Source organism: Prinia subflava, chromosome 14, assembly GCF_021018805.1.
Source record: "Prinia subflava isolate CZ2003 ecotype Zambia chromosome 14, Cam_Psub_1.2, whole genome shotgun sequence".
In the NCBI taxonomy this organism is placed as follows: Eukaryota; Metazoa; Chordata; class Aves; order Passeriformes; family Cisticolidae; genus Prinia; species Prinia subflava.
Genome location: NC_086260.1, coordinates 13501363 through 13620436, shown reverse-complemented (window position 1 = coordinate 13620436; position 119074 = coordinate 13501363). Strand labels below are relative to the sequence as shown.

The following is a 119074-nucleotide window of genomic DNA, read 5'->3' as shown; positions in this document are numbered from 1 at the left end:
TTGTGTTTGCAATACACACTGCATAGAGATTTTTGGTCACTGATTCCTCACCAGTAAAACTCAAGTTCTGGAATCACTCGAGTAAGTGGCAGGGAGCAGTGTGAAAGCATTTGAAGGGAGGGAGGAGCCCGGGCTGCAGACTGACTGCGGCAGATGCCTGAGGCCGGAGAGCTGATAACAGACAGGGAGCTGATAACAGACAGGGAGCTGATAACAGACAGGAGCCGCTGCACTCCGGGGACAATCCAGGCATCTCCTGACCCGGGGACAATCCAGGCACCTCCTGGCCCGAGCTCCACATTGTCCTGCGGAACCCCAGGGCACTGCTCAGAAACAGAAGCAGCAGATCTGCCCATTTATGGGCAAATCTGCACATTTAGTGAATCTCCCATTTTAGAGGGACACCAGAATTCCATCAACACTGCGCACATAAACATCTCTGCTGTTTTCACGGGATAGTGAAAGAGGTTTTGGAGGTTATCCTACAATATTTGGGGTGTGTGGGGTGTCAGAGCCATCCTGCAGCAGAGGTCTTTGCAGTGCCACGCACACCATCAAATGCTGCTGGGATTTTTAACACTGCAGCCAGCTTAACAGCCATGGCATTGGGCTCAGTGCTGAACTGCCCCTGTGACCAAAGGAAATGACACCTGCAAGGTGGACACAGTGCAAAAAATTATTTTATTCCAGGTTATTCCATAGGTTGTTTTAAAAATAACAGCACAAGGAGGTTTGCGTGTTCCTGCCATGTCACAGGTTATGCTTTAGAGGATATTTTACTGAGACTCCTTCTCAGCACGCCTCAGCTGTGCCACGTTGGTTATGTTGATGTGGCCCCATGGTGACTTTATGTGCACTTTTACCTTCCCCTTCTCACGGGACACCAACCTGCTGCTCCAGGCACTGCGTCCTGAAGGCCCCCCTTGCACCATGTAAGTTGTGGCTCTTTATTCTACAGGGCTTCCTGAATTTCAATCTCTTTAGAGAAATAGAGGGATGATTGTGTGGCTGCAGTTCTCAGTTAGCAAAGGAAGTTCTTTTTGCCCGATTCTAAATGTGGATATCTGCAACAATCATGAGCTAACTCATCACTCTCCTATTATTATATAGACTAAATAAGTAATTATTGGAAAACTCATCACTGAATTATAACAAATCAAAATGGACTAAGCATCTGGAATCAGTATGATTGCTTCTCCTCAACCAGACTCATTTTGCTCTAGAAGATTGTATATAGCTAATTTAGCAGAGACACACTCTCAAGAGAAAGAATGACAATCAGCAAGCAACCGGAACACTCCTCTACCCACAGCTCCAACCACTCCAAGAAAAACAATGCAGCAACATGGGTTGCAAAATGGGATTTGTTGTTTTATTTGGTCTTGAAATGATTTGGCTCTTCGTCCAACCCTTCTAAGAACTGTGTTAGGAAAGACAGATTGCTGAACCAATAGGTTACCTTGAGCAGGGAAGGCACTGGAGCGCCTCTGAGCACAGCTATTCCCAAATGGCTCTTGAGCCTTGGCATTTTTGGGGCAGACACTGGGCCTGACATAAAATTGCATTTTCCTTGTGTGCAAGAAATGCAAAGCCTTTCTACTTCCACCTTGTTTTCTGTCTGTTTTCTCTAGGAAGTACTGAGCCAGGAGTAGATGTCATGATCCTCACTTCTCTAACCGCAAGACTATCCTTTGCCTTAACATCAAAGAGAAACTTGCAAAATAAGAATTACAATGTTAATGAAGATACATAAACAAATGTATCAAATTAATTCTTGAGTCAAGTCCACACACTAAATGCTGTTGAAAAACTCTTACTATCTGCTGGGGGAGAATTTCCTCCATTTTAATGAAACATAGCTAAAAATATCCTGTATTATAAGAACACTGGAGCTGAATGTGAGGCTCTACACTCAGGGTGATTAATTGATGTGTCACCAGCAGTAACACTTCTTGAGTAAAGCATTTTCACTCACTGTTGCACCCTGGTTCCACTTCAGCCAAGGGAGAGTCCAGGGGATGATTTCAAGTTCTTTTTGATAAAGAGTTCTGATTTGCTCAGGGCAATTTATCAGCTGTATCAGTCACAAAAACCTTTTCATGACATTAAGTCAACAGGTGCCACCAAGATTAAGCTTGGAGTTTCCTGGGCTCATGGACAGTTCTAGAAGTACAACCAACAAAACACAAGAAGAAGTTCGGAAAGTTTTATTACAAGAGGTTTGTCAGTCTGAAATTCCTGAGTCCTATTACAAAGACTCAGAGAAAAGCCAGGTTTTATTCAGAAAAGCAAAGATTTGATGAAAAAAATGATGATATATGATTTTATTTCTGCAGCCTTTGTGAGTGACATTGATCTGTTGGTTTTTTTCATGCAGTGAAAAAAAAAAAAGATGATTTATAAGCTCTGAGCACTTTCTTAGCTCCACACGCTATTTTTCTTCCCTGTATCACCTGAAAACAGCAGTAATTGATTGAAACTAAAAGTGGGACTACTTGTGAACAGGATTGTAATGTATCCAAGGCAACCAAAGGCCATGAAAATTATGATGAACTAGGACTGTGACAGTAGAGATTTAAAAAGTAAGTAAGGGGAAGAAATACTATTACTGAGGAAAATGTTATTACGAGTTCAAAGCCCATTGGCCACACTGATGTTTTACTGAGAGACTCATCCCCTTTTCACAACTCGGGATGGGTTTAGTTCTGTAGAAAACACAGCGTGTTATAAACCACACCACACAGACACGCAAACACAAATAAACCCAAGTCCATCTTAAATGAGCTGCACTTAACAGGGAGGAAAAGACACACGTTGTTACTCATAGTCTAATTAAAGAAACTTAACAGTGCTATAATATTAGATTTACAGCTTGAGGAAAGGTCAATCCTAAGTGTCTCCACGATCTGCGTGTCATACATTTCATTCCTGAGCCCGGGGGCTCAGTGGGGGTTTCTTGTACCTGATGAGCAGGAAGGGAAAGATTTAAACAAAGGGATGACAACTAATTATGGGTAACGCTGGGGCGTTGTACTTGCTGCACTATCTACACAGGAGTGCTGTTTGGGGCAATAACTGGCCACTAATTCGTTTACAAAGTTCCTAGGCAAAAGGATTGATGTAAAACATCCTCAGAACGCTGAACTAAGCGGTAACATTACTTCTGAGCTTCGCCTACGCACAAAGGCTGAGAACAAATTCTGTTCAGCAACTCGAAAAACTTTTTTCCCCCTCCAGTGTCCGGGCTGGAAGGCCCGCGCGGTTGTTGCGCGGAGCCCTCAGCGCTGAGGGAGCCCCGCAGCCCTCACGGCCCCGCGTCCTCCATTTCCTGCGCCGCGGCGGCGCCCGCGCCCTGCCAAGATGGCGGCGGCGCCTGAGGGCCGGCTGAGGGCGGGCTGCGGCCCCATCCCGGCCCCCAGGGCCGTTCCAGCCCTGACCCGCACCGCGGGCTGTGCCGAGCGCGGCATCGGCGCCTGGCGGTGTCCGGGCAGGGCGGCGCGGGGAGCGGGACGGATGTTGAGGGAGTCTCAGGCTGCCGGGGGACGGGGCGGCAGCGAGTCCCGGGCAGGTCTCGCTGGGGCGTGCGGGGTTTCCCCGCGGAGACTTTGAGCTGCCCGGGTCGGCCTGGGAATCTGTGCGGGACAGAGGAGCGCGGCTCCTCGGTATAACATGGAGTGACTGGAGCGGACTAGGCCAGGCCGGGATGGACAGCGACAGGCAGGGACTGAGGCAGGCAAGGGCTCCAACGCTCCGCCAGCCGGCCGGGTGTGTGCGGTAGCGCGCCGCCGCTGCCAGGGCTGCGCTGTGCCCCGGCTGCGCTGTGCGCGGCGCGGGCAGAAGCGGGCGGTGAGTCACGGCGAAACAGCGCGAACGCAGCGCCGCCATGGCCACCCCGCCCGCCCCCGGCCAGCGCGCGGGAGGCGCGCCCCGCCCACCCTCCGGCCGCCGCGGTTGGGTGTCCCCGTCCGCCGCTCCCATTGGCCGCGCCGCAGCGCCGCTCTGCGCCCATTGGCCGAGGCGGGCTCCGGTGAGCCGTGCGCACAGCGGCGGGGCGGGGTGAGCCGTGGGGCCGTGTGCACACCGCGTGTGGCGCAGGCAGCGGGACCGGCGGGGCCGAGCGAGCGAGCGGAGCTGAGTAGTGCGGGGGCCGCGGCTGCGGGGAACCGGACCGCAGGTACCGCCAGGAGGCCGCGAGGGAACCGCAGGGGCGCAGCCGGGGGTCCTGCGTGGCCCCGAGGCGGCAGCGAGGGCACTGCACGGGACGGTGATGGCGCTGGCGCACTCCGGCCTAGCGCGCGGGAAAGTACGGCCGGGCGGGTGCCGGCGCCATTCCCGGGCCCTGTGGCGCGCTGGGGAGGCCGTGAAGGCCGCTAGAGCCGTGAGGGCCGCTAGAACCGTGAGGGCCGCGGGCCTGGAGAGGGCGGCGGGCGGCGGCGGGTGAGTCAGGTCTGGGTTCAGGGAGCGCCCAGAGAGCCTGCGCCGCTCGGGGGAGGGAGGCCGGGGCGCTGGGCGAGGGGGGAGCCGCTCCGCTCGGCCCGGGCGCGGCCCGGAGGGGCCTCGCTCTCGGTCTCCGGGCCGGGGGTGGTGGGCGGCGGGGCCGGGGCAGCGCTGCACGTGGCCGCCTGGGCGTGGGGAGCGGGAGCCCGGCCCGCCCGTGAGCCAGCGAGTTTGGGGTAAAGAACGTCCTGTGAGTTTGGGGACTGCGGAGAACGGACTGAAATTTAATCCTTTCTTCATTAAAATGTTTAGGATTTTTTTTTTAAATTTAATTTTGAGTCCCGTCGGCGGGGCCGCGGCCCGCACACCACGTGGTTCCCCACGTGTGAGGCGCTGCCGGACACGAGGGGGTCGAGGTGTCGCAACTGTTTGCCCTGACCACAGGCACGGATGGTGGCCTGCTCTAAATCCAACTGTGACCTATAAATGGATAGGAAAAACAGCCTGTGCCATCTGCAGATCCCGGGCTGTGGGGCGGCCTTTTATTTGAGTTCCTGTCGGGCGTAGTTCTCAAGTAACCGCTGTTAGTCATTTAGGAGCCAGCATTGTCACAACGGTTTATTAAAGCTAATAGTGAGTTCTGATTTCCTGTGTGCACTCAGTGTGATCCCATTGCCTAGTCCGTGTTTCCTTCTTCAGTGCAGACGTGCCTAGAGAAGCAATCCTGCATCCGCCCTCAAAGTGAAGAGGTTAAATAAGTTCATTAGGGATGTGCAACAGTCCTGAGAGTTACAGGTTTAACCTGCCATTTAAACTGACTTTGTTCATGTCTGGGCTGAATATTATGTTTAAAGCCTCACATGTTGCTCGTGGTGTTTAAGCTTAAAATCTTGTACACATAGACATAAAAATTAAAGGGGAAGATGGTAAAATGTGCATATGTTTTCAATAGGGTTTATACCTTTCCATATTAAGTAGTATGGATAGGCAGAAAGTGCTACTGAGTCACTCCTTGATGAACTTTTGTTCTCTTTCTTGTTTGTGTCAACAGAGATATCCAAGAGTTACTTCCCTAAGTGGAGTCATGATGTCCTTTTGTCCTGGTTTCTGTCCCCTCCTGAGTCTTAGTTAATGTTCAGCAATCCGGGGTCAGCCTGGCTGTGAAATGTATTGAGGGGCCCTAATGAAGCATAGGGATTGGCTTCTCATTTCGGCAGGTCTCCTCGAATTTTAAAACCAGTTTATTTCCGAACTGAGGTGTTGTTACGTGCTGGTCAGAATACTTAATTTTATATCTCGTGCTAATGAGAACAGAAGAGGGAGACAGGAGCATCACAAACTCTGCAGTAGCTTTTAGGTTACAGTGGGGAAATCACCTGCTAAATACTGAGTGCCTTTGGTGACACTCTTGTGTCCTGTTCAAGAATTCTTACGTGTGGCTTGGGAAATATAAACTCCTCACAGATGGTATTTCTTGTAAAATGACTAATGCCTTGCCTTCTCTTTTGAAACGACATGCTAGATGATGATTAGCAGGCTTTTCTGCCTGCTCAGTGCTTCAGAGGACGGCAGAGCTGTGCTTCCTGTCACGCTGGGTTTCATCATGCCCAGCTCTGCCTTGTCCAATTCAGGTGTGGTGCTGTGGGAAGGTGCTGCTGATTTCCCAACGCGTGCCTCTGATAGAGCTGTGCCTGTGCTGGCTCCAGCAGGGGCTTTTATCTGCTCTGTCCTTTGGCTGAAGGAGTGAAGTCCTGCTGGTGCCGGCTGCAAGTGCTGTTTGTAGGTCAAAAGAAGCACTGAAGTAGAGTGAAGAGAGTTGCTCCTGTTCTCTTGGATCCTAAGGAGCTGCTGGTATCCAGAAGAATCCTGAGTAATCTCAGAGGTGAAGTGCAGCTTCCTTTTTACTATGAGGAGCCCAAGTTAATTGTATTTTAGTTTGTTAGAACAACTTTTTCTTTGGAGGGTATCTATGCTAAAAGCCATATAAAATGAGCAGTGTTACAGAGGAGCTTTGTGGCAGTTTTTTACATCATTAGGTCTAGAAGGTCTACTAAAACAGAGTTGAATATTGCTGTATCTTGTGCATGAAGGTTGGTGATTAACAGCACCTCTCCTTTTCTAAAAGTCTTGAATATATTTTAATTGCAAAGCGATTTACCTGAAAGACACAGTCGTCCTCTTCAGAGTATGGGACATGAAATGTCTTGTGTTAGAGTTGTCTCCTGCAACTAGGAGAATCACCAGGCAACTCCTACTTCAAAGTTAGGTGCTCAGGTTTCACTCAGAAACTTCAGATGTGACCTAGGGAAGTGCTGGGGTGGCACAGGGATCTTTGTCATCAGTCCCTGCTGTTTAGGGACTGATGTTAGGCCATCACATAGAACAAGGTCTAAAATTCATTCTTAATGCTGTTGCAGCTTCCAGCTGCAGTTACAGAGTTCTTTGGGAGGAGTTCAGGTCAATGACTGCCTCCTCCCTTTTCTAGAAAGGTAAGGTTTGAGGTGAGAAAGCACAACTAGACTTGAGTTTCTGGACAAGTTTTGGGGGCTGATCCTGGAGGCAGTGTCTTGCTGTATTTTGCAGAATTTGACCTGTCTCAGAAATGCTAGATGAGGCCGGAGTTGATTTGTTTTCCATTACTACTTTTCCTGCCCTGGTGAGGTAAAAATCTGGTTCTGGTATGTAAGAAGGGAGGGGACGATGACACATGGACAGACAGGACAGGCTGCTTTGTGTAACACATCTGAGCTGCGGAAAACAGTGATAGCTGTGACTGAAAACTTTCCAAGAAGACTTAAGTAGCTTTCTTGCAGAGGGCTTACTTAAGGTGGCCTTGAGAGATAAAAGAGACTGCTGGGAGCTTGCCTGTGATGACAAAATGGAGGGGTATTGACTAACAGAGAAGTGTTTGAACTTGGGTGGTTTTTACTGAGCTCATTTTTTTGTGTTGGAAGTAACTGAAAACTGAAATGGTGTCCAGAGTGCTTGGAGGCTCTCCATTTAAGGACTTGTCTTCTGAACCAGCCTTTTCTGGATGTTGCTTCTTGAAGGTGGCTGTTGGCTCTCTCTGAAAACTGAATCCTTAGAATTCAGAGGAATTCTGTCCTGTGTTGGGCTTGTTGGGATGCAGGCAAGTAAAACCAGTGTCAGCTGCAGCCACCTCTGTCCCTGGTGAACCCATTTGCAATTCCAGATCCTTTACAGGAAGGATGCAGAAGTTTAACGTGGAAGTACTGGTGAAGAGAAACTTCAGGCAAACTGTTTGGATGTGTTTAAGGTATCTGAGGATGAAGCAGCTTTGTAACCACATTTGTATGGCAGCTGTAACCTTCCTCTGCTCTTGAGCTCAGGGGGAAAAGGGGCCTCTGAAGATAGAGGTTTTTAAATGAATCTCAGTCTTGAAGGATTCCTGCACACAGACTGGTGTTGGACTTCAGATTTCTGCTTCAGTTTGTGTAATGTCTACCGATTTTCTGTATAGCAGATGAAGAGAAACTTGAGGTTTTCCTTTTGAAGGGGTAATAAAAAAGGAAAAAAACTCTGAATCAGATGTAAAACTTCTCTTTTGACATTCCTTTGGGGCAATGAAGAGTGAGTTTTTTTCCCTCGTGCAGCTCCTGACCCGAACTGGCAGAAGGACAGACTAGCTGTAGGTTGCATTAATCTGGGTATAAAAGCTCCCCCACTGTGTGTCTGGAGCAGGTCTGCCTCACCTGTCAGACATTTGTCTTTCACCCTGACTGCTTCTGTCGCTGCTTCCTGTGGGGCACTGCCAGCAGGACTGGGTCCTGTCACCTCCTGCTGGAGTCCTGTGGGGCACTGCCAGCAGGACTGGGTCCTGTCACCTCCTGCTGGAGTGCTGTGGGGCACTGCCAGCAGGACTCAGTCCTGTCACCTCCTGCTGGAGTGCTGTGGGGCACTGCCAGCAGGACTCAGTCCTGTCACCTCCTGCTGGAGTGCTGTGGGGCACTGCCAGCAGGACTGGGTCCTGTCACCTCCTGCTGGAGTGCTGTGGGGCACTGCCAGCAGGACTCAGTCCTGTCACCTCCTGCTGGAGTGCTGTGGGGCACTGCCAGCAGGACTGGGTCCTGTCACCTCCTGCTGGAGTGCTGTGGGGCACTGCCAGCAGGACTCAGTCCTGTCACCTCCTGCTGGAGTCCTGTGGGGCACTGCCAGCAGGACTGGGTCCTGTCACCTCCTGCTGGAGTGCTGTGGGGCACTGCCAGCAGGACTGGGTCCTGTCACCTCCTGCTGGAGCCTCCGGCTCGTGGCTGGGAGTGAAGTCTCTTCAGATGTTCTGCAGTTCTCTTACAGCTGGTGCCTACTGCTTTCCTCTTTCAATTAGATTTTTATGTTGCCATTTGATAATGCTTTAATATGAGGACTGTTTAAATGAGATGAAATGAAGAATATATATATATATTTAAAATTCAGAGACCCCATCTTGGCTCTCTTGCAAATGCAAAGCAGCATGCAGTCTGGTGGCTGAGCCCAGCTCCTGCAGTTGGCTGTGGCTGTGTTTTTCCTGTTCTGCAGTGTCAACACGGTTGCTATGAAAACAGGCACAAACAATGGCACAGTGAGTGCCAGCTGCTGCCAGCAGAGCAGCCCCGGCTGTCCTCAGAACACGCTGGAAATCTTCAGTGCTGAAATGAGGCAGAGAACACTGAGTTATGTGTGAAATCAAGTGGGTCTCTTTAAGGGCTCCAACAACCAGTTGTTTTAACTTTGTTTAGGTGTGTCTAAGGTCTTCTTGCAGCTTTTCACTCCACAACTTCATTTTGTGGGCAAAAACCATCATCTGGTCCAGTTGGAAGTTAGATATGGGATTGAGAAATGACATGCTAGAGTGTGTAACTCTTGTATTTTAAATTCTCAGCCATTTACTGTGGTTGGAATAACATCTTTTGTGTAGAAGGCCATCAGAGAGAACTGTTCAAGGGAGGAGTGGATAAAAAAACCACAGTAAATTTGTGAAACGTTGAGGTACTTTGGAAATAGCTAAATAACAATTCATGTTTAGATGCACACTCTAAGAGCTAAATGTCAGGATGCTAATTCTGGTTCCTTCTGGAGGTCATGTGTTGTTCTGCTGCTCCTGGAGTGGCTTTCTTCAAGGCTCAACTTTTGGGATGTTCCTGTAGTCCGGGATGCTGGAAGTCTGGGAAGAGGGGAATCCATCTGTAACATGAATAAACTGCAGGGTTACAGGGGGAGTACTTTCAAGGGGAGGATCAGGTAAACTGCCAAACATGCCAGATAATGACTCCTTCTGCTGAGTAAAGAACAGTTAATTGGGCTGTCATCAAAACAAAGCTTGACACGCATATTTCTAGATCAGTGCACTTAAAGGTGTGTTGAAGCACACTTTCAAAAAGACTCAGTTTAAATGTGTAACTTCCTTGTTCTTTTCCTTCTGGCTCTGGAAGTGCTGTGTGAGTGTCCTGCAGCTCAGGGGAGGTGAGCACTGTGAGGAACCTGCCCCATCCACCATGGGCTGTGCAGGCTGGCTCTGCTCGTGCAGTGCTGACCTCCATTCCTGTGGGCAAAGCAGGGATCTTGCTGTCAGAACTGCCTGTCTGATGCTTCCAGAGCGTTCTGAGGATGCTTTTCCCAGTTGGCAAGTGGCTGCTGTCTTAACCAGCTCCAAACACTTTCTTTCATGTGTACCTGGGTTGGAATATGCATCCTGAGCTATAAGTTAATTACAAGTTGTAGTTTGGCTTTTCAGCATTAAACTGCTATTTTTAGGTCATAAAAGACCTAAAATCTTCAAATGTTAAGCTGAAGGGCTTTTGGATGCTTTAGATTTAATACTGCCTGTTCTTACACTTAGCTTCCAGTCAATAGAGGTAGTAACTGCCAGGCAGGTCCTTCAAGAGAAAATGTAACAGCTACCAGGAGGATACTACTTGTAGGGATTAAGTAACTGGCTTTTGAGTTTAACTCTCAGCAATAAGGAAGAAGGTGCTTTACTAAAAGGGATAATGACATTAAGGCTGCTACTACAATAGTTAAAGGGATTTCCTTCTCTTTTTCCCTTTCCGTGAACATTTTGTAAGTTCCTGAGGTAAAGGGTGGCTACAAAAGAAGTACAGGAAAAGTTACATAGCACACTGTGTTCAAAGCTGTCTTACTCAAAGCAAAGGGGAGGCAAACCTTTATCCTCCGCAGTGGTTTGAGTACTCATGATCAGATACTGTGCAAGAAAGTCCTGACTGAGCTGGAAGTCCTGTATGGTTTGCATTGCCTTCGCTGAGGGGCTGGGAAACCTCTAAATCTCCCATTTTAATGTAGCCTTTGGTTGGGGGAGCAGAAGTGCTCAGAAATGTCTTTGTTGTTCAGACAGGTGATCTGCAGCCATGAGCAGCAACGAGTGCTTCAAGTGTGGCCGCACTGGCCACTGGGCCCGGGAGTGCCCCACTGGGATAGGCCGTGGCCGTGGCATGAGGAGCCGTGGCAGAGGTGAGTGCTGCTGTGCTTCTCTGGGTGTTTGGGGCAGGGCTCCAGCTGCTGCTGTGTGTAGTGAGGAAAACAGGGAGACCTGAGTGAACAGGCTGAGACTCAATTCAGTAATAAGAACCAGGGAAGTTTACCTCTAGCTAAGAGTTTAGTCAGGGGTTCTGAGAGGGGAGATAGCTTGTCAGTTCATTTTGTGATTGATTCTTAAAAGTATTCTGAACTTCAAACTTATGCCTGTTTTTTTCTCTTCTACCCGTTTCAAGCAGGCTTCCAGTTCATGTCTTCGTCTCTGCCGGATATCTGTTACCGCTGTGGTGAGTCTGGCCACCTTGCCAAGGACTGTGACCTTCAGGAGGATGGTAAGTATCACTAAATATTCCACCTGCTCAGTGCCACGGGCACAGCTCTGTGGCTGAACACAAGGGTGTGGGATTCCCTGGGAGCAATCTGTGCATGTGCCCTGCCCGCAGCACGCTGCCCCTCACGCTACCAAGGTTTTATAGTCTTGTTTGGTGTGTTTTTCTTATTGTGGAAGCCTGCTATAACTGCGGTAGAGGTGGCCACATTGCGAAGGACTGCAAGGAGCCCAAGAGGGAGAGGGAGCAGTGCTGCTACAACTGTGGCAAGCCCGGCCACCTGGCCCGCGACTGCGACCACGCAGACGAGCAGAAGTGCTATTCTTGTGGAGAGTTCGGGCACATTCAAAAAGACTGCACCAAAGTGAAATGCTATAGGTAAGGAGGCAGCTGCACCTGATGTGCTGCATGTGTTCTGTGTCTGGTTTTGGTTAGGAAATACACTTTGTTGGAACAGTTACCCACTGTTGTTCAAAACTAAGGGTTAAACACTTAGTAGGTGGAGTACAGGTTCCATGGTGTGTCTCTAGATGGCCACCCAATGCCACCACACCCAGGTGTTCAGTCATTTGAGCTGTAGGCTTGTGCCTGTAGGCAGCAGGAGGTACAGGGCTGTGAAACAGAGCTGGGTACTATCACAATCTTGGACTCCTAAACCCCGGCAAGGGGAATAAACTGTTTTTCAGGGGATACCACAGGGTACCCCATGTCTTCTGCCAGAGCTGACACACCCAGCTGTACTCCCAGCTGACTGGCACAGCCAGCCCCTGCAGGAACACACTGAGGATGCTCTGGTTATGGGAACAGTGACTAGAAGTGGGTGTTAAATTGGTTTGAAATGCCATCTTCAGAGTGCTGTCTGGTTTTTGAATGCAGGCATATACCAGAAACAGCACTCTGAGAGCAGTATTCTTCACCCCCACCAACATTCCCTTCTGTGGAGGAAGCAGAGGGAACATGGTGTATTTGAGTTTGAACTAATTATTCTCAAAACAAGGCTAAACTGTAAGCATAAGCATTGGGAAGAGGCAAAACCCAGGACACAGCTGGGAAGAAGCCTGCAAACACACAAAGCTGATGTACTGTGGTTGTGGCACATGCAGTGATTAGTGTGAGTTGATCATTTGGGAACAGTTCATGGCTCTGCTGAAGACAAACTTGCTTCATGTCAGACCCTTCTGGAACAGAAGCCTTGAATGCAGAACTGCAGCTGAAGCAGACAATGTCCAGGGCAGAGTAGGATTGCTCCTGTGTGTTGTGGCTGTTCTGACTCCTGCTTTGCCTTTGCAGGTGTGGTGAAACTGGCCATGTAGCCATCAACTGCAGCAAGACCAGCGAAGTCAACTGCTACCGCTGCGGCGAGTCAGGGCACCTTGCACGGGAATGCACAATTGAAGCTACAGCCTAATTATTTTCCTTTGTCGCCCCTCCTTTTTCTGATTGATGGTTGTATTATTTTTCTCTGAATCCTCTTCACTGGCCAAAGGTTGGCAGATAGAGGCTACTCCCAGGCCAGTGAGCTTTACTTGCCGTGTAAAAGGAGGAAAGGGGTGGAAAAATCAACTTTCTGCATTTAACTACAAAAATGTTTATGTTTAGTTTGGTAGAGGTGTTATGTATAATGCTTTGTTAAAGAACCCCCTTTCCGTGCCACTGGTGAATAGGGATTGATGAGTGGGAAGAGTTGAGTCAGACCAGCAAAAAACCCTCTCTGGGTTACAGGGAAGTGATCCTATGCAGGAGGAAAGAAATTCTGGAAGTGTCTGAACTTCCTCATAACTTTTATTTTATTACAATGGCCTTGGATTGTCTGACCTCAGTAGCTGTTAACACCAAGTGATATCTGCATCAGGCCCTACCTAGAGCATATAGCTGAGTGGGAGTAAACAAACAAGATGCACATGCCTGTTAATGGCCGTGAGAGAGAGAGAGAAATCTGAAATCTAAAAGTAACAGTAATTCAGTCAGTGAATGTTAATGTTGGAGCTACAGAACGCAATGGGAAGCTTTTGAATAAATATCTCAAAGTCAATCTGAAACCCAGACATCAGTGCTCATAGCATAAACAATTTGGAGCTATTCAGGAGTTGCAAATAAATGCATTTTCACAGAAATCAAGATGTTATTTTTGTATACTATATCACTTAGACAACTGAGTTTCATTTGCTTGTAATCGGTTTTTAAAGTAAGATGGTAAGAGCAATTGAAGTCCTAGAACATAGAAAATGTAATTTTAAACTATCAATAAAGCTGGAGGAGGAAGGGGAGTTTGGCTAAAGTTCCTTTTGTTTATTTTTGGTTTTCCTGTACACAGTGCAAAACAACATATTAAAAGGGGTATGTGGAGGTTCAGCTTGGCCTGTTCTTTTGTGCTGTCTCATGTTTAGGTCCTGTCTGCACACGTTCATGGGAGTGGGGTCTGCGTGGGCCTGACTGCGTCTGTGCTGGTGTAGTTCAGGCATTTAATGGAAAAACCATGAAAGGAGGAGGGTGCTGGAGGTGCAGGGGGTTCCAAACTCTGAGTAGGTCAGTTCTGTCCAGCAGTGTTTGAGCTTTCACAGTGACTCTAAGAACTTAAAGCTCTGCACTTGCCCTGTCCGTGGTGGTTGTGCTGTGTTGGTTCAGCGGGGGTCACTGCCCAGCTGAGAAAAGCTGACAGTGGATCTTCACATCCACTCGCTGAATAAAGTCTCCCTGGGAGTCTTTGGGACTTAAATGACAACTACAAAGTGGTGTTTAACAATTTATATTTTAATACAAAGAAAACAAAATTTAAAAGCTGGGGAATACAAACCAGGCTCCAGAAGGAGACAATTCAAAAGGAAATGTCTCCTCTTTGGTCGTCTTTTGGTGAGAACATTGGTGCTGCTGTTCAGTCAGTTTTTCCCAAGTGAACAGGAGCTAGACAAGGAAGTGGTGATTTCATACACTGAACATGGGAAAAACCAATTCTTCACAAGTTTCATGTCGATCTTTTTCATTAATACCGAGGCATCTCCTCATTCATTATGGCAGACTCATGAAGTGATTAGAGGAGGACTGTTCATCGGGAATGAGTGACGGGACAAGGGGGAATGGGTACAAACTGAAAGGGCAAATCTAGACCAGGAATTAGACGGGGCTTCTTTGCTTCTGAGTGTGGGCAGGCCCTGGCCCAGGGTGCCCAGAGCAGCTGTGGATCCCTGGCAGTGCCCAAGGCCAGGCGGGGCGCGACTGGGGCAGCGGCAGTGTCCGTGCCGTGCGGGGGTGGCACCGCGAGGTCCCCGGGGGTGGCACCGCGGGGTCCCTGGGGGTGGCATTGGGGGTCCCCGGGGTGTCCCCGCTCCCGGGCCCGCCATGACTGCTGCCAGCCCCGGAGCGCATGCGCCGCGCGGGTCACCGCATCCTGCGCCAGCGGGGCGCGCAGGCGCACTGCGGAGCGGGCCGGGTTCAGTTCCGGGGCGGGGAGCGGCTGCAGGAGCGGGGCGGCTGAGGGGAACGGCGGGACCATGGTGAGTGAGGGGCTGGGGGAACGGTGGGACCATGGTGAGTGAGGGGCTGGGGCTGAGGGGAACGGCGGGACCATGGTGAGTGAGGGGCTGGGGCTGAGGGGAACGGCGGGACCATGGTGAGTGAGGGGCTGGGGCTGAGGGGAACGGCGGGACCATGGTGGGTGCGGGGCTGGGGCTGGGGCTGCTGGAGGCGGGGATCAGACCCGCCGGGGCTGACCGAGGCTGCTCCGTTTGTGTCTTGCAGGCTCGCAACGCGGAGAAGGCCATGTGAGTGCGCTGGGGGCCCTGCTCGAGCCCTGGCTCACTGAGGCTGAGGCTGCGGCCGGACCGGGTCTCACACATCCCTGGCCCTGATCTCACACATCCCTGGCCCTGATCTCACACATCCCTGGCCCTGATCTCACACATCCCTGGCCCTGGTCTTACACATCCCTTGCCCTGATCTCACACATCCCTGGCCCTGATCTCACACATCCCTGGCCCTGATCTCACACATCCCTGGCCCTGATCTCACACATCCCTTGCCCTGGTCTCACACGTCTGTGCTGGCTGTCATCAGCTGGCCCATAGCACTCACTGTTCAGCCTCTTTAAAGCACCGACAGTTTAATGGTGCTTCTGGGTGCTCAGCTGTACGTGTGCTGGCCCAGAGGCAGTGGACACACGCCTACCTGGTGCTGTGGAGCTCCTGTGGTTGTGCTGTGCAGGACAGACCCTGCAGCAGTGGGCTTGTCCCCCTGCAGGCTGGAGGATAAATACACTGAAATGTGTTGTAAAGGATCCTTGTGGGTTTAGGCAGTTCCCATTTGGGGAACAGAGATGCCAGGCCAGATAGGAGGACTCAGTCAGCATTGCTTTACTTGAGAAATGAACCACTCAGGATTTCTAGTGTTGAGAAATCATTAGCTGGAAAAGCTGGAGGTGGTCAGTGAATGTGTTCAGGCCTTTGCTTTTTACAGACTGTAATTAAGTCCATAATACACATCCAGAGCAAAACTTGTTCCTGTTGGAATGTGGATTTGCAAAAGTAAATCTGCTTTCTTCTCTTTAGGACGGCCTTGGCAAGATTTCGGCAAGCCCAGCTTGAGGAAGGAAAGGTCAAGGTGAGATGTAAAAGCCCTGGAGGTTTGGTACCTCCAGTCAGGGAGGAAGGCAGGCCTTGTCCTGTGCTTGACTCCAGTTACAAGGAAAATATTTCACACTCACACAGCCAGGAAAATTCTCTACTACAGTTTCTCCAAATCTTTTTTTTTTTTTTTACTTTTCTGTTTCATATTGCATATTTTGCAGAGGGAAGTGGTTTAATACTTTTTAATAAAAGGTGAAGCCTTTTAATGAAAGGTAAAAATGTGGGGAAAGGGACAAAATAACTGCACACAAAACACTAGAAGCAAGATGAAGCATTAGTTTGTGTAAGCAAGCCAGTGGAATGTGAAGAAGGTTGAGAAAAAGGTACTCTGTATAACTGAAAAAAATTACATTATTTAGTAGTAGCAGTTGAGAAAAGCTTAACCTTAAGGAGGTGGTGTGTGCTGAGCATGGTGAAGCTGTCCTGAAAGGAACAGTTGTTGTATTGGAGAGGATTATGGGGTGTTTTGAAAAAAACAGATGAGAGATTTTGGTTTGGATAAAGCGGATTTAAGTAGGTTTTTATTGTCTGTAATAGTTTAATTTGTCAGGGCTATAAATTGTTATTGTTCTCCACTTACTAAAAACATCCATGGGAGCAGGAGGCCCTGGAGCTTGGTGCATAATTTGGCATTAGTGGGGCAGTAAACCTGTGTGAAACCTGTGTCAGTGCTCAGTGAATTTGATGTGTGTGGTTTTGTGTCTAACAGGAGCGGAGGCCTTTCCTTGCCTCAGAGTGCAATGAGCTGCCCAAAGCTGAGAAGTGGAGGAGACAGGTAATGCCAGCCTGGGGATTTTCTGATTCTGTTGGAGGTAGAACTTCACACTTCTGTTCAGACAGCCTGCTTGCAAGGGGTTTTCCACACTTGTCAGTACCGTGACAGTGAAATCACAGAACATTTTCTAAGATTGTACAATCCTACCATGTCAGGCTGCCCCAGAGCCATGTCCAGCTGAGTCTTGAACATCTTCAGGGATTTAGATTCCAGGTTTTTGAGGCTGCTGTTCCAGTGTTTGATTATCTTCCTAATGATTTCTCTCCCCTTGAATTTAGTTAGAATTTCTCCAGTTTCAATTCGTGGTTTACTGCTGTTTGTCCTATTGGCATGCTCTTCTCAAACAATCTGGCTCTGTCTTCTCTGTTCCCTCCACTGATTGAGAAATGAATTTCTGTTTTCTTATTTCACTAGATCATTGGGGAGATTTCCAAGAAAGTGGCACAGATCCAAAATGGTAAGATTTGTCTAACTGTGTTTTATTTTTTTGAATATCCAGTCATAAGCAGTTACAGTAAAAATCCCATTTCATGTGAACTATGCTGTTTCCATTGCATAAATCCTGAAATTCCTCTGGTGTTTCTGTGAGCTGCCTGATTTATTGGTTTTTTCCTCTCTAACAGCTGGATTGGGTGAATTCAGAATTCGGGACCTGAACGATGAAATAAACAAACTTCTGAGGGAGAAAGGACACTGGGAGTACAGAATAAAGGAGCTGGGAGGTCCTGACTATGCTGTAAGTGTGCAGTGTGTTGTACTACATGGTTGTTCTGCCTACAAATGAAGTGACTGCTGAGAAAAATATATAACATTTAGTTACCCATGGATGGCTCGGCCACTGTTATTTTTATTCAGCCCCTAAAATGTTTGGCTGTGTTAGAAGAAAGTTTTAAACCATGAACTCTGTTTATTTTCCAGCGGATTGGCCCAAAAATGTTAGATCATGAAGGGAAAGAAGTTCCAGGAAACAGAGGCTACAAATACTTTGGGGCTGCAAAGGATTTGCCAGGAGTTAGAGAACTTTTTGAAAAGGAACGTAAGTAAAGAGCAGCTCTTCCCAGACATGAACCTGTGTAGTGGAATATCTGGAGTAAAATGCTGTTAGTTTGTGGGGAGTGCTGCTAACAGCATTTCTGAGTGTTGTAGGTCAGCTCAGTGAAACACTGAGCACAGGTAATTAACTAAATGCTAAAAGCACCTTTGGCTGTTTGCAATTAAGGAAATACAGAAAGGAGTAAACTGGTTTATACTGGGAATTCCAAATGGTAAGGATTGATGTCCTATAGAAACTTTCCAGCATAACAGGCAAACTTTCTTGAGAAGCTGTAAATAGTACTCAGAGTCCAGGACTAGAAAAAATGAATAAAAAGGGAAAGTTGGGTTCAACATCATTTTAGAAGCAGGAATGAGTTTTCATAATGAAAAACTGGATGTAAGGGGATGAAACTTTGTCATGGAAGGAGTGGGAATTGCTTGGGCCTGAAAGTGAGGCACAGACAAATTATGGGAAGGACTCATTGGGTCGTGTACTGGAAGTGGTTTGTGCAGGCCAGAGGTGACACCAGCAGCTCCTTCGTGCTGGGTGTGGGCTGGCACGAGGCAGCTGTGGGTGCTGTGGGGTTGGGCACAGGCTGGGGACACTCAGCAGGGGTTACAGGTGACCTGCTGGGTGACAGGGGTGTCCTTGCAGCTCTGCCACCCCCACGGAAGACTCGGGCTGAGCTGATGAAGGACATCGACGCCGAGTACTACGGCTACAGGGATGAGGATGATGGGATCCTGGAGCCCCTGGAGCAGGAGCACGAGAAGAAAGGTCTGTGAGATTCCAGACTGCACAGAGCACCAGGAGGGGGTGATGATGGACTCTGAAGTGAGGGCACCTTTCTTTTCCCCTCCGTGGGCCTTGTCTTGTGCTTAGCTGTCAGACTTTGTCTGTCACATGGGTATCCAAATAAGAAGTGTTGCTTTCTCAGGGGCAGAATTTTAACGTGTGATCTGTGAGAGCTTGGGGAATGCCTGCTGGCCTCTGTTGCTGTAGGCATTTCCTCCTGCCAAGATGCATTAATCTGGCACCTCTGTAGGATCATGGCACTGCCCATGTCACTGATTAAGCTTCTTAAAACTTGTTTTAGTGCTCTTACTGGCACTCTGCTGTAATAGAGATGCAGCAGCCTGGCAGCAAGGTACAGAATTGGGATCGTGCTACAGAAATAAGAGAAATACCCTCTGAGATGGAAAAAGAGACTTCTGAGGGTGGTCAGTATAAGGAACATGATCATGTTTAATTAACCACATGGTGATCAGCATCCCTGTAGCTGCTGGCAGGCTGCAGAGCTGTAAGAGCCACTTAGCCTGCTCATGTGACCCTGCTGCTCAGGTCAGAAATGAGGCTGGTGCTTATCTGTGACATTTAGAGTCTAAAATGCATCCAAATGAAGGCATTAGCAAGTACCACACCGTGATACAGTATATCAGCATACTCTGATGTATTTTATTCCATACTACATCAAGGTTCTACAAGGGGGGTTACTGATGTAGAGGATTTAGGCAAGAGGTTTAAGACCAGTGGAAAAGCTCTGCCAGTAAGACCAGGCTGCTCTGACTGGCTCTCAGCCACATTTGCCTTTTTCCTGTGCTCCCCAGTTATAGCAGAAGCAGTGGAAAAATGGAAGATGGAGAGAGAAGCACGACTTGCAAGGGGTGAGGAGGAGGAGGAAGAAAACATCTATGCTGTCCACGAGGAAGAGGTAGGGCATGGCTCAGGTGATGGGAATTTTCACGTGCCTTCTGTGCCCCCTTCTTGGACATGGTGTTACCCTGCCAGGACCTGTCTGCTGCTGTCCTGCCCCTCTCCCCACCTGACTCACTGCACAGTTTGTAAGAATCAATAGTAGGGGAGTGCTCTAGGCCCAGGTTTAGGGAGTGCTGGAGGCTGGCAGTGAGGACAGACCTTTCATGGAAGTGACAACTTGCTGTGATTTAAGTGGCACTGTTTTTGTCAGGAATGCGTTGGTAACACTGCTCGGTCTGGCTCCTGAGTACAACCTGCCTCAGTGACAGCACAGGCAGCTTTGGGGACAGGATAATGTCACACTGCCACTGTGAGAAAACTCAGGGGGTGCAGGGCCTTGTTCACACTTGAATCATGGTGCAGCAGGGCTTTGCTGGTGCTGCTGTCTCTGCGTGACCTGACTCTTGTTTCTTCTCCCTGCTCCCAGTGAGATCTGGAGAAGGGTACTGGAAACAAGTTCTCATTTCTCAGTCTGTATCTAGTGGGTTAAGCACAAGAATAAAAGGGAGGAATCCATCAGGAGCTGGTGGCTCCTCCAGTACCTGTTTTATTGGTATTATCCCATGGTTTATGAGCCCAGCTCTTGGGTGTAGGACCAGAGCAGCACAGAGCTGTACAGGGAAGTGGTCCCTGTATTTTTAAAGCACTTGCTGTCTTCTTGCTTAGCTGGCTCCTCTTCTGTTCACAGCTTTGCTGTGGCAGCCAGAGTTATGGAAGGGGAAGAAATACAGCTTTGCATTCATGCCCATGCCACAGCAAAGGCCATAAGAGAAATGGAAGCAGTCATGCTGAAAATGTCAAGGAGCAGGATCTCCACGTAATCTTTGTGTTCCTTGGGTGTTGGGTCCTCTTCACTCATTCCTGTGTTTGTCATGTTGACCATGCTTTGTTCCTTCTGAAAAAGGCATTTTTTATACCTCTATAGATCTCTATAGAAAATAAACCTGATGTGATTTTTTTCACTTTTTAGTCTGATGAGGAAGGTGGCAAGGAGAGAGAAGGTGAAGACGGCCAACAGAAATTTATTGCACATGTTCCAGTGCCAACTCAGCAGGAGGTAAGGCATAACAGCACTCAGCTGCAGAGATGCACGCTGGCTTTGGCAGGACATCTTAATTGGCATCAGGTCATCAGTAAAAGTGCCCTGAATTTGTGATTTCTGTGACTTGACTCTGCAGATGTTTAATCCTCTTGGAATGCCATAATCCTTTTCACCTGAGAATTTCCAAAACCTTTCTAAATATTCCATAAACTGGGAAGTGTTGTGGTACAGCTGAGCATCAGTTTTCAGCATCTCAGCTGAGCTGAATCCACCCTGTTTTTATCTGCAGATCGAGGAAGCTCTTGTACGAAGAAAGAAGATGGAGCTGCTCCAGAAGTACGCCAGTGAAACGCTGCTGGCACAGAGCGAGGAGGCAAAGACACTTCTAGGATTGTAACACTGCACCAGTGTCCTGGTTTGTGTGTAATCCCTCTGAAAGCAGCAGGTTCCTACAGTCTGGTAGCAATGGGTTTGAGCTCTGAAAGTTCCTCTGGGTGTGGAGCAAACTGCTGGAATGACAGTGTGGTGTGCAGGAGAACCATCATTCTGGTTTCTCCTCTAGGATGACTTGTACTCCAGGGCTGGAAAAGGTCAAATCTTGGCGAGCTTGTCTGTGCATCTAAGAGAGTTTCAGTTTGGGGAAGGATGTGTGCAGTGGGGCCTCTCACAGACAGAACCACAGCCAGTGAGCTCCTAAATCCTGGAAGAAAACCCGTGGTGCTCCTGCCATCCTGTCCGCTGTGTCCTGACTGTACGTGTGCACATCTTCTCATGCTGGGCTTTGGTGAGCTGGGAACAAACTTACACTGTTACACCTGCTTAGTTTACCAGAATAGCCTGGAACCTGTCTAGAGATGCCTTCAAGGCAGAGCTTGGAGATTTGATTCTTTCTAAAACACATGCAGTGTCTGAAACCTGTTACCCTTTTTATGGTTTGTAACTGCCTGGATGAATTGCTTAAATGCTGGATATTCCAGCAGCTACTGTAAAAAACTTTGCAATACCTTGTTCAAATATTTTTATTAAAACTTATTTACAACCAGATGTCTGTTTTATTCTAGCTCAAAGGGTTGTGATGATTCGCTCCTGGCTGTGTCTGCGGGAACACATTGCAGAGTGATCCTGTGCCTCAGTGGCCTATAGGAAACGCCTGTGTCCTGCCAGGCCGTGGAAGTGCTGGTGGCGTCAGGGCGGGGACGCTGCAGTGGCTGCAGTTGGAAGCTGATCCTGTTTGTGCTGGAGAGTGGAGCAGCGGGCAGGCTCTGGGCTCTGCCCAGCCCTGAGTGTGCAGCTGTGCTGTGTGTGTGGTGCCAGGCTTATGGCTCATAGCGCCTCCAGAACGCCTCAGCCCTGAGCACATCCAGGGTACAAAACAAGGGCTTTGTGTACCCTCACATGTCTGCTTCAGCGTTCTGCCCTGTGTGTGATCCCGGCTTCAGCACCAGGGGGATAAACTCCCTGATTGTTGTGTCTGCTGCATCGATGTGGGCCCACTTCTGTCTCTTAGAAGTGCATTTGTGTTTGATTTCATGCCAGCCTCGTCAGTGGTGCGGATCGAAGTCCTGGTGAGCGCAGTGCAGTCACTGGAGGATCGGTTTCTCCTCAGGCAGAGGGCTGGTGAGGAATATTTCTTGGCAGCACTAGGAAATAAGTGGATTTACCTAATCTGCATTAGCAGATGAGCAAGATAAACAGAGACAGCTTTGCAGAGTATCCATTAACTAATGACATTTTGTGCTGCTTGTCTCACTTTCAAGTCAAGCTGCAGGGGTGTAGAGCTGAGGGACTGTGGTGTTTGTGCATGACAGGCTTTTTCCCAAAAAACGAATCACAGAATGGGGTCAGGCTGGAAGGGATCACCGTGGGGCATCTGGTCCAACCTCCCTGCTCCAGCAGGGCCATGCCAGAGCACAGGGCACAGGATTTGTCCCGACAGTTCTGGGTTAGCTCCAGTGAGACAACCCCACAGCCTCTCTGGACAATCTGCTGCAGAGCTCTGTCACTGCACAGGGAAGAAGTTCTCCCCGGGCATCAGCTCCTGCCCGTTCCTCATCTCCAAATGGTCGGCACCACCAAGCAGAGCCTGCTCCATCTTCCTGGCTCCCCTCAGGCTGGGCGTGCCCAGCTCCATCAGCCTTTCCCCGTGAGACCGACGCTGCGGTCCCCTCACCCCTTGGCCAGGCAGAACCAGACAGAGCGTTTCTCCTGCTTTGTTACTAAATTAAAGATCGGTTATCTCCTCCCTCGGAATGTTCTACTGACTGCTCCTCTCCTCGCACTGCTGCCAGCCCGGGTGCGCCGGCGGGGCAGAGCCTCGGGGGGAGGCGGCGGCGGCGCGGAGCCCTGGCGGGGCGCGGTGGAGCTGGGCGGGAGCGGAGGAGCTCTCCGGGCGCGGAAGATTTCTCCGGGCGCTCCTCCGCCGGCCGGGGCTGACGTTGGCCCGTGACGCGAGTGACGCTGCCCGGGAGCCGCGGCCGGGCCGGGAGCCGCGGCCGGCCCCGCTCTGCCCCCGCCATGCGCCGGGCGCTGCCGCCGCTCCGCGCCCTGCCCGGGGCCGCCCGCCCGCCGCGGCTGCCGGCGCCCCGCGGGATGTGCGGCCGCCCGGCCGAGCGGAGCGGGCACAGCGCGGTGAGCGGGGCCGGGGCCCGGGGCGGGCGGGCCGGGGCGCAGCGAAAGCGAAACGGGCGCGGGGCGCGGCGGAGCGCGGCCGGGCCGCCCGCCCTGCCCGGCGCCGGGGATGCCCGGCGGCATCCGCGCTTCCCCGGGGCGCCGGGACGGGTTTCCCGGGCACTGCCGGCCGGAACTGCTGTCCTGGGGCTGCGTGTGCTCCTGGAGTCACGGAGCGAACGGGGGAAACTCGTTCCGACCGCTGCCGGCTCCGTCCGTGCACAGCGCTCCTGTCACCAACAGTTCCTTTAGAGTCACAAGGGAAACAGAGCTGTTAACTTCATTATCTCTATCATTATATCTATCATATATATATGCTCAGTTCTTTCCTTAGTGCTTTTTTCCCCCTGTAGTACTTTCCTTTTCTTTCTGCTGGTGTTACTCACTGTACATTTCCCATTTGTAATCTGTTATCTGTACATCTGTTATTTATGTGTCGCAAAATTAACGTAAAGAATCGCATCTGCTACAAAAGTATTCCAGTCCCACTGTGGTTTCAGCAATTGCCTGTATTCAGGTAGAGGAAGACTGCTCTGCGTTTCTTAGCAAGCATCTTTAGCAGCATCTCTGCAGCAGCTGGATTATTTGTGACACAGCTTTCCTGAAATGGGGTGCAGGCTATGTGGATTCAGCGGATTTGTTCTTTAAATTAAAAGGGTGATGGTTCTACAGAGGAGAGAGGAGAGGGCTTCAGGGGGAGTTCTTGCATGTAAAGACAAAATCCCAGCCTAATTTAAAGGAGTGGTAATACACTATATTTACAGTGCTGGCGTTGTTAACTCGCAGTGTAGGGGAGCGGGGTTTTGTTTGAGCTGCATCCCCATTCCCAGCGGTGCCTGTCCCCATGCTGTGCCCGGCTGCAGGACAAATGTGACAAATGAATAATTGATGTGGAACCAAGTGCTGCTGGAGTGGGCAGAGTGCCCTTCTCCTGCGTGGGGGACACGGTGGCTGTGGCTGTGTGCCCTGAGACAGCCCCGGCAGCAAAGGCTGTCCCACCTCCCGTGGCTGCAGCCCTGTCTGTGCCTGTCCCCCATCAGCCTCGGCCCTCAACCCCTCCCTTTTCACCCTGATCATTAACGCCAAGGCTCCTGGTTTCTGTTTTAGGCAGAGAAATGAGCTTTAGATGATGGATTTTGTTCCGTGCTTTTCCAGCCTGGTCCAGTCCCAGTTCCATTGCTCAACATCCTTTCCCTGTCTCTGCTCCTTGGCCTTATCACCCATCTCATCTTTCCTCACTTTCCCTGTCGGGGCTCACCAAGTCCAGCCCTTCACTGCCAAAGGCAGGCAAGGAGATGTGTGATGTGTTTTAGTAACTCGAGCACACCTTTGTGTAAGAGGTGTGTAGGAGCACAGCAGTACTTGGCTGTAATCAAACCCTTGTGGAACAGAACAGTTTTACCACATAAACACCTTGTAAGGGAGGAGCCAAGTACAAGACTTGTGTCCAAGACCTGCCTAGTGCTGAAAAATTTACTTTTGTATATTTTGTTAGAGTTCTGTGGGGGTCAAGCCATTAAAGTGTAACTCATTGGCACAGCAGCATGTATTTTGTACCTCTTGGCACCAGTTGAAGTTAATTTTTCCCTATCTTCTGAAACAGTCTGGAACTCTGTAAGGGAAAATAGCTCTCCTGAGTCTCTGCATAAGGCAGTGGTGGTGCTCCTTGTGTCACCATGTATTCAGCATGAAGATGTGTCTGTAAGGCTCATTGAGGTGTGCAGAGTTACGGATCCCCTGCTCTCACTGGGGTGTTCTGGGGGGCTGTAGCTGCTGTAATCTCCATTCAATATGTGTAAGGACATAACCAATGCACCCTTTGCTTTCCCCCCAGCTCAGCGTGCTGCCCTCCTTCGGATTCCTCTTTGACATTGACGGGGTGCTGGTGCGAGGGAGGACGCCCATCCCTGCTGCCAGGACAGCCTTCCAGAAGCTGGTCAATCCTCAGGGACAGTTCCTGGTGCCCGTGGTCTTTGTCACCAACGCAGGGAACTGCCTGCGCCAGGACAAAGCTGAGCAGCTGTCCCACCTGCTGGGGGTTCCAGTGAGTCACCTAAATCCCATTTATTTCATCATCGTGTTGAATGGGTCAGATGTGTTGTCTTCCATTAAATGCTGCTCAGTTAATCAGGTCTGCTTTTCCCTTAAAGCCCCCTGACTTGCTTTGCTGGAAGTAAAAAAATGCTGTCCAAAGTGAATGGAATTGCCACTGGTAAAGGCAGTGATTTGGCCAATAGTAAAACTGAAGGTATTTCTTTGGAGAGTGATTCACAGGAGCATCTTTCCAGGATAATAATCCTACTGGTTAATTCCTGTCCTGTTGAAGGGCTGGGGATATGTGAACTAAAATCAGGTGAACTTCTGCTCAGCAGTTAAATCAGAGCTGCAAAGGGCCCATGACTGGAACCAGGGCAGTTCTGATTCTCCTTTTCTATTTATTTCCAAATTAATGTGGTGATTTTATAAAACTAAGAGAGAAAAGTTCTGTGTTGAATAGAGCTGGGAGCTCAAAGAGGTATGTATGATAATTTGTCAGTAAGGTACTTTTTTCTGGCATATTATCAATACACCATTTATAAAGGAGAAAATGCTGATTGCTTTGTAATTCCTGGAATCTGTCACATCTGCTATTTGAATCTATGTATAAACAACTTCTCTGAAAAACAACAGACTCCTTTTGTTTTTAAATCCCAAACAGATTTCACAAGATCAGGTGATGATGTCACACAGTCCTCTGCGGATGTTCAAACGTTATCATGAAAAATGTGTTCTGGTATCTGGACAAGGACCACTTCTTGATATTGCTCAAGAGTATCTTTTAAAAAAAGAGTTAAAAAACTTTCTGTCAAAGGGTTTTCCTTAATCAGGTTCAGGAGTTCCTATGGATGAAGTGAAAATCAAATATTGCAACCCCACAAATGCAGGAATAAATAGTAATGATAGCTCCTAGTATGGTGCCAAATTTATGTTTTGAATGTAGTTTTATACTAAGTGCCCAAAGAACTTGAATTATATTGATATCATGGTGGTATCAAAGCTTCAAACTGTAACTTAATAACCTTAACTTTGGCTTAAGCTTTGCTCAGCCTTATTTTAAGTCCCTTCTGCACTTCTTCCTTTAGTGGGATTTTCATTAAAGCTGGTTGTAAAAATTTATATGCAACTTCTAAGCATAAGCTCTGTTTGAAGCACAAAACTGAGAAAAAGGTAGTGAAGGAACATTGCAGTTAATGGTCAAATTTATTAGGCTTGGCTGAGAGAGAAGTAGATGAGAAGACTGAAAACAAAGTAGGAGAACTTTGCTGTCATTCACCAGCAGTGGGACAATCACCTTTTTGTCTCACAGAAGGCAAAGGCTGTCTTTGATTGCTTTCATTGCTGATTTGTCCATTGAACACCTTTAAGTGGCCCTGTCCTGTGGGCAGCTGGGTGTCCTTAGCTGCTTGTGCCAGCCTTGGCTTCTGCCAGCCCATCACCATCGACACCCTGAGGGAGAAGCGGCCCCTGCTCGATGCAGTTGACCATGACAGGAGACCCAAGGTCCTGGTGAGTGCAGATTTTTTGTTTCGAGCCTCTCTGTTTGCTCATTGCATGACATGCTATAACAGGGGTCAATATTTAACTACCAAGCTAATGCTGCTGTTCTTATATTGTATTTTGACTTTGCTTTTCTGCTTCCTTATTTGTTTTATTACAGCGTTCTCAAGAACTCTTTTCTCTCAGCAGCAATTCTTTAACCCAGCCTTTGATTTTGGAAGCTACTGTTGCAGGAAAACTCACAATCTAATACAGATCCCTAATGCAAAATCTGTCTGGAAAGCTGCTTAGCTTCCTCAGAAAGTGTGGAAGATAACATCAGCTTTTCCCCGAGTATGTGATTGTGTTGGTATTGTTTCTAAGCCATAAGGTTGCTTTGATTCTAAACAAATGCCTTGAAGATGAATAATTTTCCCTCAAAGGGCTCCCTTTGCAGTGCATATCTTTATTTAAATGTTAACAGTAGGTGCAGTGGTTCCAGGTGGATTGTGCAGAATTTAAAGCAGCAGGGAACAGCTGGGTGTGCTGGACACGTCCAGGGCCAGCCTGCAAAGTGGATTTTCCCCTCCTGTGATAAAAACATTCCCTGTGCTCACAGAATCCATCCCTCAGCCCTGCCACCTTTCTCACCCAAGTGCATGGGGAAGGTCAAGAACCTGTTCAAGTGTTTGTCACCACAGAGAGTAAATAATGAAGTGCAAACTCTTAATTGTTTAGCAAGTATATGACATGTTATACAGTGCATTCTTCATTAGAAGTGTTAAACAAACACATCTCTAAAGCTATTTTTCAAATGTCTTGGTACTACTGGAGGCCTCTTACTCCTGTGGAAAAAGAAACATCTATACTTTTAAAACACAAGTAACTTAAACAACTAATTAAACAAGTAATTTCAACAACTAAAATTACAACACAAGTCATTTTAACAACTGGAGTTAAACAACCCCAGAGGCAGCTCAGGAGAGGCAGGAGGCTGGAGCAGGAGCAGCCACTGCTGTCCCCGTGCCAGGGATGTCACTTCAGAGGGGAAACACAAGTCTGAGTGAGCTGACATCAGGTATTTACCACGAGAGTGCATTTCCTGTCAGAGTGCCTGGAGGCAGCTGTGGGAGCTGTGCTGGGGTTTGTTCTGTTAAAAATAGATGCTTCACCTTGTACAAAACTTCCACTTTTTTTCTTATTGCAGTCCCCCTCGGCTGTGGAGCTTCCCAAGATTGAGGGTCAGTGATCTTTCTTTAACTTGCATATATCCATTAATAAATGAAATAGCTTTATTTTATTTTATTTTATTTTATTTTATTTTATTTTATTTTATTTTATTTTATTTTATTTTATTTTATTTTATTTTATTTTATTTTATTTTATTTTATTTTCAGAAATGATTTTTACCTTGTTGGGCACTTTAGAAATTTGTCTGAGACATTCCTAAAATTTCCTTGTTAATGACATCTGTCATTGATTTGAAAGCATCATGTGTTGTAAAGCTGTTTTTTGATGAGTGCACTTTTCAGCCACTGGGTTTTGAAGTTTGAAGGGTGAGGTGTCCTTTCCTTTCCATCTGCCTTTAACAGGCTCTTGTTGCCCTCCTTTCATAAACGAGGAATGAACTGATGTTCATTATTCAGAAATAATTGGTCTTGTTCTTACAAGTAGTCAGGATGGAGCTGTAGTGTGAGAAGGGTCTTGTGTTCACTCTCATCTCACCTGAACTAGAGGAAAGTAGAAATTGGACCTTAGGATTTAAAAAAATCCATGTCAGATTATGGCTGGAGACCAAAGCAATTTTTAAAAACAACACCCAGATTTTGTTCTGAGATGAACACATCAACATCTCTGGTGGTGTTTTTAAATACTGTGTGTAAAGAGAGAACTCATAAGTTATGGATGACTTAGAAATACAATTTAGAAGATAATATTCTAATTTCTGGAGAAACTTCACCTGCAAAATAAAATTCCTAAACCTGCAGATTTTACAGTGTTACTTCTGAGATTTTTCTGTGAATGGATGGGCAAATATATTAATATGATAATAATATGATAGTAATATGACATTAATACAACATTAATATGATATTAACATGTCATTAATATGATATATATCAATATGATATATATTAATATGACAACCCTAATATGATACATTAAACCCCTAAATTAATGTGACTGTTTATATTAAATAAATATATCAAAATAAATGTTCCTGGTTATATTAGAATACTTGCTCAGTCTCTTTAGGCCAAGCTTTAGCCCCAGAGCTCTGTTCTCAGTCCATGACTGTGCTGTCATTGCTGTCCCAGCTGTGGTGCTGTTCGGGGAGCCGGTGAGATGGGAAACCAGCCTGCAGCTGATCATTGATGTTCTGCTGACCAGGGGCTATCCTGGGAATCCCTACGAGCAGGAGAGCTACCCTCACATCCCTGTGCTCGCCTGTAACATGGACCTCATGTGGGTGGCTGAGGCACAGTCCCCAAGGTAAGGGCTTTATTCGTGTAATTCAGATTTATTGGGGGCTTCCTCAGTTTTCCAGTAGGATTCAGAGTCAACACAAAAATTCTTGATGGGGCTTCACAGCAGGGCCTGGCTTTGAATGCAACACCTCTAATGCACTTGCAGCTAATGCTGCCTCATTGCTGGCTGCATTATTGCATCCAGGAAATCAGTTCTCAGGAGAAAAGCTGCTTTTAAGCTCTGAACCCTTTTGTTTCCTCACTCCCAGAACAGTGGAAAAAGAGAAGGTTTTTTCCCCCGAGGGCCTCAGAGCCTTGGTTCAAAGGCAAAATATGAAAAAAATTATCAAGGCCATTGTTTCATTTCATTAGGTCCCTCTTTGGTATTTCTCTTTTCCTGGTAGGGCAAGGAGCTGACCCTGCTGGTTGAAAGCAGTGAGTGGTTCTGAGCTTTAAGGAACACAAGGGAAAAACAAGTAGAACACGCAGAACGAGGTGGCAGGACCTCTGAGAGTGGTTTTGTTTGAGTTTGCTTTCAGTAGAAGGTACTTCTTTAATAGGTTTGTTTCCCCTCCCTTCCCCTCAGCCTGTAATTTGAAATAGAATCTTGTTCCTGTGACTGGATTGCCGCCTGAGTCCTGGGTCAAAGATCTGCTCAGATATCTGTCTTTGGAAGCAAAGGCCATCTCTAAGTAGCACATTGGAAAAGATTTATGTGTGATGGCTTCAGGCTACAGTCAGGCAGCCTGGGATACCTCCAGTGAGCAATTTTAAATGAGATAAATCTGTTGTGCCATCCCAGTAACTTCGGTTTACTGTGGTGTCTGTTGTTCAGCTAATTAGCACTTAATTTGCAGTGAACCAGCTGCAGAAGTGTTGCATGCTGAGGGGAATTTGATAGTTGCAGGACACGATTTAGTCCTAAAAAATCATGAAATAAAAAGCCTCGTTTGATGTTTTTAACCTGTGCTTAATATAATTTGATTTGGTTCTGTATCTGTGTAGGTTTGTGGGCACAGAACATTGATGGTCTGGGTTTGTATCTGTGCAGATTTGAGGATGGAACATTCATGGTCTGGGTTTATATCTGTGCAGGTTTGAGGATAGAATATTCATGGTTTGGGTTTATATCTGTGTAGGTTTGGGCACAGAACATCCATGGTTTGGATTTGTATCAGTGCAGGTTTGAGGATGGAACATTCATGGTTTGGGTTTGTATCAGTGCAGGTTTGAGGATGGAACATTCATGGTTTGGGTGTATATCTGTGCATGTTTGGACACAGAACATTGATGGTTTGGGTTTATATCTGTGCAGGTTTGAGGATGGAACATTGATGGTTTGGGTTTATATCTGTGCAGGTTTGAGGATGGAACATTGATGGTTTGGGTTTATAACTGTGCAGGTTTGAGGATGGAACATTCATGGTCTGGGTTTATATCTGTGCAGGTTTGAGGATGGAACATTGATGGTTTGGGTGTATATCTGTGTATGTTTGGGCACAGAACATTGATGGTTTGGGTTTATATCTGTGCAGGTTTGAGGATGGAACATTCATGGTTTGGGTTTATATCTCTGTAGGTTTGGGCACAGAACATTGATGGTTTGGGTTTATATCTGTGCATGTTTGAGGATGGAACATTGATGGTTTGGGTTTATATCTGTGCAGGTTTGGACAGAACATTGATGGTTTGGGTTTATATCTGTGCAGGTTTGAGGATGGAACATTCATGGTCTGGGTTTATATCTCTGTAGGTTTGGGCACAGAACATTGATGGTTTGGGTTTATATCTGTGCAGGTTTGGGCACGGAACGTTCATGGTTTGTTTGGAGAACATTTACAAGAAGATCACAGGCAAAGAGCTGAAGTACGAAGCGCTGATGGGCAAACCCAGCAGGTTGACATACCAGTATGCAGAGCACCTGATCCGGGCCCAGGCCCTGCAGAGGAGCTGGGAGCAGCCCATCCACACCCTCTATGCTGTGGGGTAAGATGTGCTGAGCCCCAAATACACCACGAAATCCCAAACCCTCTGTGCTGTGGGGTAAAGTGTGCTGGGTCTCTATACCACAAAATCCCAGACCCTCTGTGCTGTGGGGCAAGGTTTGCAGAGCCCCAAATATATCAGGAAATCCCACACTCTCTGTGCTGTGGGGTAAGGTGTGCTGATCCCCACAAATACACCAGGAAATCCCAGACCCTCTGTGCTGTGGGGTAAGGTGTTCAAATACAGCAGGAAATCCCAAACCCTCTGTGCTGTGGGGTCAGGTGTGCTGATCCCCACAAATAGACCAGGAAATCCCAGACCCTCTGTGCTGTGGGGTAAAGTGTGGCTGAGCCTGACAAATACACCAGGAAATTACTCACAGTGTAAATGCCAGCCAAGAAAAACACACAACCCTTACCAGCTCGTTTCTCCTGCCATTAAGACCATCAGACACAGACCATTTCTTGGTGCTGTGGCATATTTTTTATGAGGTTTCTAATCTTAAAAATTAAATTAACGATGCTTTGCTCTTTTTATGTGTAATTTCTACAGAAGCACAGAAGGTGTTTTATATGCAACTAAGATTTCTCCTGATGTTTTTATTTTTTTTTTCTGTAATAGGCTGTGTCAATCTGACAAAAAGGGTTTGCCTGGGTGTTATTCTATTAGGTTTAATGGTGTAACACCAACTGCCTTTGAGCAAAGGCCAGCTAGAGACTGTAGAGCTGGACTTTAGCTCTGAGGTCATTTAGATTGCTCATACGCTATTGCGTGTGCTGCCACATCTTAGAACCCTTCTCAGAGGAGAAGATAAAGCTGCATTGTATTAAAGGCTGTTCCAGAATCTCCAGGATGTTTGGAAATATAATGAGCTCATTCATGGGCTACTCATACCTTGATTTTCTCTCCCCTCCACCCAACCTGCAACATGCAGAGTGATTCATTGTGATCCTCTCATGCTTCATGGAAATGGCGCAATGAAATCGCTGCAGGGCTGGGTTTCCCCCTGTCTGCCCGATTCCAAATCCAGTTCTGTAGAGCAGACAATAATCTGTCGGGTGGGAAATGAGAACTGTGAAAAAGGCATATTGTATGTGTGGCTCTACGCAGATATTTACTATATGTAATCTGATAGAAAAGTTATACTATATTAACATTAGAATAATGTAAGTGAATGTAGTTTTGTAATTAACAATGTCATAGTACTATAGAAGCTGTGTATGTGTGTTATATATTTTTTTTTTTGCTCAAGAAGAGAAATTCCTCAGCACAGAGATAACATTCACAGAGGCCCCTAAACCTTACAGAGGCCCCTAAACCTTCTAGTGAAGAAGAATTTATGGCCTCTTATCCACAGAACCTAACTTTCTCAAGGACGTATGCTCTCATGCGTTCTTTAATTAACAGAAAACTTTTGTGACAAGAAACAGCTGAAAATTACTTGTTTTACGTAAGATATGAATAGTCATAAACTGAAGGCTTAAAAAAGAAGACTTCTCTTTGTTCGGGGCCCTTCTCCCTCTAGCCTTTGTCTGGAAAGGGGGGGGTCTTGGGTGGCCCGGGCTACCTTCTTTGCTCTTGTTGTCTCATTATTTGTCCTGTCTCTGAAATTTTTTTTAAAACTTTTATTATTGTATTAATATTTTTGTAACCAATTTTTATTCTTTATTAAATATTCATAAATTTCAAAAAAAGCGAGTTATTGGCGTTTATCACAAGAACAGTGCAAAGATGAACCCGTGAGAATGCCTTTTGGCACTGCTGACTGCATTTCTGCCCCATTCCAGGGACAACCTGATGACGGACGTGTACGGCGCCAACCTGTACGACCGCTACCTGCGGGAGAGCTGCGGGCTGGGTTTCCCCCTGTCTGCCTGCTACCATTTACAGTTGTGTAGAGCAGACAATAAAATCTGTCGGGTGGGAAATGAGAACAGTGCAAAGATGAACCTGTGAGAATGTCTTTTGGCACTGCTGACTGCATTTCTGCCCCATTCCAGGGACAACCTGATGACGGACGTGTACGGCGCCAACCTGTACGACCGCTACCTGCGGGAGAGCTGCGGGCTGGGCCTGCAGGCCCGGCTCCCCGCCAGGGGCAGGGGCCCTGCCACGCTGCCCCAGGACCTGGAGGTGGCTCTGGGCTGGCAGAAGGAGCTGGCAGCAGCGGCTGCAGCCCGCTGCAGGTCTGTGCTGGTGTGCACGGGCGTGTACAGCCCCGACGGCGCCGCGCCCGCCGCCCGCAGCGCCTTCCACGGCCACAGGGACTTCAGCTGCGACCCCGCCCTGCTGCGGCCACACCACGTCGTGCCAGATGTGGATGCTGCTGTGGACCTGGTGTTCCAGCTGGAGAACTTTGCACCTCGCTGAGGGGACAGGATTGCCCTAAGGAGCGCTCAGTGCCGTGCTTTTCTTCCCCAGGACACACTGTGCTTTACCTGAGTGCCACAAGCTGCTGCCTTCGCAAGTTTTTAACCTCTAAATTAATACAGCCTTCTCTTAGGTATGCCTATTACTAGTACAGGTAGGTACATGTGCGTGTTTAAGTGTATTAAATATCAATAATGCTTTTTATAGTGCTTCTAAATATGTAATTTATGCCTTGAGTTGCCCTTTATTGTCTTCCTCATTGTTTTTTTTAGGTACTTTAGTAGCAATATTTCATAGTATTCATATACTGGTACTCAAATCCCTCCACGGCAGTGCCTCCCTTTGTTTGCTGAAGATTCAGCTTTTAGGTGTTGGGGATTTTGAAGGTGTCAGACGGTGGTGCTGGGGGCACTCTGGTGCAGAGCACAGCCTGTGTTGGTGCCTGGCCCTCTGCAGGCACTGAGTGCTCCCTTTGCTCAGTGGAGCTCAATCTGGGCCACTTTGGGTTTGCTCTCACCTATCCTGCTCTGCCTTTGCTCCTGTTCCCCTGTCCCTGGGGTTTTACTGCTCCTCTCTGCTGTGTGAAGCCTGAACTGTGCTGGAACTCCACAGCCTGGAAGGGAAGGAGCACACCTGGCTCCCTCTGTGGCCTTTTTGCTCTCTGCCTTTCTAGCTGCACTTTTTTGTTGTTTTTTTGAGAAATTTCTAATCCTAGAAAGCTTTAGCAGTTTTGTTTCAGATGTTTCTGTGAGTTGGGACTTGACCACTGGATCAGGGACTACTGCTTGGCCAAAAAGTGCCTCCTAATTTACTTGAAGCCTCCTACCACTGTGGTAATTAACTGGCCTTTAGTGTAATATATTTCATCTCATGTCAATGTCATATGTTGTATGGTTCTTGGATTTTATAGCTGTTCGTTTAAAAAGAAAAAGTAATTTATTTTTTTTGTTATTTTTGTAAAATACTACCAAAGTTTTCATCCCAAAGATGTCTCTGAAAATATTTCTGTGTTATTTGTTATAACACAATGTGTATTGTACTTGTGACATAAGCTTAGAAAACATAACCCAATTAATTGTTTTAAAACCAAAGTCAACTTACACACAAAGATCAATTCACATTAGGGATTAATTCAGGTTTTTAGGGCTGGGTTTTTCTAGGGCTTTGTTTGGTGGTTTGTTTTTTTAAAATAAGAAATTGTGCAAACAAAATCCTGGGTGTTCACTTCTCCCAGGTTCTTGCAGAATTATTTCCTGGCCAAATCCTTCACTGCTCATTATCCCAACAGAACTCTGAGAGCTCACAGCTGCTGTGAAGTCAGATTTTGTTGTTGTGTTTCCTCTGTTTGCAAAGCACTGTAATCCCCTCTCCACTGTCAGAATTGTTAATTCATTTCTTGTCATGTTTCCTAAGTAGCTTTCAGTGTCTTGCTGGATCCCGTCTCAGGACACTGCTCTAAACAGTTTATTTCCTGCTTCTTCACTGGAAAAGTATTTACAGCAGCACATTCTTGCCTTTTTGTGGGTCTAATAAACAGATATCTACCTGTTCCTTTAGCACTTCCTGTAATATACCAAGTGTTTGCAAAGAACGCCAAATCTAAGTAAAGACTGTAATTTTGTAAGGTCAGGATGATTTGAAGTCGCCTTGTTTCAGAACTAAAGCATGCTGCAGAACTCTCTAACTTCACCAGAACTGGTGAAGCCAGGAATAAAAATGTTGGCAGTTGCTGAAGAACAGAAAATGCTCCATTTGTTTCTCCTTTTTTTTGTTTTCTCTACAATGTGGACGAACACTTCAGAAGGTTCACAAAGGAACTGTCTATAGACATCCCTCAGGGAAACATTAACCTAAAATGTGTTTACAGAAAAGGAAGACAGTCCCTTTTTCTCTGTCACACCACCAGAACAATCTCCAGCCCTGGCCCCCAGTGCAGCCCCCAGGGTGTTCCAGGTTCTCCAGGGACTCAGCTCCAGCTTGGTGGGTGGCACTTTGGGCTTGGCACACCCTCAGACAGCCAAACTGCTGGAAAAAACAGCAGATGGAGGAAATAAAGGAAATTGGTGACCTGGATAACACTGCCCACAGAAGGCAGTGGCCAAAAGAGGTGGAATCTCTTTCCATCAGTGTGAGGGGAGAAGCTGGGACTGCAGGAGTTTCTCTGGAACCCAGTGTGTGTTTGTGTGCTCTGTCACTTCAACAGGAGTGGGTGCTAAAGGACAGCCCAGCTTATCTCACACAGGCTGGATTCAAATCTTTAGACAAGGATGAGTTCTTGGGTGATGGAATATATCCTGCTTTCACCACTGACATCATCAGGCTGCACCAAAGTTTCAGGAAAGTGTTTCTGTGGTCACTTCTGTGAGTAAAGCAGAGGAGTGCATATTCCAAATAGCACAGGTGGGTTTATTTGTGTAAAGATTGGTTTAACCTGCTTCAGTCACACCACCTGGGGCTCAGCTATTCTGCATTAAAAGTTCTCCTCCTTTCATTTGTGTGCCAAGCTCAGGATCCAGTCCTGCAATCTGGGCTTGTGCTAAACCTGCCTCACAGTTTAACACCCAGCAGCTGATTGATTTATTTATTGGTTTATTTATTGACCTTTTCCTGAAGGGCAAGCAGTACCTGTTGGACAGGTAAGAATCTCACAATCAGATTTTCAACAGCATTTGGGATTGGTGTCTTGTGTTATGGAATTGTATCTGGGAAAATGCTTTCTGCTAGTTTAACAGCTAACCTCCTGCTCACAGATGTGGAGAATAAATATTCACTGAACTATAAAAAATACAGGTATTTTTTAATGCAGGTACAAGCTCATAATGAAAGCTCAGTTCACCACAGCAAAAGAAAAATGGTTGTAGTGTGTGCAGATCTCTTGTATCCAAACTATTTCTCATTCTTAGGGAATTCCAAGGAGAGTTCCCAGAAATGGGAAGTAATTTCTAATTGTTCATCACATGCACTTACAACAAGCCATTAAAAGGGAAAAGTTGGGGTTTTTCCCCACACAGATTTAGAAACTGCAGTATAAATGTATAGAACACATGAGAAAATGCAGCTCAGTCCCTGCCAAGAGCAGGTGGATGTTGAGCATTTTCCCATAACCCATCCCCCTCTCTCACCAGTTCTCTCCAGCACACCCGGGGCAGTTCCAGCCACAAATCTCAGCAGTAAAAATGTGTCCTTAATAAACTGACAAATTCAGCTGGGGAAGCAGCTCTAGGGCCTGGCCATTGCATTGACAGCCCCTCTTGTGACACCCGAGGCTGTCACTGAAGCAGCAGCCAGTGCAAACCAAGTAATTCAATATTTGCCTCCTGCGGGTCACAAATGCCCATCTGCTGACGTTCCAATTAAAGAGCCAAGCAAAAAGCAAGGGGTGTTGCTTTGTTTAATTTACAGCACTTCGAGAAAATCCAGGATCTAAACGTTCCCCTGGGGAGGTACAGTTGTAACTACATTGTTCACACTGAATTGCAAGCACTCAAAAAGTTATTTACTTTTTTTTTAATGCACTTCTCCAACACTGAGAATTTCATTCTGCATCTTCCACCAGCTCTGCTGGAGTTTGCTGATGGGAACAACTGAGTGCATGCATTTCTGGAAGTGATGGACAGCTGGGAGGGTAGGAGGAAGTTCAGCACCATTTGTTTAATTAAGAGTACATTAGGCCACATCTCTTGTAAAAGTAGACCATGCACCACTGTAGGATAGGATACATCATTTCTCCAAATTCATTTTGCTTCTGATCATATACCACAACAAGGTACATGCATAAAATAACAACAAAAGGTATTAATTGCCAAATGTTTACTTTAATTAAACCTTTTTGATGATACACAGTACAATGTATCCACTACTTTGCTAAAACTCACAACAAAAGCAGATTTCATGTTTAAAAATACTTTTCATAATAAATTCATAAATAGATGAAGGTAAAGTATAAAAAATTACCGTAGTACACAAGCTTGCTCCCTTGTCTCCTCATATTCCAAATCATTTAGTCAGTATTGTGATAAGAAAATTTAAAAGCAAAACAGTTACTGATGATTAGAAATGTACAGCCTGCATCTCTCGAAGAAACCTTGGAAAGCAACAGATTTGTCCTAGAAAATGCAGAACCATTTTAACACTGTTATCACCCAAAGCCCTCAGTAATTTTGGAATGCAGTGAATGAATTCAATATGAATTAGAGATTTCTCCCTTCCCCCCAGAGGTGTGTGTGAGCCAGACTGGCTGGGCTGCTCCTGCCCTGCGGGGATTTCACCTGGCAGATCTCAGAGAGGGAAACACTGGCTGACAGCACAGAGCACATCTGCCCATCAGAGAGCTAAACCAGAAATCTTTCAAAAGTTACAAAGAACTTCACCTTCTGCTCAGTACGTGCCTGGATCTGATTTCTGTCTGGCAGGCAGGATGGGGTCTGGTTTCCCGTTTTGGGAATGGTTTTTGTCTCACCCCATTCCAGCACAGCTCTGTGGGGAATCCCTGGTGCTGCACCACCAAACCCTTTCAGCAGAGTTATGCTCCTCATCAATACCATCACTCTCTTAAGAAAGCATTTATTTTGTCAAGTATCAAACTACTTTTCACACTTTAGCTATTTTAACATCATTTATGTTAAAATAAAGGGAAAAAATCTTACTTATGCACAGCATTGAAATAGGAAATGAACATGAAAAATGCAGAATAATCAGGATGCTCTGCCTTTCACATTGATGATTCTTTTTCTCTGGTAACTATTTCCCTTTAGTGCAAAACCACTTCCACACAAGTTTTGTGCTTTATTTGCTTTTGAAGACTTTGGGAGGCATCTGTCTGCAGCTTTCATGTCTGTGTAAATTCAGCTCTGGGCTCACTTTTAAAAAATGTCTTCAAGTTTTCAAGACAAGTTTGCATGCCCTTGTTTTCACCTTTGACAGTCTAGGCACCCAAAAGGAGCAAGAGCCCCAGTTTTGGTGAAGTTCTTGGAAATCTATCAGTATTAGCTGATAGGAAAGCTGTTGGTGGTTTTAGCTGGGCTCCTTTTAGATTTTGCCCTCTGAAAAAACAGCTTTTAAGTACAGTGAGAGTTAGAAAATCATCAGGACTTCTCCTCTGTTCTTAAGTACTCTCATTTCTCTCAAATTCTGTTTTGCAAAGCAAACGTTAGCAGGTTTCTGGGTCGACTTTATTTGGTTTTATATTTACATAATTACAAATATTTGTCCAAGTTCCATCCGTGGTGATAGAACTGGATGAGAAACTGGAGATAAAATTAGCTTAAAATCAATACAAAGGGTAACAAAGGCTCCTGGGAACCACATTCTGCTGATGGTTTCATTTCAGTATTTGCCTCTGCATTCCACTCCCAAGTGCCACAAGGCAGAGATCAATGTCCCCTCCTGTGCTTTTGTAATATTTCTGCACACTTTGGTACAGCCAAAAAGAAATGATAAATACTAATGCAAATACATCATCAGCCAAGGGGATCTGCTTAAAAGCAATTACTGCACCATAGCCTTGTTAATGTTCAACTGGCAGTAAACAGATTTTCTTGGCAAATGTTTATGCTGTGAACTCTGAACAAGCACTACTGAATTATTCACCTGATGTACCTCAGTGCCCATTTATAGCCTGGGAGCTGAAACTCAGGTTTGTACCCATAAATCACATTTATTGCTCCTCACCCTCTTCACCCAGGCATCCTTCTGGTTGCAATAGGATTAATGGAGTTAAACCAACAGTCTTCCTAATTCCTGAATTCCACAGCTGTGTGTGAGTCCCAGGTTTGAGAAAGTCTTCAGTGAAAAGCTCAACATTTATTGTTGGTAATCAAAATAAATTTTAATTACTGACATCCCAAGCGCCACCAGCTGCTAACCTAAAAAATAAACCAGGTCTTCTTCTACTTTTGTTCAGTTAGGAGGGCATGGAAACTTGTACTCCACTTGTAACAACACAGAAGAGCCAAGAGTTAAAAGACAAAACAGATTTAAAGCCACAGTTTTATAGTTTTCTGCAGGAAACTGAAAACTAATTGGAATTGGTGCCTTCATTTAAAGTACAGCAAAGAAATCACTGCTGCTGCATTGCATTTTCTGACTGAGCCAGGCTGAGCTGCAGACAGAGCCTCACCCTTCAAGCCCAGTTTGAGAGATACATCCAGGCAAATTGTAATGAAAACTCTAGTGCCTGGTCTAATTCTACTTATTCCCTAAACAAACCTCAAAACAAAGAAAATGGATCAATAATTCCTCAGTTCTTCATCTACTGTAAAAACACAATCTTTCACTCTTTCAACTCCTGCACTGGCAGCAGGATTTATGTTCATTTTGCTTCTTGTTCCAGTTTGAAGATGAGTTACTATGTGTAAACCGTGGATTTCAGTCTGAGAAGCAGCAATACTCTTCTTAAATGCACGTGGGCTTTTCCCAGCATTGAAATAATTTGGCACTCATCCTGCAGGCAGTGGGGGCTGAGCTCAGCTGGGGTCCCTGTTCAAGCAGAACTGCAGGACCGTGTCCTACAGATACAAACTGGAAGGGGGAATGACAGAAAGTCCAATGTTTGCAAATATTGTGTGCCTTTAGGAGCTCACCAGGAGGAAAAGCAGTCACCAGCACTGAGTTCGAGCTTGGACTGTCTTCAGTTTCCCCCAGGAGCAGAATATAGGGAACACACCAACAACTCTAGGGGAAGGAAAATTCCCATTTTCATTCTCATTCCCAATTTCAAATCTTCAAATGTCTAGCTGGACATTTATTGCCTCCTATCTTTGGAAGTAGAAATATCCTGGAAAACTATCCAGAAACACTACCAAGTCCTGCAGCCCAGCCTGCCTTCTGTAGAAAATATCAGAATTGTGAAAACTGTACTAGTTGAAAAATTTAAGGCCTTTTCATTCTCACAGCTATAAAATTTGAAAACAAACCCCTTAGATAGAAGCAAACAGGCTACAAAGCACACATTACTCCTCTCTTATCTACCTCACAGTTTAAAAACCAGGAAGAGCAGAGAATGGTTTTGTATTTCTACAGGAAGATGAATAGTACTGAAATTGGTATCCATTAGCCCTTTCCTAAATCTTCCTAATTTCCATGACACTGGATATGTTGGATTAAACTGGTGCAGCCCTAGTAGCAAAACAATTCAAGTCCTTTTTGATCTGGATTTCTCAAAGAGACAAGTGACTTCAAGTGAGAGCTTTTTGAAAAGTAACTCCATCAAATTATCAGGATTGCAAAAACTGCTTGTCATCCCTGAACACCTTTAATTTATCTGCAGTTAAAAATATTGCTGCTCCTGCTCTCTTTGCAAATCCCCTTTTGTAAGGTGCCTGAGAGTGTAAATGCAGAGGGATCCATCAGTACCTCAGCAACATCTACAAGATACTCTACAGAGCTGAATCAGAAAGATTATGAAATCTATTTTACTTTATGTAGGTTTTTGATCCACTATGAAAGACTTTTTTCCTGCTGAGTGTTTTAAAGAAATGAAAAGCAACTGCTAACTTGTGACAAGGAGAGGGGAATATCTGGGTACAAAGCTGGGAGGAAATCACTCAAAAAGACACTGGTTTCTCACAACCAAGAGGTTGCAATCCTGCAGTTCTCAGCTATTCTGAGTCTTCTTCCCCATTATATGCCTATGTAGTATTTAAAGAGATGGTTTAAAAAAACAAAACCAATAAAAAAATCAAATCCATTTATCCTCTGGTGCCATAACATCAAATGTTTGACCAGAATGAACCCTGTATTTGACCATCAGGCACATGGCAGGAGATCTTGGCTACAGTCAGGTCAAGGTTCCTCCAGTTCCTGTTTCCAGGTCTTGAGTTGTGGAATGAAATGATGAGACCTGAGGGCAAAATCTCAGTGATGCTTCCACTTGGAAAAAGGAGCTATCACTGTGCAAACAACAGGCAAATGAAATGCATCTTCCCTCTCCTCAAGGCTGCTTTAAATCACCACCCTGGGCCAATCCTGCTTGTGATAAAAGCCTGCTCAGGCTTTGCTTTCTGTTAGAACACTGACTTCAAATGATAACACAACCTGAGAGAAGCTCCCCCACCCGGGCCTGTTCCAACAGCAACCAGCAATTCATGTGCCCTAGGACAGGAGACTGCTGTTTGGTCCTGTAATTAAAATCTTGGCTATTATGACCCTTGAAATATCAGAATGACAATTCCTGGTCACTCGTGGAGTGCTGAGGATTTGAAGAGACACTGTCAAGACTACCTGCTCCAAAAGTGACCTCCTTTGCCACCAGTCCTGTGCTAAATGCCCAGACCTTTGGGTTTGCATCAGCCTCTTCCCCAACCAAATGTCCTCCCACCCCAAAATACCAAGTTCAAAGTCGTTCCCTCCATTTTTGTAACTCGTGTGAAGGTTACAGAAAATAAAATGGTGGGGACAAATGTTGAGTAAGTTTTTCAGAGGGTTTGACTTTTAGGACTACCTCTCCAAAGTCCCTTTTTAAAAATAAGACACCGAAGCAAACAGGATTGTGTCTAACTTCTACAAAATTGCTGGTTTCACAGGAGGAGGAGGAGGAGGATATGGCTACCATGCTACTCAGCAGTAGGGTGAAGCACCATCTAAATTCCAGTAAAGTTAGGGATATCAGCTAGCTCTTATCAGCAACCACACCCCCAGCCTTCCACAACGTCTTTGCTGTCCAGCTTGATGCTGTCAGTGTTCTTCTCACTGAACATGGGCCCCCCGTGCCTCATCATCAGCTCCGTGGCCATCTTCACAAAGGCCTCCTCCACGTTGCTGGAGTCCTTTGCAGAGGTCTCTATGGCACAGATGATGTTGTCGTAGTGTTCAGCCAGGCCCTGAGCTTCTTCCAGCTGAACCTCTCTAAGGTCACTTAGGTCAGACTTGTTCCCTGCAAGGAGAGGAAACAACAGGGCCATGTAGCAGGGCTTGTTTGTGTCACAGGAAGAGCTGGGAAGGTTCTCGGGTTGCCCAAGGAAGATGAACAATTCCCATTCTGGAGATTTTCAAAATGTGGCTGACAAGGCCCTGACCAGCCTGACTCTGGCCTTGCCTCAAGCAGGAGGGTGGACTGGGTCATCTCCCCTGCCCTTTCCAACCTCTGTTTCTGTGTCACCCATAAAATACAGAAAAAGTAACTGAACAGTGGTGGTTGTAGACCCTAACAGAAGAGAACAGGCTAGAAACTGAAGTTAAAACCATTCTGAGAAAACAGCAGCTCTCTGCTGATTCCTAGGGAAATCTAGAATGGTACTGCTGTTGTATTAGCAGCTCTCCAGGCCCCAAGAGCCACATCTGAGTCCAAAACATCTGGGCTGGAAAGCAGAACTTCTAACAAAGAACTGGTAAACTCTGCCTGCCCCAAAGTCCTTCCGAAATTCCCTGTCTGCTGAAATGTGTGTGTGCTCCAACTCACCAGAACACATCAGCTAGGATGGAGCTTCCCTGGGCCCTGGAAACCTAAAGGTCTTTATGAGGAAATGAAATGGAATGCAATGAGATGGAATGGAATGCAATGGGATGAAATGCAACGCAATGAAATTAATTGTAATGTGATGAAATGCAATGCAACGAAATGCAATGCAATGCAATGAAATTAAATGCAACGAAATGCAATGAAATGCAATGACTCCACAGCAACTGTGCCTCAGAACTGGGAAATCCTGGGCATCCCAGTTCTCCATAAACGAGATGCAAAGGCCTCAAAGCTGTCTGCTTCTTACCAGAAATCAAAGCAAAGCAAATGAGCTCTTCTGGTAAGATTCCCAGCCGGGTCTGTGGCACCCACGTTAATATCCAGCAGGAACAAGCCCTGTGTCCATGCTGCACACCCCTGCCATTCCCAACTCACCGATCAGTAACTGCACGATGTTGGAGCCCGCGTACTTCCTGACATCCTCGATCCAGCGAGGGATGGCCAGGAAGGAGCCCCTCTTGCTGATGTCGTAGGCCAGGATGGCGCCGTTGGCGCTGCGGTAGTAACTCTGCGTGATGGTCCTGAACCTCTCCTGGCCCGCCGTGTCCCAGATCTGCAGCTGAGGGACAGCACAGGGTCACACACACACACACGGGACACGCGGTGACACCGAGAGACAGGGCTGCAGCCAAGGGCCTTGCCCCAAATGCTGAAATTCTGGAACCTGAAAATTTAGGTTTTAGTATGTGGTAATATATATGGGGCAAGATGGAGGATTCAGGGCGTTGTCTGAGTCCTTCTTCACCTTCTTCTCCTTGGTTTTGGATGGTTTTTTCTAATTGGTGAAGAAGGTCGGCACTGTGGACCTTGGGTGGTCATTACTGGGTTAAAAGTATAAATAATATAGGTGTCACCTCATTATTGGGTGATCAGCATTCAAATAACCTTGGAAAGAGTTAGATCCATCCATTTTACCTCCATTTCCTAAGTTACTAGTTAGAGCTCACAACTCCTGAGGCTGTAATGTAGACAAGAATTAATAATCCCTGTGACTGCCGTGTGTAAATCCCAGCTCTAACACAAAGAAGATAAAACCCTCACACCTGTACATGCAGTACATTCTAGCCCTGTGTTTATCTAGCCTTTTGTTCATGATCTTAAGGATGAGAATATATTCCAGGATCTTTTAATCTAAAGTAACTGTGGATGTTCTCATCCTCCATACGAATCTCTAATCCTTTCTGAATCTTCCAAAGCTCTTGGTTCAATATATAGTCACACTGAAACTAAAGAAATTCCTTTTATAAATTTATGTTCTATTGTACTTTCACTTCTCTATCCCCAAATGCTAAATGAGAGACTACTGCTTGTCTTTTTGTGCCATTCCTTATATTCTGCATCTCTACTGAAACAGGACATAAGCAAACACTACTGGGGTTTTTAATCCTTCCACAGAGGGGACCTTTTATTTATGGCTTCCCCTCTCTCTGAACCTCCTTATTTTGAAGTGTTGTCGACCACTTTACACAACGTTCCAGTGCTATTTTATACCAAATAATATGGAATCATTTTTCCTTTTATTTCTTTTGCTCAGTAGTGTTCTCCTTGTATCCTGATTCCGCTGCATTTTTGAGCAGCAAATTTCACTTTGGAAAAGGCTGTGCTGATAAGATCTCATTTCCTGTGCTTTGCAAGCATTCAGATCCCAGCTGATATATGTACAGCTTAAAGGGAATCAATCCAGGGAAAAAGGACTCCTCAGTTCTGGGAAGAGTGTTCTCAGAGAGGGGGAAGGCTCTGTAATGGACTCAGAAAACCACAAAGCAATGATTATTAATGAAACAGGTAATGGTTCTGAGCAGTCAACAGCAACTACCAGAGAAAAGGAAATTAAAAAACAGAAGGTGGTAAAATTCATGGAGGTTCCCTGGAAGATCATTCTGGGATGTCTGCTCAGGCTTACAGAAAGCAGATTTTGAACTACAGAAACAGGCAAAATGCTGAAGATGGTGAGTGACAGGCTGGCCAAAGAGCACAGTAAATGTTTATTATCAAATGGGCCAAAGTGGCTGCTTCTTGCATTGATAAACACATTGTTTATCAAAGGTTAATGCTTAACAGATGACCCCAAGACACATTAAATAATTTCTCCCTCCCTCACTTCCTACATAATTTATTAAGTACTTTCCTGATTCTTCTAAAGTACCACAGGAGTTCAGGTGTACTTCTGCTTGTGGAGCAGCATAAATAATGACTAAGTACATCCTCCAGCTGATGCCTTCCTTTACAAAAATAGAAATGACACTTTTGCAGCAACATTGCAAAAAATTTCCCAGCGGTGAAATACTGGACCTAAAGACTGCTAAATGAATCTGAACCAACTGTGTCTGAATCCTGTCATCTCCAATGGCAAACAATAATATACATTCCTGTAGGCTGGCAAATCACAACACTTGCTCCTAAAAACATTTATTGAAACAGCCTTGCAACTTAATCCACGCATTTTTTGCCAAAAGCAACATCTCTGAGCAGTGTATTTCCATTTAAAGGGATATTCTTAGACAGAACAGTCAGGATAAACTGCTCCATTCAAATGTTTCCCTACACAGCTCTCAGAGAATGAGGAATGCCTCTTTTTGGGGGTGTGGTATTCCCATTTCCTCCAGGTTACCAGTGTCAAAGGAGCTGACAGAGAGCCACTTTTTCCTCTGGATATCAAAGAATATTGCTCTGCTTTTATCTGTGTAGCAAAGTCCTTAAACCCCCAGTCAGGAGACAGGCCAGTTACCAAGTCACAACTCAGTGTTACTGGCAATTTGGCCAGATCATGACACAAAAATACATTTTGAGCCATTCTGGAAGGAATACAGTTCACAGCCAGGAGGCCTGAATTAAAGCCAATAGTCTTGATAACATATGGGCTGAAAAAGCTTCTAAATGAAGAAATGCAATGGCACATAAAGAAGTGTTTGTTGTAAAAGGAATGTGTTTTCAACTGTCCTTGTCTCCTGCTACTTTCTGAAAGTTATGCTGAGGGACAAGAACTATGGCATAGAGGAAAAAATACTTTATGTAAAACACTACGAAATGACAGCATAAAGTAGACATTAAGGACAATTAATCAGCTCACAGGAGGTAATTCATCAAAAGAAAAAGACTTTTGTTATTACTAACCATGATTTATGGACTTGGACTCCGGAATGTCCTTGCCTATCATTATATAAAATCTTAGTTCCAGCATTTTATAAATATCTTTTCTTACAGTGACATAACAGTTATAAAACGTTTTTGTTCTGTTTGCCAGATTTTTTCTGTCACTCAAAGAACAAGTAATTATTTTATCAATAGGACTTTAATCATTATGCATCAAGTGATTAACACCACTTTTAAACACTTTTACGTGATTAACAAGACCAACTTTTGGGCACCACAGTCTGTACTCTAGGATTTAGTCAGCTAGGAAGGATTTCTTTTAGAGAAATCAGTGTGCCACAATTTCAAACAGCATGTACTAGAACATTTCTTTAAATGAAGACAGCCTGCAGACATTTCATAAAGCTGATCTCCTTATACATGAAATTTAGTCAGCTTCAGCAGCAGTGCATGGAACACCACGTGAGACACTTGAAAGAAAAGAGCTTCAAGGTGCAAGGAAAGCCTCAAGTTTCATAAATAATTAAAAAAAAAGTTATTCACAGCACTTTAACCTTCAGTATTCCAACAGGCATCTTTTCCCTTATCAAATTAAAATTCCAAAAAACACATCAAAGGAAAGTGAGACCTAAAATCCTTGGGTTCCAAATGTTTCAGAAATATTATGTAACTGTGACAGGAACACTTGAAGTTTGAAACAGAAAGGGGCACATTTAACCTTAAATTGCTTGTTTCAATCTTAGATAAGTGCTGGGTTGCAATACTACCCTTAGGAGACTGAAAATGAAGTTTAGGCCACTGGGAAGGTGGAACAAGTAGAGTTCAAGAGCTCCTTGTTTCTTTTTTTTCTTTTGTATACACTTTGTTTTGAAGGAACATCTAAAGATGAGCCTCTAAAACACTATAAAACCAGGACTTTTCTCCTTCCTGCCCCATTTCCTAAATAGAAAACAACACTGTCTTGAGTAGCATAAACCCCTAACGAAATCAAAGCATCAGACAATTACCTGGCCTGCCTCTGAAAGGCAAGAAGTGCAAGCAGTGTGTGTAAGGGAGCTCAAAAAAGAAAATGCTGCCTTATTTCCTGTTTCCAAGAGCATGCTGAGCAAACCTCACCCCGGCTGGATGGGCTGCTCTGAAATCTCAACCCAGCTGCAAAAGTCTGATTTAAACTTCACACTTTAACAAACCAAACAAAAAAAGCCCCTCCACGCAAATGCTTTCATATTTAGATGTCTTGGGTTATTACTGTGTTCCTGACTCAGCAGCTGACAGAAGTCTCTGTAAGGTAAATCAGCAACAGTGTTGGATTAATTTCCCTAAAATAAATAACTTAAAATACTCTTCTTCCACATGTGCATTCCTCACTTTTTATTCTAAGTGGATAAACAGAACAACCCAAAGAAAAAGCTTCAAGACCTTGCACTTTCTTACTTGCTTTTCCTAAAATACTTAGGAATAACACACGGGTTTTGTTACAGACAGGCTGCTACTCCAGGAATATTCAGGTGTAAGTAGTGACAATGTGCAAAAGCACACCTAGGAAGTCTGGCTGATTTCCTGGGGTACCCCTGAAGCCCCTGGCACCAGGGACAGACACATTTGTCACTTTCTGGGACATTTAAATGATACCAGGTTTCATTCTTAAAGGAGAATCCCACTCCTCACTTGCCAGAAAGTGTGGAAGAACTGACAGCTCAAACACAAACCCTGAGTTTCCTTTCCAGCTCCTCAGCCCCAGCCAGACGTGACAGGGAAAGGTGTGACACCAACAAGAAAACAAACACTGCTGCTGGGTGTGGAACTGCTAATCCCTCTCTTTTCCTAAAAATGAGAGGCTCCACTTCTTCTGTTTCCTGCAACTTTCTTCCCTGAATATTCTGCTCACCAAAGTAAATTTATAAGAAAAAAACAACAGAGGACTTTGACACCTCCTTTGGTAAACACAGACCAAGATTTAACCGCATCCCTATATTTGTGTGTCACCAAAAGCTTTACAATTCCATCGTCTTTCTCCAGACAGTGCTGAATTAAAAAAAGCTTTTTAGTCTGACTGGGGGTAGGGGTATTTGTACAACCCCATTCCGGAGGGGCTGGTGAAGGATTTCAGTTTAAAGGATCTACTATAAACCTATAAATCTACTATAAAGTTTAGTTACTTTAAACATTTTCTCCCCACTGTTTACTTGCACTCCTGTGCTCAGAGGGTGAGCACAGCCGTAAGGAATCTGTGCCACTGAGAATCTCAGACAGATCCACTGGGTACACATCTTAGGCTCTTTCTAACCCTAACAAGCAGCTGATTTCCTCCAGCATAAAAAAAAAAATTAAAAAGAAATCAGATGTCAAATTTAGAGTTTATTGGTTATAAAGAAGAACCGTAAAAACGGCACTTCCTGTGACACCCAGTAAACAGTGTCTTAAAGATAATAACACGCCTAAATTGAGAACCCTCTCTCAATCTGGCAGTTCCACATCCCTTTCTGGAAACAGGGCAGCCCAGCTGAGCCTTCCTGTGGCTTGTAAACAGACCGCGGGGAGGGAAGGGGGGAAGAGGGGACAGGGGACAGGGGAGAGGGGACAGGGAAGAGGGGACAGGGGAGAGGGCAGAGGGGACAGGGGACGGGGGACAGGGCAGAGGAGAGCAGCAGGGGCAGCGCAGGGCGGGCTGAGCGGCTCTGCCCCGCCGCTCCCGGCGGACCGGGCCCGCCGCCGGCCCCGCGCTCGCTGCCCCCGGGCCCGCCCGCTCCTCCCGGCCCGCGGCCCTCGCAGCGAGCCCCGCCGGGCCCGGCGCCGCTCACCTTCACCCGCTTGCCCTGAATCTCCAGGCTCTTCATGGTGAAGTCCACGCCGATGGTGCTGCCCTGGCGCTCGGAGAAGGCCCCGGTCTTGAAGCGCTGCACCAGGCAGGTCTTGCCCACGCTGGCGTCGCCGATCAGCACCAGCTTGAAGAGGAAGTCGTAGCTCTCCTCGGCCTCGGGGCCCGCGCCCAGCGCGGCCGCTCCGGGCATGGCGGGGCGCGCTGCGGCCGAGGGCAGCCGGCTCTGCGCAGCGCCCGCCGCCGGACCGCGCCGGGACCGCCCGGGACCGCCCCGGGACCGCCCGAGGACCGCCCGGGGACAGCCCGGGACCGCCCTAGGATCACCGGGGACAGCCCTAGGACCACCCTGGACCGCGCCGGGACCGCCCCGGACCGCGCCGGGACCGCCCGGGACCGCCCGGGGACAGCCCTAGGACCGCCCGGGACCGCCCCGAGACCGCCCGAGAATCACCGGGGACAGCCCTAGGACCGCCCGGGACCGCCCTAGGACCGCCCGGGACCGCCCTAGGATCACCGGGGACAGCCCTAGGACCACCCTGGACCGCCCCGGGACCGCCCTCGGATCGCCCGGGACCGCCTCGGGGCCGCCCCGCTCCGCACGACACCGCTCCGGGATCGCCCCGGGACCGCCCGGGACGGCCCTAGGACCGCCCGGGACCGCCTCGGGGCCGCCCCGCTCCGCACGACACCGCTCCGGGATCGCCCCGGGACCGCCCAGGACCGTCCTGCTCTGCCCGGCATCGCCCGGGGCCGGGCTGTGACGGCTCCGAGCGGGGAGCGGTCACTGCCCCGGGAGCGGTCACCGAGCGGGGATCGGTCAGTGCCCCGGGATCGGTCACCGAGCGGGGATTGGTCACTGCCCCGGGATCGGTCACTGCCCCGGGATCGGTCACTGCCCGGGCACACCCGGGCCAATTCCGGTCCCCGGTGTCGCGGTCCCAGCCCCGAGCCCATCCTGCGCGGGCCAGCAGGCGGTGGCGGCTCGGCGGTGCCTATGAGCCATCCATCCATCCATCCATCCATCCATCCATCCATCCATCCATCCATCCATCCATCCATCCATCCATCCATCCATCCATCCATCCATCCATCCATCCACCCATCCCTCCCTCCCTCCATCCATCCATCCATCCATCCATCCCTCCATCCATCCCTCCATCCATCGCTGCCCGGGCCGGAGTGACACATCCCCCCTGAGTGACGGATTGCTGTGCCGGGTTTTGCTGGTTTTCACAGAAAAAAACAGGTGCAGTTGTCTCTCAGCCTTCCGGGAAGTGCAGCTGCTTTGCCTGGCTGGCTTTTCATTTTCGGCTCTGGGCTGGGTGTGGTTTGTTTCCACAGGCACAGGCCAAGGCTCGGGGCTGTGGTTTTTCAGTGGTTTTTCACCCTTGCCAGGTCCTGTGCTGCTTTGGAGCTGTTAACATCCACGTGTCTGTCATGTGCACATGGACGCGTGTGACTATTACATCACATGGTTCTGTGTATTAAAATAAATATATCTCAATATATCTCTATCTGGAATGACTTGTTTTTACTGGGTTTACTGTCTGGGTTATCTACAAAGCAGAGTGCTCTTTAAAAGGTTCCTTTAGGTTATGTGGAAAATCAAGAGGCTAATAAAAATAAGCTTTTCTAATAAAATACATTGACAGAGCACATTTTGTTGTTCCGTTCTTTGTACCAAAGATCAGCTAAATTCCATCTTCATCGTTTCAGGTTATAAAAATGTGAAATGAAACTGTTTTGTGGCAAAGACTGAGAGCTAAATTGTCCCATAGGTAGTTGTGCAGGAGGAGAGCAACCTGATTATCTCTGAGCCAGCACAGGCAACCAGGCCAGCTTGGCTTGAATTGCCTCTGAAATCCATCTATTTTTGAGTGGCTCCACGATTATTCCTTTTCAGGTCTGGATATATATTTTTGGTGACCCGTGGTTACCTTCCAGCCAAGAGCAGAGGTTTGAGTCAGGCTGGACCAAAGGCGTTCTGTTTCTGTAGGTGGCAGCAGAACCTGTTATAAGGAAATTACTGACACATAAACAGAGATGAATTCGGTGTCCAAAACTTCTCCAGCCAAGGATCTGTATCGAGTACTTCTCCTAAGCCTGCAGAGCCTACCCTTGCTGTGAGAAAAACTGAAAATATCTCCCTCATGGTGACTCCTAGCAATGAAATGGTTTCTGTTCTGCAGCTGTTCAGCAAAAGGTGTGACTTTGCTGGTCATGTGTGACTTTGTCATGTGTGACTTTGTCATGTGTGACATGTGTGGGTGCCTCGTTTGCTATTAGCCAAGTTCCAGAACAAGCTGGAAAGAACAAAAAAATTGTGATTGTATTCATGAAGTTTTCCAAGTTGGGCGTTTTGAATGCTAGAAACCATCAGCTATTTCCAGTTCCTTTCAGATGACTCGGTTGTGGGGACTGGCCTCTTTGTCGTTTGAAACTCTATATTCATATGCACAGCTTAATCATCTTCTGAACGAATGAAATGCAAATCCTCCTCTGCTTGGCCTCTGAAGGCTTTTCTCAATCTCAGGCACCCATTCATTTTTCCTTGTCTGTGCTGTGTAGAGGATGGAAGGCAGTCACTGCAGGGTTTATCTCACGGGCGTGAGGACACACACACCACTGCAGAGCCGTGCCAATTACAGAGCTGATTTCTTAACCCAGCTCCTAATCAGCCTCAGACACTAAGGGAGGCTGATGAAACAAAACCCTGGGTTTGTTTGGCCAGTCCTCACAGCCAGTCCCCCGTTTTGGGTGTCTGTGCAGCTCCCTGAGCTCCTTGGGGACCTGCATCACCTTGGTGGAGCTGCACCTTTGGAAGGGCAGGGTCAGGCAGGTTTTGGGTGCCTTGAACAGAATTTGCACCCACCAGGATTCCTGCCTGGTGTTTGCAGTGCAGCCAGTCCCACAGAGCAGCAGGGTGCACAGGAACTGGCCTGAAATACTGCACAAAGTGCTAAAGACTCAGAAAAGAAACATCTGGACATCTGCAGTGTTTGCTGGCTCTTTATCCTTTTTATCAGACATCCTAAAATCCGGGCTTTGATTCTCCTCATATCTGTTTGGGATCTCCTGATATTGTCATGATAGTTGGATTTTTGGATGGTAACTTTTCCCAGGTACAGATTGCTGAGGGAGCTCAAGTTGTTTCAATATATTTGGGCCTTTAAAATTATGATGCTGCACATCAGTTAGGTAGGGGAATGGTAGGGGAAAAGACCCACAAAGGGATTTTATTTCTTTTTTTTTTTTTTACTTAATCTACATTTTTTTTTCTTTTTTGTTTTATTGCACTTTGATAGGATGAAGCCATATTACAAAGTTGTTAGTCTAATTTGAATTTACATCAAAGCTCATTGTGACTGTAGGAGAACAGAAGAAATAAAAGCCCAGTCAAGTTTCAATATAAATATTGAGCTGTAACTCTGCAAGTTGTGGCTCCAGAAAATTCCAGGCATGTCTAAAAATGATTAATCACATTGAAGAAAACAAATGGAGATTGTATTGCCCAGTGTCCAGAGTATGATAACTCCAGGTTTCTGACAATAGAAAACAATTTATGTCTTGCACCTTCTGACACTTCAGGACAGAAAACTTGTGTGGAAACCCTGGGAAGAGCTGGCAGTAACTGGCAGCTTGTTTGGAAAATCTCAGCCCACCACTGGGGTCTTGGAAAGGGTGACAAACGTCAGGGAGCCTCTGTCCCTGTCGGATTCAGCAGCCACTAGGTGCCAATGTTGGTCCAGCTTCAGAGCAGTCGGACAAGGCAGAGGCTGGCAAAGGAATCCCTTCGGGGCTCTGAGTTTGTGCTGTGCACAATTTGTGTCCTTTCATTGCTCCTTCTCTTCAGGCTGTAATTGCTGCTGGTTTCGTTTTTGTCTTTCTGTAATCCACCTTTTGGTAAGTGCAGCTGAACATTGAATTACTGGGTTTTGCAGTGCCCTTGCAAACTCAGGGAAGTCAAAAATACCCTCAGTTCTAAACGCTCTGCAGTCTTGAGGGCAACCTTTGGTGGTGTGGCCACTGCCACAGCCTTCCTCTGCTGTGCACTGCTGCTGGAGGGAAACGATTGCAAAGGTCGATTTTATCTGGATGTGTCAGGTTCCAGAGTCCTTCTCCGTGGCCCTAAGAGGCAATCTATGAATCCTTGTCAAAAAATAAATGATTAGTTGGGAGGCAAAACCCTTTTGACCCCTGAAGAGGAGACAAGAAAGATGATTCAAGGAGAAAAGGGAGGCTGCAATCCATCCCTGCTGAAACTCCCTTTCCTAGGGATAAAGGTCATGTAAAAAAGAGCTTCGTTTGAATTTTCCCCCTTGGACTAAGATAAATGCTCTGTATTTTTGTAGCCCTATTCCTTAATAGTATTCTGGGGGAAGAAGTTTCGATCCACTTTTCCCAGGGAATATCCTGATGCAAAGCAGCACCACTCAATTTTAACATCTCTAGGTTGCTGGAGACCTGGATGCTTGCTGGTCAGACGAGCCGAGCCAAATGAAATCTGAGCAAAAATCTGTCAGGCACACCCCATTTCTTCTGCCTAAAATGAAGATGCCAGGCCAGGCAGTAGTTGTGACATCACTGGGATAAACACTGGGGAGTGCTGCTGGGGAAGGCACTGGAGAGGCCACGTCAGGAGCAAACTGCCCCTGGGAAGGAGCTCAGTATAAATAGCAGCCATGTGGCCATTATGCAACTGCAGCAATTTGTTGTCACACTCCCATTATTGAGTGTAATCTGAATTCCATTGGAGCCAATGCAATGGGAAAACATTTACGTGGGTCCCAGCAGCAGAGCCGCTGCACTTTGGGAAATTGTTCTGTGCTCTGGAGGGAAAAGGCATGAAGAGAAATGAATTTAGCAAAACTGAGCATTGCAGTAAACCCAGCACCATCAAGGAGTGGTTAGGTGGGAATTGTTAATATTTCAGTGCTGACATCTCACCTGTTGGCACGAGGGTTAATCCTGTGATTCAGGTGTAAATCGTGCCACTGTTTTTCCCACTTGCTCAGCTCCACCCTTGGCACCTTTTGGGCAGCTCCTGCCCAGCTCCTCTGCTCCTGCTGTGCCTTCCCGGGAGCTCCGGTGACCTCAGCAGCTGCTGCTGTTTTCTTCCTGGATCTGGAAATTCTCCTGGCTTACAAACGAGCAGAAGGGCTTCAGTTCTTTCAGTTCTGGCAGAAAAGAGTATTTGCAGCTGACTTCAGCAGTCAGAGCGGCTGCACCCAGAGGAGTGACATCAGTGATGCACAGCCAGACAGGCGGGCTCCACAAGGCACAGCCAATTTATTGGGCAGAGCTGGGATGTTTTATTTCATTGGGCAGAGCTGGGATGTTTTATTTCACTAGGTAGATCTGAGCTGTTTTATTTCATTGGGTAGATCTGAGCTGTTTTATTTCATTGGGCAGATCTGAGCTGTTTTATTTCATTGGGCAGAGCTGGGATGTTTTATTTCATTGAGCAGATCTGAGCTGTTTTATTTCATGGGTAGATCTGAGCTGTTTTATTTCATGGGTAGATCTGAGCTGTTTTATTTCATGGGTAGATCTGAGCTGTTTTATTACATTGGGTAGATCTGAGTTGTTTTATTTCATAGGTAGATCTGAGCTGTTTTATTTCACTGGGTAGATCTGAGCTGTGTTATTTCATTAGGTAGATCTGAGCTGTTTTATTTCATGGGTAGATCTGAGCTGTTTTATTTCATAGGTAGATCTGAGTTGTTTTATTTCATTAGGTAGATCTGAGCTGTTTTATTTCATTGGGTAGCTTTGAGCTGTTTTATTTCATTGGGTAGATCTGAGCTGTTTTATTTCATGGGTAGATCTGAGCTGTTTTATTTCATTGGGTAGATCTGAGCTGTTTTATTTCATTGGGTAGATCTGAGCTGTTTTATTTCATGGGTAGATCTGAGCTGTTTTATTTCATAGGTAGATCTGAGCTGTTTTATTCAGCCTGCTGTGAGCTCAGACAGGGTGCTTCTTAGGGAATGGGCTGCCTTGTGTGTTTTATAGAGCTCCAGAGCTGACATTGATCAGAATAATCACATTCTGGCAGGATGGGGGCCCTGTAGCACAAAGGAGAACAGAATTTTGTGATGATGGAGCCTCACAAACTGCTCTGGTGAGAGCTCAAACAACAGACCTGGAATAAACTCCAAGTAAAGCCTGGCAGAAAGCAAGCAGGAAGCTGAACAGAAGTCGTTCATCTTGAGCAACGCTGTTTGCTCCAGTGTTAACAAAATATAGAGGATAAATAGGCAAAAAGGTGATTCACATACTGTGCTGTTTAATAAACAAAACCTCTAAATGTTCTTCACGTTAATGGAGTTTCAGTCTACACAGAACTGCTGTTCACACAGACCTTCTCTGTGTGCTACAGTGAGGTTTTGGTCAATAATGCTGACTCTGATGACTTGTCCTGCCCAGTGTGGAAGCAAACCTCATAATATTTTATTTTATTTTATTTTATTTTATTTTATTTTATTTTATTTTATTTTATTTTATTTTATTTTATTTTATTTTATTTTATTTTATTTTATTTTATTTTATTTTATTTTATTTTATTTTATTTTATTTTATTTTATTTTATTTTATTTTTTCATTTATTCCCATCCCAGCAGTCCCACCTGTGTGGCAGGTACAGCCAGCAGCGTGCCCCTGCAGGCAGGATGCAGTGACAGGTCCTGGGCTGTTCCAGAGCCACTCTGGGAGTGCTGCCTGCGTGTTTCATTTTGATAGCTGATGTGTTTTCCTGCCTTTGCACGTTGTTAGCAACCATGGTGTTATTTATGCAGTTTGATGGAGTGTGTGGCTTAAGCATGACACAGTGGCCCTGCCAGATAAACACTGAGAGCTGCTTTTGAGCCCTCAGTTAGTTGCAGCTGTCCCCTTTGCAGAGGGTTTTTTTTTTCAGATAAAACCCAAACGGATGAAAAGTTATAAATACAACGTTATTTTGGTAGAATGGGAACTTCTGCCATGGAAGAGATCCCCTCCTCTTTCTTCTTATAAGGACAGAAAAGTTCTTTCAATTATTTTTTCCTTTATTCTGTGCATCTTATTTGATGTGTTGGTTGGCATAAGCAGAAATGTTTGCTAATTTCTCATTTTCAAAATATTTGTGCTATTGAAGCCATGTCATAAAGCAGTTTACTGTTCTATGCATATCTAATTTATGGGCACAGAAGAGAGGGATAAGCTTTTAGTGTTAATGATTTATTTCACTTTGGGGAAACAAGAAATATCATGTAGGAAATTCCATGAGGGATGGCAGAATGCATTTTTTCTGTAATACTCTGCATTTGTATGGAATGGTGGCTGTCTTTTAAAAAATTGAAAAGTACAGGGGAAATAGTCTAGAATTATCTCCAGAGGACAAGTTCTGGAAATACCTTAGAAATTTAATCAGAAATGTTTAGAATCACGAAAGAGATCAAATTTGGGTCAATATGAATGTTCAATAAGCATCCATTATTTCAGTTTCACATAGAATGCTTTATTGTTGTTCACCCTCCAGGAAATCCAATGAGATTTAAAATTATTTAGCTGATTGTCTTCTCATGGCCAGTCCATCTTTAACTGTATTCAGTAAGGGAAATATTCAGTGTCTCCTCTGTATAATCCCAGTGGTTCTGGTGGCAGGAGGCTCCTGAACCTGAGCAGGAGATGCCTGAGCTGTTCTGCAAACAGGAATTGTCCTACAAAGCCCACAGGGACACCGAGAGATGGTGATGGGCTGTAAACTCACAGAGCCTGAGTGAGAAAAGAGTGGTTAAAATAACACAATTGGGCCTCATCTCCATATATTAAAAAGTGTAGGACTCGGGGGTGTAAATCTTTCTACGAGGTGAGAATTCAGTGGGAAAACGCTAAGTTAAATGATTTTTAAAAATGTGGGAACTGCTGTTTGTATGAGTAGATGGCAGCAGGATGAAACTTGCCTGTCCAAACCTCACCAAGCTTCTTTCTGGACAAAAATTAAATCCAGCTTGCCTGAGGACCCAAACTTTGAGCTTTTTCAGCTCAGACCAGTGTTACCAGTGCTCTTGCATTTTTGCTGTGGAGGAGTCTGAGGTTTCTGTGCTGGTGGCAGGGCAGAGCTCAGAGAACCTTGTGGCTTTTGGGGATGCTCCTCCTCAGGCGCCGGCCGCCGAGGCTGAGCTGGCAGAGCAGCTTCTTGGACAGCTTCAGAGCCCACGCCGCCAAAAGAAAGGTAATTATCACTGCAGCAATTAAAACGAGGTCTCGCCAGAAGAACTGGAGGCACTTGGTGGGGAGCAGCCTTGCACAAACACCCAGATCATTCCCAGTGAGCTGCGCCAGGGGTTTCATCCTCAGGTGAGCGGGGCTGGCGCAGCGCAGCCGGGCGAGCGCGGGCGCGGAGAAATCCTGCAGCCACAGCTTGAGGTAGAGGATGTGGCAGTCGCAGTGCCAGGGGTTGTCCCCGAGCTGCAGGTCCTGCAGGTGGCCCAGGCTGTCCAGGGCCCCGGCGGGGACGGAGGCCAGGCTGTTGTTGTGCAGGCGCAGGCCGCGGGCCGCGCGCGGCAGCGCCGGCAGCGCCGCCAGCCCCCGCGAGCCGCAGTCCACGACGGTGCCCCACGCCTGCCCCGCGGACCAGCAGCTGCAGGGGGATGGACAGTCCTCGCCCAGGAGCCCGGGGAGCAGCAGGGCACAGCCCAGCACGGCCAGCAGCTCCATCTCCAGCTGCACACACAACAGAAATGGGCGTTAGCACCGTGGTTCCAAGAGAAGAGCTGAGGATTTCAGTTTTACTTTTGTATTTTCCAGATTCTGCGCTGCATTGGTGTGTGTAACTCTGAACTTCACATAAAGTGCTAGCAAGGTCTCCTCACAGCTCAACAAAACAATCCTTCTCCAGCCCCAGAACCAAGGACACCACTGCAGCTTTGTGCCCAAAAAGTGCAAACAACAGGGAATTGAGGAGAGCACATTGGGAGGATGGGACTGCATCACCTGAGCTGTAATTGGACAATTAACCCCAATATCTAAATGGACCAAAATTTAGAAAGGTGTGAAACCTCATGCCCAGGCATCCATCTCGTGTCCACCTTGGCTGTAGGCTCTTGCACTGCCCAAGGTGTATCCTTGGAAGGCCTTTTAATAAATCCCTACTTTATTCCTTTACCTCTGCCTAGCCTCTGTTCCAGGGAGCCTCTCCAGGCATCAGGGCCACAGCAGTTATTTCTCCCCCAGGTTTAGGTTTCTGCAATAAAATCTTCAGCTTTCTGTATGTCCCACAGAACTGCTCTCCCCAGCTTCAGCACAAACGCTGAAGACAGAGCACAGTTCTTCCCTTTCCTCTCTGGTTCATTGTTTTCCCTTCATAATTGTACCAAAAATATTATTGATCAAAATTCTGGGACAGCATGTCACCAGGAGATGATGGGAAAAACCAGTTTAGTTTGAGGCAAAGGTTTCTATTCTGCTTGCATATCTGCATAGATCGAGTGTTAAAATTGTGTGTTTAAACCCCATTTCACTTCACTTTCAAAGTGAAGCTTAAGGGGCTGAATAATTGTAAATGCCTGAAAATCTTCTTTCTTTCTGAAGCTGAAAGGCTCATCTTAACCTCTGCTATGTCTGTCAGTGAGTTATTCTGAGTATCTTTGCTCTGAATCCAGATACTCATCCCTGATTTTTCAAGAAATCTACTGGAGCTCTTTTTCCCAAATTAAACATCTTAGAAGCACAGACTGTGACAGCTGGCCGAAACAAGTTAAGTGATATTCAAGAGATAATCTCTTCTGATTTAAAATAGAAACAGCAAGAAACCCAAATTCAAACAGAAACAAAACTGTGGCAAAAATGCAGAGGGGAGAGCTGGGGAGGTGCCTGGCTGGCACTTACCCTGTTTGATCCCTCTGGTCCCTCTGCCTGCTGAGGTGCTGGAGCGTGGCTGGCAGCGCAGGTTGAGTGCTCAGAGTCCCCAGGGACGTGTGGCAGGGAAAATGAGCTTTTTCCTGTGCAGGATGGCAGGGAAAATGAGCTTTTTCCTGTGCAGGATGGGGCAGCACCCCGGAGCAAGCTGCTATTTATGGCATGGCAGAAAGTGCTTGGGGTGGGTCATGTGTTTGTTGCAGACGAGAGGAGAGGCTTTGGGATTTTTGTTTTATTCCTAATGTGTTTTTCCTCTTGGATCTGACAGTATCTGGAAAAACTCATCTGAAATTTGTGGGGTTTTTTTCCTCCAAAAAAAATCTCCAGGTATAAAAGTTAGTTTGGGCCCGAGCCCCAGCAGACGAGGGAGATGAAGTTAGCTTGTGGAATTGAGTTTTTCTGTATTAGTCAGCCAGGTTTGTTTAATATCTGCTTTCTCCCCATTTCAATAAAACTTATAAAAGCACAGCATAACATCAAAATAACCATTATAGCTGACATCATTAAGGAATGCAGAAAGACAGGGATAGAGAAAGACAGGAATAGAGAAACAAAATATTAATGCCATTGTATTGAAACAGACGAAATTGTGCTGAAGCCACCCAAAATACAGTTAATATATATTAGCTATAGATATTAAATATAATTAATATATAATTAATTTAATAAACAATTAACAAACTAAGATATTAATTAATCTAAAATATAATTAATTTGGGTCATCCATGTTCAAAAACAATGACTCCAACTAGTGAAAGAAGGTTTCTGAGATTACCTCTGTGTGTTTGGCTGCAAAGCCAGTAAATTAGGACCATACAAGTTTATAATACACATGTATCTGTTCATCTCAACAAAGAATGCCATGGCTGTGTGAAGGAAAGGCAAAAATAGGATTTCATTTTCACTTTTGACTGGGTAGGCAAAGTTTTGGATATAAGTTTTCCTCTGCCTTAGTTACCAGCCATGAACACCCAGGAATTCCCATGGCAGCTGACATTTGGAAACCCGGCTGGTTCTGGATCTGGGGTTTCACTCAGGCCAGGTCTGGGTTCTGCTGTTCTGGGCCAGGCTTGGAGCTCTGTTCTGCTTTTGGAAATGAAGCCCTGGTGAGGTTTTCATGTTGCAGACGTGCAGCAGAGCTGTGGTTTTGAGCTGGCATTTCTTTATAACAGGCTGTTCCTGGGAGGAAAGGAAATTTCTGGTGTATAAATTATCCTGGCAGCAATTCCTGTTGCCTAATTTTTACTTATTTTTAAAGGACTTTTCTTCATTAGGTCTAATGAGTTACCAGGAGCCTCAACTTTGTTAGGAACTTCCTTAAGAAAATGTTTTATTGTGTATCTCTGCCCTTTAGCATCTGAAAAGGCAATTCTGACAGTGCCAGGGGGAAAACACAAAAATACTTCACACCCCGTTTGAACTTGGATTTTTTTCTGTGAGATGAGGGGAGGGGTTCCTCCCTTGCTGAAGTGAGCAGTTCATCTGGGACAGGGAGCTCCTCCTGTCCTGGGGATTGTGTCACTGCTTTTGGAAGCTCATCCATGGATTTCCTGGGTGTCTGTCTGTCCCTGTGCCTGCACAGTCTGTGCCACGTCCTGGGGGATGATGCCCCAGGAATCCAAACCCTCCTGTCACACAGGGAACACAAATGCTGTGTCCTTTCACATGGAAAGAGGCACTGAGTGTTGGGACTGCCCTGGCATCCACACCCACAGCCTGTGCTGTCCTCAGAGCCAGTGCCACCTGTAAGAGCCTGGATGAGATGTGGGACTGCAGGCAGCTCTTAACAAAGCTGCTGTTTATTGCATGGATGGAATTACAGCAATCTTGGGCCGTGGGGGAGAAGAGCCAGCCCAAAGCTGCCAGTCCCAGCTGAAAGCCTGAGCTTGAGAGACCCCTGAGTTCAGGGTACAATGCATTATCTCTTTTTCTGTGCTGAACGTGCTAATTTACAGCATCCAACCAGTAACAGACACAAATCCTATAGAATCTACATACAGCCATTAAAAGTCCTACATTCCCATCCTGTGTTACATTTTAAACCCTAAAGCTGCTCTCTAGACCCCTTTTTCTCTTCTCTGCTGAACTGGCAGTGTCTCCCTGCCCCTTGGACTCCCCAGTTTGCAGCAGCATCCCAAGGACATTGTTCAGTCCACAGGGACCTTCCCTTCAGCCCACCCAGCCACTGCCTTTGCAGTTGTTCAGTCATTCCTGGCTTGGCATCCTACACATCAAACCTTCCTTCATTCCTGTTGCACTTACAGGTTTCATATCCTCAGATTCTTTTGCCAAACAATCATATTTGTAAGGCTCTCCTGTTCCATCTCTTCCAACAGCCCCTTCCTGCAGGTGTCCCCAGGGTGGCAGAGGTGGCTGTCCCAGACTGGCCCTGGCCACTGCTCCCTGTGCAGGGAGGATCTGCCAGCAGCACCAGGAGTTTGCATTGCTGATTTTAGGGCCGTAGCTTTTTGTAGGCCAAACGAGGATTCTTCATTTAAGAGGATTTATTAAGAGCCAATTTGAAAAAAAAAATAGTTATAATCTGCTATAATCTTGTTAGGGTATGAAAGTATTTTTTTCCCATGGAGAGAATCCATTTGAAGTTTTAGTGAATGAGAGAGGCTCTGTCTCCTCTCAGTGGAGAGGGATTTCTGGACACTGCTGTTTCCCAAACACCCCTCTCTCCTCACCTCACCCCTGAAATCCCTTTTCTCTGGATCAGCTTTTTGGCCTTGGCTTCTCACTGAGTTCCGTGGGGGCCGTGTCTGATCATCCAGGGAGGGGACAGGGCTGCTTTCCCTGTGCTTCACAATAAAAGCTGCAAGCTGGAGATAAATGTGCAGATCAAACGTGTGACCTGCTGGGAGCAAACTCAGGCAGAGGATGCCATTATCTTTTCTGGTCACTTTTAAGGAGTTACAGTCATTTATTGCTGTCAGTGACCTGTTCTTGACCTAAAAATGCAGAAGTTTTCTCAAGCACTGTTTCCATCTCCAATGCTGGAAAAACTGCCCACCTCACATTGCCAGTGGACAGCTTCTCACTGAAAATCTCTCACCTTGATGAATTCTGTTCCTTTGTACTTTCAAATAGTTTGGTGAGAAAAATATATCTCTGTAATTGGATGTGATTCACTGGTAATTAATGCATTCTACAAATAAGCAAGAAGAAGAAGAATCAATCACAAAATTCATTCTCACATCAAGGAATATTGCTGGCAGAAATGAATTAAAGGAAGACTGTGGTTTCTCTCAGATCAGGAGCTATTGTTGCCTGGAGGCCAAAACATTCCTCTTCCCCACTTCTCTCTGCAGATCTTGCTGCCAAAGCCTTCTGAGCATTTCCACAGGAGGACTCAGAGCTCCCTCCTGTCCCTTTTTTCCTGCTGCACATTTCTCGTGGTTCTGCCCAGCGGGGTTTTGTCTAATGCAGTTTTGCCTCTGTCAAATCAAAAATCTCATTTCCTCAGATCATTCCACCGGCAGATAAGGTCTTGTCATTCATGAAATTCTTCTCCTGAATTGTACTCCACCGATTTTATCGGGAAATTCTCTCTCCTCCCGCCTGTTCTCAGGAAGAACCTCGCTCTCTGCCGTTTCCCCATTCAGAATTCCCCCAGTGATTGCTCAGTTTCCCACTAGGTGTCATCCAAGTTATTTTGTTCTCAGACCTTGAGCATCCCCCCGAATCGGCCCTTGAGCTGTAATTTCTCAATTCTAAAGAATTGCCTGAAAGAACAAAATACTGTTCTCTTTTAGAGATGTTATTTTCCATTGTCTCCGAGGTACAAAATGTGTGTATTAAACGATCTGTCTAAATCAGAGGGCTAAAAGCACGTGTTTGTGTTTGATGGAACTCGGAGGGGTTTGAGCCTGTTAATGAAAATATTCGTGGTCAATTTGGATTTACACAGCCCTGGGCTGGGCAAACTGGAGGCTCTGTGCCCCTCTCTGCCTTTTTTGCTTTGCTCTGATGAAAAGCTGATCTTTGCCCAGCTCTTTCTGCACAGTCACTGCCATTAAAAATACAATCCAGTGCTCCAACACCAGGCTGCATTTCTGGGAATGTTTTATTTAGGATTGGGATTGAGCCGTCAGAGCAGATCTCCTGCTCTTCTGTATTAAATTAAATTGCAATATTCACTCTGGAAATAGCTGGGATTGGTGCTAATGGAGGTTTAGGGCTTGGACCAGACTAAGGACAGTCCAAATCAGCCCCTGCTCTGCTGGTACAAATCCTGCACGTGGCATGCCCAGTTCCAGACTGTTCCCCTGCTCTGTTCCAGCTCTTTGGCCACTCTGTTGAATTCCCAGTGTGACAAGGAGCTGGCCATGGATGTCCCTTGTTCCAGTGCTCTGCCAGCTCCTCAGACAAGCCTGCTACAGGTGTTTAAGCATCTTTACCAACCTTTACCAATGTCTTGCACAACAGCTGCAGCAGGGCTGTGAAAAGCACGAGGTTGTTCAGCACTCCCAGAGCTGTGGTGTGGTCCTTGTCAGAGGAGAGTGGGGACAAACAAAATCAGCTCAACCCTCAGCTAAACCCTGCTATTTTCTGCCTGAGGGGCTGGAAATGTAGGAGGCAGGGCATTGAACTTGCTGGCCACGCTGAGCAGTTGCTCTTGGAGAGATCAATTAGACATTAATTAGTGTCTGATGTAAAACTGTGCTGGGAAAGCCTCAGTGAAGAGTTTACCTCGGGAACTCACTGCAGAGTTTCACTCTCTGTCCATAACTGATAAAATGAGAGTGTTTTATGCTGTCCTTTACAAAGCTGTGACTTCAGGGGTTTTGAAATAAACCCCTCAGCTCTGGGTACCCATCCAGTGATGAGCTCATTCCCCAGTGGGAGCAGCTCCAGTCCCGTTGCTGCTGCCCCACTGAAGCTGTGTTTGCACCCTGGCTGTGGGCCCAGCCCTGCAGATGTGCCCAGCCCTGCAGATGTGCCCAGCTGTGCTGCCAGCCCTGCAGATGTGCCCAGCTGTGTCACCCAGCCCTGCAGATGTGCCCAGCTGTGCTGCCAGCCCTGCAGATGTGCCCGGCTGTGGAACCCAGCCCTGCAGATGTGCCCAGCTGTGGAACCCAGCCTTGCAGATGTGCCCAGCTGTGGGGCCAGCCCTGCAGATGTGCCCAGCTGTGGGGCCAGCCCTGCAGTTGTGCCCAGCTGTGGGGCCAGCCCTGCAGATGTGCCCAGCTGTGGGCCCAGCCCTGCAGATGTGCCCAGCTGTGGAACCCAGCCCTGCAGATGTGCCCAGCTGTTTGCTGTGCAGCAGAACTGCAGGAGGGTGTGCCCAGGCTCCTGATCCCTGCTCACTGCAGGCAGACCTGGTCCCTCTGTGCCGAGTTCCTGCTGCCAGCAGCTGCCTTGGGGATGTTTCACCCACGGGAGATGTCAGAGTGCAGAGCTGGCCTGGGGTTGGAGCAGTCCTGAGCAATCTCCAGCTCTGCAGGGTTTGCTGCAGGGTGTGAGATAACATTATTGCCAACCCCCGCTTCCAGTTCTTGCATTGCATCCTCAACCCCCGATATTTGCATTTCAAAGCAATGTAGGATATTTAATTTTTTTTTTTTATTTTCATAGGCTTGATATTTTTAGCCTTAAAGTTCACTTTTTGCAAGTCCTGCTCCTGGTCCTTTAAGGCTGCAGATTGCTAATGAAAGCTGATCAAGTGCCTTGGGTCCTGAAAGAAATCCTTTATGCAGTGTGACCTGTGATAAAATCTCAAGAGCTGAAAATGCTGCTGTGCTAATCCTGTTATATCCTATCAGTGAATGCTGATATACAAACAATTTGGAGAGTCAGTTTGATAGAGCTGGCAGCTGAATTAATCACATGGTCACTTGTATTAGGGTATAAATAAGCAGCAGCTCCTCTGAGGAGAACTGTGTATTCATTAAAAGATGCTGCAAGCCTCTTCCTGCGTTATCTGATTATCTCTCTGCCCTCATTTGGTGTCTCTAGCCTAGTGCTGATGACTGCATTCAGTGAAACTTCCCCCATTTAGTGGAGCTGCTTGGAGGTTATTTACAATCTATTTCCTCATCAGTTCTGATAAATCCTGGTGGTTTGATGCTGTCCTGCAGTGCCACTCGTGGTGTCATTCCCTGCACTCTGACAGGCACAGCACAGCCTCAGCCTCTAACAGGGAAACAGAGCTGGGGTGGGAGGAGAGCTCCCTGTCCTCACTCAGTGTCTGCCTCCTGCCTTGGCTAAAGGGCCCTGCTCAGGGTTTATGGCCACAGAAAATCCATCAGCTCCACTTTACAGGGTTTTTTAATGAGGACTCATCCATGAACTGTTCTGAACCATGAGGTGCCTTCAGCTGAAAGGATGAGGAAGGAGAAACCCCTGGATTCCCCTTCCCGTTCAGTGTTGCTCACTGCCTCCCTTCAGTGGCACTTGGTGCTGTTTTAAGGACATTTCACGGTGGTCTAAGCATCTTTGTGAGATCAGAGTGCTTTGCCTGAGGTTTTGCCCCCATGCTTTGCTTTTTGCCTTTACTCATCCCCTCCATTCCTTTGGATGTCCCAGCTGGTTTCCTAGTGAACACAATTATTTTTGCTTTTCTTCTCCTTCAAACTCTGTGGCATTTCTGATGAATCCTGTGAATGAAACCAAACTTGGAGCAGGGAGTTCCCCTTTCCAGAGCACAGGGAATCCCTCCAGCTCCACCACTGCTGCAGCTGAACACAGCTTTGGCCACAAATCTCAGCTTTTGCTCATTTTGCATGGCTGGCACGTGGGAAAAACACATCAAAACCCCTTCAATTCCTGCTTAATCTTGCTCTGAAATTCAACAGGATGAAAAGGAGTGTTCCACTGCTGTGAAAGCAGCTCTGCCTGCAGGGTTTCACTGAGGCAGGGGCTGTTTGAGGGGCTCTGTCCAGGGATGTTTCTGGCATTAAGCTGACTCCAGGCAGCACAGCTCTCTGAGCACGAGTGTGTTTTGCTCTGCACTTTTGGAACAGGTATAAATCTCGTGGCTTTTGATATTTCGCCCACCAGACTGCTGAAATAAGGGCACAGAATATGAGTAGGAACAACATCATCTGTCTGAAAAGCAAACAAAATTAATTCTCCCCCACACTTTAGTTTTGGCAATACCTCTGCCAAGAAAACCCCTCATCAACCTAAGTTTATCACCCATTTCTTCAGGCAAAAATCTGTGACAAGGGCTCAGTCCCTTTTGCTGTTTTAAACAGCAGTTAATTGATGCTGATGTTCCAAGCCTCAAGCAAGTTCCTTTCAACCCCTTAAATATCCCACATCCTATTGTTTTCAGGCTAGAGATGATTCTTCTTCACGTGTAAGGAGCCAGGTAAAAAACAAAGGAAATAAGGATAAAAATAATTTCCAGGTCCTGGGGAAGAGAGGAGGAAGAAAGTTCAGTCTGGAAGAGAATAATGTCAAGCCCAGTGACACAGAACATTGCAGTGCAGGCAATGGAAAAGAAGGAATGGTGTGTTTGGTCAGGTTGGGCCAGCAGGTGAAATGGAAGCCTGTGCTCACTTCTGTAACCTGAAAATGCTCAGGGATCTTTTGATGGATCTGTAGTTCTGCATTATTTTCTTCACTGAAAACCAGGTTATTTGGGTGAGAATTACAATCCACACCTCTTTATTCCCCATTAGCTTCCTCAGTGACCCCAGACTTTGACAATTTCTGCTGTTTCCTGATGCCTTCCATTGTGCCTGGCTCCGTTTTATCCACTTGGCTTTTCCTCTTCCTTCAAGGTATTTAAGAGCCACATTCTCAAACAACACCCACATCGTTGCTACTGTTTTTTTTCCAAAGCCATTTTCAGTCAAGTAGCCAAGAGAAGGGGAGGTTTTCCTCCCTTTTGCTGCTTTGGAGCTCCAGAATATCATTTCTCAAATGCTTCAGCATAGGGGTGCTTGTATTGGCATTGACAGACTGACACCTCTCTCAAAAATTATTCAGAACACTCCTTTCAAAAAGAAAAACTTTCTTATCTAAAATGAGAAATTCCTACCAGCCCTAATTTGCAGGAAATGCTGCCTTGACCCCTCCTGAACTCAAGGTCAGCTTAAGCTCTCTCTGGGTAAGAATACAATGGAGAAAGATATAATTATATATATAAGTATATAGAACTATATAGCCCTGATTGTGTTTCCTTTGGCTAGAAAGGCAAAATAAAGATTTTGAATCTTTCATTAACCCTGTGGAAGGTTTCTTTGATTGATTTCAAATTACAGCTTCTTTGCAATTTTTTTTTTTACTATATGTTAATATATAAGGATCTCTTCAACTTTCTCTGATCAGAACTACTGGAGATTTACATTTATTAAATGAGGTGAAGGTCAGTGTTCTTACTGGGAAACTGCATTTAAAGTACTGAGCTGCAAAAGGGAAATACTGAAAATTAGATGATTTTTTAAATGGTTGTAGCATTTATTATAATTCTATGGGTATGGAGTTCTTGATGAGAAGGAAAAACCTATCTAAATAAATTGCATTTCTAGGTGGATAGGCATTTTAAAGGCTGCTTACTGTGCTTTAACCCTGAAGCATCCCATGTAAACCAGGCTAAGAGGAAATCTAAACCAGACTGGCATTGAGTGAGTGACAGGTAGAAATCTTCAAAATGTTTGAAACAATAGGAAGATAATTTTAACCATCTGATTATTTCAGATTTGAGTTGTTTGGTCTGATTTAGATAACTTATTTTTTATTCCAAAGCAGATTTCAGCTGGTGGCTGCAGAGCTGAGGGGGATGCCCCCTTGGTCAGGGCATTCTGGCAGCTCTGGGTTTAATTCCATAAAATGCAGTTATTGCTGCAAAGGGGAGCAACGGGGAAGGCTGAAGAGAACCCAGCAGTGCAGAGGGCAGGGAACTCAGGACTCAGGGAATTCAGAGGAACTCAGCATGGTGTGGGAGGCCAGGGGTAAATCCCTCCTCAGTCCCTCCTCAATCCCATCCAGTTTTTCCCCTCCTGGCTGGGACCACACCCCTGGAGTGCTGCCTGCACTGCAGAGCTCTTGGAGCCACTCACATCAACAAAATCCGGTTCAGTTTGGTGAAGTGCACTCTTTCTGGCCAAAGTTATCTCCCTTCAGGAAAATCCCTGTTCTGCCTGCCAACTTTGTCCTTGCTCCAGCTGTGTGGAGGGACTGATGCATCTCTTCCTCCTCCTCCTCCTCCTCCTCTGCCCCCCCCAGGACTTCACCTGCTGGTCCTTGGCACTCCCTGGAAGGCAGAGCCACTGCCCAGGCTCTGACAATTCCAGCACTGGATTTGCTGCATTTGCATCTCCCCCCTCTCCTTGAGCCCTGAAACCTCCCTTAATTGCTTTATTAATCACTTGTTGAATGCATTGGAGTAAACGAGGCATCCTTATCAGCACAATTATTATCATGACTAACATATTTAAACCCATTCTTAAAAGCTTTTTCACCTGTGATGTTAAATTTCACTTACCAAGTGTGTTATCTAACCAAACCCCATTATCAATTCTCATTTTTGGCCTGCCATCCTGCAGGATGTTCTTTCCTGTCCTGCTGGGTGCTTTCCACGGGCTCTACTTCTCCTCTCAAACCAACACACAGGTGAACAGCTACCCATTAACACAGGTAAATAATTCTTGCTTTTATTCCTCAGCACCACAGCCAGGCTGAATTTGGGGGTGCCAGGGGCACGGGGACAGCGTGGCTGAGCTGTCCTGCTCTCACCATGTCCCCTGTCCCCCCTGTCCCCCCCATCCCCTCGTTCAGAGGTCACTGCTGGGATCCCTCCTCGCCCCCACTGCATTGATTTCCCATTGATTTTCCATTGATTTTCCACGTTCCTCAGACTCCCAGCTCCTGCTGGGAGCTCCCAATTTCCATAATGATTGCTTAGCAGTTGTTGCCATGTGCAGGAATAATTAATTTCACAGTTTGGGAAGGGCACGCTCACTTGCCAGACTGGATTCTTTTTAGTGTCAACTCTGCTGAAATGGTGACATCATTTTCTCCTCTGTTGTCTGGCAACTTTGATTTTTTTTCCCTCTTCTTGATTTTTTTTTAACTTTCTGAACAGAAATAAAATTTTCCCTCCTTGTTATCCAAGCCAGATTTTTTTTTTTTTTATTGCAAACAAATCATCTCTTTTTTTACACTATCTGAGGTAACTTTTAGGGTGTCCTGGCTTTCTGCTGACCCTGGATTGGGGTGTCCCCAAAGCCCCTGGCCCATGTGCACTCACAGCCTCGCTGCTTTGAGGTGGGCAGGGATTAATCGTTCTGCACCGAGGTCATTTCTCTTCTCAGAATTGTGTAAAATACTTCCAAGGCTTTTGGGGGGTTTATTTAGCACCCTTGCACTGAGCCATGGTTGTGGTGGGGCCATGAAGTGACCAATCTGCATTTCTGTGTCCACACCTGCATGGAAATTTTTATTTGGCACTGGCTGGACAAGGAGTGATGGGGAAGAAAGGAAGAAAAATGTGACTTATATTTGTTCTTTGCTTGTGTGACAATTTATGAGTCAGCCAGAGCCTAAACTACAACCCCACTGTCCTTCAGAGATCTCCAGCTGTTTATTTTCAGCAGGAGGTAGGACCAGGTCTCCATAATGTTATCATTCAACAGCAGATGCAGCTTTAAAACTATTTGTGGTGTTTATTCATCTGTGCAGGGATGAAGTGAATCTGCAATGAGGAATTTCCAGAGATTTCAGACAAACTGCTGGAATTAGTCCTTTCCATTTTTAGTAGCAGTAGTTTATGGACCTATCTGCTGATTTTTGTAATTAAGTCTGTTTCTGATTATAGGGCAATGTCAAATGTCCTGTAGGATTTGAAAGGCCTTCCTACTTTTTAGTTTTGGGTTCCCTTTTGCGTAAAGAACAGGAACAGATCAGCAACCTTGGAGCTGCTGTTTTCTTGCATGAGCAAAGGAATCAAGAAAACCAAGGTTTTAAAGGTCTCTACATTATGAACCAGGTTAGATTCTCATGACACTGTATTTTTTCCCATCTCACAATGGGATTCAGTGGAAGTGTTTAAATTAAAGAGATGTTTTGTCAAAGGTAGGGTGATGCAGGGATGCAGATTTCTCCCACTTATTCTAGAGAGTTTTTCCTCTTACACTTCTTGTCAGTAGAATCTGCTTTTCTGCAGGCTCAGAATTGCCAAGGATGATTTATTTTGGAGTCTCAGCCCTGTTGTTTTCCTCTCCTTCTGTACTTTTCAACAGTTTGTGATCTTGGCCATGCCCAGCTCTCAGGAGTTTGGGAATGACTCGTGCAGTCAATGGAATCATGGCAAGGGCTGAGGTCAGTCTGCTGTGGCTTGCTACAATTTCCTTTGATGGAATGGGGGCTGCTGGGGGCACTATTTATTCCTGATTGGGGGAAAAGCACACCACAAACTGAAGAGTTGTAAAAATGAAAACAAATGGTAGCTCTAAAAATGACACTTGTGGAGTCAGGATGGCTGAGCTGTGAAGAGGAATAAAGCAGGGCCCTTTTCATGCTGTGATCAACAAGAAATCTGTGTCTGGACTCATTTCTGCCCTCTAACACGAGGGCAGAGACAACAAAGGTGACCTAGGAATGATTTCCATGGCGGTGGGATGTGCTCTGTGCTGGTCATGCCAGGGCAGAAGAAAATGATTTTGAAAACCTGAGCCCATCAGTGAGTGACTTTCAAACGACTCTGAAAAGCTGGTGGCATTTTGGGTGCCCATCAATCCTTGTGTGGATGAGTCAGTGCTGTGTCCCAGCCCTGGGCATGACAGATGTTTGCTCATCAGCAATTAGAGGCTGTTCTGACTTCTGCTGTCCCCAGAGCTGAGCTCTGCTGCAGAGCCTGACAGGAAAGCAGCTTGTCCTGCTGTGTGCTGGGCTGGCACTGCCTGCAAAAGGGATTTGGTCCCCACAATCAGTTCAGAAACAAAAAAATCCTCCCATGGGTACTGCATGTTCTTTATTTAAAAATAACATTTTTTATCTAAATGGTATTTTAAGTCAAGTTGTATCAGCCTCCACATTTTCTCTCTCTCTCTTTTTTTTTTTTTTTCCTTTATCTGTTTTTGGCAACCTTAAGAGGTAGAAAATTCCTCACAAAAGACAGGACCTTGCCTTTGTTAGAGACCATTTTTCCACTTGTAAGTGTGAAAAAAAATCAATGAGAAGCAATCAGCAAAACCAAGGCTACCAAACAATAAAACCTTGAAGTACAGAAATTATCTCAAACTGTAATACCCAAACCCTCAGCTCTCATGACCTTTCTGCTTTGCAGGGTGCACATGGTGAAACCACTTGAATGCTGATAATTTTTCAATGTCATCCCCCAGTCCTTGCTTACCCCCTGACAGAGATAAGTTACCTCACAGCCCTTTGAGGCAGAATCATAAACCAGTAATTTAGAATGTAATTTACTTTGTGCAGCCCAGAGAACACAAGGAGCTCTGTGGGGTTTGAGTCCTGCCCACTGTGACCCAGGTGAGGCTGCCTGGAGTGCAGAATTTGGGCTGCCCATGCCTGCAGTGGGGGTGAGGACGGAGTTACACCCTGAGCAGGAGCAGTGAGGATGGAGTTACACCCTGAGCAGGAGCAGTGAGGATGGAGTTACACCCTGAGCAGGAGCAGTGAGGATGGAGTTACACCCCGAGCAGGAGCAGTGAGGATGGAGTTACACCCCGAGCAGGAGCAGTGAGGATGGAGTTACACCCCGAGCAGGAGCAGTGAGGATGGAGTTACACCCTGAGCAGGAGCAGTGAGGATGGAGTTACACCCTGAGCAGGAGCAGTGAGGATGGAGTTACACCCCGAGCAGGAGCAGTGAGGATGGAGTTACACCCTGAGCAGGAGCAGTGAGGATGGAGTTACACCCTGAGCAGGAGCAGTGAGGATGGAGTTACACCCCGAGCAGGAGCAGTGAGGATGGAGTTACACCCCGAGCAGGAGCAGTGAGGATGGAGTTACACCCTGAGCAGGAGCAGTGAGGATGGAGTTACACCCCGAGCAGGAGCAGTGAGGATGGAGTTACACCCCGAGCAGGAGCAGTGAGGATGGAGTTACACCCTGAGCAGGAGCAGTGAGGATGGAGTTACACCCTGAGCAGGAGCAGTGAGGATGGAGTTACACCCTGAGCAGGAGCAGTGAGGATGGAGTTGTTACACCCTGAGCAGGAGCAGTGAGGATGGAGTTGTTACACCCTGAGCAGGAGCAGTGAGGATGGAGTTACACCCTGAGCAGGAGCAGTGAGGATGGAGTAACACCCTGAGCAGGAGCAGTGAGGATGGAGTAACACCCTGAGCAGGAGCAGTGAGGATGGAGTTACACCCTGAGCAGGAGCAGTGAGGATGGAGTTACATCCTGAGCAGGAGCAGTGAGGGTTTAGTTACACCCTGAGCAGGAGCAGTGAGGATGGAGTTACACCCTGAGCAGGAGCAGTGAGGATGGAGTAACACCCTGAGCAGGAGCAGTGCAGGACGATTTGTGGAATATTCGTGGAAGCACAGGATGGTTTGGGCTGGAAGGGAACTCAAAGCTCACCTCATTCCACTACACCAGGTTGCTGCAAGCCCCATCCAGCCCAGCCTGGAACATTCCCAGGGGAATCCACAACTTCTCTGGACAATCTATTCCAGTGCCTCGCCACCCTTACAGTCAAGAATTTCTTCCCAGGAGCTCATCTAGCCCTGCTCTCAGCTTAAAGCCACCCCCCCTTCTCACCCCACATCCCCCCAAAAACCTCTCCAGCTCCTTGTGAGCCCCCTTTGGGCACTGCCAGGGGCTCTCAGCTCTTCCCAGAGCCTTCTCTTCATGCAGAGTTCATTCTGCTTCATTTCCTAGGTTGTTATTGACCTTCAAAGTCTGCATCCTGTGCTGCAGGTTTTGGCAGAGGTAGGAATTTTTCAGGAGAGCTTTTCCCACTGGTTCTGACACTCTGCTGTGGTTTGGGAGTTTCAGTAGACAAGAATACTGTTGTATTGGCAGGAGAAAACTGGCCATGAGTTGAATTTGCTGTCCAGCTGGTGCCTGGGTCTAAAACACCAACTTAGGAATTCTTGAATTCCTCTGAGCCTTTTCCTTCTCTTCTTTTTGCTCTGCAGTCTGGAAATGGGTGGGGGATCAAGTCTGGGAGCAGGCAGTTCTCCAGACAGAGTTTGAAATGTTACAGCTCAGAAAAAGATACACATTTTAGGAAATAATGTCATTTAAGAAGTGACTCTCACTTCAGAGAAGCTTGCTGTAATTCAGACACCCCTTCTAAGTGAAGAAGTGAGCAAACTGAATAACCAAGGGGGTTTTGCTTTGCTAAGCTCTTCTCTGAGTACCTCAGTCCAAGTTTGGGGTGTGATGCTTTCAGCCTCGAGGTGATTTGAAAAAAGTTGGGGGGACAAAATTAATTTGAGCTATTTTGGCATGCTGAAGCAAAGAAACAGAAAAGTAGAGAAGAAACCCAAGACCTCTGAAAATCCATCTTTTGAAAGCAAAGTGTTATTAGGGACATAAGGATTATTTAAATTTAATTTCACACTAAGGAACACACTCTATAGCTTTTGTATCTTGGGGAATTATACATAAAATCATGAAAATAAGGCAATATAAATACTAAAGGATTCAGTGACTTAAACTCCATGGAATTATAAATCTGAGGGGGCCCTGTGGCTGGTCATGGAGGTTCAGTGTCACTCTCACAGGGAGCAGTTCCATTTCATGCAGCACTGTTTGAAAGAGCTCCTCTCTCCTAATCCCAGCTCTTCCATCCCCATGTAATGGGTTAAAGGACAGTATCATGAAAGGGAGGGGTTTTAATTCCAGCAAATACTGGTGCCAAGGGTTTATTCCTCCCAGAGAGTGCACAGATGCACTGAACCCCTCGGAGCAGCTCTGGCTGGACAAGGCCACTCTGACTTGCTGCAAAAATCCTGTGACTCAGAGTAACATCTGTGATGAGTCCCCACTGCCAAACACTCCAGAGAGAGCTTCAGAAATAGATGGGACAATTATTTAATAACTTTACAGATCAGGTGGACTTTAATTTACTAATAGTTCATGCCTCCTATAAACTAAAAAATAATGGGAGGTGGAAACTCTCCTTGAAAAATGTAACTTGTGCTAGAAGTGTGAACCCCTCGGAAGTTATCCCAGGGAGAAATTTGCCAAATGGGAAGTGAGAGGTGTTGGGAGGGGAAGGGACATTGAGGATGAAGTCAAATCAGAAAGTTTTTGTGGAAAAAACCCAAAAACTTCGTGGTGGAGGTCAGGAGAGCAAATATCGAAGCTTCCTTTTAGGGCCAGTTTGTGGGTTTGATAGAAAACAAATAAACTGAAAGTGAGTTTGTGGGGATCTAAGGAAATACAAAGTCTGTGAGAAATGGATGCCAGGTTTGGGGGACATGGGAACAGGAAAAAGGGTCACAAACCCAAATCCTGCAGCAGCTGAGGGTCCAGAGCCACGTGTGTACCTGCATTTTAATCCTGCTCCTGAGTGTCTCCCCTGCCACCTGGACACACAGATCAGGCTCATTCCACGATTCCCTGGCATTTTCCCCCTTTCCACCTCTGCCACATTCCTGGGCAAGTCTGAGAGAGCTGCACAAAACAAAAGCTGACACTTCATGGGTTCTGAACCCAAGCAGGGAGCTGATTTCTGCTCATTGCAACTCTTCCCTGTGGCACAACAGAGGCTGTTTGTGTAGGATATAATGCCAGCAGATACCTCAGTGTATCACCAGGAATAGTACATTGTGCTCTGGTATTTTGTCAGTAATATATTTAGCATTAAGGGACAGTTCTCTTCCTTAGAGGGTGAATATTGTTCTATGTATAAATGTCCTGTCTAATGTATCTTTAAGAAAAATGTACATTGACATTATATATCTATTCTTAAAATCCTTCTCTGCTAAACCACCAAAAAACCCTCCAAAATACAAAAAAGCCCATCAAACAAACAAAAAACCCCACAACCCCCCCCAAAAATGAGGTAAAACACCATTGAACAGAGTTTGTTTCATTATTTGCATACCCTCCCTTTTTTTTCCTTTAAATGAAATGAAAATAATACAAATTTTTGTTCCCAGTTTGGCTGAAATGTGCCACAATTTTTAATGGATTTGTGCGTGAGCCACACAGTGTGTTCTGCATTGAAAGGAGTGGAAATCTCATTCCCCACCTTGCACTGTGGACCTTATTCCTGTATGGAAACCATTTTCCTGGGAAAAATTCATCCCCGTGCAGTTGAATGATCTTATTTCATCGCTGGCATTATCTCAGGCAAATCATTTCACATTCTTAAAAGACCCACAGTGCATCTTTTCAATAACACAGATTCAGCTGGCTCTTTTAGGAGTTCTGCCTCTGTTTGGCAGGTGAATGACACAGCAAAAACACCTTGGAAGAAACCTGGTTTTTTGTACTTTTGCCCCAAGAATTATTTTATTGATTAAAATTAAAACATTCTATGGCACCATGATAAGGCCCAGCTATTGACATTAATTGGCCTGCATGTGGGGCCTGATTTTGTCTCTGCAGCTGCATTGAGGGAAATTAAACTTAAGAACTCACTTGTGCACTGGATGAGTTGTTTGCTAACACAGAACAACAGTAAAGTGAATTTTTGAGCCCTTCCTTTCCCTGAGAGCCTGGGAACAAAATTGCTTTGGACCTTCTTCAAGCATTTAAATTTAACTTTTTATGTAAAATCTGTCTGTTGTCAGCAAAGGCTGCTGCATATTCCTAAGGCATCTCTATAATTGCAAATATAAAATTCAGCAGAGCAATAAAAAACTCTAGCTTCAGAGTTAAGTAAGGTGAATAATTGAGTGAGAAACACAGAGCCCTTAAAACCTGCACTGCTGGCACACACTCCTGGGTGTGTTTATCATTCAGTTTGTCACTCTTAGGGTAAGAGATAACAAATCCAGGGATAACAAATCCAGGGATAACACAGGCTGCCTTGGCTTTGCACTGGGGCTTCCACAAAGGCTGCAAACTGTGCCCAGCCCCTGCAACCCAGGGCTGTAAATCTGGGTGGGTGTGGTGGGCACAATTTGGTGCCAGTGCCCCTTTTCCAGGGCTGTAAATTCACGTGGGTCAGGTGAAGGTGGTGGGCACAATTTGTGCCAGTGCCCCCTTTCCAAGGCTGTAAATCCAGGTGGGTCAGGTGGGTGTGTGGTGGGCACAGTTTGGTGCCAGTCCCACTTTTCCAGGGCTGTAAATCCATGTGGGACAGGTTGGTGTGGTGGACACAGTTAGTGCCAGTCCCACTTTTCCAGGGCTGTAAATCCAGGTGGGTCAGGTGAGGGTGGTGGGCACAGTTTGGTGCCAGTGCCCTTTTCCAGGGCTGTAAATCCATGTGAGTCAGGTGAGGGTGGTGGGCACTGTTTGGTTTAGTCCAGTCCCACTTTTCCAGGGCTGTAAATCCAGGTGGGTGTGGTGGGCACAGGTTGGTGCCAGTGCCACTTTTCCAGGGCTGTAAATTCATGTGGGTCAGGTGAAGGTGGTGGGCACAGTTTGGTGCCAGTCCAGTCCCACTTTTCCAGGGCTGTAAATCCAGGTGGGTGTGGTGGGCACAGGTTGGTGCCAGTGCCACTTTTCCAGGGCTGTAAATTCACGTGGGTCAGGTGAGGGTGGTGGGCACAGTTTGGTGCCAGTGCCCTTTTCCAGGGCTGTAAATCCACATGGGTCAGGTGGGTGTGGTGGGCACAGTTTGTGCCAGTGCCCCTTTTCCAGGGCTGTAAATCCAGGTGGGTGTGGTGGGCACAGTTTGGTTTAGTCCAGTCCCACTTTTCCAGGGCTGTAAATCTGTGTGGGTGTGGTGGGCACAGTTTGGTGCCACTGCCCCTTTTCCAGGCCTGTAAATCCAGGCCAGGCAGGGCTGTGCTCAGCCCAGGGCTGGTGCTCTCCCCGTGGGTCACTCCTGGCCAGTCCAGGCGTGGCTGAGCTGGACAAATGTCCTTCCTTCCTTCCTTCCTTCCTTCCTTCCTTCCTTGCTCCCTGCCCTGTCCTGGGGCTGCCTGGGCTCAGCAGGAGATCACCAGGGGGTTGGCCAGGGAGCGTGGGCTCTGTGCCTGCTCCAGGGGCTGCTGCTGCAGCAGCTCACAGGCTGCCAGCTCCTGCTGAAGGGTGTCCAGCACTCCGAACAGCTGGGCTTTGCCTTGGGAAAGAAAATTGCAAACCTTAGCATGTGAGCAAAGTAAGGAAGCTGCAGTTTCACAATGATAACAGGCTCTTTTCTTCATAGGTGCCCTTTCAAGTGGTTATCATAAAATGTCTAAATTTTGTGACTGAATAATGAATTCCTGCCCATAACAAACATGAGCAAATCTGGGTTCAGCTCTCTTCTCTGCTTTTCTCTTGCTTCATTCCCTGCCCACTGAGGTCTGATGTACTTGTGTGAACAAAGACTAATATCACATCACAACTGCCAACCCAACCATCCCCTCTGGCTTGTCAGAGAAAAATGTTTGACTGCAAAGACTTGGGGAAGTCTGCCTAGCTCTCCCCAGGTGCTCAGCCAGGCACTGGGAAGCAGAGGGGTGAGCTGTGTGTGCAGAATGGGCAGAGAGCAGCTCTTGTTGGAGTTTTAGGGAGCTGAGCTGTGCTGCTGTGACAAAGGGAGGAACTTTGAGCTGGATAATTGTGCAGGACAATTGGCAGCACCTTCTGGACCCTGTGCTGTGGTTCCGAACAGCCCCCTCCTCTGTTCTCCCAGGAGAACATCAAGCCCATGGCTCAGCTGGGCTTTCTCTCTGTGTTGGTGTCCTGGAGCCCACAAAAGTCTGCCTTTGCCCTCTTTTCTCTGCCCCCTCTGCAGCTGAAGAGCACAGCCTGGCTCTGGGCTGCCTGTGCCCTGCATTGCTGGGCACGAGGAAAAACAAACTGCAAACCCTAAAGGGCTCCCAGGCCATCCTCCCCAAATCCCTGTAAATAACATTCTCCAAAAACGAGCCCCCAGGCCACATCTGCTCTTTTCTAATCTTGTCTTAGACTGCTGCCTGCCTATTAAAACACCTCCAAGCCGTGTTCCTGGGACAGGCTGTTCATTTCTTGAAGGAAAGAACAAATGCTCTGCTAATAGGAACAAAGCAATCAGCCCAAAGCCCTGGGGCTGTGATCCCTGCACGGCTCCTGCAAAGGCAGCTCCACACAACTGGCAAGGGACTGGAGTTTGCAGGTTTAATTTTCACACCAGGATCACGGAATGCTGTTCTTAGAGGAGTGCAGGTTTGATCTGGTTTCTGCACAGAGTGGTTCTGATGGGTAAATCTTGTGCTGCAGCAGAGGAACACAACACCCTGGGGCAGCAAATCTGAGAAGCAATGACACACTTGGTCATTTTTCTACTTTCGTGTATCAATGAAACCCTAAAAACATTCATAGCGTACTGAATTACCCTCCAAAGGCCAAATTTTAATCAAAATTTGACTAGAAAAGCACCCTGGGTGTGGTTTTGATGCATCACAGACTAGAAATCATCATTTCTAGAGGTAATCTTCCAAACTACCTCCTTCTCCCCAGCCGTACCCCAGGATTTGAAACACCTTTTTTAGATATCTCCCCATCTGTGTGTTACCCAGGGTTTGTCCCAAAAGGACACTTTTCATGCTTCTTGGTCTTTGGGTGTGACTTCTTTTCTTACCAGGCTGGGGGTCACGGCAGGATTCCAAAGTGCTCAGCAGGATTTTCCCCAAGGCTCGCTTAGATATGTTCTTTAAAAAAAAAATAACAACAGGACAACATCATGGCACAAATATGTCCTTCCCCAGTTTAGAGACATGCAACAGAACCTAGGTGCTGGGTGTCTGCATTTGGAAACTAAACCAAAATGGCACTGAATCCTGATTAACACAAGGCTTGATATTTGCTTTAGTTTCAAGCATTTATCTTAGACCCTGCTCAGACAGCAGTTTGTAGGGGTTTGCAATTCCTTCATATGGCTGTGGGAAGAGAAATAACAATTATTCAGTGGAAAATACAGAGTTTTCCAGACTATGTGCCTGAAAAACTGCAGGTGGCAAGGAGGGTAAGCAAAGCAAAAGCTCTTTGAGTCCTGTGCCAGGTCTGTGGGGAAGGTGAAGTGAACCTGGTGTGTTATTTTAGGAAGGATCTTCTCAGACCCTTCAGCTGAAGGACAGAGCAGATGTCCCGTGGCAGGGCTGGGTCTGAGGTCTAATAAACATCAGCCAAAGTGAGAGCACTGCACAAACAGCTCGGGGTTTGGATGGCCTCTCTCAGTGGTGGATTTACATAAGAAATCCTGTGGGACATCATGTGCCTGGAAAAGCAAACTCTCCTAATTTGCTGTCAAGACACTCTGTGCTTTCTGGGAGATGGGCTTGCAATGAGTTTAATTAGCACTTAGCCTGTATCTGCAGGGACAGGCTGTTCCTGCTAAAACTTCAAGAGGTGGAAGGGAGCACTTCTGGGAGGAGGATGCTGCTACCTGCCCTGCTCCCTGGCACTGCTCCTCCACCTGCCTGGCTGCCCCAGTGGGGCTGGGGCAGACTGGGAGGCAGTTTTGGGATTTCCCATGGCCTCAGCAGCACTGTGTGGGGTTTTATTAGTGGGTTTTATCAGACAGGATGTGTGTGTGCCTTTCACTGCTCGGTGGTAGGTTGTGTTGTGAATTAAACATTTCAGACATGAAGGTGAATGTGTGAGGAAGTGACACCTAAACCCACAAGTTCTGATGGGTAGGGTTTCTTCTGTCTTAGGTATATCCCATCAGGGATTTAGGGGATCCTTGCTAAACTCTCCTGGGAGTTTTATCTCTTTAATAATCACTGAGAGTTACATTAGCAGGCAAGATCCTGATCAAGAAGGAAAAACAATTCTGGAATCTTCCTGATTACTCACTTCATTTTCCTCATTTGCCCTCAATTTTGGTTTAGAGGGTAATGAGCCTGAAGATTCAGCTCCAAGGAGATCTCCAGGCTTTTAGAAAGCCAGTCCAAGGGGTCTAAAAGCTTTCTGCAAGCACCAGGCAGACCCCAGGGCACACAGACGTAAAACACAGCCCTGCTGTAAAGGCTTTTGTAGCTCACAGAAGGGATGAACACATTCTTAGTGTGGAAAGGACTCCAAACCCATGTCCAGCCCCTGCTCTCTCACCATACCAAGTCTCGGAGCTGCTGGAGGAGCTGCAGGACATCCAGGAGCTTCTCCTCCACCAGGGACAGCCGAACCCTCTCTGTCTCCAGCATCTGCAGCTCCATCTTCAGCACTTCTGTCTCCTCCACCTTCTGCTGCAGCTCCCCGAGCCAGGGCCCTTCCATCTGCACAAAACACAGCGAACTGGAGCCACTGGAGCTGCTCCTTCCCTGCCCAAGCACTGCACAGCTGAGTTTTGCCCCTTTTGTGGCCAATGGGGCTCGCTCCAGAAGGTTCTCTTGGAGGGAAGTACATTTTTTAATGTTCTACTTTAAGTGAGATTTCATTCATCACTGGCTGCACGCAGGCCATTCAGGAATTTTAAATACTAAATGTATTATATATTTTATGCTTCAATACCAGCATTGCTATGTCAGATTTCTCCCCTTTTGCTTTCCTGTCGTGCTCTATCAAGCAGAACTCACTAGCAATGATCTGTCCATTCAGTGAGGCAAGGGGATGTGCCTGTCCCTGGTGCAGTGGGGACCAGGAGAGGAACACCCACAGGAACAACCTCTCCCCTGTTCCCCCTTGCTTTTCTCCAGATATTGGGGTGAACTTCTCACCTCACCCTGTATGGCAGTTCATAAATTAATGGTCTTTTTAATTGGGCTCATACAGGAAATAATTGGCATTTCTTTGCCACACTACGCTCAGCAGCATAACACTTTATTTTCAGACTTCACTCCTGCTCTCCCCATCAATCATGCCCAGGTCACCACCCTGTCTTCAGCAGGAGCTATTTTTAAGAGTTTGGGTGTTGGAAAGTAGAATTTTCTAGACATGACAAATCTCAGAACTCTCTCAGCCTCTGGTGTTACAAGCCTCAGACTGGAGCAATTATTAATCAGTATTTGAGAGGGCTGCCCTTCACTTGCCTGCTGAGGCTCTTGCTTGTTAGCCCTGCTGTTATTAGGCTGATTTTCCACTCTGAGCAGGTACAGACAGAAGCACACACAGCAATGTGTAAGGCACTTTTGTCAGCCTCAGAGAAAGTGCTGGTGGTGTATTTATTAAGCCAATATATTTATTTGCACAGTGCTGGAGAGAGAGCATTTCTCAGTCTTCCTATTTGCTTTCTGTTGATTACAAAGAGAGTCAGGATTTTGGTCAGGATTTTTTTTATTACTTGTCTTTTTCATAGCAGCAAATTCCTCCCCTATAACTGCAGGCTGATATAAAAGGGCTTAAGAATAAATTTCCTAACAGGCTCCAAATGATTCATCCCACTGCTATTTAATTCTTGTCACAGTGAGCTGGCACTGTGTCTTCTTCACCTCCCTGCCTGCCTCTAAATCAAGAGCAACAGATCCCATTTTTCTTCTGGAATTTTGTATTAATCTGTTGATAATGGTGCTTTTCCAGACAAGCTGCACAGCACTAATATCCATCAGCAGAGATGAAAAAGAGGGCAGTGTGATGCTGCAGAAGAAGATGAGCACCTCAGAATGGGAAGAAAGGAGAAGAAAACTGGCACTACCTGCAGGTAGGGGTTTTTTCTGATGCTAAGCAGTAGAGAAGGAACTTTTGTGTTTCTCTGCAAGGATACTGCAAGGATAAATTGCTATTGAATACTGCAAAACGTCTAAGGCAGAAATAGGATTTTACTCTGGTTTTAGTTTTTTTCCCTAACAAGTAAACTCTTTCATTTAATTTAGTCAAGGGAGAAAATTATACGAAACACTGTTAAAACACGAAGTTAAGAAGCTGAATATTTCACCCTTACTTTAAATATTTCACTGATTCACTGATAATCCTTCCAGAACTACTGAAAGCTTCCTGCTTTGTTTAAAGATGGGGTATAAAAAAAAGCACAGGAGAAAGCAGACCAGGGCCATGCAATAATTTTGTTTTGAAAGATTTTCTGGCTCTTCAGTCTGTGCCCACCAGGGGCTGAAGTCTGCAGAATTTAAATAGGGAAATCACACAGGACTGCTGGCATACAGCACTGGGGATTTAAATAATGTGGTTATAACCTCAAGGGGAGTTGGACATGCTGCTAACCTGAGAAGTAGTTTTATTCATATTTTATTATATTATTGATATATTAGATTGATATATTCTATTTGTGATAGAAATATATCAGTCTAAGCCAAAGAAAAAGAGTAAATGGGATAATTTACTGCCAGCCTGAGGCATTTATTGAAGAGTTATTCTGCTCCCAGAGGTGTTGGATGCCTCAGGACATGGGGAGTGTTTCATGCACAGCTGGGGAACCTCAGTAAGCCAAGGACAGCATTTGAAGGGCCTGGGGTACATCTCATGCTCCAAAGGCAGTTTTGGGTAGGAACCAGAGCAGAAATTCAGGTGCTGGAGGAAAGCAGGAGATGTCTGAGCTGACAAACTACAGCACAACGAGAAACTTCAGCCACAGAGAGCAGAGTGGCCAGAATAAAATACAAACACATGGAGATGCAGCTCCCCAAAGATGCACAAACAACTCTTCACACCCTGCTTGGCACCTGTTACCTCTTCCATGCTTGTTTGCAGTTTTTTCTCTTGGTGGCCCTGGAGTTCTGGCTGCTCTGTGAGGGGGGAGATTCTCCCCGAGAGCCCCTCAGGGTCCTTCCCATCACTGCTGGTGGTCTCCAGGTAGGAGAGCAGCTTTCTCCACGTCCTTTCATCACATCTGCACACATCATTAAGGGAAAACAGTTAGTGAGACCTCACAGTGGAGGCCTGTGATTGTAAAAAATCAGTTTTCCTGTGGCATTCTTGGCAGGTACAAATGAGTCTCTTCCCTGACACTAATCAGTGTCATTGAAGGACACACAAAAAAAAAAAAAGATGAGAGACTCCAAATATTTTAGAAGGCAAAGAGAATAGAAAAAACTTTGTCTAATTCTTACTACTTTTTGTCTTTGTCTTTTCTTTGTCTAATTCTTACTACTTTTTATAAGGTGTTCTGATACAGATTTAACATGATTGGTGAATAGGAACGAAACCTCTCTAAACCCATTGGTTCAACTAGAGAAACAGCTAGAATGGGTTTTTTTGAGAACTAGAAAGGCAAAACACCATGTGGAGAAAGATAGTTTTGAGAAAGGATGGCTGCTTGCCAAGATTATTTCGAGAAGAAGCTTCCTTGAGAAATTCTCCCTTGGGAAACAACCTAGCAGCTGCCAGGAGGGTAAAAATCTCTCAGACCCAGAAATTCAGGGTTCAGTGGGAGTTTGCAGCAAGCTGCCCCCCACCAGCCATAAAGGATGGGCAGAAGGCTCCTGACTGCAGCCAAAGGAGATGAAATGATCTTAGCAAAGGCACTGATGAGGAGTGGAACTCACCCATTGGCACAGCAGGGCAGCCTGCCCGGGGCGCTGCTCCCGAGGTCCCCCGGGCACCGCTCGCCCTCCTCGTCCGAGGCAGCGCGGCCCTCCACGGCACGGAACAGCTGCTCCTCTGGGGACACAAATAAAATAAAAAATTAAATATTTATATAAATGAAATGAGGTGAAATAAACTCCTCTGCAGCCCCTCCAGTGTTCCTAGGCTAGCTCAGTCCTTAGACCCCCGGGCACTGCTCGCCCTCCTCGTCCGAGGCAGCGCGGCCCTCCACGGCCCGGAACAGCTGCTCCTCTGGGGACACAAATAAAATAAAAAATTAAATATTTATATAAATGAAATGAGGTGAAATAAACCCCTCTGCAGCCCCTCCAGTGCTCCAAGGCTAGCTCAGTCCTTAGACCCCCAGGCACCGCTCGCCCTCCTCATCTGAGGCAGCGCGGCCCTCCACGGCGTGGAGCAGCTGCTCCTCTGGGGACACAAATAAAATAAAAAATTAAATATTTATATAAATGAAATGAGGTGAAATAAACCCCTCTGCAGCCCCTCCAGTGCTCCAAGGCTAGCTCAGTCCTCAGACCCCCGGGCACCGCTCGCCCTCCTCGTCCGAGGCAGCGCGGCCCTCCACGGCGTGGAGCAGCTGCTCCTCTGGGGACACAAATAAAATAAAAAAATATAAAATATTTATATATTTATATAAATGAAATGAGGTGAAGTAAACCCCTTTGTAGCCTCCACGGCACAGAACAGCTGCTCCTCTGGGGGAGATAAATAAAATAAATATATAAATATTTATATAAATGAAATGAGGTGAAATAAACCCCTCTGCAGCCCCTCCAGTGTTCCAAGGCTAGCTCAGTCCTTAGAGGGCTTTGGAGGAATATCAAAGGATTCCAAAAGAGGCTCTGACCCCCAGGTGTGGTTCAAGACATTTATTCCAGAGAGGAAAGAGGACGAGTGTGGAAGGAGAGGGTCTTTTCTGAGCTTCTCCCAGGGAGGGGTAATTGGACACAGCCAATAGGGTCAGAAAGAGGAGGAAGGGTTCAACTACAGGGTTACAAGCTCTAGGGGTCTCTGAGGGGGGAGAAACCATTCCCCAGGGGATTGTAACCCCTCAGCACCCCCAAAACCCCAGAGAAACCCTGAGCCAGAAAGGGGTGAGAGCTGAACCCCTCCAGGAACAGCAGGCAGGGTCCCAGCAGCCCTGGGAAGGGCTGAGGCAGCTGCAGCCACAATCTTTATTTTAGGGGTCCTGAAGGGTTCAGTGCTCTCTTGTGGGTGATTTGGGGCTGTTCTCAACTCTCTTCCCTCCTTCAGTTGCTCTAGTTGATTATCTAGGTTAGGATAACTGTGAAGGATCAGTTGTTCTAGGGGAGCAATTACTATTCAAGCACACAATTTCATCCCTCTGAGTTACTTTTTCTGCCTAAGGAATCCTATTTTACTTGATGGAACATTTTTCCCCGTTTTTTTCTCGTTTTTCCCATATGATTTATTTGTATGAAAACTTTTTGCTAAAAAGCTGTTTGTTCTTGAAATACGGGTGGTGTAATTTCATGTGGAAACTCTGAGCTGGCAAAGCGTGTGATTTTGATAAAAAAAACTGTAAAAGCAGATTTACTTTCTAAGTCTAACCAGATGAAGAACATGCTACGATGTTAATTGTATTTACATGTCACTAGTTTTTACATTGCCAAGCACCCGCTTGCCAGCTCCATTCAACACAGACCTAAAACCCAATTTTTTGTCACAACAAGCAGCTCTCCAGTCTGCAGTAAAGGCGCCTTGTAACTCAGAGTTATTGTCAGATAAGTGCTTTTGTGGTCTTTGAACTGGATGTGCCCGAAAAAATCAATCACTGCAGGGAAGCCAAAGTGTGCAATGTTATGGCAGTTGTTGGTGCTACATGTGCTAAACAGTTTGGGCCTGTCCAGAGTCACTGGAGGAGCCAAGATGTTTCCAAGGAGTGTGGCTGTACAGAATATTAACTGCACTTTTTTCCTTGGAAATTATTTTTGCTGAGGCTCTGCGTTTTTATTTACAAAGAAATGAAATCTTTATACTTTTTGAGCCAGGAAAAAAAAGTTTTGGTGGGATGACTCATGTGGAAAAAAGCAGTTTTAAATCATAGCTCTAAGTAATAAGTTCAATCTTTCATTAAGCACAGAATTATGTGGGGAGTGAGAAGTGGCACTTAGTGGCTGCTGAATCCGACAGGGACAGAGGTTCCCTGACGTTTGTCACCCTTTCCAAGACCCCAGTGGTGGGCTGAGATTTTCCAAACTCAGTTACTGCCAGCTCTTCCCAGGGTTTCCACACAAGTTTTCTGTCCTGAAGTGCCAGAAGGTGCAAGGCACAAATTGTTTTCTATTGTCAGAAACCTGCAGTTACCATAACTCTGCGCAACACAACCTCCATTTGTGTGATTAATCGGTTTTAGATGTGTCTGGAATTTTCAGGTGCTGCAGCTGTGCCAGCTGTGCTGCTGCTGGCTGTGCAGGCGAGAGGGGCAGTGCAGTGTGTGGGGTTGGGGTTGGGTTGGGGTTGGGTTGGGTTGGGTTGGGGTTGGGTTGGGGTTGGTGTTGGGTTGGGTTGGGGTTGGGTTGGGCTGGGTTGGGTTGGGGTTGGGTTGGTGTTGGGTTGGGGTTGTGGTTGGGGTTGGATTGGGGTTGGGTTGGGGCTGGGTTGGGGTTGGGTTGGGGTTGGGTTGGTGTTGGGTTGGGGTTGTGGTTGGGGTTGTGGTTGGGGTTGGATTGGGGTTGGGTTGGGGTTGGGTTGGGTTGGGGTTGGGCTGGGTTGGGGTTGGATTTGGGGTTGGGTTGGGGTTGGGCTGGGGTTGGGTTGGGGTTGGGCTGGGTTGGGGTTGGGTTGGGGTGGGGTTGGGGTTGGGTTGGGGTTGGGTTGGGGTGGGGTTGGGTTGGGGTTAGGTTGGGTTGGGGTTGGGGTTGGGTTGGGTTGGGGTTGGGGTTAGGTTGGGTTGGGGTTGGGTTGGGGTTGGAGTTGGGGTTGGGGTTGGGTTGGGGTTGGGTTTGGGTTGGGGTTGGGGTTGGGTTTGGGTTGGGTTGGGGTTGGGTTGGGGTTGGGGTTGGGTTGGGTTGTGGTTGGGGTTGGGTTGGGTTGGGGTTGGGCTGGGTTGGGGTTGGGTTGTGGTTGTGGTTGGGGTTGGGTTGGGGTTGGGTTGGGGTTGGGTTGGGTTGGGGTTGGGTTGGGGTTGGGGTTGGATTTGGGGTTGGGTTGGGGTTGGGGCCGTACCGTGGTCGGCAATGCCGGCGGGCGAGCGGCGCTCCCGTGGTGCCACGGGCACGGCTGCTCCCCCCTGCTGCTGCTGCTGCTGCTGCTGCTGCTGCTGCTCGGGGCTGCTCTGCTGGCCAGGCTGGCACCGCTCCCCTCCCGACCTGCAAAAGAGCCCGGGTGAGCCTGACCTGCAGGACGTTTGGAAAACCGTAGAGAACGCTGGAAAAATGCCTCCAAAACCCTGCTGGGAATGCCGTATGCAAGAAACTTGTTCACCTGTTCTATGTTGCTAGAAGGTTCCTTGTTCTCTGTGTTACCACAGGTTAATTTTTAGTGCAGGAATTTTAATATTCCTAATCATTGTTCCCCATTAGACCCTTCCCTCAGAGCCCACCTGTCGTAATTAGACATGAAAATAAAGATGCTTGATTCCAGCAGGTAGAAAACATCAGAAGGCTAAAGCTGTATTGCAATTCCTTTCTGTCTTTTTATGGCCTGTTCTGCTAAAAAGACCACAGGTCTTAAATTGCTAAAAAGACCACAGGTCTTAAATTGGTCCACAGGTTGGACACCTCTCTCCATTGGTTCAGTAACACAAACAACACCCCGGAGAGAGGTGGTTGTGGGAAAGGAATACTGGTTACTTAGAAATGTTATGGGAAGAAAAAGTATTTGCACAAAGCTGCAGTGGTGTCCTTGGGCTGGAGAAGGATTGTTTTGTCTGACTGAGCTGTGAGGAGAACTGGCTAACACTTTATGTGAAGTTCAGAGTTATCTACCAAGGCAGTGCAGAGTCTGTAAAATACAAAAGTTAAAACTCAAGGCATCAGCAGCTGCTGAGACCTGCTGAAGAACAGAGCCATCAACCCCAAGGGCTGCCTGAGGTGATTCCCTGATCACCAAAGGAAGGTGGAGTTCAGCTGTCCTTTGAGAAGAAGAGCTGAACAGTGCCATAACTTTGAGGTCAGGTCAAAAACCTCTAGAGAACACATTTGGAGTAGTCTGCTGTGGCCTCAGGTACCTGCAGCCAGTCCCAGGGAGTTTGATCCACGTCCTGTGAGGGCTGGGATGGAGCAGAGTCAGAGCCTGAGCAGTCAAAAAGAACGACCCAGAGATGGTGGAAATGTGCAGGTGAGAAGCATCCCAGAATGGTGTCAGCACTGCTGACAGCCTCCTCTGGAATTGTCCTTGTCTGAGGTCAGTGAGAGGATACCACATTGATGTGTTTTAAAGGAATGGCTTTCAAGGGATGGGACACAGGTCAAATAATGTAACTCAGGGATAGGAGTCCCCAAAGGTGCCAAATTCCCTCCAAATTCTTCTGTAGATTAGTTTTGGTCTGGCGAATATTGAATATTTCCTTTAGTTTTTCTTTTTAGTATTCCTTTAGTTTTCTGCATTAAATAGCAGAAAACGAGAGCTAAACCACCTATGGGCCCTGCTGACACAAGCTGTATAATGTGAGCTTTCTGTACAAATCTTGGTTTTCCTGCCTTTAAATTCAGCTGCAGCTGGGAGGGGACCTTGGCTGCAGGGACAGAGCAGCTGAGGCCACGCTGGACACCAGAACTGCAGAGCTCTGTTTAACTGGGCTGCTCTGAGGAGCCACACCAATGGCAGCTCCCTCAGTGCCTGTGAAACTGTAAGGAGTGGAGGTCATGAATTCACCAACAAAAATCACTATTTGAAAACATCTGGGGGGGAGAAGCTGAGCTAAACCTTGCTGAGAAGCCAGCACTTACTTTACCCCCTTGAGCAGGGCTGACCTCATTAAAAACTAATGACTTACTTCATTTGCAATTTATGGCATCATTCAGCTCAGCAACAACTGGATTTCCTGTAAAGCCAAGGGAAATAGCAATCCCCAGAAGGGAGCCTGGACAGCCATCAGGTCTGGAGAAGGTAATTCTGGAGCAGTGCACAAATAAAATGCACTGTAAAGCCTGGATATTCATCGAGGGGGCTCTGAGGAGCATCACAGAGCTTCAGAGTTCTGGACAGCTGCTGGGGGATGCTCCTTTCACAGGGATACTGCATTTACCTCCCTGCAATGTGCTGATTTTCTGGTACCTCCACAGGAATCCTCTACAATTCCTTGAGCACCGGAGTTGGTGTCTGAGCAGACTGCTCTCAGTTTTGAGCTGCAGCAAAATTTAGATTGTTTGGGTTTGAGATTCTAGAGTCAGATCACATAACACAGATGCTGATATTTCAGTGAATATTTTATTGCAGTGGTTAAGATTTTAACCTATAAACCAGGGAGGATTTTCAAGTGCCATGAAAATCTTTCCAGCAGGCGTGGGTGAAGGGGGTTGGAGGAAGAGCTGGAAGCAGGAATCTTTGCTGCTCAAACACAGGTGGAATTCTTTCCTCATTGCTATTCATACAGCATCAGATGGGTCTCCATAAATGAGAAAAGGAGTGAATAAACAGCACATTTGTTTGGGGCAAAGATCAGAGGGGGAAGGTGCCTGGGAAGGTTTGTGTGGGGTGAGCGTGGCCAGGCTTCCATGGAGACAGGGAAACAGCCCCCATTCATTCCAGAGCCTTTGTCCCAGCATAATGGACAGCAACACTCGAGAGGGGAGAGTTTGCAAAGAACTGGACCTGAAAGTAATGTCCATGACTAATTGGCTTTTAATTGGCTCTGCAGTATTGTTATGGAAACACGGAGCTGCAGGGAAACCCACCTGCTTCTGGTGCTGAGCAAACCTCGGGCTTAAACCATTCCTGACTGATCAGAAAATAACTCTGAGGAATTATTAACTTGGCATTCAGAGCCCTTTAACTCGTGTCTTTCAGAGCCTTCCTTGGAGCAGATCAAACAGCCGTGTGTGTACACTGCCCTGAGTGCAGTTATACCCACAGCTAGACTTCATTTTCCTAGTGTAGGACTGGTGGTTTTTAACCAAAATGAGGTGTGATTTTTATTTTTGCACTATTTTACCTAAGCTGTCAGAGTTCAGGGAACTCAGAGTGGTTTCAGATTTGGCTTATTCCCTGTGGGAATTAGAGGTGTGCACATTTTTGAATTATTTATGACTTTTCATTTACTGTTAAGATTGTGCTGGAGCTGAGTGTCTGTGTGGGTTTTCTGAGTACATCTGTCTCTGGTTGGTGCTGGGAGCTCCTCTCCAACAGAAATCCTATGAATGAACTTTCTATGATCAATCCAGATGCTTAATCTCAGCTTTTAAATAACTTCATCTGTCAGGCTTTAAAGATAAACGTGTAAAAGCATGAATTTTTAGTGGCTGTAATAAAAATATCCTGGCTTTATATGGGCAGTTATAAAACATAGTTATAACTTCAACTATAATGGTTACAATTCTGGGAGGTTTCCTGTTATTGGCTGATGATTTTCATTTTCTTGCCAAAATCACCATCCTCCAGAAAAAAAAAAGAAATCATTGCAGTGATGGCCATGTGTTTTCTTTCAAACTTTTCCATCTCCCTGCAGGTTGGTATGAGCAGGCAGATCCTGGGATGGTGCTGCCCCACGGAGCAAGATTGAGGGTGCTGTCCCTCCCGAGGTGACCTGGAGCACGCTGGACACAGCACAAACCTTTGTGCACACACTAAGAAATGGAATTGTTTGGGACCTGCTCTCAGCCCGTGCACAAGGAACAGCAGTGGAAGCAAACACAGCCACACCTCCGTGCCAGAACTGCCTGGATACCTTCTGTTTGTCCTTCCTGCTTTCCAAACTCAGCCTTGGAGAGTTCTGGCCCTCCCGGTGCCCTGGCTTGGACTTTGCAGAAAGATGCCTGAAAGCCCATGATCAAAAATTCATAACTAAAGTACAGTGGTGCTCTGAGCACTGACATAAATCACAGAGGAGCAGAGCTGGGCTCCTGGGGATCATTTCCTTCTGCCAGGGCATGTGGAGCAGCCCAGCCCCTCGTGTGACCCCAGGAATCCCTCCCTCATCCCCTGGGTGCTGTGCTCTGTGTCAGTGAAAATCCAGCGGCCAGGGAGCTCTTGGTGTCTTCAGAAGTGTTCTTCTAACAGAGTGCTTGACAGCTGGGTGAAGATCCTGCAGAATTCCACTCGGAAAGCTTAAAAACGTGCCAAAGCTCTTTTTGCTGTCTGCAAAACTGCAGCTGTGCCCGAGTGTGGTACAGACTCAGAGAGCTCCAACTTTACTGGCACGAAAATTCCTCCAGGATTTCTCTCAGCACTCCCAGCTTTAGAGCTGGAGTGGATGTGGAGTGACAGAAGAGGAAGGTGGCTCACTGAACAGCAAACACTGTGCCTTCAGCTGGCTGGGGGTTATTTCTGACCAGCTCCTCCTGAGAGGAAAACAGGAATGAGAGGGGAGCATCACTCCTGCACCCCAGCTGGGCACTGCCAGGAGCTGTGTGAGGGGTTTTTGTGCCTGGGGCTCCCAGCAGAGCTGTGCCAGGGCTCTGTGTGTGCAGAGGGAGCAGGAGGCACTGGGGGAGCTGAGCTGAGCTGTCAGAGCTGCCACTCCTCAGATCCTGATTAGGGAAGCAACAACAATGACCTCACTGTGTTTGCTGCTTTGTGAAAACATCCTCGGGGCTGCAGGGAGTGCTGCTGCCCACCAGAGCTCTGGAATTCTGCAGGGCCTTCAGCCCAAGCTCCCTGCCTGCTGTCTGGGTGCTTTTTGAAAGTTTTCAGTCTCCTGACAGCAGCCTGTCCTTTGCTTTCTTCAAGGGTTGTTCTGGAAGGTGACTGAAAAGTAACTCCTGAATTGATTCACAGAAATCAGAATATTCTGAATCAAAAGGAACTCCCAAAGCTCAGTCTTAAGTGAATGGCCCACAGTTGAATCAAACCCACAATCTTGGCATTTTTAACACCATGCTCTGACCAACTGAGCTAATCTCAGGGTCAATTATTTTCCTTTGCAAACATTTATATTTGCCAGTTCTTAGAGACCAGAAAATGCTGCCTAGTGACTCTGCATTTATTAGGATCCTGCCTGTTCCTTGGCAGCAACTTCTATTTTGTCTTTTGCAGGTGACCTGGTTGAATAAGAAGTGTTTTTGGGGGTGCAATGTGACACATGCAGCTGCTCCCTGGGTGTAGGGACTGATTTCCAGCAGCGCTCAGCACTCTGGCTCCTCTCCCTTCTCCATGGCTGCACCTCTGCTTGTCTCAGCAGCACCTCCCATTTCTTCTATGAACCCCACACCAAGCAGGTTTGTGTTCTATTCACCACCAAATTCACTTAAACTTATCTAACTTTAATTTACATGGACTTCTCCTGGCAGAACACTTAAGCAGGTGCATAATTTTAGCCAATCATGGCAGCTCACTGACATAAACCCAATTTAATTTGAGTTTAGCTCTAATTACGTGGCCATCAGAGGCTGCAGTGCAGAGCTACTAAATGAGGTGAAGGAGAGGGATGGTCACAGTTACAGGAAAATTCCTCCTGGGGAAGTTGGGCAAACAGGGCTCCTGTTTTCCTAGTCAATAATATTTTAACAAAAGGCTTTGGCTCTTGGCTTCTCTTAAAAAAAAAAGAGCCAATGTTTAATTGAGTTTTCCCCTCCCTATTGGAGCCTCTCCCTGCAGGATCCCAGCTGTGAGGGAGGGGATGAAGCTTTTTTGGGGGGACAAGCAGCCCCTGCCCCCCCCAGGAGCCCACAGGGGCAAAGACCCTTCCTTTGGACACTCTCACAGGTATTTAGAACACAGATACTTCCTCTTGTTTTCAGAGAGCTTCCTCAATAGATTTCCACAGGAAAAGAGGGAAATCTGTATGAAAAACAGGAAGCAGTCCTCAGGAGCTTTCTGTGATCAGCACTAGGAGGAAGGCTTAAAATAAATGTGGTTGTTTGAAGCAGTAGGTGATACCAGTGGTGTTCTCTTAAGTAAAAACAGTGATTAAATTTAACATCACAGGGCTGCAGCAGAACTAAAAACCTCAGGTGTTTATAAGATATATTTAGCTTTTCATTGTAGCTGACAGTGGGTGATCAGCACTGAAACTTGTGGATCCAGGTCTTCACACTGTATTTTCTATTTTCACTTCACTGCCCTGGGCAACCCTTTTGGAACACTTCCCATCTGTCTCAGTCTTGGATGGGATCCCAAACTTTCTAATGCTGATCCCATTCCTCTCGCCCCCAATGTAAGACTTGATCTTTTCCCTTGGCTTTTTCACCTTCTGTAATTCAGAATTCAAAGTTTCTAACCCTGAGATTTATGCACTAGAAGGGAAGACAGGTCAGGATAAATCTGACAAAATCTGACATGCAGAAATATTTGTTAATTAAAACCTTCTGGAGGTTTTGCCCTGATCCTTTCTGATCCAAACTCCCACCAGGTTCCAGATATTATGGAGTTGTTCTAGATTTTAATGTGGGCACTGCAAAGGGAGGGGAAATTTGTAACTCTCCACCTTCAAAGCAAGAACATTTACCCTAGGAAAATGTCCCAGTCCCTATCTGGCTGCATTGGGAATCTCCTTAGGCTGTGGAGTGTTAGGTAGGTGACACGGGCCCATCAAAAATGGGGATATAGCATGTGGAATGACAACTCTGAGGGGAGAAACTCTTCAATTTGTAAATCCTTCAAAGGAAATTTGACCTGACTTTTACTGTCACTTTCTTCATTTCATAAAGCCAAACATCAGAAAGAAGAAGATGGATTTGGCCTTCACAGTATGCTGTTTGCCTTTGAGAACTTAGGGATAATAATACATTCTGTGCTCATTTCTGATACAGAAAATGGCAAGAAATGAAAGCAGAGGATGTTTCTGAGCTCCACTGTTAGGCTTTGGTAATTAGACACATAGTGTTTCAAGAGATACATGAAATAAAAGCTCACACTCCTCACAATGCAGAGGCATCTGAAAGAAAACCTCTTTTATCCACTCCACTCAGCTGGCAATGCTGCTGCTTGGATTTTTGAAGCCGTAGCAGCAACACCCCAGGATTTCCCGGAAACATTTCACGTTGTAGGTTTTGAAGTTTCCATCAGAGGCAGCCCAGAAGGCTTTGGAGATGTGAGAGGGTCCCTTTGAGGCCAGAGCTCAGGCAGCAGTGATGTGCTGCAGAGTCCTGGGCTCCTTTCAGCTCAGTCCCACCACAAAGCCTGGGGGGTTTGGTTTGCTGCCCCAGCCAAAACTGCTGGGAGCACTGGAGTTTGTCAAGAGACTGCTGCATCTGAGAGGGGCTGAAAAATACAGCAGCAGGGCTGTGGAGTGAATGCACAGATTTCCTGGTTTGGGTTTCTGCAGATACCTTAAACAACTAAATGCGGAAAATAATCAATACAGTCCGTGCAAAGTGCAGTGTTGTTGCAGTGTTAAGCCTGAGATTTATCAGCAGAGCGCCCTTCTCCCTCCAAACCATCCTTTGTGGCTCTTTAAAATGCTCCTGATTGCTGTGAGCCCAACCAGGGCAATCTTTCCCTGCAGGAGCATTTGCTGCCCAGGAGAGGAGCTGGGAGAGGCCCTGACAGTGCCCTGGGAGAGCATTTTCAGTCCTGCAAGAACAGCTAAAGGTGCCCTTTACCACACCCTGCTGCCTTTGGGTGGGAAACATTCAGTGGGAAGGGACTGGCAGCCATCAGCCAGTCCAAGTGTAACTCTTCTTAATCAGTGTTTGCTTTTTAAATCAGCTGTATTTGATATTCATGATGGAGTTCTCTAGAATTCATAGCACTCAGCCTTCCCCAAGACATGCACTGATGTGAAGAGATTTAAAATGAGATTTTTCTGAATAATCTAACCAGATAATTTCATCATGCTCCTTTATCACATAGACATTTCTCTAGGACTAAAATATTCGGGATACAGCCTGTATTTTATATCTTTGGTTCTGACAAGGACAGTGTAACCTCTATAAAAATAGATCCCTGAAATAACAAACTTGAATGTCAGATTCAAAATATTCCTCAGTCCCTGGCCAGGGTTGGACAGTACAAAGTATAAGATCTATTACACAAAGCTCCTTTCTCATTTTGCCACGTAAACCAGCAGTTACTTTTTCTGGTGACAAGAGCTGTTACAAATAATTGGAATGGTTGTAGGATGTGTATCAATAAAAGCCACTGCTGAAAATCCAGCTCCCTGTATTCCTAAGCAGTGCTGGTGGGGGATGAGTGAAGTCTGGGATGGTTTGCTCCTGTTGAAGTGAGTAATGCAGAGTGTGCCCTGCAGTTAATATCTCCTTTTGTGTCATCTGCTTAAGCTTTGTGTTTTACAGCACAGCTCTCCTGTCTGGTTCTTCTCCATTTGTGGTGTCAGGTAATTCTTCTGTCCTCAGAGGGGTTTTAAAGGAAGAGAGGGAATTAATATTTCATTCCTTTTTTCAATGAGATAAAGTGTCTTTCTATCTTAGGACTACCTGGACTAGAAATAAGAAAAATCCTTTTTTCCAGGGTTATAGAACACCATTTTCTCTCCCTGACAGTCCCAACAGGGTGTGAGACACCAAGTTAGAGCTGCCTTTATGGGCAGAGAGAGGTGAGGCCCTTGGGTATGAACGATACCACACAGATTGCTGAACAGAATCTTCAATATTGGCTATGCATCACACCAAGCAGCTGGAGTGAAGTGAGCAAACTGCACAGAGAAATGGCAGTGCCTGCCTGAGCCAGCCAGCTGCAAACAGCACGAGGCCAAGGGAATGGAAATGTTAAAGCACAGATTCTATAATAAATAGATAAACTTCAAATTGCCAGGATGTCCCTCACAACAGCAAGGAGCTGCTATTGATGACAGTGGTCAAGAAAACTTGTCCAGATTTTCTTTATTGTCTAATTTTTAATGTAGAAGAACAGTTCTAGGGTGCCTAAATAAAACCATGATCATTCTGACTGGAAATAACCTACCACAGACACCTTCTGTTGTGTATTAGTGTTTCCTTTCTAGGGCTTTTTCTTCTTCACTTAATCAGGAGCTGATCCTGGCCCAGCTGGGAATATTTCCATATTTCCCTCCTGTTCCTGGGTTATTGATCTGGACCTGTTTGGTCCATCTTGTTCTGTTGTACAGACTATTCTGAAAATGCTCTGCTTGCCCCCAGATCCCAGGCCCTGTTGAGAACCTCTGGGCCAACACTCTTTCTTACAAATGATGTTTTTCAACTGTGTGGGGAGACACTCACTGTGCCAGCACATCAGAAACACTGAGCCCAGCTTTTCAGATTAAACTAAATTAAACTCTGCTGTAGGCAGGAAGGGCTGAAAGGCTCCTGGCAGTACTGCTGTGGCTGTCTGTGACACAAAGGTGACATCTCCATCCAAGGGCTGTGCTGCTCCCCAGCCCAGCAGGGACTGCAGGGTGCACAATGGGCAGCCCCCAGCACAGCCAGAAAGGGAAAGCCCGACCTAAAGGGGCTTGAGCAGGGCTTTGTCACACCAGATTTGGGCTGGGCTCTTCAGCCACCTAATCCCGTCTCTTACTCATTTATATCCCACAAGGAGAAGCTTGTGAGGGGTGTGCAGGGAATCTGTGAGAGGTTTCTGATGGGGGAATTTGGGCTAAAGCTGAGACTCAGGGATTTTCCCAAATTAGAGCTCGTATTTATCACTGTAGCTCAGAAACTGTCCCTACCAGAGGAACAGTTAAGCCATTTTGAATCCTGCTAATCTCCAGCTATCAGTGATACTTGTGCCTCTGAATGAGAGGGGTTGTTACAAAGGAATTAAAGAGCATCTCTAAGCTTGGAGTCACCTCACAGGTGATTGTAGGAGCAGCAGCTGGCGGGGGTAAGAGCTGCCTTCCTCTGTGGCCATTAAAATCACCTTTTTTTGGTGTGAAGGGGCAACATCCAGAGCTGGTCTGGAGAGTGAGCCAGGCGTGAGTGAGCTTGGTTCTCACAGCTGCCACCTTGGACTCCTGCAGATGAAGCCAAGGCAATGTCAGAGACTCAAACTCTTATTTTGTCATTTTGTGTGTATTAAAGCCTCAAAGACAATACCTAGAGAGGCATTTCCTTGCTCTTCTTGGATCTGGTGCAGTCTTAGTCCTTCCCTGGCCTTTCACTGTGGTATTTCAGTAATTTCCATGGTGACTCAGGTGGAGTCATCTTTCTACTTAATACCTGCTAAGCGTTAGGTTTTTTTAAAATCGATATTTTATGTGCTTGTTTAATCTGTGTAACCTTTCCTCAAGCTCAGCACTGTGCAGGAAGGTGCTCCAAGCTTGTGGGACCCACTGGGTGAGACTCATTTTGTTTTCTGTCTGCTTTGAACCTGTTCTCTGCTTTCATGAGCTGGCTCACAGTTCCTGTGCTCAGAGGCTGAACAATTCTCCCCTATTCATCCTCTGGATGAAAATTTTACAGACCCATTTCACATCTCTCCAAAGCTATCTCTCTTCCACATCTGCAAGTGGCTAAAATAATTTCCAGACTTTGTTTTTTTTCCCCCTCTTGTTGCCTTTTCTAGGCCTCTTGCAGTTTAATTGGTTTCAGTGCAAGGATCATGAATTTCCTTGCTCTGATACAGGTGTTCTGTGAATGTGCATAATTATTTTCTTTGTATTGCTCTCTGTTCCCTTTGTAATACATTTTAATATTTTATTTGCTTTCCTCCCTGCAGCTTAATAACTGAGCAGATACACTCCTAGAGTTATAAAGCTCAAAGATATAATTCTTCAGCAGCTGTAATAAAACTCTGAGTTCATTACCGTATCTGTTTCACTGAAGCTGAAAGTGTTGTTTGGGGTTGGTTTTGTTTCTTAGCCCCCAAAATGAATCTGATTTAATTTGTGTGGTACCTGCCACCATCCCAATCACTCAGTGTCCTAAGATCAGTCTGCAATTCTTCACAGTTGATCCTGTTTTTTTTAATCTTGACTAACTGAGCAATTTAGAATTTTCTATTTCCAGTATTATTTCACCTAAAATTTTCCAGTATTATTTCACCTAAAAACCAAACGATAATTACAATACTGGAGCTTTCCTTGCCATGTGATATGAAGCAGATTTCTCCAAACAAAACATGTCCAGACCAGCAGGTGTGGTTGAAGTTAGGATAAAGCCAAAGTCAGGTATCCATCCCCCCTCAGTGGATATTCTGATCTGAATCCAAGCTTTGTGATTCAAAGTGGAGCCGTGAATCAAATTACTGAGCTGGAACTTCCCTGCTTTGAGTTGCAGAGATTGTTTCAGACTCATCTCTGTCCAATGGTCTCTTCTGCAGGGCTTAGTGAGAGGGAAACAATCTGATATATCCTGGGGTTTAACATCAGACAGGGTGCAGCTTTTAAAGCACAAATGTATCTTCTAAACTATAAAATCCAGAATGCATTTACAATGCACTTCATCCACTAAGTACATTACCAATGTGTGCAGGTGAATTTGTTTAATCAAGGAGGGAGGGGAAGCCCTTTAAATTTAAGGATACACAATCTAAGCCACATAAGCTTTTTAACACCTGTTTTATAGCACTCACCTCTGACCTGGCACTGTATATATTATATTCTGGGCCAGACCACGGGTTTACAGTTTCATTTATAAAGTAATGGAAAAAACAAAGCATTTTTGTAAAGCTTGGCATGGCAGCATATATTCCCAGAATCCTGGGAGGACTTTTGTCACTGAAAAGTTGCTTCATTCTGAGCTTGGTTAAAATGCAAACTAAAATCCAAAACCACTGGTTTGCTCAACTTCACCAAAAATAATAAACCCCTGGAAGTGAACCCTGGTCTGTGCATGTTGAGCTGATGGGTGGTTCATAAACCTGCCTTTAAAAACAGAGCAGTGCCTGCTTTTCTTCAGGTACCCCAGCAGCCCTCCCAGGCCACATTCACCCTGCCCACTGTGAGCTGTTCCAACAGAACTCAGTTCAAGTTTTGGCCATTTGGACATTGTCTGGAGCCTTTCTGAGGCTGCCTGAGGAGGTGCAGGTGCCCACAGGTGACCTCCACACCTGGCTGGAGGTGTTCTCCATGCAGGAGCCTCCCTGGCAGGAGCAGGGCAGGAAAAGGGAAGGGTTTCTGTGCCCACCCTAGGCAGAGGCAGTGCCCATGAGCTGGGGGAAGGCAGAGATGAGCTGGGGGAAGGCAGAGATGAGCTGGGGGAAGGCAGAGATGAGCTGGGGGAAGGCACTGATGAGCTGGGGGAAGGCAGAGATGAGCTGGGGGAAGGCAGAGATGAGCTGGGGGAAGGCAGAGATGAGCGGGGGGAAGGCACTGATGCCTGCCTGGCCTGTCCATCCCCACTGCCCACGCTGGTTTGCAGCCCCATCCTCACCCACAGCTTTGATTTGAGCTCCCGGGTCAGCAAAAGGCTGGCGAGGGAGGGAGGATGAAAGGAGGTGATGCTTTGACAGCTCCTTTCTCATGGAAACAAGCAGGGCTGCTGCTTCTCCCCCCTCTGCCCTCCACAGCCTTTTCTTTCTTCAGAGGAGGGTTCAGCTCTGCCTTCCAGGCACTGCCCAGACTGCAGGGCTGGGGTGTTCTATGGGCTCTGCCCGTGGAGTCATTGCTCTGCTCGGGGGTTATGTGCTGTTTGTTTCCTGCATATAATGACAGGTGAATGTGGATTAGTAGAATTAAAGGTTTGGCTTGAGGACACGAGGTAGCAAAGCCTCAATTACTGCCTGGTGATTTCTGTGAGTCATCTTCGCTCAGGAAACAGAGATCCATTAGTTCAGCTGCTCCACGGGAACCTGCCACAGGAAAGCTCCCTCTGCTTGGAAGGGGAAGGAATGAATGCTGCCTTTCCAGCATTAATAACTTTCTGTTCTAAAAACATCATCATTTGATACAGAGGTAGTTTGGATTATAAGCAAGGTGCATCCTAACTAGGAGAAAATACTTGTTTGATGCAAGATATTGCTGCTTGCAGAAACAGGGCCTTAACTGGCAAGGCTGGAGAACTGCAATAATGCATAAATTACTTTTAATACTTCAAAACCAGGGCCAAGCCTTAGGGATTGACAGTTCCTCAATTTTATAAACAGTACAGGTCTAAACTGTAAGGGTCTTAGATCCTTAGTGGTGGGGTTTTGATGTGAAATCAAAGCTTAGATCATTCATATCCCACTCATTATTTACCTCAAAAGTTTTATACTTATTTAATTTCCAAGGTTCCTATTTTTAAATGCATTTGAAACATCCTTTGGAAACTGTAAATCATGAACAAAAGCAGGCAGGGAACAAGGGGAGAGGGAGGAAAGCAGCAAAGTGTAAGATTGACAGCACAGGAATAAACCTGGTGTAAAATTCTGCTGCAGAGAGAATAATCACAGCTTTTCTGAGAGATCCCAACCCCTGGCTCCACTGAAAGGTCTTTTGTTCAAAGTCAGTGCATTTACCCAGGAATATCCTGCCAGTGGTGGGAATATTTCACAGCTGGAAGGCTTCTGAACAGCCTGCACACCCCAGCCAGGGCTCCAGAAGCACAGACACAGTTTTACTGACAAATTAAACTGAGAACATTCTTATTCTTGGTTTTCTGATCCTTTTTTCTCTGCTGAAGGAATTGTCCCTGGGGAATGTGGACAGCATTGGAAATTAGGCAGAGCCATGTACATTCATTAATGGAAACACAGACCTTTCAGATTAAGGATCAGCTTCTGTCCCAACTTTTGCTTTAAACAGACTGAATATTTTCCTTTTTGTTTTGGTTTGGTTGAATTAGAAATCTGAGGAAAAAATATTTTGCAGCTAAGGAAACTGCTTCTTCAACATGAAACCAAAGTGAATGATTTAATTGAATGATTTAATTTTCTTTTTTTATATCTTAAAGTGTTACTTTGGAATTTGATTTATTAATGCAATTCAGATAGTGATGGGGGGCTCATGGGTGACAACAGAATGGGCAGCAAACCCTCCTCTTCTGCAATTTTCACAGGCACTGGCTTTGCCCTGATTGCTCCTCTTTCTGCCTTGTGTCATTTTGTGCCAAGCAGTTCCCCTCAGACCTACCAGCTCCAGGAGAGTGAAAATGCTGCTCTCAGAGCTTGGCTTAAACCTGCCCAAGCTGTGCTTTAAACTTGGCTGACCTCCCCCAGATCCTCCCTGCTGTGTGAACTCACGCCAAGGACGCGTGAGGGGGTCAAGTGCAGAGAGTAAAAGCAGAGCAGATGTGCAGGGAGTGTTCTGATTTCTCAGTGTTCTGATTCATGGGACACCACAAACCCTCCCTGAAATGTTCTGCTGTGGGCAGAGGCTCTGCACAAAACAAAGCACAGGGCCTGATTGGATTCTGGGCATTTATTGAAAGGTTTGGGGGCTTTCACTGCACTCTGGCTCCCAACACTCAGCACCTCTGCTCCTGAAAGGGATGATGAGTGCTGTGATGGCAATTAACACTCCAGGCAGCCTTCAGGGAGTATTTTCCTCCTCAGACAAGGAGAGACTGTAACCCAGCATCAGTCACAGCCTCTCCACCTTATTTTTCAAGTGGTTTGAGAATGATGCTGTGAAGGCTGAAGTTGTTTCAGAGAAGGAACTTCCTAATGCTCCGAGCTTACATTTGGCATTATTGGCTGACCATTTCTTTTTTTATAAAGGACATTCCTATGTGGAAAGGTGCACAGAACACAGGTAGATCCTGGGATACACATACCTGCAATAAAGGTCAAGCTTCAGGCCATGCTTTATGTTTTCAGTCTCTGAAGTTGAGCTTTAACTTTGTGATCCCTTAAGGCCACACATACCTATTCATTTTTATTAGAATTTGCCAAATTTTCAGATGGGTATTATGAAAAGCTATAAAAATGTCTAAAAATTCTTTTTTCAGAGACCAGGAATGCATTTTACAACTTTCAGGTTGCTTGGCGAGCACACAGATTAGGTTTCACATCTGGAATTGTGAAAATATCATAGAATTAGAGAGTGGTTTGGGTTGGAAGGGACCTTAAAGTTGATCTTTAGATCTTTAGGTGGTCTTGAAGATCCCCTGCCATAGGGGGGGTGGAACTGGGTATACCTGGATTTCTGTAATAAAGGACTGAAGCAGATACATTGACCAGCTTCTCCTCCTGCCCTCCTTCTCCCCTCCACAACCTCAATCAATCTTTGAATTTCCACTCTGGGATTATCTCAGACCAGAAATCTGTAAGACCAGATCCATTTAACCCAGGTTTTACTTACAGTGCAGGACATCCTTTTCTAGCTTTTTTTCCATTATTTTTTTTTTCCTTAGGATGTGACTGCAGTTTTCTTTAGGTTTTTTCAGGGGCTGCAGTTCTGAATAGCTGAGGTTCAGATTCCCAGGCAAGTCCAGGGAAACGTGCTGAGTTCCACAAAGAGCATACCCCCAGCCAGGCATGAGAGAGGCAAATATCAGCCTGGATTTTAATCCTGCTGCTAAGCAGGCAGGTGAGACACTGGCAAAGCTGAAAGGATACCCAGGAGACTGAAGGGAAGGGAACAGCACAGCAAACACGGGCAGTGATTGAGCAGCAGTCCCAAACAGAACAAATATTTGCAGGGCTGCTGAGTGACTGCCTGGTGTCACTGGAAGTGCAGGAGTTGCCTGGACTGGATTTCCTCACATCAGGGACATTTGTTAGCTCAGCCCCAGCGTCCTCTGAGCCCAGGCAGGTTTAAATGCTGGTGCCTCTGCTCCTGGCAGGGTATTCACAGTGTGCCTGAGGGCTGCGTGTGATGCAGGACCACGGCTGGGGTTGGTTCTTGCTGAAACCCCAAATCAGTGACTCTGGGCTGGGAGCTCTCCTTCCTGAGGGTCACAGCCCCTCACTCTGCTGAGGGTCACAGCCCCTCACTCTCCTTCCTGAGGGTCACAGCCCCTCACTCTGCTGAGGGTCACAGCCCCTCACTCTCCTCTCTCCTTCCTGAGGGTCACAGCCCCTCACTCTCCTTCCTGAGGGTCACAGCCCCTCACTCTCCTTCCTGAGGGTCACAGCCCCTCACTCTGAGGGTCACAGCCCCTCACTCTCCTCTCTCCTTCCTGAGGGTCACAGCCCCTCACTCTGCTGAGGGTCACAGCCTCTCACTCTGAGGGTCACAGCCCCTCACTCTGCTTCCTGAGGGTCACAGCCCCTCACTCTCCTTCCTGAGGGTCACAGCCCCTCACTCTGAGGGTCACAGCCCCTCACTCTGCTTCCTGAGGGTCACAGCCCCTCACTCTGCTTCCTGAGGGTCACAGCCCCTCACTCTGAGGGTCACAGCCCCTCACTCTGCTTCCTGAGGGTCACAGCCCCTCACTCTGAGGGTCACAGCCCCTCACTCTGCTTCCTGAGGGTCACAGCCTCTCACTCTCCTTCCTGAGGGTCACAGCCCCTCACTCTGAGGGTCACAGCCCCTCACTCTGCTTCCTGAGGGTCACAGCCTCTCACTCTCCTTTCTGAGGGTCACAGCCTCTCACTCTCCTTCCTGAGGGTCACAGCCCCTCACTCTCCTTCCTGAGGGTCACAGCCCCTCACTCTGCTGAGGGTCACAGCCTCTCACTCTCCTTCCTGAGGGTCACAGCCCCTCACTCTGAGGGTCACAGCCCCTCACTCTCCTTCCTGAGGGTCACAGCCCCTCACTCTGCTTCCTGAGGGTCACAGCCCCTCACTCTGCTTCCTGAGGGTCACAGCCTCTGCTGGGGACTCCAGTGTTTGGGTTGGAAAAGGGTAGAGGAGGAAGATTTTTCTTTAAAGTGATGTTTGTGTGTGAAATCCATCTTTTTTGGGGAAGGGGCATAAGACAAGGCAGGCAATCTGTTGACCAGCAGAAAGTTTGTGCTGTAAGAGTCTGGTTCTGGGAGGACTGAACAAAGTGAGGGCAGGCAGATGAAGGAGGGATAAGCACAGCTGTCACCAAGCTGCTGCCTGAATTTCCAGGCACTAATTCAGGGAAGAAAAGCTGCAGAAACAATGACTGCACATCCCCTTGGCAAAAAGGAACCCCTCTGGTGTAGGAGGGGTTAGCATGATCCAAACCATGCACACAAGGGCGGGGGAGGCAGCTGTGAAAGGCCCTGGGGTGACAGAAGCAGCTGTGCCTGGGGCTGTGGCTCTGTGCCTGTGCTGCAGCAAGGGGTGAGCTCCAGCAGGGCCAGCCACACAGCCAGGAGGGGACAGACAGGGTGTCCCCGTGTGTGGCACTGCCACTGTGCCACCCCTGACTCACTGCCACCCACACAGCAAACACAGCCAGGAGGGGACAGACGGGGTGACCCTGTGTGTGACACTGCCACTGTGCCACCCCTGACTCACTGCCACACAGCCAGGAGGGGACAGACGGGGTGTCCCCGTGTGTGGCACTGCCACTGTGCCACCCCTGACTCACTGCCACACAGCAAACAAGGCCTGGCAGACAAAAAGAGGATTTAGGGAGAAGCCAGGGAAAGCCTCCCAAGAATAAACCCTGGAAACAAGAGCCCAGCATGGAAAAAAGCAGGGAAGTGGCTGCACTTCCAGTGTCACAGCACACTGGGGATAAATGCTGCAGTTCCCTGGGGATCAATGAACTTGCAATTGTGTGACTGGATTTGAAGTCAAGGTTTTGCTTCTATTATTATTATTATTATTATTATTATTATTATTATTATTATTATTACTACTATTATTGAAAGCTTTGAGAGACCCTTGTGTTTGAAATAAAAGTAGCCCTTCCACAGACAGGTGCTATACATTTTCTACACTGCTGAATTAATCTATATCAATTGCTCTGTATGGTTCTCTCTACCATAAATAACAATACCTTCCATTATCCCTTCTTGTGAAATCAAAATGCTCCTTTAAAGTGTTCCCAGTGAGAGTAATCTGATTTGCTTCCTTAGCTTGTAATTCTTTTATGACTAGAGACCCACAAGTAGTCTAAGCCTTGTAGGATGGGAATATATTCACCTGCTACAGCTAACTTCTTCCAAAACTTGAAGCTCTGTGATTTTTGGCAGACTTCTCTGTAATACAAAACTTCTTACACTCTTTAGTAGAAAACATTATCAGCTCCAGGCAAAGTTAGAAAATAAAACCAGATTACATCAGTTCATCCAGAAGAATCTGAGAGTTTTCACAGATGAGGCTTTGCAAATTTAACATTTCATTTCAGTGTCTGAGCTCAGTTCCCTGAGTGCCACCAGTCCCTGCTCCTGTCCAAGGATGTCTTTATCCCCTGCAGGTCTGTCCAGCACACACACCCACAGCCTCCTCTCAAATTTTGTGCCACTTGCAACAAATTGCCAGGATGCCCCTCACCTCACAACAGCAAGGAGCTGCTATTGAGGACAGCAGTCAAGCAAAGCTTGTCCAGATTTTCTTTATTGTCTAATTTTAAAGTAGAAGAACAGTTCTAGGCTGCCTAAATAAAACCATGATCATTCTGACTGGAAATAACCTACCATAGAAACCTTCTGTTGTGTATTAGTGTTTCCTTTCTAGGGCTTTTTCTTCTTCACTTAATCAGGAGCTGATCCTGGCCCAGTTGGGAATATTTCCATATTTCCCTCCTGTTCCTGGATTATTGATTTGGACCTGTTTGGTCCATTTTGTTCTGTTTTACAGAGTGAATGACAACCTGAGAAATTATTGAAAAGATCAGGGCACTGTCTCCTGAAAGTGAATAAAACTGAACTGCTCCCAGTATAAAATAACCTAAAGCATAACTTTTTAGACAAATTGACACTGATGAAATAAATAAATGTAGAAAATGATGCTAGAGGCCCCAGTCTTCATATTTACAGGAGAATGAGGGGCTGAAACAAACCTCTCTGCATTCCATGCCAAAAGGATTCCTACTCATTAACACATGTAAGTGCTGATGGATAATTAAGTAATTTGGGAGACAGACCATGCATATGGGAAGCATTTTTGGTATTTTATGACCTCCTTCACTGACCTATGTAATTACTGTGCTGCTGACTAATGCAGCAACATAAACCCTCTGTGAACATCTCCATTATGAAGTTTATTTCAATTCTAAATGACCTTTCTTTTTGTTTGTTACACTGGGATCACAAACGTGGTTGTTAAATTCTTTTATTCCCTCCAATGCTATTAAAGAGAAAAAGAATATGGACACTTCATTAAGTAATCAATTTCTAAGCCAGCTCCAATGTACTATAGAAAACAGAGCCAACTCATATTTGGCAAGAACAATTCATGTCAAACCAATCCAATTTCCTTTTCTGACAGGGCAAAAGGTTCAATGGATAAAAGAAGCAGTAGATGTGAAAATTTTACTGTAGTAACATTTTAATGCGTGGTGTTTTTATAAACAATACTTAGAAACCACAGGATTATATTAGAATACATGGACAGTGTCACCTTGTGCTGGAGCAAAACTTAGTGGGGAAAAAAAGGGAGTTTAGGGAATTGTGGTTAATGATTTGTCCTCTGGAAATAACTCCCTGGGCACTGCATAAAAAGGGGACTTACCTGACTTCCTAAACTCCCCTGTAATCAGGCACTGGGAGTTACAGACTTTTTATATAATATCAGTGATAAATACACAATTTCTTGTGATGTCTCTTTCCTCTGAAATGAACTGAACTCAAGCTTTTCGGTAAGGAATTTATTGAAATTTACCTTTGAAGCATCTGAACTGATTTACTAACTTGACAGGGATTAAAAAATAAAAGCTGAAAGACAGTCCAGACAGAAACCTGACACATTCATCAGAGTAGGAAGATTGGGATGTGCACCTGAAGACAAGAACTATGAACTGTTTGGTCAACTAGGCTGGTTTAGGAACCTAATGATGTGACAGGGACATTTCAAACCCTGCCACAGGAACCTGTGCACTCAGAAAAAGTTCATGTTTAAGTCATACAGATTTACAGGAATATGAATCTGGAATATTTAATCAGGAATAGGTGATTATAATTACACACTCCAATTTAGGACAATGTTTAATTACTTGCAGGTACTTAAACACTTGTCTAAACACAAACTGTTGTTTCCTGCATTAGGGATTATAATTGAAGTAATGGTTGGGATTTCAGACCTAAGTGACTGCTAGTAAGTCTCAGATGAAGGTCTAGAAGAGGGATTTAGATGCTCAGAGAGCTTTTAAAATCTGAACCTAAAAGAAGAAATAATTTCCTTTATAAATATGAAAGTATAAACAGTGTGTAAAGCTCATAGATTTGACTCATTCTTGAGTATGATCCTCTCTGGAAGAAATCTGACTTTAGCTGGAGGAAACCTGTGGCTCACCAAGCCAGTTAAGGTGAATTCTCAGGAGAGATATTTGCAATTGTCAATGTTTTCTGCAGAACACCCCAATCCCCCCATTCCTCTCCAGCACTGCAGCATTAGTTCTTGCCAAATCCAGACCCTGCTCACAAACTCTGTGGGGCACCTGGCAAGGGAGAAAACTGCTCACTGGAGTGGTGACTGAAACACAGCCTGGCTTAATCTGACAGTACAGGTAAGAGCAATTGAAATACAGCTTAAACTGACTGTACAGGTAACAGGAATTGAAATACAGCTTAAACTGACTGTACAGGTAACAGCAACTGAAATGCAGCTTAAACTGACAGTACAGGTAACAGGAATTGAAATAGAGCCTGGCTTAAACTGACTGTACAGGTAACAGCAATTGAAATACAGCTTAAACTGACTGTACAGGTAACAGCAATTGAAACACAGCTTAAACTGACAGTACAGGTAACAGTAATTAAAATACAGCCAGACTTAAACTGACTGTACAGGTAACAGTAACTGAAATAGAGCCTGACTTAAACTGACTGTACAGGTAACAGCAACTGAAACACAGCCTGGCTTAATCTGACAGTACAGGTAAGAGCAATTGAAATACAGCTTAAACTGACAGTACAGGTAACAACAGCTGAAATAGAGCCTGACTTAAACCAACGGGACAAGTGACACTCTTGCCAAGTGACAGTCAGAACCCTGTGGGTTCCCAGCTGTCCCTCTCTCTCTCCACACCCCTCCAAGCCATCTCTTCCCCTCACCAAGCACTCCCAGCTCCTCACCCGAGCTACACCCATGGATGTGGGTTCCTGCACGTCAGGAGAATGAGATTCTCTCACAGCAGGAGGAGTTTGTGCTGCCTGAGCACCAGTGTGAGCAAGCAGAGGGAGCGGGACAAGCTGGGACAGCCACGGCTGTGTGGGGCAGAGCTGCTGCTGCACCCTTTCCTCACCCTAACACACAACTCTGCTCTGCTAATTCACCATTTTCTGCCAGTTTGGGCCCCTCTGTGCCCCTCTGGGAACAGGAGGAGTGATGGGATTCCGTGTGCTGTGGAATATGGCCACAGGCATGCAAGCCACAATTATCATTATGCATCTCTAAGTTAAACTGTTTACACCCAGAGCTCTTTTACCTGCACGGGAGGTGGAGCTGCTTTATGGCCAACAGGGAATCTCAAAGGGTGGAAGCTGGCCTGGGCCACTGTTAAATGTTAAAAAAGGGGTGTCGTTCCCAAATGGTCAGTCCAGCACCATTCCTGAGCTTGACACTCACTTTAAATTAGCATACAATTTAAAAATATTACAAATGAAGGTTATCTTACAAGGGACATATAATTTACATTTCCAAACTCCCACACTTTGTTTTGATGTAGACCATAAAGTTCCTGCTCTGCGAGGCCAGTGGACATTGCTTATTGCTTTTCACCTGTTTCAAGGTGATCTTTTTTATCCTTCATTATACTTTGAAAAAGCAATTCCACAGGACAAGAACTCATCTTAAATCTTTGGTGCTCACTGCAAGAGAACCAGACAGAGCTGACAAGTTTTGTGATCCCTTTGAGCACCAGGAGTTGTAGCATTCATCCAGAGACCCCTGACACTCATCTCGAACATTACGTGCCCTTGCAGTGTTTTTTAAACCCTATAGATGTTTAAATAAATGCTTTTATTGTCTTTGATCTTCTGCAACCATGTAAGTATTAACAGAAGCAATATTGACAGAAAGACACTGGATAAAATGGTTATTTTTAGAATTTCCTCACTTCATAGAACAGCACAATAGCTATGATGCCACAAATAACTCACTACGAATTCTTCCTATAAGCAAACAGAGGAAGTGTGAGTTTAGGAAGAGACAAGGACTTCAGAAGATGCAATTTATTAAAATACTAGATTTAGTAGTGTAAGTATAAATACATCTATAAATACTGGGTTTGCTTTGGGTCAGTGAAAACATGAACTAGATTTTATTCCATAGGTCAATCTGAAATTTGGGCAGAAATGCCTAACACTTAATAAACATCAGTGAGTCCAAGCTTTGTCTGACATAAAAAAACAACAAAAGCAGTGGACTATTAAATTCGTGACCAACTTTCTGACTTGTGGACAGATTTGTTTATGTTATTACAAAAGTGGGACTGAATTGGGTAATGTTTTTTATTTGAGATTCCCACTATCTTATTTTTGTGGGTTTAGAAACGTTTCAGCTTCTCTCTTCTATCACCTTTTCTTTCGGGGAAGAAGCAATGAAGTCATAGTAAGTTTAAAACCACTGGCCAGAAGTTGTCCTTGTGTGCTTTTCCCCAATTCCTAGGACATTTTGAAGAGTTTTTTAAAGAAATGGAGTGTCAGCCATCTGATTACAGCTGGCTTGGGATGGGACTAACAACCAGGAAATGCAGTGAAAAAAATGTGTGTTGGAAATGGTTTCTGAAGGACTGTCTAGAATTTGTTTTGGGGCTCTCTTGAGGCATTACCATGTTGAGTTCTGTTGTGGTGTGTCTGAGGAGTAACTTCAGCTCTCTGTAGATCAGCACCCTTCCTTTGGCCTGGAAGGCTCCCACATCTCCCACAGACCCCTCCCAAGAAAATGGATAAGCAGCTTCTAATTTCCCTCTGGCTAGATTTTACAAGGTGTTTCGGAGACCTTTCACAAGCCACAACCAGAGAGTCTCACACTCACCTGTGTCCCAACACTGTGATTTTAGAGGCATTTTTGCCAGACTCCAGCCTACCTGTAGTGCTGCAGTTGTGACTCCAGCTGCTGAATGTATATTTGCAGATGTGGCACCTCGTTAGCTCTCACTTCCAGCTCCTTCACTTTGCCAAGGCTGTTCAGGACAGCGTGTCTGGCCTCTTGCACCTTCCTCCTCATCTCTGCCTGCTCCCTCTTCAGGTTCCGGTTGCAGTCTTCCAGGCTGACCAGAGCTTCCTGAGAGCTCTTCAGCTCCTTCTCCAGCTCCTGGTTGAACCTGATGGCTTCTTCAATCTGCCCATCCCTGGAGCTGCGGATCAGCTCCATTTCCTTCAGGACGCTTTGGAGGCACTTGGGCTGGGAGAGGTTTGGTGTCAATGGTCTCTTACTCCCTACCAAGCAGGATCCTTCTTCTCTATGGCTGGCATGGCTCTTCCGCAGTCCCACCTGTAATGACCAGCACAAAGCAGGGAGAAATTTGTGTTTTGTTTTTGTGATGTGTTTTAATTAAGACTGAAAGTGGCTGGATTGCGCTGTGTTGGGGTTTTTTAATCACATGTAGTTGATCAGCAACTAAAGCTACTTGACCTTTGCTAAATAAAAAGACAAGGACACAACCTCTGGAAAGTAGTTTGTAATACCTAGCTATACTTTTAATTTTCAAACTACTTACTATTATGTTATTGCTCAGGTTTTGGTATAGCTTTAATGTCATTATTGTGGTCTGTACTCAGGAGTCAGGTAGTGTGCTGAAAATGATATCTCCAAAGAAGTTGTGTTCAGAAGAAGAGAGCAGGGAGCAGCTGGGGGTGTTCTGGAGCTCTCCTCTCTGTTGTTTTGATTCTTCCTGGGACCTCTGAGTGATGACTTCATGTTTGCTGCTGATTTCCTTTCCCCTTTTTAGACGAAAATGGTAAAAGTGTCCTTGACCTGCCTTGCTGGACATTGTGAAGAGGACCTGGTCAGACCTGCCAGAACAATTGGCACATGCTGCCCTTCACTGCTCTGCCTGTTCCACGCTATTTCATGCCACAGTAATTTAACTGCTGTGAAGTGTGTATGTGTTTCACTCGAGCCAGTACAGCAGAACCAGCAGAAACCAGCCCTGGAATTAATGGGGCTCTGCACAGGAGCCCCAGACTATTCATCAGCCTGCCCGCAGAACTGGCTCCAGCTCTGACCACACTCTGAAGAAAACATACTTGTAATATTTCTGAGGCACTTGTGACCGAGGCACTGCACGTGCTTGTGCAGGTAAGAATCCAAAAGTTCTTTCTTACTTCAGGAAAAACCCTGCAGTGGTGCATGGCCAGCAGACGGTACCAGCACATCCTGACTGCACCTGCAGTGGAAGAAGTAGCAGCATTGTACACGTGGGTTTGTTAAGCTGAACTCCCCTACACTTTAAACAGAGTGCTCATCACAACGTATATGTTTAAAGGCACACTGGAGCTCTTTAAAGGCTCCTTAAAGGCTCCCTGTAACACAACTTTGCTAAAAAAGTTAATGCCAAGGATGAACGAGCAACTTCGGTGTCAGTCTGGAGGCGGAGGGGTTACAAACTCGGACTTTCCGAGGGCAGCATCTCTGCTGAAGCACTCGCGGCCACCCGGACTCACCTGCAGCGCCAGGCACCGCGCATCGCTGCTCTGCAGCGCGGCCCGCATGTCCTCCACCAGCTCCCGCAGGCTGCCGTTCTCCTCCTCCAGCTTGGCGATGCGGTCCTCGGCCTGCTCCAGCGCCACGATCTCCTCGTAGCACTCCCGGGAGCAGGGCCCCGGCGGGGCGCGCTCGGCGCTGCCCGCGGCCCCGCGGCCGGCGGGGCGGGCGCGGCGGCGGCGGCGGGGGCTGCGCAGGCGGATCTGGGTCTCGATGTGTTCGCTCTCCCGGGCCAGCGGCAGCCGCGGGCCCGCGCGGGTGCTGAAGTGGCCGCAGAGCCGCGCGTGGAACTGGCGGAAGGTGAGCTCGGCCGAGAGCCCGTCCCACAGCCCCGCGCACTCCTCGGGGTCCGCCGCCTCCTCCAGCCCCAGCACCTGGCACAGCGTGCGGAAATCCTCGCCGGGGATGCGGCCCGCCCCGGCGCAGTCCAGGTGGTGGAAGATCTCCTGCAGGTACTGGTCCAGGCCGGTGGCCAGCACGACGATCTCGTTCTCCACGCCGCGGTCCAGCCCGTAGTGGTAGGCGAGGGCGCTGACCAGCCACTGCGTGCGCCGGGCCGGCCGCCCGTAGGGGTCCCAGCCGTCAGGCGGCTCCATCGCGCCCGCCCGGCCCGCGGCGCTGCCCGAGCATCCCGAGCCGGCCCGAGCGCTCGGCCCGGCCCGCGGCGGGGCGGGACGGGCGGGGCGGGGCCGCCGCCGCTCCAGCGCCGCTCCCGGAGCGCCCCGCTGGCCCCGCAGCCCGGCCGCGTCCGCCTTTGTCCGGCACCAAAAGGGACGCGGGGAAAGCGGGCAGGTGCCAGCCCGCCCCGTTTGTGTGCCAAGCCTGAGCCCCAGGCGTGTTTCTGATTTTTTAGCTGATTTCTCCCTGGTTCCTCTTTAACACGAGCAAGACAACAGCCTCGCACGGTCCGGTTTGACAAGTAAGGCTCGTGAACGAGTGCTTCCGCTAAATTAAAAACCCAGCGTGCTTGACAGCCCACCTTCTGTTCGCTCAGGCTTCCTCACCTCTGTGGGTGAGGTGACTTTATGGTGTTGGTATGTGGGGTTTAAGAGGTCTGTGACAGAGAGGAGTAAGTGCTAAACTCGTTCAAACGAGCTGCCCAAAGCAGGGATTTTAGTCTCTCTTAGGCTGCGGAGCAGGACCGGCGTTGTTGAACGCAGGCAGCAGCACGAGCAGGGCTCCTGCACCAGCAGGGACACGCCACGAGCCAGGAGGGGACCGTGGCACCAGAGGGGACCGTGGCACCAGAGGGAACTGTGGCACCAGAGGAGACCACAGTACGAGAGGGGACCACGGTACCAGACAAAAAAGGAGCAAACGGGTCCAGCTGATATGTGAGGAAAGAAAATTCAAGTTCTTTTAAAGCTCTGCTTAATACAGGGTTGGGTTTCTTTTGAGCAAACTGATGCTAATAAATATTTACTCACATATGGTGGGGTTTCTCTGCAAACACGCTTTGATGGGAAATTTCTGACCACTTTTGGTTTTGCTCTTTAACATAAGTCAAACACCTGAGTAGCTTTGTGGAGGAATGGAGAATTGTTTGTAGCTCAGTATTTTCTCAGACAGAGCCTTACATTTTAGCACAGGAGGAAGGTAGGGCAGAGGTTTAAAAGCCTTCCCCTCCTGAAGTGACACACTTTCAGAGGAGTCTGTGAGAAGTCTCCTCAGCCACTGCCAGGGCTGTTTGCCTCTGCAGGCTCAGTATTCTGGGAGTGCCATGAACCTCAGCTGCCACTGTATTTTCCTCTGAATATTTCTTGTTTGTTGTGCAGTACACAGGGAGAATATTTTATGCTAGATTCTCTTCTGAGCTTTGAGGTAAATCTCAGTAATTATGCTGATTTTCACATCCAGATGAACTTTTTATAGATGGTAAGGAAATGGGAAGAGGTACCATAGAAAATTAATTGCTCAAATTTGAGTGGCCCAACCACAGTAAAAATGAAGTCTAAACTGAAGAATTTTTTTATTATTATTTTTTCCCCCCAAACAGGTGGGGTAAAACATGCAATGCTAATAAAATTCTTTGACGCCATTCAGCCAGCACCCAACTGCATGAAAAGCAACGTGGCAAAGCATGAGACAGGGCATGGGAAGAATCTGCAGCCCGTCCTGTTGAAGGTCCATCAGTACAAAAACTGACCCGGGCTGTTATCCATTGATGACGTGTTGTTGTACAAATGAGCAGATGCCCCAAGATGTTGGTGGCCCAAGCCCTGCCACGGCTGGCCCAGTCCCGGTCCTAGCTGGACCAGGGAGGTGGGCTCGGGAGGGGAGGAGGTGGGGGGATCTCGGGGGACTTTGGCTTCACAGGTGGGCTAGGGGGCCGTGGGGGAGGCACGGAGCGCTCTGCTCTCCTGGGCGGCTGCTTCTGCTGGGGCTGTGTCGGAGAGCTCTCAAGCCAGTCAGCACTTGTGCTCTCCAGGGGCGAGGGAGAGTCACGTCTCCTTGGCCGGGATGCTCGAGCTGCAGCAGGGCCACTGTGGAGAGAGGAGGTGAGTGAGGCCCCAGCTGGCGGTGGCACACAGGGACCCTCCTGCACAGCAGGGCCCAGAGCTGGCACGGCTGCCCAGCAGGGCTGGAGCTGCTGGCACACCTTGGCCCAGCTGCACAGCTGCCCCTCAAGGCCCCGGCCAGCAGGGCCTGGCTCTGGGCAGAGTCCCTGGCCACGAGCGGCCCCGCAGCGCCTCTGCCTTGCAAGGGCCCTCTGCTCCCTGCTCCTTCTCCTCCCCACCTTGCTGTGCCCCTGCCCGTTGCTCCTGGGGCTGCTCTTGGCCAGGCAGCCTCCGTGGGAGCCAGCCCTGGCTGCAGCCCCAGCGGCTCCCCAGGACAAGGCGCAGCAATTCAGAGCCCAAGGAAAGCACTGGGCAGCAGCAGAACCTTCAGCAGAGCTCTTTGGACAGCCACTGACTGTCCCCAGCTGCACAGCAGCCTCACTGCCAATGCTCCCTGACTATCAGCAGACTTTAAAGAAACTGGAGGGTGGAGATCAACAGCAACTTACCGTTTCTTTCCTTTCCACCACCGGAACCCGACATAGCACAGGCCCATAGAAAGAGGCACAGTGAACAGTGTCACCACTGTGCCTATCATACAGGACTTGCGCACATCCTGGGGGCAGAAAACTCTTGGGGTGCTTGGTGGATTCTGGCCCATTGTTTCTGACTTTCCCAGCATATCTGTGGGAGCAATGGGAGCGTGAGCCCGTGCTGTGCTGCACTGCTGAGCTGCAGCACGGTGGGTACGGCCAGGACGGGCTCTGTTTCCCCAGAGCTGGGCCTGCAGGCACCTTGGGGCCCCTTGGCATAGGCTGTGCCACCCAACAGAGCCCAGAGGGGCGGGAGCAGAGCCCGGGGCCAGCGCAGCTCTTTGGGCAGTGGCTGCTTCGAGGGACAGGGGCCAAACCCATCCCTGAGCAGCCACTGCCACCCCCGGCCCTCCCTGGCCCGGGACAGCTCCCCCAGCCCCCGGGGACGGAGCCAGGCCCTGCCAGGAGCCAGTGCAGCCCTGGCTGTGTGAGGGCAGTGCTGAGGAAGAGCTGCTGCCACACAGCCCCAGCGAGGCCTGAGGGCAGCACAGCAATTACCTCCTTTTAGTGTGTCCATGTCTGTGTCGGTGTCAGTGTCCGTGTCTGTGTCAGTGTCCATGTCCGTGTCTGTGTCTGGCATCTCCTTTCCTGCATCAGGAGCAGGCACGGAGTCATTGCTTCCAACAGGATGTGATGCCATCTGCGCGACCTTTTGCTCAATACCTTGAGAAAGGAAAAGGGACAGCTCGATCAGACGGAACTGTTCACCATGCAGGTGGCATCTTCAGGAGGCAATGCTTGTCAAAGACAAGGATAAAGATCAGGAAAATGGCCATGTTATTGGGGCTGGGCCAGGGCCTTCCCTCCTCCAAAGAGCCGCCCTTCCTGATCTGCCCATGCAGCGGGAAATTGCCGGGATCTGAGGGTGTGCATGGCCCCTGGTGGAGGTTGGGCTCTCTGCCAGCTGATGCCAAATGCCTTCCTGCAGAGCCTGGGGAGAAGCTGCAGCCAGGCCAGGCTGGCAAACAGCCCTGCAGGGCGGGAAAGCAGCAGCGGGGCAGCCAGGCTGCCATGGATCCCTTCCTGCTGTGCCGGGCACGGCGTGTCCAGATGTGCAGGGAAAGGCCCCGGCTGCTGAGTGTCAGGACAAGGCTGAGGGACAGGCACCCACCACGGCGTCTCTCCAGCTCAATCAACATCTGTTCCAGATGTTTGGCTGCCTCCAGGGATTTCTTTTCTGCGATTTCTTGGTTCTTCCATCTAGGAGGGCCTGAATGGAAAGTAGTTTCATTTCTCCTTCAGGCCACAGTGGCAGTGAGTGCACCTGGGTGATTGGTGCCCTCCCAGCCACTCCCTCATCTCTGATTTCCACTCACGAGCAGGGGCAGGGGCAGCTCGTGCTGGCTGTGGCCCCACACAGAGGTGGAAGGAGTCCCTTGTGGGGCAGTCTGGGGTGAAAGGCTCCCTGGAGCTGTCAGCAGCTCTGAACTCAGCCCCAGGCAGGGCCAGGGCTTGGCAGGGGCAGAGGGAGCAGCTCAGGCTCCCTGGGGCTGCCAAAGGAGCTGGGCAAGGCACAGCCCCGGGGCACAGCCCTGGGCCCGGCCCCTTCCCTCCCTGCTCTTCTCCGTGGCTGCACAGAGCAGTCGCAAGGACACCCTGGCATTGCCCACGGGAAGAGGATTGACAGCTCAATGCTCCTTCCTGCCACTGCCAGCGATCCTGTGGGATCACCCAGGGCTGCACAAGGGAGCAGGGAAATGTTTCCAGAATCCATCAACCTTCAGAGGAACTTAAGGGAAATGGCGCATGAGTGAGCTCTTGCCACACTGACAACGATTTTTCTATCAGGAAAGGATGCTGAGAACTTGCCTCCAGTACGTCCCAAGTCATCCAAACTCTCATCCATCCAAGTTCCTGGAACCACATTCCTAACAAGATTGTCTAGAAGGGAGCAGAGATCAGAACCATTTCCATGCTGTGCTGGGATCTCCTTCTGCCTTAGGGAACTGGGCACTGCAAGGGGTTCAGGTAAGGCCGTGGCAGCCAGATGTGAATGGACATGGCCAAAGGTGCAGAGGGGCCTGGGGAGCTCTGGGCTGCCTCTGGTCACTCTCCACACTCTTTGCAGGCCCTGTGCAGCATCCCTGCAGGGGCAGCTGGAGCTGCCCAGGGCCCCAGGGGGCTCCCTCCCTCCCACAGAGGAAACCCTGCCCACAGCCCCGGGGAAAAGCATCCCCAAGGCTTCCCGGGGAGAAGGGAGCGCTGTCCCGGGAAAGGGGAGCCAGGCCGCCGGCTCACCTGCTCCCCGCGCTGGCCACGGAGCAGCCTGGGCAGCCCTGGCAGGCAGGGCCACTGCCAGCAGGAGCAGGAGGAAGAGGCGCAGAGCACGGGCCATGGTGCCTTGCCCTCTGCCAGTCCCGCAGCTCTTGCTGCCACCGCTGTCCCGACACCGCTGTCCCAAGGTCAGCACCGCTGCTGCCGCCGCCGCTGCTGCCGCTGCAGCTGTGCTCAGGCACCGAGTGCTCGGTCGCTGTGGTGCTGTGCAACCACGGGGCTCTGGGCCCTCTGTGACCTCAGAGCCTGCTGTGACCTCAGCCTGCTGTCACCTCACAGCCTGCTGTGACCTCAGAGCCTGCTGTGACCTCATGGCCCTAGGGGAGTTGTGTGGGGAGTGGGATCTGCCTTCTTTGGGAGGGTTCTCCTCCTGCCCAGCAGCTCTGTCCAAGGGCTCTGGACCAGTCCCAGCCCAGCTGATCTCACAGGCTGGGGGATGAAGGGATGGAGAGCATCCCTAAAGCCTTCTCTGCCTGCCTTGCTTAATGTCCACTTTCTCCCAAGTAAAGGCAAATATTTTCATTATTGAGTTGGACATACTCAAAGCAAATACTTCACATTGTTGATCTGTGAATTCACACAATGTTGATTTATTCTAATCAGACTGTAATTAAGACTTACCTCTCACTGTAATTTAGGCTGATGCATTATGAGGCAAACTGTTGAGTAATTTGTCATGGTGTCTGGCACTGTAGAGAGTTTTTCTGTAATTAAATGGCATTTGGAGACAGGTGTCTACCATACTTCTGGCATACTAGAAATGAAAAAAGCAGCCTTTGAAACAGGATTATATCCTTTTTTTCTCCTCCTCCTTCCAGCGATTTTAATCTCTGAGGTCTAAGAGATCCTCAGAGATTCCTCACAAACACAGTAGCCCATGTGTTACCCCCAGCACAGGCCGCAGGGCAGCAGCACTGGCTGAGCTCCGTGTGCGGGAGCAGCCGTGGATGCCCACGGTGTGGGCAGGAGGAGCCAGGCAGGGGCTGCTGTGAGCAGCGGCGGGGCCCCGAGGGGCTGGGGGAGCCCACGCTGAGCGTCCCTGGGCTGAGGGCACATTTCCCTCAGGGCCACCACCTGGGCCTGGCCCTCCTCCAGTGGCACGGCCCCAAAAAGAGGGAAGCCATCAACTTAGTGCTTGCCTTGAGAAAAATGGAATGAGGCTGCACTGTGCACCAGCACAGAAGGAAGTCCACCATAGCCTGAGAGATGAGCTCAGATCCCAACAGAGACTGGGCCTGTGGCACCCTGGGATCCTTTACGAGCAGAGTGAGGATTTGGTCCCCAGGCCGTATCTGTTCACCCAGGGACACGTGGTGAACACACACAGGGAGCAGGCTCAGCCCCATTGCTCCTCCCTGAGTGTCATGTCTGGGCCCCCTAGAGCCATGCACAGGGTTTGGGTCACCTCTCGGTTGTGCAGGGGCCTGGGGACACCCATCAGTTTTGCAGGGAATTTGGGCATCTCCAGAGGTGTGCAGGGGGTGAGGGACACCAGTAAGTTGAGAAGGGCTCTGGTGTTTCCCATGGAGCCCAGAGGATTTTAGGGTGACTGAGGACATCCATAAGAGGTGCAGCGGGTTTGGGTCTCCCCTAAAGCACGCAGCTACCCTGATGCCTGTGTTGCATTATTTTAATAATTTATGGCATCAACACCTTAACTTTTTCAATATGGGCCAAAGGCCAGCACAGCGCACAGCACAGACTTGGTGACAGCGCAGTAGGGCCAGTGCTGCCTCCAATAGAATTTTGGACTTGTCATTGCTAGTGCAGGGAGAACCCTCAAATGTCTCACTTGTCCAATGTCATATAACTCAGTTCTTGTGAAAAAAACCCAGATTCCCCAAAGCTGCCTGGAGGGACATACTCCCCTCATTGGAAGACCACCTCTTGAGATCCATTCCAACCTCAGCCTTGAGGTCACAGCAGGCTCTGAGGTCACAGCAGGCTGTGAGGTGACAGCAGGCTGAGGTCACAGCAGGCTCTGAGGTCACAGCAGGCTGTGAGGTGACAGCAGGCTGAGGTCACAGCAGGCTCTGAGCTCACAGAGGGCCCAGAGCCCCGTGGTTGCACAGCACCACAGCGACCGAGCACTCGGTGCCTGAGCACAGCTGCAGCGGCAGCAGCGGCGGCGGCAGCAGCGGTGCTGACCTTGGGACAGCGGTGTCGGGACAGCGGTGGCAGCAAGAGCTGCGGGACTGGCAGAGGGCAAGGCACCATGGCCCGTGCTCTGCGCCTCTTCCTCCTGCTCCTGCTGGCAGTGGCCCTGCCTGCCAGGGCTGCCCAGGCTGCTCCGTGGCCAGCGTGGGGAGCAGGTGAGCCGGCGGCCTGGCTCCCCTTTCCCGGGACAGCGCTCCCTTCTCCCCGGGAAGCCTTGGGGATGCTTTTCCCCAGGGCTGTGGGCAGGGTTTCCTCTGTGGGAGGGAGGGAGCCCTCTGGGGCCCTGGGCAGCTCCAGCTGCCCCTGCAGGGATGCTGCACAGGGCCTGCAAAGAGTGTGGAGAGTGACCAGAGGCAGCCCAGAGCTCCCCAGGCCCCTCTGCACCTTTGGCCATGTCCATTCACATCTGGCTGCCACGGCCTTACCCGACCCCCTTGCAGTGCCCAGTTCCCTAAGGCAGAAGGGGATCCCAGCACAGCATGAAAATGGTTCTGATCTCTGCTCCCTTCTAGACTGGGATGCTGGAAAGGCTTCTCCAGCACCTTGGCTCCATGAGGATTTGCAGCCCTGGAAGCCTCCTGCAGGTATGTTACCAATGTTCCTAAATGAATGATCATTGACAACCTGGCAGGAACCAGGTGACAAAAGCTGCTGTGGCTGTTGAGTTACAGGTGTGGCTGCAGGGAGGAATTCTCCAGATCCTTTGTTGGTTCCTGCACAGAAGCTGAGCTCCCATGGCAGGGGTGAGTAGTGTGTCCCTGCGGACCCCA

At 47.3% G+C, this 119074-nt stretch overlaps 6 protein-coding genes across 10 annotated transcripts; 3 read left to right on the top strand and 3 right to left on the bottom strand.

Moving 5' to 3' along the window:
- The first annotated feature begins 4019 nt into the window (after positions 1 to 4019).
- CNBP (CCHC-type zinc finger nucleic acid binding protein) lies at positions 4020 to 13607 on the top strand. Of its 4 annotated transcripts, none has more exons than XM_063411415.1 (5): positions 4020 to 4174; positions 10783 to 10902; positions 11163 to 11258; positions 11432 to 11633; positions 12546 to 13607. In XM_063411415.1, the coding sequence occupies exons 2-5, from the start codon at positions 10800 to 10802 to the stop codon at positions 12661 to 12663; spliced, it is 519 nt and encodes a 172-aa protein (XP_063267485.1). In that variant the 5' UTR covers positions 4020 to 4174; positions 10783 to 10799; the 3' UTR covers positions 12664 to 13607. The 4 variants fall into 4 exon arrangements, with proteins under 4 accessions (XP_063267485.1, XP_063267486.1, XP_063267487.1 ...); XM_063411416.1 differs by having other exon boundaries at positions 4021 to 4174; positions 11166 to 11258; XM_063411417.1 differs by having other exon boundaries at positions 4021 to 4174; positions 11435 to 11633.
- Positions 13608 to 14854: 1247 nt separating this feature from the next.
- On the top strand, positions 14855 to 21524 carry ISY1 (ISY1 splicing factor homolog). Its single transcript, XM_063411883.1, has 11 exons — positions 14855 to 14903; positions 14991 to 15013; positions 15797 to 15848; positions 16584 to 16649; positions 17064 to 17106; positions 17273 to 17385; positions 17568 to 17685; positions 18340 to 18462; positions 19293 to 19396; positions 20411 to 20497; positions 20772 to 21524. Exons 1-11 carry the CDS (start codon positions 14901 to 14903, stop codon positions 20877 to 20879), a joined length of 840 nt encoding a protein of 279 aa, XP_063267953.1. The 5' UTR covers positions 14855 to 14900; the 3' UTR covers positions 20880 to 21524.
- Positions 21525 to 22762: 1238 nt separating this feature from the next.
- On the top strand, positions 22763 to 35040 carry LOC134558234 (haloacid dehalogenase-like hydrolase domain-containing 5). Of its 2 annotated transcripts, none has more exons than XM_063411882.1 (8): positions 22763 to 23110; positions 24984 to 25193; positions 25848 to 25960; positions 26602 to 26695; positions 27873 to 27906; positions 28984 to 29158; positions 30931 to 31119; positions 32907 to 33113. In XM_063411882.1, exons 1-8 carry the CDS (start codon positions 22997 to 22999, stop codon positions 33073 to 33075), a joined length of 1098 nt encoding a protein of 365 aa, XP_063267952.1. In that variant the 5' UTR covers positions 22763 to 22996; the 3' UTR covers positions 33076 to 33113. The 2 variants fall into 2 exon arrangements, with proteins under 2 accessions (XP_063267952.1, XP_063267951.1); XM_063411881.1 differs by lacking the exon at positions 32907 to 33113 and adding an exon at positions 33120 to 35040 and having other exon boundaries at positions 22782 to 23110.
- Positions 35041 to 38382: 3342 nt separating this feature from the next.
- On the bottom strand, positions 38383 to 49149 carry RAB43 (RAB43, member RAS oncogene family). Its single transcript, XM_063411884.1, has 3 exons — positions 48841 to 49149; positions 43322 to 43505; positions 38383 to 42361 (listed from the first exon to the last, which is right to left on the bottom strand). The coding sequence occupies exons 1-3, from the start codon at positions 49048 to 49050 to the stop codon at positions 42108 to 42110; spliced, it is 648 nt and encodes a 215-aa protein (XP_063267954.1). The 5' UTR covers positions 49051 to 49149; the 3' UTR covers positions 38383 to 42107.
- A 6815-nt stretch (positions 49150 to 55964) lies between these two features.
- GP9 (glycoprotein IX platelet) lies at positions 55965 to 58864 on the bottom strand. Its single transcript, XM_063411811.1, has 2 exons — positions 58731 to 58864; positions 55965 to 57566 (listed from the first exon to the last, which is right to left on the bottom strand). Exon 2 carries the CDS (start codon positions 57558 to 57560, stop codon positions 56964 to 56966), a length of 597 nt encoding a protein of 198 aa, XP_063267881.1. The 5' UTR covers positions 57561 to 57566; positions 58731 to 58864; the 3' UTR covers positions 55965 to 56963.
- A 15573-nt stretch (positions 58865 to 74437) lies between these two features.
- On the bottom strand, positions 74438 to 111480 carry EFCC1 (EF-hand and coiled-coil domain containing 1). Its single transcript, XM_063411369.1, has 8 exons — positions 110743 to 111480; positions 109164 to 109570; positions 86399 to 86541; positions 83149 to 83263; positions 82334 to 82493; positions 79831 to 79989; positions 78354 to 78423; positions 74438 to 76868 (listed from the first exon to the last, which is right to left on the bottom strand). The coding sequence occupies exons 1-8, from the start codon at positions 111376 to 111378 to the stop codon at positions 76735 to 76737; spliced, it is 1824 nt and encodes a 607-aa protein (XP_063267439.1). The 5' UTR covers positions 111379 to 111480; the 3' UTR covers positions 74438 to 76734.
- Between the last annotated feature and the right edge of the window lie 7594 nt (positions 111481 to 119074).

Bases quoted from the DNA above. Each gene is read 5' to 3' on its own strand.
- CNBP (XM_063411415.1), top strand. From the start codon at position 10,800: ATGAGCAGCAACGAGTGCTTCAAGTGTGGCCGCACTGGCCACTGGGCC. The intron at 10,903-11,162 runs GTGAGTGCTGCT...ACCCGTTTCAAG, and splicing joins CATGAGGAGCCGTGGCAGAG to CAGGCTTCCAGTTCATGTCT. The intron at 11,259-11,431 runs GTAAGTATCACT...TTCTTATTGTGG, and splicing joins CTGTGACCTTCAGGAGGATG to AAGCCTGCTATAACTGCGGT.
- ISY1 (XM_063411883.1), top strand. The intron at 15,014-15,796 runs GTGAGTGCGCTG...TCTTCTCTTTAG, and splicing joins CGCAACGCGGAGAAGGCCAT to GACGGCCTTGGCAAGATTTC. The intron at 18,463-19,292 runs GTCTGTGAGATT...TGTGCTCCCCAG, and splicing joins GCAGGAGCACGAGAAGAAAG to TTATAGCAGAAGCAGTGGAA.
- LOC134558234 (XM_063411881.1), top strand. From the start codon at position 22,997: ATGCGCCGGGCGCTGCCGCCGCTCCGCGCCCTGCCCGGGGCCGCCCGC. The intron at 27,907-28,983 runs GTCAGTGATCTT...TTGCTGTCCCAG, and splicing joins GGAGCTTCCCAAGATTGAGG to CTGTGGTGCTGTTCGGGGAG. The intron at 31,120-33,119 runs GTAAGATGTGCT...GCCCCATTCCAG, and splicing joins CACACCCTCTATGCTGTGGG to GGACAACCTGATGACGGACG.
- RAB43 (XM_063411884.1), bottom strand. From the start codon at position 49,050: ATGCCCGGAGCGGCCGCGCTGGGCGCGGGCCCCGAGGCCGAGGAGAGC. The intron at 43,506-48,840 runs GTGAGCGGCGCC...GCTGTCCCTCAG, and splicing joins TTCAGGGCAAGCGGGTGAAG to CTGCAGATCTGGGACACGGC. The intron at 42,362-43,321 runs GTGAGTTGGGAA...CTCTCCTTGCAG, and splicing joins CATCGTGCAGTTACTGATCG to GGAACAAGTCTGACCTAAGT.
- GP9 (XM_063411811.1), bottom strand. From the start codon at position 57,560: ATGGAGCTGCTGGCCGTGCTGGGCTGTGCCCTGCTGCTCCCCGGGCTC.
- EFCC1 (XM_063411369.1), bottom strand. From the start codon at position 111,378: ATGGAGCCGCCTGACGGCTGGGACCCCTACGGGCGGCCGGCCCGGCGC. The intron at 86,542-109,163 runs GTAGGCTGGAGT...GCTCTTTTGCAG, and splicing joins TCACAACTGCAGCACTACAG to GTCGGGAGGGGAGCGGTGCC. The intron at 78,424-79,830 runs GTATGGTGAGAG...TTTTTTTTAAAG, and splicing joins TCCAGCAGCTCCGAGACTTG to AACATATCTAAGCGAGCCTT.